Source organism: Centrocercus urophasianus, unplaced genomic scaffold (assembly GCF_019232065.1).
Source record: "Centrocercus urophasianus isolate 14NV4802_14NV808 unplaced genomic scaffold, USGS_Curo_1.0 seq_10, whole genome shotgun sequence".
NCBI lineage: Eukaryota > Metazoa > Chordata > Aves > Galliformes > Phasianidae > Centrocercus > Centrocercus urophasianus.
This window is the reverse complement of record NW_024884142.1, coordinates 81,999,873-82,144,051: the sequence shown is the minus strand read 5'-3', so window position 1 is coordinate 82,144,051 and position 144,179 is coordinate 81,999,873. Positions and strand designations below refer to the sequence as shown.

Here is a 144,179-nt window from a genome sequence, read left to right as displayed (position 1 = left end):
CAGTGCAAGGTCAGTCCCAATTAATTTTGCAGGGCTGTGCCTGCAGTGGGAGTGGACTGCTTTCCAGAATTGCTGATTACCAGGTCAAGAGTCTGCTTGCTTTTGCAGATAAACACTGGAGGATTCGTAGTGACTGTTTGTACATGAACGTGCATGTTAATTTAAAAGCTAAAGACCTATTTAACTAAAACTACCATGCTTCCCTTCATGTAGAAAAGAGACTTTGTTATGCATTTATATAGGAAAGAGTCTGTGATATGCCATCAGCCAGCAAACGCCATGAGAGAGAGTAAAAATAAAATACTCATGGAATGGGCTGTCGGGATTATTCAGCAGATTTCACCGTGACTTTCACTGTGTTCTATACTGGAATTCAATACTCTATTGCTCTACATTAAGGGAGAAACGTACCATGTTTAAGGGTTCAGTTTCCCATAAAAAGAAAATGTTGATCAAATATACTTAAATATATCAGTTTTTCCCATAAGTGAAAGCTGATCAAAGTAAAACGTGGTTTACCTTCTCATTTTAATGATGCAGATGTCTGTTACTTTTCTGGAGAGGAAAGCATTTTCATACCACTGCAGTTATTTCCTGCTCTTATATAAGCCAAGATGTTCCTCTCTGTATCAGAAAAGTTGTGAAATGCTTCATTAAATGTGCTCCAAACAACAGCCATGCTGTGGCATGGGTAGATACCAGGCAACTGCCAGCTCAGCCTGACATTTGGTCTTGGATTGATAGCTTTCATCACCAGGTAGCACGTGTTTTCACACACTATTCTTTCTCCTTTTCAAAATGCCTGCTGCACGTATTTTCACAAGAGGTGATGTAAGAGCAGCACTCCTGGCTGCAGCCCAGCTCCCAGGGAGGTGACCGGCACTGCGGAGCAGTGGGTGGCCGGAGCAGGGCTGCCTCAGGAACTGTCAGTACAGGCCTGGGAAATTTTGTCTTCCTCCATCGAAAGATTGGGCTCTTCAGAGTGTAGCCATTTATCCAGGACCATTTTAGGATTCTTCCTTTCCTTTCAGGTTTTCTAGTACGTCATTCGGTTGCACTGGTACTTCAGACACAGCCATGAAGGCAGTGAAGAGGCTGCATGCTCACACAGCTTCTCCCCATTGAGCCCCTACCACAGGCTGTCAGCAGGATGGAGTCATGGTCCTCCCCTCTGAACCCACTCCCATGAAATGTGCGACAGGAGAACCTCTATGCCCTTTGACTCTCCCACACTGTCTGTTCATTACGTTGTGCTTCCTTGAAATGTGCCTGTCCCAAGTGGACTGCTGACAAAGCTGGAGGTGGGAGGGGTTGTTATAACCACCCTTTTTCTGTCACCCCAGCCCAAGACTTGTCTCTCTCAGCTCCTGCTACATGTCTTGTGGAGCCCGAGAGAAAGATTATATAGTGAAAGTTAATGGCTGCGGTATACATGAGATCTGACCCAGTGAGATAATGGTCATCAACTATTATCATCACAGTGACTGTTATCACAGTCACCTATCTCCCAGATTCCCCTCAGGTTAGTACAAGGGTCTGTCTCTCGACCTCGGCTCACTTTGACCCTAATTCTCCTTTCATATCCCAGAGCGACTTGACTGGCTTCTTAGTTGGCACAAAGAAGAGGGCTGGTTCTTGAGGCCAGCTTCTAAGAGATCTAGCATTCCAATAGCATGTACATTTATGTGGTAAGACACCTAAATATCTTGTGAGGTGCTAAGTGTTCTCTCTGAGTTACGCCTCCTTCTACTACAACACAGATTATTTTAGATGTTACATGTATATCACTTTCTAACTGCAGCCGGCGAGGCCATTTCCATTAATGTAAGCATTAAACTGGCAGCAGGGTTAGGGCAGGCCCTAATTATATTACAGTGTAATGGGGAAGCAGCCTGTGTCAAGTGGGAGGTCAGCAACATATTTTTGGAGCGCATCGCAAAGTTCACTCTGTACGCGTCCTTTGCTTTTACTAGAACATTCACAGTCTGTTTCAAACAGGCAACATCCCTTCTGTGAGCCTCTCCTGAGAGACCTTTGGGACAAACATGTTAGGTAGAGCCTCTGAACAGACATCTCCTGTAGGAGAGTCTCCTGTTCTGTGTCCTCTTCCTCTCCAGCTCTCCTGTGATGGATTAAAACAGCAGCTTTAAGGTGAACAGGCTGTAGTAACCCACACAGCAAATGTCAAGTTCTAGAAGACCATATGTGGTGCAACCAGTAGTCAGACAGTGATCTCTCTGTTTAGGCAGCCTCCTAGATCAAAATAAATCTGATTTAAACCTTGTTAGACAATCAGTGGGACCTAACCCTAGTCTTACCTATCCCTATTGAGTATACAAAATCAGCAGCACTACCTTGCTCTTCCATGAGGCTTTGTGAGAGTGATGAAGAAAGGAGCTAAACTGCAGATAAGAAGTCAAAGACGAGGCAAAGGTCTCACATTTAGAGACTGGAGAGGACAGAGGTGCTTCCTGCAGCCCCGGGGTCTCCAGTGGGGAGCTCAGGCTGCTTCCTGCACAGCACAGGCACTGCTGGGAGCGGTTTCAGAGGGAGTGATTTAGCAGAGTTTAGTAAATCTTGTATACACAAAGCATGTTTCCAATCCAAAGTAACATACAGTATTTTAATTTTTTTTTTTAAAATATCAAGCTCATATTTATAGAAAAATGAAATGAACATGTGAAAAAAATCCTATCTTCTGCCACCTTATTCTAAGACAACAACGGGATCGTCTTGGTGCAGAATTCTTTCCAGCTTATACTTGTCAGGACTCCTCCTTCCTACCAGAAAGCACAGCTTCTTGGTGAGAGTGTTTCATTCCATTCAATCTGATACACACATGTTTTATTCAATACTTTGCCTATCAAACAACCACCACGTAAGTATTTAAATTAAACATAATTGCCATTTTCTTATGTGAATATGTGGTTACTAATTCTGTTTTTTCTTTTTAAACTCTGCACTAGGGAAAGAAATTGAACATCTTGACCTTGAGACACTTTAACGCATGCTTAATTTTAATTGTGCAAGTAATCACAGTGGGTCCAGTACTACTCGTGCATTTAAATTTCAGCACAGGCGTAGGTGCCAGCAGGTCAGGGCTTTAACACAGCAGAAAAATTGATGTCTCATTTTTCAGCATTAAAATTGATACGAGTTTCTAAAGATAAATCCTAAGAAACAGATCATAAAAATGAATTTGTATCTAGAAAATACTTATACTCATTTATATATCTCTCAGAAATGTTTTCATAATTGTAATTCTAAACATCCTGTTAGAGGCTTGTCTTTCCCAGCAGTCATACAGGAAAAGGGAAATCAGGGATCTCCTCACAGAATTAGCATCTATTTTCTGTCACTGAGCCTATGTGCTCGCCTCTACATCCTATGGAAACCATTCCTGCTCCAAGGCCTTGCCAAATTCAGGCAGTAGTAAAGCTCCCCTGTAGTCTTTCTGGAGTATAACAACTGCTAAGGTTCATGTGGAGATACACAACCCCATGGAGAGAGGAAGAAATCCATGGAGAGTGTTAAAGGAAGGAAAAAGTAGGAAAACTCTGTTTTCCCTCCTCTTAGCAGAACAGTCAGTATATATTCCAAGGAGGCATTCCAGCCCCTGCCCTGCCCCACACCAGTGCCTGCGATCCTCCCCGACAGCTCTACTCTTTCCAGCCCACAGACCCAAGAAGGCTGGCAGGCTCCATGCTGAAACAACCGCTCTTCGTCCTTGCTAACTCGGTGCTTGTTGACACAAGTGCTGGGGAGCTATCGCCACTGCAAACAAAAATATTTGCGGTTCATCCGAGGATTTCCCAGGTATTTCCTAGCACACTCGTTTTCCTTTGCCGGGGTGTTGCTCTGACGCCAACAGCAGCACTCCCAGGGCAGGAATATGGGGAATCTTATTTTTCTGCTGCTGGTGTGAGTATGCAGTCCTCATTCATTCTGTATTCAATTCAGTACTAATTCAGGGTAAGATGTTATCAAGTACTGTCAAGATAGTTATTTTTATTATGGGAAACACTGTGCCTCTATATGTGATCTCTATACTCTAGAAAGTCCAAAAATGAATGAGTTAATTTTTCTCTAATTCAGAAAACAAACCCAATCTCAATGGTAACTTTTATTTGCTTTTTAAAATGGTAATGATTTTCTATACTGAACTACTGTCTGAATACTTTGATGTGAACTTGGTTTAAAAATCAAGCTAACAACAACAAAACCCAACCAACCAGTAAGGGCAAGCTGTACTCTCAAGATCTTATCGGTTACTTCCAGCAAACTCCCCTCATTGCCTAGTTCGCTCTGCTATTTTAAGTTAATTTGCAAAGCTTCGATAAAGAACAAAGGTTAAATACTTGGGATTTGCGCAGGTTCTGCGGTGCTGCCAAAAGGTGAATAAACATTACAAATAAATGCTAGTTTCTCCAAGAAGGACAAAGGCACATGGTGGAGGCACGGCATGCAGCTGCCCTGAAAACTGTGGTAAGAAAAAAATTCCTCTGGAGCTGGTAGCAAAGCAGAAGCTGGAAATGCAGAGCACTGCAGAGGTACTGCTTTCAGGAGTGTGTGATCAGGGGCTCCGAGTAGCTATGGAGCCCAGAACTGTTTTGCAAACAGTTCCTATTAAAACACAAAACTGTAACACATGAACACACTCTGGGAATAATGGAGTACATTTTTGCAATCTGAGCTGAGACATGAGTTTTAGTAGCTAGGGATATTGCTAATTACAAGTGGTGAAAATACATGTGAAGCCAGCCATTAGATCCATGTGGTGGCATAGCACGTTACGGTGGTGGACGTTTGTAGTTATAAGACCTTAACCCTGCATGAGCTTATAGCAAAGGAGAGTCATTTTATGACTGCTAAGTTGTGCTATGTGAAATTATTTCTGTCAATGGGGCTTGGGTTGCTCTGTTTGTGTATGTTTGCTTTGGTTTCTGCTTAGTAATTTTATCAAGGTCTGTTAACTTCCTTCAGGCTGCTCACTGTAGTAGCAGCTGCCATTCAAAGCCACCTGAGCACAGCACACCATAAATCTCCTAGCAAGTAAGAAGCAGGGAAGCTGAGGGTGCAGAACGAAGGTCATGGTCCCTAGGTCATGCAGTATGAAAACCACTGCAGAGAAAACCAAAAGCTTCCAACTCTTGGTCAACTCTTCTGGCAAGTGGCTGGGTGGCATTGTCAGCACAAGATGCCATGGCAACTCTTTCTTCCTCCTGCCTTCTTCAGACACGTACAACTATTTTGTGACCAGTTCTGGTATTCATTCACTCTAAAAATCAGTGATGATAATCAGTGCATGGTTAGTGCCTGGTCTTGGCAGCGTTTTGAGTGAAATTAAAATACAGGATGCAATTTGGGAGTTTCTCCTGAATCCTTTGAATATGCCTCCTGGAAAATAGTCTTCCTACCAACAGTTCTGCATTTTGCTCTCTTCCCCACTTGTATTACTGTGAGAATGTACAGAGAAGTTATTAACTATTTTCAGTTTTAGTACTCTATGGACTCGTAGTTCATTTCTGGTGGTATTTCAGAATCGGACTTCAACATTCACAGGCCAGTTCTGGGAGAAGTCAAGCGTACTCAGCCCATAGGAAACCTGCAAAGCTGTGCACACTCGGCACATGACTAAGGCTGAAGGATACCCAGCCTTAACAAACAACTAGCTGAACAGCAAATACCCCACTATCATCCCAAAAAGTAAACCAAAGCAGGCAGGAAAAGAAATGGTAACTGCTCCTCCAGCTATTCTAACAAAATTATTAGGAAGCTGGTCAGTTCTAAAAATGGTACCTAATTGTTGAAACTAAGCACTAACGTTTTAATTTATTCTTACAGTTTTTTTTTTTTTTTCCTCCTAGCTTATACATTTCATGAATAAATACCTCTCCTAGTATTTATTCAGAATGTATTCATCATAATTCTTTGTACCATTATCGCTAGCCTTCAGACACATTTTTCTTAGAGAGGAAGATTTCATCACGGTAGCAGCAACCAGCTTTGCCTTATTCTTACTGTTTTCCTTCTTTCATGTTATTCACGTATACAAGGTCCAAAATACTTGCAAAATGATCTCATACTTTTTGTTGCTGTTTCATTTTGATCCTGTTTTCCTGTCTGAAAGGATGTGTGTCACTTGCATTTTGAAACGGACTCTGGTAAATACAGCCATTTCTTGAAAAGATCACTGCTTTCATGTGAGCACCACTTTTCCATAAATATCCAAGTGGGATGAAAACCATGAAGAGTTCTCATGTGAACTACCCACGGGCTCAGCCTTAGCCCCATTACAGCACGGTGCCATTTCTGGATTCTTCCTCGCAGCCCACAACCTATCTTCCAGCTGTGTGCAACACTGAGTTCCAAAGAGGGATCACTGTGTTATAAGACTTTTTAATTCCCCAACTTAGTTCAGCTGTTATCAGCAGCTGGTTACTTCAGCTAGCTGATATGCCTCAGTGCCTTGTAAACATTCTCTCTAGTATTGCACATTACTCATAGATTGAAAATCACTTTGACTCCTCTAACATAATTATGTTAATGTCAGATGAGTCACAGAGAAACAGAAAGCCTGCATCAGAGCTGCACCTTAGTGCCAGTTTCTGAAGGTCCTGTTAGCACAGGAGAAGTAGGTTAGGGGGTTCACCGGGAAAAACAACTTTCGTTTAATGACTGATGGTAGATGACGAAAATGACTCACGAGGAGGCTGGTGTGACAACCAAATTTGGATTCAGGGAAACAAAATCGGTGAGAGAATAGGCTGCCTGATTATTTACAAGAGCAAGAATGAAAAGTACGGCATTTTTAAAGAATGGCTTTTTTAGGAAAACTTCACTGATACCTTCTGAGCATAAACAGCTTTCAACATTCATGATTTAGTACCAACGGCACTAGTTTATTTAAATTTACATCTTAATTAGATTACACTTCACAGTCACCCATCTCTAATGCTCTATTAGTTCTACCTCTTTCCTTAGTTAATGCAAGTGATTCTTTCGGATCACAGTGTGGAAAGGCAGAAGCTCTTCATCAAGCCCAAAGGGGTGGCAATGCACTTTGTCTCACTTCAGGCAGCTGAAGGGACATTCAGGGTAGGGCTGTTCCAGAGGCAGGGATGGGGACACAGACCTGCAGCAGGGGCTAACATTGTAACCTCTGGCACTTTTTACCTGCCGTACAGAAGCTGGTTACTCTAGTATTTCCCTAACAGGTCAGTACGTGCTTATCAATATTCATCAGGCTGGCATGTGTGAGTAAGATATATCACCTCAGTGTGAGAGAAAGGCTCTTTTATTATTTGTTTTGGTTTTTTTTTTCATTGAGCAGATACGTTATTCCCGGAACAGTTCAGTCCTCAACAGACCCACGGTGCCCCTTACAAAAAGCAGACTCCCAGCTAAACTAACGGCAAAAGCGCGCTAAGGTAAAGCAGGGGAAGCCTCAGACAGGCAGCGCACCCGCAGCACTCATTCCGCCACAGCCACCTCCACGTCCGCATCCCTGTCAGAAGCTCAAAGCGCACTTACGTTTCCCCGAGCGCTACATCCCTCAGCACCGCCTGGCGGCTCGCTCCCTCGGACCCGCTCCCACCAGCCCCGAACCCGCTTATTAAGAGCCATCGCGCGTGCCCCGCGCCGTTACTAAATCGGGCGGGAGGAAGGTCACGCCGCAGGTGACTAACGGCGCCCTGGATGCCGGCTGACCTCAGTGCGGGGCCGCGGCATCCCCTCGCCCCGTCAGGGGGGCTTGCGGCGCTCCGCTCCCGCCCCCTGCCGGGCGAGTGCCGGGTGAGTCCCGACGGCTTCCCCGCCGCGGCCGCGAGGGGACCGCTAAACGGCCGGCAGCCGCCCGCGCCGCCGCACCCCGGGCCGGGCTCCCCCGGCGCCGCTCCCGGCCCCCAGCTGCGCCCGTCCGTCAGGGCCGCCCCCCGCACGCGGGGCGGGGCCGGGGGGCGCCGGCCCTTTAAGGCAGCGAAGCCCCGCGAGCATTCCGACCGCATCTCCCCCCAACGGCGCGGCCGCGTCATCGTTCCGGGAAGCAGATGGCGTCATCCCGTCCTCCCGCTGCGGAGGGGCGGGGACTTGAAACAAAGGAATAAAAATAGAAGGTGAGGCCCGGGGCACGGTGGCCGCGGCGGTGACGTCGCAGTTGACACCGGTCCCGAGCATCACAAGCATCACAACCCGTCTGCCCCCCTTACGCACTCACACCCCTGAACCGCGCCCGCGCCGCGCATGCGCCGTGCCGCGGATTATTTATAGGCGGTGGGAGCGAGAGGGGTGACGTAATTCGGCGCTCGCTGCGTCGTGCGCGCGGTGTGTCACGTGCCTGGCGGCGTTCCCGGCGGCCTCGCGCCGTTGCCCAGGCAACCGGGGTCCCGGCTTCCCCTGGAGCGCGCCCTGCCCGCCGGGACCCGCTCCTCCGCTCGGGCTGAGGTGAGGGGGCTACGAGCGGGGCCTTCCGCGCCTTACCCGCGGGACAGGGGGGGAGAGAGGTCACCGACACGCGTGCTGTATCCCCCGCGGTTAATTGGTGCGCGACCAATTGGTTTGCTTCTCGTCCCGGAAGAAGCCCGTGTGTAAAGCCTGGCTGTGCGGCCCTCAGCTCTGTGTGCTGGGGCAGCGGGAAGCACGGCGTGGTCACACTGCCCTCAGGAGCTGCCTTGGATCCTTTGCCATTTTACTGACAGCCAGCTCTTCCTTCCTTAAAAAGCAAAATTACACGTGTAGGTTTCTCCAAAAGTAGTGCCTCCTGTTTATTTCCGTGCAAACAACAAAAGACAGAAATGGCAGAGTAGCTGTATTTGGTAGAGCAGATTCTCAGCTACGAGAAGTGCTTTTTCAACGTAGCACCCACCTGTGTTGAAGTTAGCTGTGTATTTTCACCAGCAATGAACGAGAGCCTCCGTGCTGTGCTCACATTGCTGCGCACGTGGCGGTGACCCGCTGTCGCCATGGCTGAAGCACACTGCATTGCTGTGCTCGCACTCGCTGGTTGGCCTCCAAAAACGTTCAGCAGATACCGATGAATGTCAGTGGGTGCCAGTTTTTAATGCGTGGTGGAGTTCAGTGATGCGCCATTGCTCCATAGGCACTCCCGGGTCAGATGTCATTTTGTCAGACTGCCCCTCTGCTGCCATCTATCGCATGGTCACAGTGTGAAATGGGATATTGGTGGGAAGGTTTGACTTCTACTGCCAGAATGCCAATATCTGCCTCCGACATCATGGGCCAACATCATAAAATAGGAGGCATTACATTTGCAGCAGCCCTTACATAGTAATGATTGTGTATTTGAAAGAGTACTGGGCTACATGCAGGCTTTTAATAGTTGCCTTGGTTAGACAATGCTTAATCGCTACTGTATTTCTGTGTGTCGAAACCAGCTTTTACAGTGATGCTGGGATCTTTTGATTGAGTCAGGAGATGACTTTTTAGGGAAATTGTCCATTGAAGTCTGTGTCTGTCTCAGAGCTGTTGTTTTCTGTATATGTACCAGGCAAGAAATAGCTTTTTAGCTTGTAAAGGCTTGTGTCAGATGGTTTGAGCTCAAGGTGAATGTGACAGGCCACATGAAACAGAGTCTGAACTGCACCATCAGTAAGTAGCTTCTGGGCCATTGCTGGCTGAGGAATAGTGAGCAAGTGAAAGACCTGAGAAGATGCTCAGTTGTATAAGTACCAATAGCCATGTCTGTGAAAGAACCTGCACGTGGGAAGAGGCGGTAGATTAGTTGCTGATGATCCTCTTCAGTCAGTCCTTGTTTTAACAACATGCATTCACAGGTGTTGCATATCTGATTTGAAGAGCTTTGCTGTGCAGGAAATGGTGGTGCAGTACAGTGCAAACTTAACCCAAATACTGCTGTCACAGAGGATGTGAAGGGAAGACATGCTTGGTGAAGGGTGGCTGCTGATCTGTTGTTGGATCAGCTCATGCAGTGGAAGAGAGGAAAGCAGCGGGCAAGTCTTCAGGTTGGCAAGCTTTTTTCCTTCAATAGCTTTAAAAAAGAATCTGAAAACCTGTACGAATAATTTATGCTGTTTCTAAAATTTGGGTTAGAAAACTGTTCTCTGTCCAAAACCTAGATTGCTACATCAGTTTCTGTGACAGAAACTTAATAGCTGCCGGTTTTCCATTCGGCTGTTTCTGGTGACGTGCTGCTATGAACACACCTCTCCAACAGAAAACTGTTTAGACCAGTATACGTGCAGTTGCACAGTTAGTTGCTCTGTGTGCAAGAAAATGGCCTCAGGATATGCTGTCAGTTCTGCAGTTAGCTCTGCATTGCTCTCAGTGGGCGCTTGCAATGCCTGCCTCGCCGTTACAAGGATGACTGGATGCCAACAAGGGAAGTCTTTGGAATGAGCTACCAGAACGTCACTGCAAAGCTTACTGTAATTCTGAAAAAATCTGTAGTGACTGTACATCCCTGGCTGTGATGCAGTATGCTATTACTGGAACCTCTCTGGAAAATGGTTAAATAATCACCTTATCCTGGAAGAAGTCCCGTGCTGTGAAACAAAGTTTTCCCGATCTTTCCCATTTGCCCTCTGTGGCTTTCAGGCAGTGCTGCAGCCTTACCATCAGGAGCCACCTTCCTGGAAGCCCTTGAGCACCAAGCAGAAGCATGCTGTGCGTGTCTTGCATAATAAATGTCCTCTGCAGCAGAACCACCATGATTTATGGATCCTACTCATTTGCATTCCAAAATGTGACGTACTTGCTCAGGATTCTGAATGTCCTGATGGAGAGCAGTGGGATGAGCCCAGGAGGCCTCCAGGCATTCAGTGCTGCCTGTCACAAGCTGAAGGACAGAGATGCCAGGTCAGCAGCTGGAGGACATTTTCATAAAGCAGTCCAAGTAGACCGTTTGGGTGCCTCTAAAACACAAGCCCTGTGTTTGTGGACGCCAGAGAGCAAAGGAGCTTAAATTTAGTATTTAATTTTGTTATTAGTCTTCCTGCTAGCCTTTTCTTTCCCACAGGCAGTAATTAGCAGCTGTTCTTTAAGTTCTGTGGTGATTAAAGCTTCTCCTCACTTTTCAGTGCTAATTGCTCTTTTCTCTAAGAGTATCTACTGTTTTCACATAATCAGAGTATTTAAATTCTTAAGAGAATCGTGAGGGTCCACATACCTCTAACAACGTGTTCTGTTGATTCAATTAAACAAAACATTTTTGACTACATTCTACATCCTTGCCTTCTATGTTTTCATGTCTTCTGAATTTGGAGTCCATTTTCAAGGCAGACTGTGAGGAGTTTCTGGTGGAACTGAAGAAAGACTCAACAGGACTCTGTTTTCAAGGAAGAGAAACCAAGAGGATCTCTTTTGAGTTGCCTTTAATTACAGGCCTGAGGGTAGAGGGAAAGGAGCAATAATTTTTGTTTCTCAATATGATGTTTGCAATTTAGTTCTGCCTGGAGGAGTTGCTGATTTGTTGCTACACTGTAATGCAACTTCCCTGCAGCTATAGGGTTTTGGCTGTGTTACACTGCTGATGGGAGATTGTCTTCCCTTTATCTGTGGGAGCTCTCCAGAAGGCACACGAGAGTTGTATCTGTGACCTAAACATTCTTCTGTGCATTTCTCTCCTCACTCATAAGGATTTCCTTTTGGTGTGATCTGGAGCTGAGTGTCAAGTTGGTTCTTGTAGTTTGGCTTTTTCATTTTAGAGAAAACATGATACATTTGAAACGTACTTGAAATACCGTTTTCTCATTAGATCGTTGGTTATGCAAGGTGGAGGATGGCAGTTACCCTTAAAGCTATTTATTAAACTGTGGTTGTGAATCTAATGAGGGAAGATGAGATTCAAGAAAGGACATGATGAAAGTTTTGGTAGAAGTGGGTATAGTCAGGGTGATGAAGGTGTGAGAAAGTTAATGTCAAAAAAAGCTTCACAAACCCTTTGGAGCGTACATCTCCGCTGTTATGTGTGAGCAGCCCTTGATCAGGCAGAGGTGCTAAATCAGTGCTCTGTAGTTTCCTTCTTTATGGCAGTCTTCTTCTAGCAGCACCAAATTCAGGAGTTTTGTGACTTTTTGAGAAGCGTAGAAATTATTTATTTTGTCCCTTCTGTGATAAGTTCTTGCCTCCTAGCAAGTGTAAACAGAACCATCAGTGATCCTGAGCATTTTTCTGTACGGGTGGGAAGAGCAGTTAACTTGGGAGCGAGGGTCTCAGGAATCAGTCCGCCCCAGTTTGATTTAGGTAAGTCATTTAATACCTTCTGACAAATAGAAACGATGTTTTGTACCTCATAGCAGTGTGGTGAGCATATCATTGAGAATGTTTATAATGTAAACAGTGAAGATAAATAGAAATTGCACTTAAAAGGCCTTTTACTGCTTTCGACAGAACAGGTACTGCAGCGTCTGTATCAAGTAAAACAATACAGCTATTCATAGAAGCTGCTGTAATCTCTCAAGTAAACTTATGGAGCTTGTAAGATTGTTCCATATTGAAGTCTGAATAGCTGTTGGAAAGAAGTCCCTTTTTGACCTCTGCCTTCAAAGCTTGGTCACATTTCAGAGTGATCAGGTACCTGTGAATTAATCGTGAACTGAAACTCGTAAGGATATCAGAACTTCTCACTTAACAATCTAAATTCTGTCTTGATCATCCAGTCCATTCATAGGGTGAGTGCAGAGTTGTTATTTTTCAAGACAGAATGAATTACAGAATTCACAAATGTATTCTTGTTGCAGCTGCTCTCTACCAACAGCACAAATTGAAAGTTTGTATTAAACATGACTCTTGATGTTCAGAAATAGAGATCAAGCACCACTGCTGCATTGTGCATTCTAGTCCTCCCTGCCCTTACCTCCAATTCTCACCTCCCATAGTGTTTCCAATAGCACAGAGTGAAAATATTTCACATAGGTCTTGGTGCACTCAGTCCCTTTGAGAACTTCAGTACTTCCCTGTTTGTTTCTTCCCTACACCTCACACTGTCCATTTCCACTCGTTCTTATTTTGTTTGTTTTGGCATGATATTTAGCATTATCTAACATTTTAGTGGTCTGGAACTCTCATTTTCAACTGTTACTCAAAGATGTGGACAATTTCATTACTTTCATACAGAAACAAATGTACTGTGAATTGCAGTGGGAAATTTATTTTGCAAAGCAGGAATGGTTGTGTAAAGAAGTTTAAAAATAAAAATAAAAATAAAAAAAACAACCCTTTGTTTTCCCCCAGAGGCTCCTGTTTCTGTTACTCTAGACTCAGACGTTCTTGGAACTTGTCTCAATCCTTGGCTTTGGGATTCCTCACCAAATGTGAGGAGTATGAAATAGACTCTGCAGATCATGCCTGCTGTTTTGAAACTTCCATAATCAGCAGGGCACACTGTGTATGGTGAAACATCTGTCTTCAGTGAGCACCATGCTTACATATCCTTCAACTTACCCACTCACTTGCATGCGCAGCAGCAGCAAAGCCATGCATGAACACATCTACGAAGGCAACGTATTTAAATAGTGTCAGCAGAAGTGCAGCATGTGGTTGACACTAGAGGTGACAACTGTTGCTCTGTGGAAATTTCATCTTTCCACATTTTTTTATTGAACAATTCTGAGATGGTATCTTCCCTCCGCTCTACCATTAAAAACAGTGCAAATAATATAAAGTTGTCTTCCAAGTTGGGTGTGATTCTTTCCCTCTTGAGCAAGCGTCACACTTCTTGCTAAGTGGAGTGATGCAGGACCAGGTGTGTAAGTTTCTGTGATGGAGAAGATGGTTTGTTTGTTCTTGGCTTCCTTTCTTTGTATGGATTGATGTGTGAGCAAAAGCCAGAGGTTTGGCTGCTAAAACACACAACCTACACTGTTAAAAGTGAAAAGCGTTTTAAAATCTGTTTGATTCCCTTTCAGTAACTATTTTTATGATAAACAAAGTCTGTAGATTGAAATTACCTACTGTTTTTTTCTCCTAGCACCAGGAATACAAATTCTATTTCTGGGCATTGATTTCTGTTTGAACTTGACTGGCTTCTTAATGCTGTGTTCTCATAAGCAGGGTCTTCTAAGGTTTTGTGATAACGTGTCTGATTTTGCAAACTGTGGGACTGGGAGAATTCCCACAAAAGCTTGTTTCCTTCCTTCCTTCCTTTTCCCATGGAAGTCACTGATTTGTTTTTGAAAATACCTTTCAAAACTTGTCCAACTGTAAGTTTTTTAGCTTTTTACTTTGCTTTCTATCCTAAATAATAATATTTTTAAGGATCAAGCCATATACTCCATGAATGTTATTCAGAGTTCTACTGCCAACTGGTTTTTGTTCCACTGCTATTTGGTCTATCATTGCTTTGTGTTCTAGAACACTGGATTGCAGTAATTCTTAGTAGTATCACATGTGAGAACAGCTCCACTAAACTCAGAAAAAGGATATTCTTGAATTGTTATGCTGTGCTAAACGCAGTATTAAGAGATAAGTTTTGCTTTAGAGAAATAAGGTTTGGTTTAGCCTCTGTAATTCAGATTGGTTTCAATAACCATGATTACAGCGTAGTCTCTTGCCTGCCTCCTAGGCAGTTATGCCATCCTTGATGCAGTCTTTGACGACTTGGAAATGCAAGTAAAGAAATTAAGATTTTATTCTTTTGCTCTTTCATAACTGCTGTAGAGTTCTGCAGTTTATGATTGCTGTTCTACTTAAACGCCAGGTTCTTCAGGGCTGAAAAGAAGCAGTCTTCAGCTGTTGAAAGTAAACATGCATCTGTATCAAAGGTTATTATGATTCATTTTTATGCTGGTTGTCAGTTGTTTGAAAAATATCCTTTCAAATGTAAAAAGATAGATCCTTGTTTATTTAACGATCCATTAGAATATGTTCCTGTGTCACTGAAACAGCGATAATGGAAAGAGGTAAAAATTGATGATTAAAGGCAAGATTCTAAAGTTCATTGAGAGTGTTTTAGCGTTAGTGAATCATATTCTGCATCCAGTAAAGCAGAGATTACCAATTACTTCTGAAGGAGTTTAGGGGAAACTGAATTTGCTGAAATGGTCTGTTTTCACTCAGACTTGCAATACACGGATTATGTGTTGACGTGCATTTAAAGCAAACTGATGTGAATACTAAACAGATGTTTCATGGGACCATTTTTTAAAATACACTTGCGCCATAAAACACAAGGTGACACTTTTTAATCAGCTTTTCTGATGCTTGCATTGAGGACGTGTGAATTCTAATAGATACAGTGCTCGGTGTTATTGTGCAGATTCTTGTTTGGTTACGAAATACAGTGATTTTATGCAATGTTAAGTGCTGCAATGAAAATCTGGATACAAAATAGAGTGATCATTTGTACGAGAGAAAATAAATCACCTTGACCTAAACTAAATTAGTACTCTTGCTAAAATAACTTTCAGAAAGTTTTAAAAACTAGGTTAAATCTTAGTTTCTGTCCATTCTCACTGAGCACGAGGCCAGCAGCAATCAGTTGATAAGTCAATGCGGGGTCCAAGAGTGAAAGCGAAGAAAATGTAAGTCCCCTAATGCTTTTCTCCCCTCATGGAGGAGCTTTCAGAGGTGGGACAGTGCTGTTCCACTGCAACCCCTTCTGTACCAGTGTCAAATAGCTACGCCAGGAGACACGGCTGGGAGATCATCATCTCCATATTGGAATGCGTTACTCTGATAGGTGCTGACTTTTATTAATTCTACTAAAAGGAGTAGAGGAAGTTACTGAGAGTTGCTTCTACCTTCCCCCCCCCGCCAAAGTTATGCTTGACTGTTCTACTGAAATCCTCTAGCATTTATAACGAACTTATCATACTCTTATTAAAAACAGAAAATCCATGAAATTTGGACAATTGATGACTATAAATTATCTCTCCGCTGTGTAGTAATGTTACCTCTTCAGTCATTCAATCACAGGAGTTTTGCTGTTGGTATGTCTGGAAAGATGACTTTCTCCCAGTCTTTGCTTGGCTCTTAGAGCCACAGAAGACCTCTTCTTTCTCAGAGAGTTGGATTATACATTTATAACAGGATGTAGTAAATTAAAAGGGAACAGTTGCACATAGAAATATTTTCTGCTCTCCCTTTGTTTGCGTTATATGATTTATGTAGAAAACATACTGAAAGCCATTTGTATCCTTTTTTGTGTATCTTTGAATGCCTTTTCTCCAAAACCTGATGGTTTAAAAGAATTCTTACAGCATCTGACACCAAGATGACCTTGAGGTTTTGCAAGATGTGCTGACAATTCTGTGGTGACGTTTTGCATAACATTTCAGTAAGACAGTATGACAGTATGTCCTTCCTGCTTGCATCTGCTTTCAGAAAACTTCTGTCTTAGGATGATGGAGTAGTTCACTTTCTTGTGATTGGCAATGTCATAACAGGATATAAATTGGGCATAGTGTTTCACTGTGTGCAGATGGATGCAGTTTGGAACCAATTTTACAGCAATCAGATTAGACCCTTTCTGAAATACACTACACATGCATATAGTGCCTAGTAGTAGCAGTGTGCAGGCGGGGGTACGTAGGTTAGTTCTGAAGAAGCTCGTGGTATCTGTACGTCACAGCATGGTGTCTAGCTCAGGTCTTTGATGTGGTGCAGTGCTGTTGTGGATAGCTGAGTTCTCTTTAGAGCTATGCCCAGACAATATAGAAGCTCATATTACATTTTGTAAACTTATCTATTATTTCTGAAACTGCAGAGGTTTAGAAGAGGATAGAGGCAAAGAACACTTTGTACAGTTTGCTTTATTCCGCTAAGGTAACTTTAGTATGAATACAAGCAGGTCATAGAAGTATAACAATAACTTGGCTTTATGCACTGAGCCATAAGTACATTTTTTATTCTACATTTTACATATTTATGTGCTTGCATAGCTGTACCTATAGTTCAGCTGCACAAAGAATATGTATAGCAAAGAATAGCTAATGGTTAAGGCTGCTTTTGTTAATATTTGCTTATACATTCTTCTGTCTAACTGCCAATGATGCCAACCGCTTGCAGAAGGACAATAGCATGTTAATTGACATCAGCTTGGTGGGTGAATTCCCAAAGTGATAATAGGTCCACTGTCGTATACAAATCTTCAACGATGACAAAGGTTTTTAGCACAGTGATGCCTGGTGTATAAATTCTAACTAATGTTAGAAAAAGCTGCCCGATTCTTGGCTCTTGATTTTGTTCAGAAGTCTAGGAACCTGATCATTCAGACTGTTAATCAGTCTGGAAACTTAGTTCATCCATCCTTACAGAGCACCTACCCAAGGGTTCAACAGCAACTGTTCTAACGTTGTTGGTGTTTTTTGTTATTTCATTTTGCATTATGGTGTGTTTGCTCCCAAAAGCAGCATAAGTCTCTCATTTGACTTTGATTAACTGGTCACCACATGACATGATAGTAAGCATGTGTTGATTAATTCTCTTCAGTTCCTAACAGACACCACACATCATGGAGAACCGTGAATGGCCATTGTCTGTGTTACTCACTTTCCTGTAATATCTCATTTTCAGTATATTGGTCCTACACAGTATTACAAATAAGCCACATAAATAAAAAGATCTTGCCACAAAACTGGAGTAGTAGGGCGGTATTTTCTAAACTTGGAACTTTCCCAAAATCACGGTCACTGATCCATGTGACATGTTACCAAAGTTGCTGATGCCATCGTTTGGTTTTTTTAAGCATGACTTTCAACTTGTAGATGGCTGAAGGCTGCTGCAGTCTGTAGGCGGAAGGACACAAAGGGCAATGTATTACATAGTGAAATGGAGCTGTGACTCAGCTTTTGCCTGAAAGTAACACTCAGTTCATTCCTTTTACTTCTTCCTCGCTATCAAGAAATGCCCTCCAGCACTGAAACAAGGGAACATTCTGCCTATTTAAATAATGCTTTCAAAACTTACTGAAAATGGTGAACTACAGGAAAGTAAAACAGTAACTAACAGTAGCAGTGTTGCTTTCTCAGCTATGAAATTTGTAGCAAGTACAACAGTGCAGCACAGTTCCTTATTTTAGGGGCAAAGTGTCTCATTTTGTGTACACACAGCATAAAACATTGGACAGAGGTGAAAACTTTCTGTTAAGATATCCTCTGATATAATGCGGCTTTGCTATGGTAACACTGAAGGATAACAGTAGTACAGATGTTTTGGGAAGACCTAAGAAGTTCTGGTAATGGCAAGTGTTTTCCATACTTGGTTTGTGTTATCTCAGGTATCAGGGATGGAGAATTAATGGCATCGGGACAGAATGGGTGCTGTGCCTCATGCAGAGATTTCTTTGATGCTGATGAGAACTGGTGTTCTTGCATTCCATGAACAGCTATGTACTGTAAATAATGTAATATTAAATAAATAGGTTTATGGGAGTGTTCTTGTTTGTCTTGAGTTTTTGTTACTACGGACCATAGTTTCTACTTTGCTTCTCACACCACCTAAATTCTGAAGCTTCCAGACCAGAAACCCTGACACCTCTCTCCCAGGTTTGCCACAGGACAACATAGTAAAGTAAGCACTGCATGTGCTTGTTTAAGAAAGTTTCAGAAGTTACCACAGATACACTAACAGGATTATTTTCTTGAAAAATCTTCGTCGCATTTCATCTTCCTAGCAAGCAAAATCTCTGTCAAAGAATAACAGAATTATATAGAAAGAGACATCTGGAGACTATCTGATTCAAAGCACAGCCTACTTAAATTGGGTTGCTCAAGATGTTATCCAGTCAAGTTTCAAGCACTTCCAAAAACAGAAGAACTGCCTTTTCTCAGTGACTTGTTGCAAGGTTTAACTAGTGTCACGGTGAATAATTTCTTAAAATATAATCAGAATTTCCCTTCTTGCAGCTTGTGTACATTACCTCATCTAATGCAGTCCTATCACTGTGCCTTTCTGAGGAAAAAATGACCATACCTTCTCTGCATGCTTCCATTAGGTCATGGCAGACAGCAATGATCTTCTCCTCTTAAAACCATGTAAGCCCATTCAGAGTGCTGCTTTGGTGCTATTTAACTGTCCACTGCAAGATTAAAGTACGTGTCTTATCTTGGGGAAAGAGAAGGGTTGTTTATCTTCAAGGCCTTTCTGTGACTCCCAGAACGGTAGGTGAAGAATCAATAAAAAACCTGAAAACAGAAAAATGTATAAATCTATTTTGCATTAAAGTGTATGACCTTTACAGTATGGAATAGGAAAAAAAGTCAAAAGAGGCTTCCCAGTTTTGTGTTTCCACAAACAGTGTAGGTGCTGTTGTCTATCATTACAGCCACAGTGATGTAACAAAGTTGCTTGAAACTCTACGCATCCAACCTTCAACCTCCCTTTTTGTTAATCTCTAAAACCTGTTTGGGTTCCACTCCTGCTAGAGATTTATGTAGCAGAATTTGTTCTATGAAGGAAAAAAATGTCATTTCTGTTGTCTCCTTTGTTATGTATCAAAGTATTCTTCCCAGTTACTGAGCATGTAGTTCTTCCCTGCCTAGTCCTTTCCCCCCTTGATTCCAGTAGCACTACAGATTGAAGTGTAGACTGGAAAACCCTAGTGTCTTTTCTTTTTTTTTTTGAAGCAAGTGCCCACGTTGCCATTGCAATCTCTACTGATGTCGGAAGCAACTTCAAACTGGTTCAAACACCATCCTATTTTTACTCTTTTTGATGGGTCCTCACCTGTGCCAGCAAACTGCTTACGCCCACAGCTAAATTCCAGATCTGCTAGAAACACTGCATGAGATAGATCCAGGAGCAGTTCTCACATGTTTTCTCTGCTATACCCTAACCTTCCTCCTGGCTGGAAAAGTATTTTGTTGAGGTGAACAGAACTGGTCAAATAAGAGGATGGCGATGTCTCTAGGGTGCCCTCTGGTGAAATTGCCACTGTGGGTGCCTCTCCATGATGCACAGAGAGGGTGGCTGCTAGGGGCTGCAGATACCAACGTGGTGTCTTTGGGCATCCTGTCTTATTCTGTTTCACTGTCACGTGACAGAAAGATAGATCAAAGTGGTGTGCTTTGAGCATTCTGGTCATAAGCACAGAAAAAGACTTTGCATCCCACACAAGGCCAAGCAAATTCTGAGTCCATTGCTCAGGGGTTGGCTCAGCCATGAGTGGAAGAGCTGTATCTACTTTGAGAAAAACATATGAAAAGGTTAACAGTTTTTCTCAGCTGCATAGCACACATCCCTCACCATCTAATATTATTCTTGTGGAAATTACTATTGCTCACTGAAAATAGAAGTCAGTCTGAGGAAACATTACATGATATTTTTTTTAGTATAACTGTGCATCTGTTTGTGACTTTTTTTGTCATAGCAATACTTAGTATCTTTCAGATTAGTGTTACTGTTGTCTTCAAGCCTAGGATAAGAAATGCCTTGGAGTAGACTTTAGAGCACATTTTTGTTCTCTGCATTAATGTTGCTTTATTTCCTTGTAAGTAGCACAGACTGTGTCTTAGAATATTCTGGTGACATCTCTACTTGACAATTAAGTTTCTAAGAATTCCTCATGGAGTGAACTTCTTAATCTTCTTAGGCTTTAGTGTCTTTCTGAATTAAGATCTGTCTCATTTCCTACCTGAGAAAAAAAGAAATTGGTAATAACTCTTAAAATGTGTGTCTTATTACTGACATGCCAACAAAATCATGTACTTATTATACGTTCAGGAGCCTTTTGTTTTTTTGGTTTTTTTTTGCTTTTTTTGCACCCTACATGCAGATATCAGGGGATGAGAGTAAAAGGGTCTTATCTTCCTCCCTGTGTTCTCTGTCTCTTCTCATAGATGGCCTAGCATCCTGCTTCCACTTTCCTGACTCCTGGATGCAATTTGAGCACAGCAGTCATCGGAAGGGAGATGCAGTCAGAATGCTTTTCTATAGAGATCTCCACCTCTCTGGTAATATTTTAAAGGGCTGCATTATGAGCACAAGCTGGGAAATCTGGAAATTGCCCTAAGTTGTGCTACTGACTGTATGTGGCTCCGAGATGTGAAGATACAAGCCATCTCTCTTAGATCCTTGTACCCTGTGCTGGCAGAAAGAACATGGATGAATCTGAGTTGGTGTGGAAAACTCAGGCATAGTGAGCAACCACATGGCTGGGACAGCTTCTGTGAATTTGTTGTCTCCAGGCAATGGACTTTGCTACTTTTGGAATTACAAGTAGAGCGTTTATTCTGAACGCTTGGATGTGATTGTGAAAATCTGTGAAGCCTTGGTAGCATATGAGCACTGTAAGCAAATGCCCACACTATAAAGTGATGGTGTGAACAACAGCTGAGTTGTGTATATTGACTTTTGCCTGTCCTTTAATTTGCCAGTGCCATACCAAGCTGTGTTTTTTATATAAGGTAGGACTCAAATTACTGTCAATATTTAACTTACAATTTGAACTAAGATTACAGCAAAACCAAATTTAATATCAAAGAAGCCTGCAGGAGTGGCTCCTGGATCAAAATAATAGCTGATCTGACATGCCAATCTCGTGTATGGGCCTTTTGAAGAATGAAACTATTCTGAATTCCTATAAATACAAAGGCAAACCCGAGGGAAGTGAGGTCACTTTTCATCTAAACATGTAGACTGAATCAAGGACTTCAGGAGACCTAGTTATAAATTTGATTTGCTAATCTTGTGTACAAATTACTATCTTTATTGCTATTACAGAGTTTTCAATACCAGTGAGCTTCTGACTGCCTCAACCATTTTGCCAACCATTGCTGAGCTCCGTGCTGCCCCACCTAGATTGCTGCAAGTATCCCAGCAAATTATTCTAAAGCTAGAACAGGCATGTCTAGGTGATACTGCAGCCACTGTTTTGACTGCATTTTTAATTACTGTGAATTAATATAATTTTTTCCTTTATGAGGACAACTCTTGGAGACACTGCTCTTTTTTTTTTTTTTTTTTTTTTAATTGTTTCTGTTGGTTGAAGATAAAAGCTACTTAGACTGAAAAAGTAGAGAAGTCTTTTTTGTTTTAATGAATCAATGATATATGCCAGTATGAACACATCTGACATGAAAAAATAGTGTCAGTTATACTTCACACTTCTAAAACTCTTAAGAAATGAGGTACTCAAAAGATTTTAAAGCAACTTTAAATAGGACATTATGATGCATCTGTCTTGAGTAATTCTGGATTTCTAGAAGAAAATATTTTGTTGTTGTATTTTATACATACGTAGATTTAGTCATGCTTAGAACAGCTGTTTAGTCATGTTGAGATGAACTATGGATAACTATGCAGATGTTTTGTGGTGGAGAAGTGATAAAGTAGCAATATAGAATATAAAAGTGGGATGGATCATTGAATTAATCTTCAAGGTATGACTTAAATTGATGGAAGACAGTTAAATCCTTAAATTCACTCATTTTCAACAAGTAATAGCAGCAAAAAAATGGGCTGATAGAGTACTACATGATCTGAAATTTTCTAGTCTGAATGTAATTTGATCCAGCACACCACTCTCTTGGTAAAGAACTTCTCTTTGATATCCAATCTAAATCTTCCCTTCCTCAACTTAAAACCATTTGCCCTTGTTCTTTCATTGCTCTGAATGCTGAGCAGACTTTCTTCTCAAATGTTAATTCTGTACGGATAGCTCTTCCTCCTAGGTCAGCAGGACTGTTCTTGGAAGGACTTGAAGTCATTATCCATTTTCCTTTGCAGTTATTATTGAAATGGCCATCTTCTACCCGAGAATAGGAATTTTTCACATGAAATCAGACAATTCTGCTCTATTTGACATAATTAGTTTGGATTTTTTTTTAATTAATGCAATTTTGTATGTGTTATTCTTAGTTATAAAACATAGTTAATTTGTCAAGTACACTTCAGAGTGCATACAGGACTGTATTCAGGATAACTATCTTGGAACACATCGTGTGTGTCTATAGTAACCTGTAATTTTATCTCTTCTGCCAAGTACTTCACAAAGTAATGTCAAAGTCATTGTTTTTTGCATAAGAAGTTGCTTGACTTGTTAATGTGCAAAGTGTAGCTAGCATCATTTTTGTATGTATTGATAAGACCCTCCATATGATACAGGGCTATCATGGGAGTGCTATTGATAGAATAGGATCAGATGCTCTGTCCCCTGTCATAAATCCAGTGTCTATGTAGGTTGGGTACAAATTCCAGATTCTAATCTCTGTGTTTCAATGTCCAGATGTAATAGTGTACCTTGATATACAATCCACTATATCCATTTAGAAAAAATACAGTTTATATCCAATTTACTGCTATTCCAATGGATGTTTATCTTATTTGTTAGTTTTAAATTAGAGTAATTTCTCTAGTTTAATATTTTCTGTGAGACTTTCTAACCAAGAGTTGTATCATAAAGGAACTAAGGAAAAATATTAAAACCTACGTGGCACAGATAATGCATTTAGGTTTCCTTGCAGATTGCCCCATATTGTCACATGCGAACAAAACCTTTTTATAACTGATTTTTTTTTTATCAATGTTTGTTAATATTACAGAACATGTTGCAAAAAGAACAGTCATTTACAATAAACCTTTAGTTTTCATTCTTGTGTTCTAGTAAGACTCTTTGGAAAGTATTGGAATTTTGTGTGACTCATTACGGTAGGGAATTCTTAATCTCAAATATACATTCTATGGTCCTTGGAAAGTACACTGTTGATTGCACAGGAGGTGTCTAAGTTGCTTAATACATTACCAAACACTTGATTGCTAAATAATGCTTTACATAAATGAATTTTGCTTACAGAGAAATTCTATGCTAGATACAATTTACCACAGACTTGAAAGTCGAAGAGAAGATGTGTTCAAGGCCAGGTTAGATGGGGCCCTGAGTAGCCTGCTCTAGTCTGATTTAGTTTGTTGGCATCCCTGCCCATCGCAGGGAGGCTGGAACTACATGATCTTTAAGGTCCCTTCCAAGCCAAGCCATTCTATGATTCTGTGTTTTGTTTTTCTCAGATCTGTGATCTGAAATGACAGCGTAGGAGGGAGATACTCTGTGCCAGAAGCACTTGTTAAAATCCAAAACCCACTCAAAATAAATCTAGTTTCATATTTTGTTATGTACTCTGTATGGGAATTAGGCCTGTCATCCATGCCTGCAAATCAAGCATGTTACTATTATTTCTAATGTAGGTGTCCCAGTCAGAAAACTTGTACTAACCACTGTAAAATCTGAGTAGATATTGCTCATGTCAAAATAGTACACAGCAAAATGACATGATTTTGCAGCAAGAACAGGAGAAATTGAAATATTCAGAGTTGGAATTGTGAATGGCTTTTTTTTTTTTTTTCCATAAAACTTGGTGAAGCAGAAAATCTGCATTTGGAATGAGATATAGACTAGATTTTGTAAATTAGTATATTTCCTCTCATTACCAAACATTCTTATACCAGGTCTTCCACACTAAACAAGCAATCTGGATTGCATATGAATGCTTGTGTCCAGCTATGCAGCTGTGAATTAATCAGCTGCCATTATCCCCAGTAACACTGGCATCAGCGTGGTTCTTCACCATATAATATTCAGTGAGGGTGTTATTTTAAGCCAGGCCTTGATTCATTTATAACATTTAGAATTGTCACTGCTCTTTATAGCAATGTTGGTTTGAGGCTTTGTTCTTTGTTTGCTTGTTTTTTTAAGTTAATGAACTAAATACGTTCTTAAAGGTTACTGGGTTTAACACTAGTTTTTGTATTTCTCATGATTTTCTTTATATGGGTTATTCCTTCTCTTCCTATAATCCCATATACTGTAGAAACCTTTGCTAAACTTTCTGTAGTGTGACTTTCTTCACTGAAGTCACACCTCAGATTTAGTTGCTGACTTCATTGTGCTTACTTTCCTGAATGCTTTGCTATATTGGCTTAAGGATTTAATCCATTACAACACTTAAGTACTGCATTACATATGTAAGATAAAAAACAAAGACAGACCAAACTGGAAAATGATATGGACCCAAACTCCGTGTTCACCTGATGAGAACTGTGAGTTAATGGTGGTTCTCTGAGACAAGTTAATTTTCCCTCCCTGTTGCATTTCTTTGAACCCTTGGAAGTTCGGATTTTTAGGAAAGGAGCTAAAAACCAGTCGTTCTCTGAAGTGCATGGAGATGGCAGGATCAGCGTCTACATGAGAGTTCTGCAGAGAATCAAATGCAATAATTCTGTTACAATATTTGTTAAGATTTAATTTTGTTCTAATATTTGCAGTCCGTTCCATGCCCACCGCCCTCTGGTGCAGGCCCTGTCCCTCACCCCCAGCCGCCCTCCCCTGACGCAGCTCCATGCCGTTCCCTCAGCCCTGTCGCTGTCACACAGAGCAGAGCTCAGCGCTGCCCTCCGCTCCCTGTGAGGAGCTGCAGCCGCCATCAGGCCTCCCCTCAGCTCCTCTGCTCTGCGCTGAGCAAACCAGGGACCTCAGCAGCTCTTCACACACTGTGCTCTCTACTCTAGGTAATTCACCATCATCTTAACCCACCTTTGAACACCCTCTAATATTCTTATATTGTGGTGTCCAAGCCTGCACATAGTGCTTGAGGTACTTGAGATTGAGGTCACACCAGTGCAGAGTAGAGTGGGACAGCCTTTTCCCTCGATAAGCAAGCAGTGCTGTTTAGCAGGGTTTCTGCCCCTATCTGAAAGCTTTTTGTTACATGTGCTTTCCAAAAGATTTCCATGTTGCAATGAGCATGCTCTCAAGACTGACAAAATTCAGGAAATGTCTTCAGCCACATTCGTTAATTCAAGAGAATGATATCAGTGGTATTTGATGAGCAAGGTAAAGTCTAACGCTCAGGACATTAACATTTCTGTGACTATAGTGCCTTAATTTTTAATAAAGCTATATTGTTTATTCCAAAACTTCAAGGAATGCTCTTGGTATTGTTTTGAAATTTCCAATTGTAGCACCATGGAACATTTCTAGGTGATCAAGTGAAGAAAGTCAGGAGCCCACGCTTAGGGCAGAAGAGTAAAAGCTTGTAGGGAAGGAAGGATGAAAGGTGAGGGAAGTTATGGTTAGTGAAATAGATGGAATTAGGATTGGTGAAATGACAGTTCTGGTAGGATTTTTGTTTTCAGAAACGGGTTTTTCAAATCCAAAATGTTCTGTTAGAATGAACAGATTTTTTTATTGCTGAGAGGCAGATGAGCTGCTCAATTTTTCCAGTTTTCCAGCCAAGCAAGAACGAGCCTGAGGGAAACAAGAAGATTTACCGTTATGTCATTTACTAAACTGCAGTTATTAGTTCTTTATTTTCAAGGCTCCCATGTTCAGGGAGTTTCCAGATCTGGAGATCAACATTCTCAAACTGATAAAAATATTCCAATCATGAAGTCTTGTAACATCTTGTACAAAGACCCTTGGAATTTACCAATTTACATATTGCTCCATATGCAAGGTTTAATTTTGCCAGTGAACTGTGGAAAGAACTAGTGCCATTAAAAAAGCTTTGTTTGACCGGGGAGGAATACACTTAGCTGCTAACAGTTGGATCAAATACTTGCAGAGTGCATACCTTGTGAATAAGCATTCTATTATTTCAGTCTTTTTTTTTTTTTTTTTTTTTTTTTTAAATCTGGTGGCTTTATGAATAGACTGATTTACCAGTAAGAATGTTGGTTTCTTCAGTTGTGTTTCGTATGTAACATTACTGTTTACGATTGGAAATGGTCCATTTCTGACTTGTTGGGAGGAATGAATAGTGCTGCTGAAAAATGTGAGTTGTCTCTGGCTTCGTTATAGTAGGCTTGTGTAACCGTGATCATGGTGGCACCTACAGTTCATTAATAGTCTCCATCAATTTGAGCAAGGAATTCCGAGGCTTGGTAAGTTGAAAATTTTGGTTAATCCTTTCATGGTCTTTTTAAATATTACCTATTTGTCTTTCACACGTACAAAATATTTCTTGAGGATGGTTTATTAATTGCTTCTAGCTTAACAGTAGTCCATTAGCTTTGATAAAAACTTGGATTAGAAACATCCACTGAACATATTTGTATTCTAGGAATTGCTGTTAAAAAATCCGTATCTGGAATTCATACTTCTGGGAAGGTGGAGTGGAATGCTTTTGTACAGAGGTATCTTTTGGAAAGAAAAGCTATTTATGGTCAGTAGGAATTCTTTTCAAGGCTGTAAATCTCTGTATCCTTAAGTCATGTGTATATAGCTGACTAATTATCTCTGAACTTTCAGATGGAATATATGTTCTAAACAAAATAATTGTGTAACACTGTTAAACAGCTGTTATTTTTTGCCTCACGGGTGCCTACATTTCAGTTTCATTGAAGCAATTTCTGGATACCTTCTAAGTCAGTTGCAACGGTTAAAATTTTTTGTACGCATGTACATTTGAATATTGAACAGATTTTTGACTCTGTCTCCCATAATATCCTCATAGGTAAGCTTAGGAAGTTTGGGATAGATGAGTGGACAGTGAGGTGTACTTAGAATGGGCTTTCTGGCAGAGCTCAGAGGGCTCAGTGGCACAGCCTAGCTGGAGGCCTGTAGACAGTGGTCAGTTCCCCAGGCGTTGGTACTGGGTCCAGTCTTGTTCAACATCTTTATCAATCATAGAATCACAGAATGGCTTGGGTTGGAAGGGGCATCAAAGGATCGTTAAGTTCCAGTCCCCCTGACACAGGCGAGGTTGCCAACCTCTGTATCAAGTACTAGATGAAGTTGCCCAGGGCCCCATCCATCGTGGCCCTGAACACCTCCAGGGATGGGGCATCCACAGCCTCTTTGGGCAGTTGTGCCAGCACCTCATTCCCTCTCAGTGAAAAACTTCACCCTGACATCTGATCTAAATCTTCCCTTCTTGAATTTAAAGCCATTCTCCCTTGTTCTATCACTATCTGCCTACGTAAAAGTTTTCCCTTGTGTTTATAATTTCCCTTTCAATATTGAAAGGCCATAATGAGGCATCCCCCAGCTCCTTCAGCCTTTCCTCATGGGAGAGGTGCTCTAGCCTTCTGATAATCTTCATGGCCCTATTCTGGACTGTCTCCAAAAGTATGACATCTTGCCCCAGACCTGGATGCAACACTCCAGATGGGGCTTCAAGAGGACAGAGTAGAGAGAGACAATCCCTTCCCTCACCCTGCTGGCCACCCCTCTACTTTAGCCAGGATCATTTTCATACCGCATGAGGAAGAACACTCCTGCAGTGTACATTTTTAAGTCCTCTTTTAATGGAGAATTATTTTGTTCTCTGCTGGGCTTTTTGTTTTATGGGTTGCAGAGTTTAACGGGATGTCTTGTGTTGAGATTTTAACATTAGCTTCATATGATTGCAGAAAATTGTGTAGTGATACAATCCTTATGTTTGTAAGACTTAAATATTCCTGAAAGCAGAGATTTCAACTACAGCTTGTTAAGACTCTTCTTCACTTAAAGGCACTAAAATTTTAACCTTTCTTTGTTTGTTTGTTTGCATGCAAATAATCATTGGTGTTCCTTGTCATTGCACAATTGCCAGCTTTCTTCTCACTTTTTATTATGATGTGTGACTGAGTTGAAAATAAGAACCCATGTCCTCCTCTGGGGTTGGAACGGAGGCTTCTTTATCAAACTGTCAGCTGTTTACCTGAAATTATAACTCAGTTCCCTTAAATCACAGCACTGTGATGCAGCAATTCTGCTACCGGAGATTCTGCTTCGTTTTTGCCATAAAAAAAAATTGGATTTGGCATTTTTCTGTGACTGGAACTGTTTTAAGACATAATTTCTCTTTGTATTTGGACTTTCTGTAAAACACTTCATATGCTGTAAGATGTATCATCTCAGAATTGAGTCACGTGTTTAATTGCAAATGACTTGAGCTTACTGCATTTTAGTGTGATTCTGTGATGTTCTCACCAAAGAAACAGCACATGATCATTTGTAAGCTTGCCATATCTAGAAGGAAATTTGATAAGGCTTTCAGAATCTGCACTGTAAGGCTAGTAATTGCCATGATCCAATAAGGGAGCCCTCTGTGGTGGCATCACTAGAGAGAGTAAGTGTGGTGTGACTGCTGCTGGCTTCTCGGATCATGCTGTCTAATGAAAGATTCATAGGGAGATGATGCTTTGTAACAAACATCAAATACTGCCACCAGGTCACAAGCTTGATTTCAGCCAATCGATAGAGTTCATCCTCCTAAAGGTAGCTAATGACAGCATGCTTATGAGAAATGAAATGGCCTGCAATCTAAGACAGCTGCAAGCTCCTATTGTGTCAGCATAAAGAAACAATGCTCATTTGTGATGTCATTTAAACCTTGGAAAGAAAGAAGAGGCAGGAAGAAACTGCCAAGAAAACTTCTTAAAATTCTGGAACTCAAGATAACTGAACTAAGGGAATCCTGAATTTAAAAATAAATTGTAGTTAAAGCTCTCCGCAGTATAAAGGAAATAGGGAAAAAAAAAGTCTTATATTCTTAGAGCTAATCGTATCCGAAGTAGAAACAAGTATTTAATTTGACTTCAGAATTCAAGGATCAGATGTGCATGAGTGTCTGAACCCTTAATCCTAGCAACGGCTCACTGGCCCATGACAGGCAGGGGGTCATGTCCCCTTCTGTGTCATATTGACCCGTCTGAGAAGAGATGAAAAGAAACTCTCGTTCTTGCACTTACAGAGAGCCAGAAATTTTCTGTAACTTAAAAGAGTCTCCAATTCATTTATGGTTTTTTAAACATTTTACTAGTTATATTAATTCCAGAGAGCAAATAGAGATGTGGGTATGTGTTTAATTATTGCCCTCAGGCATGATCCTGTGAGCGACTGGGCAGTCTGAGAACTGGGGAGCAAAATGAGGAAACACAAAGCCAAGACTTTTTTCTGAAGTTCTCAGTAAAACCTTTGAGCTGAATCTTGCTTCCTCGCTCCTATCTGAGCAGTACTATGCTGTGCAAGTGTTGGCAATGAGTTATTTTAACTACACGTGTATTAAGGTATGGTAATATATGAATAATGGAGCTTGACTTTTGAGCTACTGATTATTAGACCTCAGTTTTCCAAGCTGCAGAGTGGGAGATCCTTACTTTTCTAATTAAAAATCTGTTCAAATTGTGATCTGTTCAAATGAAAGATTTTGATTTTCATAGCAAAGTAGTATTGTCCTCTGTGCATGTATGGGACTGTACTGACCTGGCTCCAATTATTCATTACATACAGAATAGCATTACAAAAAATTATGTCAATTTATTTCCAAATTGAAGATAGTATTCATTTAAAATTTAAGATACTTACTCTGTGTGCTAATTTCTTTCTGCCTAGGTAAGTAGCATAATAAGTTCTATGAGTCTTCACATTATTTTAATTAACAATGTTGCATTCCTTATATCTGGAACAACTTGAAATTTGTCACAAATATCTTCATGATAAACAAATAAATATATATATATATGTGTGTGTGTGTATCAAATATCAAAATAGAGCCCAGGAGAATATCTGTGCCAACATCATTTTCCAGGAGCGCAGGTGCATCAAAACACTCCCTGGCAGTGAGTAAGCAGTCTGTTTGATGAGTAAGCCACTCTTAAAGCACTGAACAGCAATTCTAAGAGCCATTTCAGACTACTTTTACACTGTTATAAGAAAGCTGTATATTGTCATTAGATGATGTTTCTTAATGTTTATATTTGTAGTTTCTGACAACAGAGGTGGGAACAAATAAATCACCTCTAACTGCAATTTGAGGTGATGGCCAGATCTGTGCTTCAGTTAATAATAAGTTAATTTTTTCCCTTTATATCGATTGCATTTTGCTTCCAGGCTGCACTCTGATCTATTGCTCTCATGTGTCTTGGATTAACTCAGATTTCTCATGCTTTCTATTTCCGTTTCCTTTTCCCTATTCTGGTAAGTGCTTTAAAGTTTTAAATGTTTAAGTAGAAGCTCTTTCCCATAAGGCTTGGAATTTGCCAGGATGCTTTCCTAGAAGAGCATCATGACCTATCTATCAGTCAGCACAAACACAAGGAGATGGATGCTGCTGTGTTCTTATCCTATTTGACTTACATTCGTGGCCTTGGGCAGGTCTCTAAACTACCTACCAGGGGACCTGTGAGGGTTAATTAAATGAGCAGTGTGCCAGGTAATGCTTAACATGGTCTGACTTGAGGATTACTGTACATTCACTGTAAGCCTTGAGTATGGACAGTTTGGGGAAATTGTACCTTTTCAGTGATCTTGTCTGAAGAGCAACAGTAAGATTTCTGATTCCAGAAATATGGGAGTTGTTTTCGTGAAGCAGCCAAATTCTGTCATTTCTGCCTGTCTTTAGAGGATGATAACATTGCTAAAGTTTCCTATAAAGCTTTCAGAAGAAGTGAAGTTTATCTACATTTGTGAGGATCCGTATTGACATAAATTTCATACCCATAGTCCTGGAACAGAAGATGGATAAAAGAGATGTGCAGAACACAAATGTGCTAAAGCTGATGTCTGCAGAAAGGACAAAGTAGTACATAATGGTGGTCACATAAATTGTAATTATTTACTCATAAAGGATATTATAAAGGAAATAGTCAAAGTACTGATTTGTATTAGCTTGTTAATGGTTTGATCAGTTATTTTTCTTTCGTAAGACATTTTATCTACATCTTTAGCATCTAGCTTATTACTGTTTAACTTGGGAACTCAGGTCAGATTTTTTCTGTAATTGCTCTGTTTTGATTTGATTTAATTTTTCTTGAATATTAATGAAAAGACCTGACACCAATAACTTTATTTGATTAGTTCTTTGCATCCTGACAGAATATGTTAGTGCCACATCACAGCGATGGCTCACAGTCATCCTCTGGTGGATCTCATACATCCTATTTGTTCTCCTCATTTGTTATCTCCAGCTTGTCACAGGAATTCATAACCTTATGTGTATGACTATGCACTTCATCTAATTCCACTTTTCTTTTTCCATCATGGCAGAATTACTCATTCTCTTTTGGTGTGGAACACAGTCTTTCTTTGTATTAACAGCTTATTACAGATGTAGCTTCTGTGCCAAGGTCACAAGGGAAAATATTAAGCATGTCCCAAGACTTGAGGAATTATCCCAGCAGTTTCTTTATAGCCTGATGTTTTTCTGTTTTCTCTTCAACCAAGCTACAGAAATACAAGGGCATATATTCCAATTTTACCTTAACTTTATAAAAGAGCCGGAGGTAGTACAACCCATACTTAAATGTGAAAATGGATCTTCCATCAGTGGTCAGAGAGGTCTCAGATTCCAGAGATTCTTCAGGTGTCTCCACTCAGACCACAGTGCCATCACTACATTTTCTAAGCCAAGTAGCACATTTGATTGCAATTGCATTGCCACATCCTCCTCTCAGGGCAGCTGTAGAGAGCAACAAGGTCTCCCCTGAGCCTCTTCTCCAGGCTGAACAATCCCAGCTCCCTCAGCTGCTTCTCCTAAGACTGGTGTTCAGACCCTTCTTGCATAGTATATTGTCAGGTGGTTCCCAGAGCAGTTAATAACGTTGCAGTGTTAGTACAGAATGCCCCTTGTCTGTCTTACAGGGAAGATGAGAGCAAGTTAAGTTTGTGCTGTAGGGCTGTGGAAAGGGTGAAAAATAATTAATCCATTTCATGAATTGTTGGAACTAACGCCAGTGATCAAGAATTGCAATGTTAACATAGCAGATGGCGTGGTTTCTTAAAAGCCTGTTTGACACATTTTTGGCACAGCTAAGTTTCTAGTTGAGAAATTTTTGCAGCTCTTGAAGCATTAAAGCTGTCAACTGGATTAAATGTCTGTTTAATATTTTTAAAGAATAGTGCTTTATCACAGAGATGCCTTTCCCTCCCTGTGATTAATGATAAGTGAGCTGCTCCAGGAGAATACTGTGGAGACAGTGTCAAAGGCTTTGCTGAAGTCTAGGCAGACTGTTTCAACAGCCTTTTCCTCATCTGCCTGGCAAGTCATCTGGCCACAGAAGAAGATGAGGTTAAATACGCATGTGCTCAGGGTTTTATTAAGTCAAATCTCGGTCTGCTAAGGATAGAGACTGCAGAACCTCTTTGGACAATTTATGCTGGTGCTTGGCTGGTGAAAAACTTCTTTATTTCAAATTGGAACCTTTGTTTCAATGCGTAGTTTTCCTCTTATCCTTCTGCCATGCAACGCTGCCATTAGATGCTCCCAAACCACCTCTTCTCCAGGCCGAACAAGCACATTTCCCTCAGTCTCTTCTCACTAAGCCTGTGCTCCAGCCCTTGGCTATCCTGGTCACCTCTCAGTGAGTTCACTGCAGTTTCTCAACACCATTCTCATACTGGGATAGCCCGAAGTGGATGCAGCATTCTCAGTGCTGTTTCAGATGTGCCAAAATAAGGGGAATAACCACTTCTTAACCCTCTGGCTATGTGTCTGGTGACACAGCCCACCCAACCAGTTTTTTACTGATTACATCAATTCATCAATATATATATATTTTTTTTTAAAATTCACTTAATACAGTAAGTAACATTTTATCATGGAAATGCATTTAAGCCATGATACTTGGAGACCAGGGTAATCTGGAGGAAAGAAAGAGATGGATAATACGACAGCTTTTAAACCTGATTTTATTTCATTTATTCTTGGCTGATCCTGAGATAAGAAGTCTCTAAAACTGGGAGCTCAGTGGAATACTGTGTTGATGCTCCCAAGTTGGTGCTTTATAATGACATCTCAAATCTAGAGAGCTTTGTTAGCTCAGATGGAGTGCCTCAGGAACATATGTCCTTTCTGTGCCCAGGCTTGCCTGAGAATCCAGTACTCATATTTGTGTGCTGTTGCTTAGGTTTGGTGCTTCAGCTAGCATGTACGTTACCGTATTAAGTATCTCTGCACCTGTGTCCTGATTTATCTGCAGAGTAGGGAGCCCACCCAAGAATGTGCCTGAGTTATTGGCTTTGCACTGACAAAGGAGTCTCAGTAACTAGGTGGTTCAGCCTGAGCATGTGTGTTTTTAGTTCATATTTTCCAAGGCAACCTCCTATTTGTATTTTGCAAGTGATTTGGCAAATAAAAATTGAGTCATTTGGTAAAGTTTTCTATCTGATGTCATTCACAAATTAAGCAGATGTTTAAATGACCCCATTTACGTTTACAGTTATTTGCAATTGTAAAAATAAATGGGGAGGCAGGAATCTCTTTAAAACTAGGTCCTGAATATTTTGGTCTTGATTTTGCTTTCATTGAAACTTCTGAAGAGCTCACTGCTAGTGTCAGTGGGAACAAGGTGGGACATGTTTATAGGATACAGACATTACGTAGACTGGTAGTGGTGTAGTGTTTTATGTCATTCAATGTTAAGTGGCTTGCCTAGAATCACTTTCAATATTATTTCTTGTTCAGTAAAGTATGTTATTAGGGAACACGTTATACAGCAAACTCAGTTTCAAAAATTCATTTTTAAAGCATAGAAGAAGCAGTGACTGAAGTCCTGTCAGACTCTATTGAATATTCACATGTATTTTATTGCAAACATAATATGATTATGCTGTATGTTGTCGTAATAATTGGCAGGGGTATGGAAGTCAGTCACTGAGTGCTTCATTCATGTGGTAAAAGATGAGAAGGGCTCCAATGTTTGTTGGGAGTAAACTTGTTTTGCTTTGTGTTTTTCTAAGTAAATTGGTTTTAAAATAATGGTGAGGGATATATATATATATATTTTAAACTAACTATCTTAGGATCCAGATGGCTTTATCTCTTTTTAATGAGATTTGGACATTCTCCTCAGAAGTGCTGTTTGCTCAGAGCTGTCACAAAGGCTGTATTCTTTCCTTTAAGCTTGATGCTAGAACAGTGATAGGGGATACTAAGTAGTGATCAGCAGCACAGAAGGGTGTGTTAATTCAGATTAATTAGCTGAAAGGTAGTGTGAGTCAAGAGAGTACATAAAAACTGAGTCTGGAGGCCAGCGAATAGTTTTAGGGTAGTGAGGAGGAACATCTTAGCTGCTCATCCATGCCCTAATTCTACCTCTTGCAGGCCATGTCACCAGGCCCCAGGAACTGCCATGTGGCCAGAGCTGGTTGTTGTGTGTAAGTGGGGCAAAACTGCTCCACTTGTGGCAATGACCCCTCAAAGAGCAGGCAGGATAGGTAACAGGAAAGGGGTGTTCTGCTGCAACTTCAGGATGTTTCTTACTGACCTAATTGCCAGTGTCACACAGGACAAGACCCTCTTGAACTGGTTTCTTTTAAGACCCAGACTGTATGTGCTCTGCAGCATCCTGAGAGAGAATTTTTTGATGGCTGGTGCATTCACAATAGTATGCATTTCTGTTATGATGGAGTGAATTTCACCTCATATCACCTCATACAAGCTCAGCAGCTGAAAAAATGTTGCTTGTACCAACTTTTCATCTTCCATCAAATTCATATTGTAAGGCTCACCTACTTAGCTTCAGATTCCTGCCAAATCAGCACCAACAAACACACACACACCCTATTCATCACCATTCTTTCACCTTTACGTATATCCTGCACTTCTGCCAGTTTGGGTCCCAGTCCAGCCCTTGCTGACTTCATAGTACGTGTTATAGCCATATGCTTCCTGCCTTCCCAGGCCTCCGTGGCTTCTCTCATACTGTTTATGTGTCTGTCTTGTCAGTCCCTGTGCCAGTCATTTTCCATTTCTTCACTTGAGGCCACATTGCAAGGTCTCTATTTACCTGCTGTGGTATCATCTAGCGTATGATGAAATTGTTGCTGCCCTTCCTCACCGAGACGTAGTGATATGTGCATGAGTATATTCTAATACACAGTGAATTCTTAGCTTAGGTATTAGAATCATTGCAAAGTGTGGATTCTCCAAGTGCTTTTCTCCTTAATATTATGCAACTAAACATCATTTAAAAACAAAGTTGCATGTAAATAATCTGTTTATCCTTTTGAGGGCTTGCTAAACAATAAAAGATGCATTAGCTGCACGTGACCAAACAAAATCAGAAAAGGAAAATTTTCATAGCTACAAGGTACTTGAAAATTGTTTTTTTCAAAACTTGTATGAATTCTTCTCAGTGTACTTTACACACTGGGATGGAAAATCTATTCATGCAACAGTGCGCAGCACTGAAATTGGGATTTATTTACCTTGTATTTAACCATCCATAAGGAATCCTAAGGTTTCCACTGTCTGTTGTGACTTTTATCCACTCTGCTGCTTTAGCAGTTGAGCATTTTTAACCATGAAAATCTTGAAGATACAGCTGTGCTTTGCCACACCTCTTTCTCTGTAGGGAACGGTAGAATGGGAGAGAAAAGGTTTCCTGTACCAAAGCCATTAATCAGAAACTGGGCCTTTTTATATTCTCTACAGTGAAAAAAATGAAAAGGGTAGTCTTCACATTCCTGATATTCTTGGGTAATATGCTTGAAGACACACAGCAACCTAGCCTTAGGAAAATACACTCTCCAAATTTTTACAGCCTTTTTATGCCTTGTACCAGAGAAGGAAAAGAGCACGCAGACGTGGCTCTTCCTTCATGAGCCATTTTATTCCTTTGATAGAATTATTTGCAAAGAGACTTAAAACTGTCTTCTTCAAAGTAACACAGCTTATTAGAAATCTAATCAATTTCTATCGATTAGATCGAGTTAGATCGAGTTAGCTTCCGCTTCTTGCACATTGAAAAATTTTTACCTGTCTTGCTTTAGATTCAGTTCAAAGGACAGATGCAAAGTTTGTGAACTTGGGTGTTGCACTGCTTCAGAGTCACGCTAAACTCTGTGCTGAAGACAATGCCATGCCCTTTCAACAGGCATTGTGAAGTGTTGGCCATCATCCTTCAAACAGTGAGGTATTTGCGTTTCTCTGGATCATGTGTCCCAGAGCTAAGTTCAGTGGGTTGAGGAAGTATTGTTTAAGAGCAATTGATCTAAAAATATATCAAAAGGAAACAATTGTATATGAACAAACTATGGAAAGTCTTTATATAATTCTGTTGATGTCTGTAAATACATAAACAAGGAAGCAAGACCTTGTGACATGGTTATTTCTGGAAAAGCAGAAGGTCTGACTGTGTTATTGCTGCACCATGCACAGAGCCAGGCTCTTGAAGAAATCGAGGGGGATTAAGAACCCCAAAATTAGAACTGCTTCTGCAGTCTCTTTGCTCTGGGTTTGCCTCCATGCAAATAAATGGCAAATCACATATTAATCTGTTTGATCTAGCTTAAGATTTCTGCTTCCCCCCACCACCCCCTTTTTAATCCAGATCCATTTCTTTTCCTTTCCTGCTCTGATCATAACCCTGAGGATATGGTACTCTTTAGTGATTTATGGCAGATCTCAACAGAGCATATTCTAAGGTCAGTGATCTCTGCTGACTTCCATAGAAGAAAGAATGAAATGTACTTACTGCATATCATAAATAAATAAATCTGCAGGGGTCTACTAAGTCAGTTAACTTGCTGTCTGTGTCATAGGTCATTATTACCCAGTAACCCCCGTACAGAATATTTGGTGTCCAGCTGCAGCAGGAAGCATCTACATGTGTGCTCAGCTGCAGAGCTCAAAGTGGTATCCAGGTTTGAAGACCTCAAGAACTAAAGATGCTATGGAAAATTCACATGTTAATTGAAGTTATAAATAACTTGCTATTTAATATGCCTTGTTTCCTACCTGAACTTTGTGTTTACACTCAAGAACCCTCTAGGAGCTTGTATTTCTATGACATATTAAGTCAAACCAGTTAATTATTTTAACAAATGGACTGTAAGTCTTTGAACATCTCACTGTAAAACGTTTTCTCTTCATTCTGTATACTTTTTACATTCTATTTTGAAAAGGCTGAGATGTGAAACTTGATGTGGTGTTCCACTGGGGTTGCATGTAGTTGTCTAAATCTGTTTTGCTGTTCACCACTTATCTGTACATAATAGGATCATCTGAGGCTTTTTTGCTGTGACATCAGCTGGTTGTTACCTCTAATTCTAAATAGACCGTGTGTTTTTGAGAGAGGAGACTTGCCTGCTGGTGGAGCTTTTAGGTCTGATCCCTGTGCGTTTGGTTGTATTAACCAAATGTTGTTTAATTTGAATGACATTAGTTTGTTAACTGATCCAGATCATTCTGCGTGACTGTTTTCTGCCCTTGTCTTCACTTACACTTTAATTAATCTCATAAACTTTATTATTACAGATGTAGGTATTTATTTCCAAGTCACTGATGAAAATGGTAAGCCCTAAAGCATGTACATATTACTGGTCTATGTTTATAACTACATTTCTGGCTTTTCTGTTGTTTGTCCATCTAACCTATCTTCTTCACCTTGTGTCATGCTAATTTTCATAACTGGCATGTTGAACACTGTTGAGTCAAGTGCACTCCACAAATACACTGCATCTATAGTATTACTTCTTTCTCACCAAGCAATGTAATGACTTTATGTTACAAGCTATGTTTGCCGCACAACTGTTGACTGATATCAATTACATTCCCGTACTTTATTTCTTTATGAATTTAATTTTATAACAGCTTTCCCATTTGATTATCAGGAAGTACCGTCAGACCAACTAACCATTAGCTCTCTGAGTCACCCTGCCGGCTTTGTTTGTGTTGGCACAAACGCGAGTGCTTTTCCACTGAAATGGAATTTCTCTAGAATGCCTTCACTTATGAAAACAAACATGATTCGTTCGAAGGCCTTCTTAGTCTTATTTCTCAGGTGTAAGGCAGATGAATCGGCTGATTTTGGAACGCTTGTTTCTAGTACCTGTTGTATGACATCCTGCTTGGTTAGTAAGTGACTGGGTAATATTTTGTCATCATCGTGTGACATAAGAAGTTCTTTCCAAATATAGCATAGAAATATTTCTAACAGGTTTTTTATTTTCTGCATCGCTTTTGAGAATTCTTATCATTTCCATCTGGCAAAGGGGTTTGTGTTACTGCTGCAGCTAGTGGAGTCTTGGTAACACTTTTAACATTTTCAAACTGCATTGGTACTGTCAGCTATGGCCTTTCTGCTCATGTTTCTAGCTTATGCTATCAATTCTTGCTCTTCATGACTCCTAATTCATATGGATTATTGCTGTTTCTTTTCAATCTTCATTTATTGTGTAGTATTTTTATTACTAACTACTGCTGACACTTGGGTAGTGAAACAGGACACCATTTGTAGCCAAAATTATGCTGTCCTTAGCAACAGAATCATGATTTCTTGATCATCCTAAGAGTTCTTCCTAAATAAACAACAATAACAGAAAAACTTCCGCCTTGATTTTTCCACCTGAGTTTAAGTCATCATTTTAACTACTCTGTTAGGATTCTTAAATTGTAAGTTACTGACAGCTGTAATGCATGTACCACACTCACAGCTTTATCCTGGAGTGTCCCCAGTCTCTCCTGGGCTCATTCTGCCCTTTCTCTGATGATCTTTCTTCTTTTTTCTTCTTTTTCTCTTTTTTTTTTCTCCTTCAAATCAGGAAATCATTGCATAATGGTCACTGATGATAATGGCATCATACTGTTGTTCTTTTTCACTAGTGATAATTTAGTACCTCTTCCAGTCTCAATATGTAATGCCTTGAAAAATGTCATCTTCTAGTACTTCTTACCACAATAATTCAATGTCTTCAAGGAATGCTGGAGCATGCACTGTGTTTGCCTACTTACAACTTCTTCAGGGGCTGCTACTTTAACATCTCCAGGTTATCTCCAGCTCAGACTGGATACCCATACTGCCAGCTGTCTTGTCCCTGTGCTCCCATCCTCCAGGGCATTTCAGTCTGGCCACCAAGCTGTTAGTGTCACACCATGCTAACAGCTCACCTGTTTACTGCTAGTGTTTTCTAACTCTATGGGAGCAATGGAGTATGTCAGGGGAGTGGAGAAAGAGGAAGTACTTGCACCATCCTCATTTAGAGGTGTTCTCAGAGGTCAGATTACCATGGGGAGTGGATTTTTACAAAAGCCCTGTTGGTGAAGTCTCCCCCCAAGTCATACTATCCACCTGACCATACTTAATCAGTGTGTTCTGGAAGTGATACTACAAAACAGAGACTTCAGATACCACAATGTTAGGTTCTCTATGCAAGTTTTGACCAGCATGCCTTCCATACCAATATACCAGCAGAAATAAAAAATAAATCTAATTTTTCTGACTTTTTTTTTTTCACAGCACATCCTCCTTTTAAATTCATGCATTTCTTTCTAATTTAATGCGTTTTACCTCTGTGACTGAGACTCCCCAATATCTGGAATATGCATCATCTTTTTATTCTAAGCAGTTGCATGCTTTTCTTTCTTGTTTTAGAATAGAGTGTGGTAAATTCAATGACATGATGAGAGTGTTGAGACAAGCAGAACATCTGTGTGTAAATGTTAGTGATGTTAAAGATTGCTCTCCAGGAGCATACTGCATATTTTGTGTTGAGCGTTCAAGTAGTTTCAGTGTTCAGAAGCAGCAGCGAGTTGGAGGTGATAAACAAAAAATGTGACTTAAGCAGGCATCATTGCTTCAGTGTTTTAAATTAGATGCCTGCAGGGCCCTTAATGCAGTCTCTCCTTTGACTCCTTCATGAAATAAAATTGCTGTCACTGTAGGCTCTCCTATCTGCAGCAGGTATGACCAGCAAAACCTGTGTGTTTCCTTAAAATATGTAAGTAGCAATAAAAACTTCCAAATTTTATTTTAGTTTAGCAATATTCCTGCTTTAACCTGCCGCTAACATGGGCTAAAGAAAAATCTGGAAGTGAAGAGGTATTTCTTTCTGTAGGTTGTCATCCCTAGAGAGCAGAAATACTGATAGAAGATGAGCAGAGGGGAAGAGAGCTGACAAATTTTAACTGCACCTATTCCTTTGTGGGCTTACAATCTGTTCTGTAATGAGGAAGGAGAAGAGCACTAAACAAAAGAAAGCAGAATGTACAAATAACCTTAAATCCAGGCTTTTCTCTTCCTAATTCATGGTTTAGTACTCTGTTTAAGTGGACCTCTTATTATACAGATGTCACCTAATATTTTCCAGCGACAGATTCAAAACCCAGTGGTGACTGAGTATCATGCATTTAACCTGTGGCCTTGGAATGATTTAGTCCAGGTCATGCTGCTAAAGAAATCTGTAGATCTCATGAGCGCATAAGAACTTTTATTTCCTTTCTGAATAAAGATCACAGAAGCACTTTGTGTAAAAGCAAGTACAGTCCTACTGTAGCAGCAGTATTTTATTTGACATGATAAATACAGAAAAAGTGCTAAGAAAGGGTCACAGTGATGGAGCTACAGTTTTTCTAAATCCAGACTTGTTTGGTTGTTTTGAAAGAGAAAATGAAATTGTCACATGGTTGCTGATTACATAGTGAGTGAATTGTTTCTGTGTGTGCTTGGGGAGATAGACTGTGCAGCTGGGAAATCCCCAGCATGTGACTGGTACAGCTGTGCTTGATAGCATGAACCAGCTTCACTGTAGACCTGAGTATTTCACCATGTTGCATCTGTACCTGTGGGTGTCTGCCTGTTGCAGCATTCAAGTAACTGCCAAACGTTGCTGGTCTTTCAGAGTTTGCATCAGCATTTGAACACCCAGGGTGCTTGAACTGTGCTAATCTTTCTTTTGTTGGCAAAGAATGAGGAAATAGAGTCCCAAGTGCAGTGAAGAAGAAAATTTTCTGTAATAGTGAATACAGTATCCTTAAGTCATCTGTGCCTTCCTGAGACAGGACAGAAATAAACAGTTGGGAAAAGCAGAAGCTAAGGCTTCTGCTTTTCCCCAAGCTATTTTTGTGCTTATCCATCCATGTCTTGTTCCTGTGTTTTCTCCTCTTGTGGCATCTTGTCAGCAATTGAACTGGTGAGTTCTTTGGGATAGGAGCTCTTTATTACTTGCTGGTACAGTGCCAAGGTTAACAGGACTCAATTCCTTATGAAGTCTATAAGATTCTTTGTAATACAAATTTTTTATTTCAACTCGTGGTTTTTTGGATGGCTCATTCCAACACACAGCATGTTGTTGTGTGTGTCAAAACTGCAGGCAGTTGGTTGTGCAAAGTGTCTGCCTTCCAGAGCTGCATGGTTGGAGGTTTGGTTCATTAATAATTGCAAAGCATCACTGTGATGATTTTGACTGTTTTGTAGTCAGACTTTTTCACAATTCAGCCATTTCCTGGAAGGTTTTTAACACACTGTGGACTTCAGTGTTTCTCCCAGATATGAACCCGTAGCCCAACCTGATGGTGAGCAGTCATCTTCATGATGTTGCAAGAAATTACCTCTCCTTGGATTTAAGAAATCAGTTATATGATTTCTAAAATACTGTGATCCCTGACCAGAATGAGTTACTAAGAAATAATGTAAATAGAACATAATAGTTCAGTTAGAAAGGACCTACAGATACCACTGAGTCCAACTGCCTGACCATATCTGGCCTAACCAAAGGTCCCCCTCTGTACTCAGCACTGGTAAGAATGCACCTTAATTACTGTGTTCAGTTTTGAACTCCTCCTCAACTCCTCACTACAAGAAAGACCTACAGAGAATGATTTCAAATTGCACCAGGGAAGATTCAGGTTGGACGTTAGGAAACACTTCTTCTCTGAAAGAGTGGTCAGGCACTGGAATGGGCTGCCCAGGAAGGTGGTGGTGTCACCAACCCTGGAGGTGTTCAATCAACTTTTAGGTGTACTGAGGTACATGGTTTAGTGGGAAATATTGATGTTAGGTAGAGGGTTGGATTGGATGATATTGGAGGTCTTTTCCAACCTTGGTGATTCTATGATTCAAAGCATATTACTTAGGACATTAAAGGTGTGATATCCTGGTAGAATCTGTTAGGGCTGTAAGGTTTCCCTTCTATGTCAATGCTGCTCATTCTGGGTCTGGATTATAACAGTGCTGCTTCAATTGTCCTAAAGCTCTACAAACATTTAAAACATGTTTTCGTCTTGATATGTGTTACCTTACATTTTTTTAGACCAATTAGGGCTGATACTTAATGATTGCATCAAAACATCAAATGGGGAAGATGACACCTGAGAGGATTTGGGTTTAATATTATGCCTGCAGTTTGTCACACAATGTGGTGCAAATGTTTGTGGTGGAATGCTGCAGCATGTTACCCTTACCTTCCCTAATTCTGGGTGTAAATTGTGATTGTAGACAAAATTGCATATTTGTACTGAGAGTTGCCTGTTGCTCAGTTTTATGTTCTAAGTGACAGAAAGGTATTTGTACAAAGAAATGCCACTTAGAAAAAAACGCAGAGCTATATTCTTTGTAGATCATTATATTCTATATTCATATAACATTTTCTTCTTTTTATATTTTAAATAACAATCCCTTTATGAGGCCTTTTATTGGGCTGATACTTCAGAATTCCAAAGTATTCTCTTCTGTGAGTCATTTCACAATGAAGAACAACACATGCCTTAGTTGATCTGTTTGAGTGGTCAAAGGGTAGCAGGAAATGGCACAAATGTTTGGTAGAGCACATAGTAAGGATTAGCACAACAGCAAGAAGATCACAAGCTATTATTATTCCACTGATTTGTTGCTTTCTATTTTCTGTATGCGATATATTTCTCTGTAGTTTTTGAGGAAGTAGTCAGATAAAAGGTCACAGTGGCTTTATGAAAGTGAATCATGCACCGATTCACTGTACGCAGTGTGTGTTCTGTATATTTGGATCGTGCCGTCCTTCTTTAGTTTGCTGTCCGTTCTGCTGTGGGAACCAGACTTAGATGAATTGGGATGTAAATCAGCTAAGTAGATACGGTGTTGCAACATAACCTTATGGACTTGAGTGGAAATGATATAGTTCATTTAATTTCCATAGATAAACCATAATTCAGTGCTAACTTAGGCCATATCCCCAGAATCTCTGAGGTGGGATTGAGATGAAGAGAGATTTGCTTGGCAAAAAGTAGAATGCGGGGAGCATGCTCATCACTTTCTTGTCACAGGATGGAGAATGTGCTCCCTTTCCAGATTTCCATGACTGCGTGCAAGTGTCATAGTTTCAGAATATGATACTTCCCTAGACTCACATTAAAATATGTAAAATGGAGTTGGGAACAGGGTCTTTGTGACAACCCGCAAGAGCCAGAGCATCGGCTTCTCTCAGCTTTTTTGTTACTGGCATTAGATTTGTCAAAGTTGCCAAAGCTGGGGTTTGGGGAGGGCAGGCAGGGAAAAAACACAATCCCAGGTAAAATTCTGAAGCAAAATAAGTCACCAAAAATTGTGATTGGGATGGTGCAAGAGTCTGGTTTGGTTTGGTTTGGTTTTTTTTCCACAGCGAAACTGACATATCTGTGCATGCTGCATTCTGCTTAGTCATTTGACTAACGTTCCTTGTTCTCCAGGGCCACCATATTGCATAACGTAGAGGCATTTAACCAACCTCACATGCTTCACCACAGTGTGATAGGTCACTTGACATTATGAGGAACATGACGTAGTAATTAGGGACCTTTTCTTTCCTCTTCCCCCAAAAAGTAGACGATTTTGTACTTGTGGTATCATGTTAGCAGTTTAGGGAAATGATGCTCTCTTTTTCCCCCAGAGCAGATACAATACGTTCTGTTATGCTGCAGGCTTTCATCATGCTGACATGTCAGCATCTCAATTCTCACTTGGAAATGCACCTTTTAGGGCTGAAAAGGCAACTTAGGCCAACTTGTGCATTTAGTTCATTGTTACCGAACATTCTGGCTGAGCTAACAGAACATTAAAGTTAGAGTATTCCCTGTAACTTCAACTAGAGCAGACAATCTTGAGATGTCAGTACTGATGCCAGTGTGATCTTCATCTGCTGGAGGTTCTGCTTGGTGCTTGAGACAGCCAACAGCTTTCTCATAAATCACATAGACCACACCTGTAACACTTGGAAATGCAGCCCCAGCAAAGCTGTGATCTAGCAAGGGCACTCCACAGTCATAAACTGTCATACATCTGGGTACTGCTGTTGGGAGTGAAGGATAGAGAGACAGTCCCATTAGTAACATCTGTTATTTTACTTAAAAGAAGTTGGAAACCAAAGCCTACCAAGGAGGAGTACCACTAAACTTCTCTATGATACTTAACAACAAAAGCTAGCCAATTTCATTGGTGCATTTCTGGACTGAGGCACCTCGGGTTTCTTCTAATGACAAGTATAATTACAAGTCCTCTGACCTTTAGCTGTCTTAATGCTGGCATCCAGGCTTGAAAGTTGTGCATTGTGCTAAGGCAGTTTGAGTTCTCTTACTACACCTACAAGTAGAATGCCAGTCCGATGTGCTCAGTAATGAAAATAAACACTGAGTTGAACAAATGGAAGCACTGTTGGACACAAGGGCTCAGTTTAACTTTGGCATCATAACTTCGTTCTTTTAACGCCATCTTGAAGATGTTTTTCAAGATGGAAGAAATCTGTTTTCCAGCCTTTCTTCTTCAGATAATGTGAGATCAATATATATGGAACTGAATGGATTTCATACGTTTTGTAGTTTACATCTTTGGAATTACCCCACAACATGACTGCTGAGTATTGCTTCATTCTTGCAGATCTATTCCTATATTTTCTACAGATAAAAGAATGTTTTAAAACTTTACCTGAAATATGAATTGACAATAGTGGTAAGAGAGAGAATGCCTCTGTAAAGTGTCTATAGTTATCTGCCTTTGAATATTCAGGCATTATATAATACTCAGTCTTAAAAGTGGTTTTGTCCCTTCCTAATAGGTACAGTGCTTGTTTCTTGCTGAGATGAAGGAGGAAAAAATAGGACTATCATTTCCCCTTCAATTTGTCTTTACAATTATTGGCATAAATTCTCTTTCCGTGATTGAGTTAAGCTGTTTCATACATACACAAGGGGAAGATGCAGCTGCCTTCGTGTGTTTGTGTGTTATTAACTTTTCAGGTGAGCTTTGCAGAAATAAGGAAGTTTTACTGATACACTTTATTTTATGCAATCTTATGTTACAGAAATTGCATTCTGAGAGAGACGTGCAGATCATCAATTCTGGAAACAAAAATACACACAGAGTTCTTGGGCACTGGGAATAATGGACAATACTAAATAGTTGTGAGGACAGGGAAATGTATGCAGCTGAGTTTGGGAGCTAAAACAAGAAACACAGAGTAAGTAGGAAGTTTATCTTGGATAAAGATAGAGGAAAGATGAGTGAGAATGTAGGGCTGTATCCCACTTTACCAGTTGGGGGCTCTTGTAAGCCATCTCATTTGTTTGGTTCCTGCACAGCTGGAAAGTATCAAGCTCTGTAAAACGAGTTGTTAGTTTTATCTTGAGAGTATAGCTGATAAATAAATTGGAGGGAAAAGAAGAAAAACAAACAAGTGTAAAGTCAGTTCTAGTTTCTGCCTTCTCTCTGTGGGAGGTTTCTAGCCCTTCGGCTAGACTGCAAGTTGAGTGCCTGCCTTTGGCACAGCTGAGAGCCCAAAGCTGTGATGAGGAACGCAGCCTGCAAACAAGAGTTAGAAAACCGACCTAGCATCAACGGAGGAGGTTTCTGTGCTCCTAGCAGCAGAGGTGTGGGGAAAGTTTTGCACTCCTTGCCTTGCTGCCCCGTTCTGTTCCCCAGCTGTGGTAGAGGCTGAGCCAAATGTCCCTGCGGTGTGCTGCAGCTGGTGAGGCAAGGCCAGTGAGCAAGGTGAGCATAGGGTGGGATAATGATCAATTAACAGTACTCACTGAAACTGGTAGTAAAAGCTAATTATTATTTGTGAAACCGGTAGTAGTAAACCAGTTACTATGTTTAATTAAAGATCTATGCTTGATGTCTTCTAACTGGAAAGACCTCCAGAACTCTAAGTTTTGTCTAGGTGCTCAGGTAAAAATGATAAGAGCTGAACAATAGAGATGGTGTCAAAGTTTAAATGTGCACTGGCAGTGCTTGAGCAGCTCGGCAGAGAAGGACCTGGGGGTCCTGATGGATGAGAGACTGAACATGAGCCAGCAGTGCGCTCTGGCAGCTCGAAAGGCAAATGGGATCCTGGGCTCCATCAGGAGAGGGGTGGTCAGCAGGGACAGGGAGGTGATTGTCCCTCTCTACTCGGCTCTTGTGAGGCCCCATCTGGAGTACTGTGTCCAGGTGTGGAGCCCTCAGTACAAGAAAGACATTGAGATTTTGGAAAGGGTCCAGAGGAGGGCGACTAAGATGATCAGGGGGCTGGAGCACCTCCCCTATGAGGACAGGCTGAGGGAGTTGGGCTTGTTCAGCCTGGAGAAGAGAAGGCTGCGTGGTGACCTCATTGCAGCCTATCAATACCTGAAGGGAACCTACACCCACGAGGGGAGTAAACTCTTCAAAAGGGCTGACAACAGCAGGACTAGGGGAAATGGATCCAAGTTGAGGGAGGGAAGATTTAGGTTGGATGTTAGGGGGAAGTTCTTTACAAAGAGAGTGGTTAGGCCCTGGAACGGGCTGCCCAGGGAGGTTGTGGATGCCCCGTCCTTGGATGTTTTCAAGGCCAGGTTGGACGGGGTCCTGGGCAACCTGATCGGAATGTGTATGTTTGGTGGCCCTGCTAGGCAGGGGGGTTGGAACTACATGATCCTTAAGGTCCCTTCCAACCCGGGTGATTCTGTGATTCTGTGATTCTGTGCTTAAGGATTGTGCTCAGCTTCCCACTGGGGTGCAGATTCACATATAGTTCCATCTATGGGAATGGCACATTCCAGGCGTATGTAGCGCCATCCACTAGATGGTCCTTCTTTCTTCCTTCCCACCCTTACCTGCATGTTGTTTTGTCCCTGTTTGTGTGACTGCACATTGATTTAGACTGGGAAGCAAATTCAACTCGAATTTATTCATTCATCTACTTATTGAGGGGTTATTTTCCTCACTACAATTTAGTTTGTGCCTTTACCAGCAGCTATCCTGGCATAAGTAAGGCTGTGGTGTAAGGTGGAAATAAGCTGGACGGAACAAGGTGTTAAAGCCAGTACTGTTGCTGAAAGAGATGTTTGTGAAAATACACCTTGTTTTGGTACAGAGCAGCCAGAAAGAGGGTGTAACTGAGTTCCCTAGGAATTGCTGGGTTACATGTGGTCACTTCTGCTCAGAACAGAGACCTAGACCTGAGTTCCTGTGAACCTCCACTCTCTTCTGTAGTGCACTAAACAAAAATCTCATTGCCTCTAAATTCTGTTCTGTAGTTCTGTTCTAAATTGAAGTGGATGTAAATTAATTCACAGAAAGGAGGGGAAAAAATCCCAAACCCACACTGAAATGTTCAGTAAGATGCTGGTGTTCCTCAGTGCAGCCCTCTTGTCCTTTTCCACATTGTGCCCTGGCACGGGTGCAAGAGCAGATGCTGCTAATGGCCCTTTGTGCTGCACAGACGTAAATCCCTTCTAGGTGTTCACCTCAAATTTGCTGTTTCTTGTACTGTAAATCACAGCACTTGTGCACTTTGAAGCTTTGCAGTGAGACAGCCTATTCACTCCTTTCGTGTTTGTCTCACTGCTTTCCCAGAGCTGTGGTTCCCTCGGGTAAAGACATTCCTTGCCTTACTTTTTTGAGGTATAATGCTGGAAGATTTTGATTTTTATCGAGTGCTTTCTACTTACAGTTCTCACAGTGACGTAAGCACTTTGTCATTTCTTGTACAGAAAAATAGACATAGATGAACAGATTGACCAAGTAGTTTGATCTCCATCAGAGCTCGGAATAGTTCAGTAGCTCTCCTTGCTTCAGGCCATTGCCCAAGTGCAATGGGACTATTCCTTACATAAACTTAACTTGCTTATTTTTACATGTTTATGTTATACCTCTGTGTTACGTATTTTTATTAATTTGGGCTAATTTGGTCCTTAAAAATAGTTAATGAGAGACAACCAAATTCTCCTATATGTCCAGCTGCATCTCTTCTTTCACATCTGAGGTAACACTCACTCGTATCACATCTCTCATTCCAGTCCTGTCCATCCTATGCTGCCATTGCAGAGGTCCTCAGGGTTGTCCTGCTAAGCCACTTGCTGATATTGCAGAGCTCTCTTCACCTGGGTCCTGGGGGAGGCAGATCATCTCCGCATCAGAAATTGGCAGGAACTTTGACACTGAAGTTGATGCCGTGATTCAGAAATATGAATGGAATCGGAATGTGCCTAGGTCCCTGGAAGAGAATTTATGCTAAGTAGCAGTTTGGAATCTTAATGGCTTCTTAACCCCCAGCCCAACAGAGGAGCAAAGACCCACCACGGACTCTGCCTGGCCCCCGGAGCTCACCCCCAGAATTATCACTGCTCGCCTGTATGCTGGTGCACCAATCCACGCTCCAGGAAAATAAGTGTGCCATTTTTCTTCTTTTAATTTTACCTCACAGTCCTCTTCTTACAGATTGTCCTATTTCTCGGCGCTGCTGCCCTGAGTCTCCTCAGCCCACTGCTGCATTTCCAGTTGGTTACATTATACCATCCTCTAGTGGTAAAACGCTCAGCTTGCTAGCTCGTATCAGAAGCTGGCAGCTTTCTGGCACTTTTTTCTCTATGTTTGTTACACGTTAATGCTATTCCAGAAGAGCCAACTTGCTTTGAGAAGGTTGCTTAATGACAGCGAACACTGAGAAAGAAGTTTTTGACAGAGGAACTTTGTAACAAAATTGATTTTAACTGCGATAGTGGTACTTCGCTAACATAATTTGGTTTCAGGTTTAGTTTTGAGTTTTGTTTCACTGCCTCATCCATTCTTCTGTGCTGTTTCTTGAACTAGCACGTGGAAGAATACTTGTTGGAAAAGCACAAAACATCAAGTTAGATTTTAGATATTAAAAATAAATTCTTCATTCAGGGTGGTGGGGCACTGGCACAGCTGCCCAGAGAAGTTGTGGTGCCCCATCCCTGCAGGCACTCAAGGCCAGGTTGGATGGGGTCCTGGGCAGCTGTAATGCTGGGGGCAGCCCTGGCCAAGGCTGGGGTTGGGACTGGGTGGGCTTTGAAGTCCCTTCCAATTCAAATTGTTCTGTGATTCTAAGTCAAGAGATTTGAGTTATTGCTCCGTTTTAACTCTATAAAGTTTTGGTGAAACTTTCAATGTCATTTTTCCTTACTGTTTTCTGTATGGAAAGGGGAGTGACAGTATTAGGTATTTCATCGTGGTGTTTGTGGGCCATTGATGAAATCAAATTCCTAAGTGCAAAGAGTTTGCAATGTAGAAAACAGTACTATATCACCACTTGTTAGACAATCCTGTCCCAGAAGTGGTATTTTTATTTTTTTGCATTAAATCAGGGTGAGTTCTTACCATATGTAAATACCCCAGCTTTGTAACTTTTCCCTCAGTGAATTACTACCTATGATAACAGACTTAATTGATAAAAGCAATTTGGAAGCTAAGGGGAAAAAAATGCAACACTGGAAGTGATTTCAGATTTACTTTACTTTTCCTATACATATATTAGAATGTTTTGTTAATACATTTGGACCTACGTTAATAAATCATTGATTTATTTGTGTTTAATTGCTGATTTAACCTTTAAATTAAATAATAATAATAAAAGAAAGGAACAAAACCTGAAATGTAATACTAATTTCTAGTTTCTAGTATTCATGTAAGTGTAATAATATACAGAACTAGGAGAAAGTTCCATGAATTACCATTCTGATAATTAACATTTCTTCTAATAGGAAAGAATTCACATGGATTTTTATGCACTGTTCTACAAGAATAAGCATAGAAAGAAAGAAACTGCTATGAAACCAAGTGGTTCCTCCCAGTGGGGCAGAAATCTGAAGGACTTTCCATTTCCAGAGTACAGCAATTAGGTAAGAATTAATGATTTTCTTGAGTCCAAGACTGATCACAAGGTGTCTTTGTATAATGGAAAAATCAGCATTCAGGATGGGTTGTACAGTTACACTGCTAACTAGAATCTCAGAGCAATCCAGTTTTGAATGTTTAAACTTGATCACAAATTTCCAGTGGCTGTCAAGACAGATTGGTAGGAATGCAGCTGCCATTTGTCCTTCACTTACTTGACCTAGAATCTTCCTGTAGACAAAACTGCCTCTGGGCAGGCAAATTCTGAACTGCATGGTCTTTTGTAGGTGCCCTTCCACAGCTTTGTGCATTACTGAATTGTTGCCCAACTAGGCCAGTTTGTTGCTACAGAGCTATTCTAGCATATAACAGCACGGGTAATAAAATGGAGATCTGTTATCTCCTAATGCCTGACTGCCAGTAACGTAGCTTGCTTTTGTGAATGGGAAAGAAGACTGGGATTTGCCTTTAAAAGCTTTGAAGTGAGTGTTTTTGTCTCTCTTTTCTGATACAGCTATTCTAGACTTGACAGATGGACAGGTCCTTGAGCTAGGTTGTTCTGAGTTGAGGTAGCTGGGCAGTTAATTTAACACTGCTCAAAGCTAATTTGGGAGGTGGCCTTTGTGCTAGGTGGGCTGCAGCGTGATGTGTCACAACATAGTGCTGCAGAAGCGGAGGAAATAGGAGTAATGGAAGTAACATACTAAATTGCTTAGGTGTATTGCTTTAGGTGCAACACAGCTTTCTGGTGTACAGGTGTTTCAGACACTGGTGGTCCACCACCATACAAAGACCTGGAATTAGCTAACAACATTAGTTAAATGCCAAATCCCTCCCCAGGCTGGTCGAGGCATGAGACTTGCTGATTCCTCTGTTGATGGGCCTTGAAATCAGAACACTGTACGTCCCCAATCAGAGCCATGGGCCTCCACCTGTATAAGTGAATTTCTGCTGATTATAGCTCCATTGCTTCAGCAGAGTCTGTTTGGCTTCCCAATCACGTCAAATAGGGTCTAAAATCCCAAGGGAAAAATACTTGCTCTGATATTTTCGGTCACTCTCAGGTCTAGGAATATATTGATTTAAAGCCTCAAAGTAGATTCTAATGATGCTAGCTATTAAAATCAAGCGCAATGGATATTTGATAGTTAAGAAATCTTTTATTTCATTCAAGCACAGAATGAGTGTTGATATGAAAATTACACCAAGGAATTTTTACTAGGCAGCAGTAAGAAGTGCCTTGTGGACATTTCTGTACTGTTTTTGTAGTAGTAGTAATAACAGCAACAGCAGCACGGTTGAAAAACCTTGCAAGGTAACGCAAGTAGAGTGAAATATCTCCTTCTGTGTTTTTATATATTAGGAATAACTCCATTGCAGCTTGATATGTTGTTTAGCTTGTGTGTGATGCATTTTTCTGTGTATGTATATGGTAAGAAAGGAACCTAATTTCTTCTCATATTGAGTATGTCATTTTTTTTCCTAAGTAACAAGCAGCATACCCTACTAATCTGTGACATCGCATTACATGATCGCTCCTTACTTCACTGGCTGCATTCAGTTTTCTTTCCAATAACAGGGATATTTGCTCAGAGCCATCAATTGTAACCACATCTCCTCATTCTACACTGTTAGTGGAGTCAGCAATCGCCTGCATTCAGTTCTTCATTACATTTTGGAGGATTAATCCATTCCTAACTCTCTTATCTTTATTGGTATACATTCTTCAAGTTTGTAAAGGTCGCGCCCTTTAAAAAGCCAATTATTAATATATGCCAGTTGCTTTTAGCAAATAACTACTTGTAATTATTATTGCTAATAATTTGTCCAAAACTTTATTTCTGCTTTTCCTCTATCTACTCATTCTGTCTTTGTGTTTTTGAGTTTCTAAGCGCTCTTGTGCTGGTATGTTTCCAAAGAAGCTGTCTTTTTGTGTATAAGATATAGTTTGGATGGGACAGTAATTGTAAGGATTTTTTAATAACACATGCTGTAGATACCACTGATTTATAGTGGTAAATTTAGAATCTTCTTGTTATTACATGAAGATCAAGCCACTTAATATCAGGATTTACCACATTGATTCTCTGGAATTCTCTGGTATTAGTAATGACCAGGAAATCAATTTACTGTACAGATAAAAGTAAGTAGTACAGAATTGGAGAAAATATTTGAATGAAAGATGGTAGATGTGAAAAGCACCCATGGGAACGATGAGAGGTTTAGAATGAGATTCTAGGTTGACAGAAATTGCTATTGCTCCATGGAATTTAACAACAATTTCATCGATTGAGAATCAAAATAATGAAGTTAAACTTATGAGAGAAAGCGAGAACCACCCATAGACCCAGCATGCACAGAGAATGTCTGCAGGAGGAAGACCCAGCAGAGGTAGCAGCAGTTCTTCAGCCAGAAGAATAGTTTTCCTATGATTCTCTCACAGCTGGCATATGGACGGCTTCTTATACAGGTTAGAATGGAATACGTTGGCATACTGGAGTTTGTCTTGCTAGATTAAAAATGCACTTATATGATCCAGCCACTGGATGTCTCTCTTGTTCCGCTTACAAGGACGAAGTCTGGCCTCTCAGAGCCAAGCATCTCGGAGTTAAATGAGCCACTGTGGAAAACCAGCTGTCACAGATGTCCAGCTGACTGCAGTGACACAGTGCCAGGCCTGGACTTGTCAGCTTACAGCGTGTGAGGCTGTAACAACAAGATATGAGCAAGAACAAGAGCTGACAAATGCATTTTTTCTTGCATTACAACTGCACTTCTTACCAGCCCCTTCTTTTCCAGCGTTCAACACAACTGCATTAAGCAGCCTGCTGCCAATAACTGAATACTATTTGAGAAAACAAGTTGAAATCAATTCTGCCTTTCTCAGTAGTTACAATATATAAGCAAGTACTTTGTAAGGCTGAAATAGTAAAGTGCACCAGAGACGTTTTCTTTTTTCCTGCCAGGTTTTTTGTTCAAGTGGGTTGAAGTTGGCAGTAACTTGAGCTAGACAAGAGCCAGATTTCCTTTTTCTGGAAAAGTCTGCAGCTTCTATTTATTTCTCTGTTCTGAAAGGGAATTACAAGAGACGCTTTCAGAGCTTCCCGTGAAATTCTGTTATGGAAAAATAAACAGTAGGAAAGGCTTTTTTTTAACCTGTGTGAGTGAAGGTACAGTATCAGCTCTTTGTTTTGCTCCACTGCGTTGCTTGAGCAAGGGAGATCTTTCTGTGTGCACACTGTCTTGTTCATTTGAACATCCTGAGGTGTCAGAAATTAATGAATGTGGGAAAATGTGTAAGAAAATCCTTTTGAGGTAAAGAACCTCAAGATCTCTGGCTTGTATTCACATTGAATCAGATAATTTCATGCAGCATCAAAGCACACAGCACATAGTGTTCCAGAGGTCTGAGGAACAGGGAAAGACAGAGTTGAGCCTTAGGTGATGATTTCAGGGCAAGTGAACCTGAGTGCTGAGAGCATAGGGTTTCAGTGGTTCACACAGGATAACACAGGAATTTGGGGATTGGGAGAACTAGGTCAGTATTTCCATTCTTCCCTTCTTCACACCTTTTTTTTCAGTTTCATCAATGTGTTTTGACATACTCTCCCCTCCTTATATTAATACTGTATTTTACTTAAAGTTAAAACCCTAGATTACGAATTCTGAATGAGAAGAGCCTGATGTCTGTAGGAATTTTGCTGGATTGTTTTCTGTACTTCTCAGTATGCATGAAGTGAGTTATGTAACTTTTTGCCTCGGTGGTTGGCCAGTGTATGAGATCTAGGGCTTATTTCTTTCAAAATATTGGTAGGAAATCTTTCTGAACATTCTTTGTAATCAAAATGGGATTAAATTGCAGTCCTGTTTCCCTGTATGAAGCAGGAAAATAGACAAAAGGAAACAGCTCCTTTTGTGGTATTCCAAGCCTCTCAGTTCAGGCAGCACTGCCCTCAGAAAACTCTCTCCTTTTCTCTCTTTATGTGTGCTCAGGATCAATCTACAATATGTCCCACTGATTTCCATCTTTGCCTGCATTTTGTCTTCAGGTGGGTTTTGCTCTCTTCTATCTCAGAACAACTATAAGAATAATGGAAGTGCTTTTCAACAGCATAAACTAAGCCTTGAACCGGGATATAGCAAGTGTCATTTCTAACTGATTGTTGTAGGCAAACCTGTGTTTTGCTATACTGAACATTTTAACTCCTGGATTCCAACATTTTCCAGTTAGTAATCCCCAATCCTCGTCATGCATGTGAACACCATAATCTGAAGTGGGCATTTAGTGCAAGAACCAGACTGTATGGCTGTTACTTTTGGCTGCAAAAGCCCTGGAGAGCTGCTTAATTTTGCCTAGTACTATGCAATTGGAAAATAATTTGTCATCCCACCCCCAGAAATCAAGAATACACATCATCGTAACATGTGATTTCTTTTTAGAGCCTTCCACTAGATTTGGCAATAGCTCCAGTATTCATTATTAATTATCCTACACTGCATTTTGCAATAATATCTGTGCTAGTGTTGCTAGAACTCCTTGCAGCATGTATCCATGCAAAGGGAGCAGTGAAAGCAGAGGGATAATGATGTGTGCAGATGACTGCAGTAGGGTATTGAAGTTCCAGTATATTTTTATTCAAAAGCAAATGCCTAATTCAAAAATATTGGATGGAAACTGGATCTGTAATTACGTTCACAAATTGAGAGGTCCTCTTTTGGAGCTTAATCTAAACAATATAGAGAATGTAGGTTTCTGAGCGCCATAGGAAACATCAAAGCTGACCACATAGATTTTGGTGGTCCAGGAAAAGGAGGAGGGATTGGATTCTGAAACAGTGAACATCAGCATAGCTCAGTTGGAGCTTTTTATTGATGTATGCAAGTTGAAAATTGTTTTATGACTCCAAGTTGCATAGAAACAAAGCAAACCAAAGAAACTGTTATGAAAGCAACCATCCAGGAAAACATGGGGGAAGAGAAATACAGTGAAAACAGAACTCTTTCTAAATTAAATTTACTTACTAAATTTAATAAAGTTTCCTAGTGAGGAGTTTCTGGGAAACGTAGATTGAAATGTGAAGCAAACTTTGATTGCTCTTTCAGCTGCCTTGGCGGTATACTTGCAGCAAGAAGTAAATTTCATTTTTGTACTGCTTTTAAAAGAGCTTTCTAGATAAAAATGCCCATGCTTCACAACCACCTTAAGAAGTATTTGTTGTGATTGTTGCTAAAGGAACAGTGTAATAGTTTCATAAATATCAGAGTTAACAGGCTTCTAAAAACAAGCAAAATTGCCTGTAGGTGATTTCCATTTGTACAGAAATAGTTACTCTCAACTTAAACTTTCCCTAAACTTTCTCCCTGGGTCTGTTACCTATTAGTGCATACTTTACTGTCCTATTCCTGCTTCCTTTAGCTGTTTTGAATTAACTGTGGGTAGAAGCAATACTTAATTTAAAAGTACTCGAGGGAAAAACCTGATCTGACAAATTACAGAAGACAAACAACATTATGGATAGCTTGTGTCTATGATGAGATCAGAAACAGGCTGATGAGCCACACTTCTTTTTGAAAAAGCAGTAGCTGTGCCACATCATCGTAAAGCTTATGACTGATGTTAGAGAAAAGGTGAAATCTTCCAACAAAGTGGCTTCCAGAGTAGAGTCTGAGCACAAAGAGGCTTTGATTTTGATTTTTATTATTTCTTTTGTTGAGTTGCTGTTAGGTATTCAATAGGGGTGCACTTCCCTTATTTTCACTGTCTTTCCCTTGAATTTTAATTTTGGCACCTAGTATCTTGATAGGCAGCTTTTACTAAAGCTGATACAATAATTTTCCCTACAGACTTGATGTTTGGACGAGCCTCATGCTAGTCATATTTAGAGCTTTTTCTTCCCTGTGGAAATGCAGGAGAACCTTGCTGCCAGCAAATTAGCTTGCATTGTGTTTTTCTGTTCTTCTGCACAATATTTCTATCATATTTAGGATGCTTATCATTGGACAGCTATAGGATTAGGCTTATGAAAGGACAAGCAAAGTACAAAGAGAGATATTAGAAAATTGGGTCTTCCTGGTCTGATTTCATATCAGGCTTTGAATCCCTATGGACTTATCCCTGAGAGATCCTTAAAGCTGTTTGAATTAACTGTGGAGAGTCCTGCAACAACTCCTTCCGACGAGCAAGAACAAGGTGGCAATAGTGTACCAAAAGGATTCACAGTGCTGGTCCTAAGCTGGCACACTTAAAGTGGTCTCAGGTGCTTAACTCACATCAAAGAGTTGGTTTTACAGAAGGCAGCAAGAGGCAGGAACATGGCTGAACAGTATGGCCTTATGGTATGGGAACTGTGTGGTGAAAGCTGATGATGCTCCTGATCATGGAGTCACTTCAGCCCAGGAAGTGCAGGTGGACTGTGGTAGTGTGTCCTCATCCCCATTTGGTGCCCATTAGGGAAAAACTAAGAGGCCCTTGCCCTGTGCTTCTTCGGTATTCCTGGGTTTGGTAACTTCACTTTGTGTTCATCATATTAGATAATTTGTACTCTGCGTTCTTCAAGTCTTCTGAATCCTTTGTCAGTGGGAAGGAAGCATTCATAAACTTGTTTGCATAACAAGTTTCTGAAATTTGCCTGTGGATAAAGTTTTATGTAAGAGCTTGTCTCACAATCTTTAGTTTTGGAAGGTGATTTTAGAAGCACACAGTTACTGGTAACACCTCTGGGAGGTTGATTCCCCCTGGAAAATGTATAACTCCTCAGAAAAGATGATGAGATGTTATGGTCTGAACTGAAGAGTGAGTTTGTAATCCCTCATCTGCTGGCTTTTTTTGGCAAATCTATCCCTGATGCTTCATTGCAAGGCACTACAGAAAATCATTTCTTTCTCCTTCAGGCAGTACGTAAGCCTTTGTATTTTCCCACCTTTGATTAAACAAAAGCCATCACAGAAATTTAAGTGGAGAAATAAAATGCAGAATAGTGGGTACACTATAAAATATAAATAAATCTCCAGGTTTTCTCTTTAAAATGTGTATGCTGCCTTTCCTCACTACACTATGCTGAAATAACAAGGCAGGACCCAACTAGATAATAAGGCTGGCTCTGGTCTCTTATTCCACTGAGACTGTTGGCATCTAAATTTCTACTACCCCTCCATTGCTTAATTTGAGGTATTCTTCTCTACATTCATTCTCTTTCTCCTACTGGTCTTTCCTTTTCCTGATTCTGTCAGCTTTTCAGTTTGTTCCACGATGGCAGGGTTCGACCTACTGGATATTTTGTACTGTGTGACAGGGAAACTGAAGCTCATCGTCCCTTGGAATTCTCAGTGCTGTGTGATGGAATCATCTGGAATGTTAATTCTTATTTGATTATTCTGACATTCTTGATGAAAAATACACACATTAAAATTATAATGTAATTACAGATTTTGCTTTTAGCATGAATATATTTCTTCTCAATGACACTGAAAATACTTAGTACTCCCAATATCTGTTTATTATTTTGACAAATAGGCAGAGAGCTATGTGTAATTTTAAGGTCGCACAGTTTGTTCCATGCAGCTTAAAGGCAAAGATTTTCGTCCTCCCCTTTTGCCCCATCACATTTTATTATTAATGGATGCATGTGAATTGTCAGCTTTTCCAAAGCTTTGGCATACATGCTGGAATAAATGATTAACCAATCAGATTAATTTAGTTGCTTAACCACATTGTTCACTAACTGAGAGTACTGAAATCTCCCTCGTTCATAATTTATCTTTTCTCTAGCAGTTTTCCTCCTGTCTTTCACTTCATCCTGTTAGTTTGAACATAAGAATTTGAAGCTGACAGAACCTCTGCTGTGGAAAACACAGTATTCCAAGGGTTGTGTGTTTAGAAATTAACTTCTGGCATCGTCTGGAGGCAAGATCCTAGGGCTGTGCAGCTGGCAGGTTAGTGATGGTTGTCATGAATATTAAATGATAAGAACTGAAAGCTCCAGAGAGACGCTTTGCATACATGTGATGTACGGACGCAGACAGCGCAGAGACTGGCTCTCTGTAGACTGTCTCAAAAGGAAGCAGCACTGAGCACATCAGGATGATCTTTATAAACCTGAAGGCCAACTTGTAATGCATTGTTTGAAAGTTAGATGTATTAGTGATTTATAGCTGGAAGCAGAAGTCTGCTTTCTGAAGTATATGTAGATGACAGGTAAATGATATCAGTGCTGTTCTCTCTCTTATTAGCTGTTTCAAAACATCTTTGAGCTTAGCACTTGCTAACAATCTGTACAGAGGAGTAACCCTTAGTGTTGACATTTGTATCAGCTCACTGTTGTGCAGCTGCATCTCTACCCCTTCCTCTGCAGTTCCTCTATTTCCTCCTTTGTTTTCTTCCTCTCTGAAACCATCACACTGCAGGTCATAGCACTGTGAATTACGGTTGTGACTCCTTCCTGACAGGACAGGAGCTTGCTATTCAAAGTGTGCTTCCTCAGCTCCAGAGGGGTAAAAACAACTCCTGCAACACAGAATTGCTCCAGCACAGGAATAAATTACATTCAGAAAGTTTGGATTGAATTAATATTAGCATAGGTCCGAGGTAATTCTGCAGTTACGTTCAGTTTCTAAGAGGATAAAATGCTTCCATGATGAGTGAAACATTCTCTATAGCTTAAAGAGTAGTTTTCTACTACACTGTAAATTGGGGTGAGGTTCTTGACTGATAATGGCCATGGTTATGTAAATTTATATCAACTTAATCAACCTGTGGTTCAGTGATTTTCAGACACCAAAACGAATGAGCTGAAATAGCAAAGTAGGTTTTCTCAGATAACTACATGTAGGCATGGTCCATTTTGTGCTGCTTTTCTGAGTTTAAAAAGATAAAGTAAATCTAAACTATTTTTAGGTGCAGTGAGTCAGTGTAAATGCGTTGATGGAAAAAGATATAACTGAAAGGACGGTCCAGTTAGAGGAAGTTATGAAATGTAATGCTTTTATATAAACACTCTGCAGAACTGATTTGGCTTTCCAAACACAGTGCTTCGCGGTGGGTCATGGAGACTTCACCACTCACATGGTGCTGCCCATCTCTGCTTTCAATTCAAATGCATTAAACGCAGAATGTGTTTTTAATACAGAATTGTAGAACTACTGATGTAAATAATCGATGCAGTTCTTAGAGTGTTGTTATGTGAATATGAATGGTGTGTGCAGTCAGAAATAGAAGAGGCCAGCAGGTTGCTAGCTGTGGAAAAAAAAAGCATTTGGTGAGATATTTTTTTCAGTTAGCATCAGGGCAACCCCTGACTTATTTTTGCTGCTGTTAAATCAAACACTGTAATGGAGTGGGAGCTACTCTTTTAAGGGTAACATAAGCCAGATTTGTTTAAAAGACTCATCTAGAATGCCTTTGGTTTTCACAGAATCATGAGAAACTTACATCCAAACTCTCTGACACAGCATGCAGTGTTGCCTGCTACAATATTATGGAATAATCATTTGCAGCTATTTCCCTATGTATTAAATGTTCTCATAAATACATATTAATTTGTTTAGCAGATACAGCTAATATAATTATTCAGATAAAAACCTGCTGAAGAATTTTCTCCTTCTTTTCCAAGCTGAAAAGCTCCTTAAGATGCTAACAGAAGTTCATGTTAGTTTATCTTTGTCTTCAAAGTCTACAAACTCTGGTTTGAGGGTCGGAAGCCCACTTCTTACTCATTTGAAATATCTCATTTATTTTAAAATAAACCAGCTAAGCCTAGTTTATGGATGTAAAGTTTACCTCTAGCTTCCAGCTGCAGCTTCATTTTGCACATTCTGAATGTATAATTATGCATCTTGGCAATGTTGTGAAATACCTTCTATACAATATCTTTAACAGCTGAGCCAGAAGTACTGTTGGGGTCATTGTTCTTACCAGTATTCCAGTAAATGTCCAATGGGCACAGGCAAATTCCAAGAGACGACAGACACGGATGAACATGAGCCATTGTATCCAACTGATGTTGCCTTCTTCAAATGGCTGAAAGCTCCCAATACGGCAAAGGGAATTCGAGGGAGGCATGAGCTCATTTAACAGACAGGAAACCTGCAACTTGCAGAGCTGTAGTGGAGCACTGCACTTTGATCTCTGTGTCCCTGGTCAGGAAAATTGCAGCCTTCTTTCTTCGACTAAAGTGGGTGTCTTCTGAAGACGAAAGGAGAAGAATTGCTAAGTTATGGGCTGAATAGCACCTGTGTGATTTGCTGTGAATCCAGGCACCTGCAAGGTATCAAAGCCATATGCCTCAGTATTTTTGGAAATGAGACTGAGTGTCAAGCAAGGAGCCAGCAGCCACAAACTGCAAATTTCCCAGAACCGCATCTGAAGGGGATGTCACAGTTTTCCAATCTGAAGTTCAACCTTTTCTCTGAGTGCATCACCAGATTTCACCACTTCTGAAACTGCTCTCCTGTGAGTTATTTATAACCTCCTGCTGCTTTCCATAGGTAGAATTTCACTCACCTTCGTTCTCTGCTGTGGATTGTTCTATCCCAGTGATGTACTGCTGCTTCACATGCTCACCTTTCAACAGCCTGTTTTCTTCCAGCTCCAAGACATACTAGTCTCAAAGGAGACCATTCAGAGAACTGGGAAGGAAGTATTTATCCTTGGCAGCAGCAACTTAAAGACATATGTGATATTCAGTGTATAGAATCATAGAGACTCAGCACATACTCCTAAAACATCCCTGCAAAGCATTCATTTTTAAAGTACCTCGAGGAGATGCACAGATGCACAGTGCTGCTGTTCAAAATTAACACTTTACATTTTGTGTAACAATATTTAGATTTTTCAATGGAACTGCCTTTAAGAGCTTAGCTCAAACATAAAAATTATCAAAGGGCTAAATGTAGAATGAGATGAAATTATTCAGCATTTATTTGTGATCATTACCAAAAGAACCTTTCAAGTTTAAGTAAAGGGTAGGTAGCTGCAGTCTCCCAGGCTGCTCTCGATCTGCCACAGCTCCTTTTGACCAGTTAGGAGTTTAATCTATAAAGTTATCCTTCAGGCATAGTGGGTTGGTGGCTTGGCAACAACACTCTGCATATCCAACACTACTGATTTACTATTGCTGCAGAAGAGCACAGAACAACAAATAAGGACATTTTCACTTTAATCGTCATCTAATTCTGTCTGCCTGAGTACCAGAAAAGAAGACGCCATTTCCTTTGCAGACTGAAGCAAATACTACCTGTAGGCCTTTTTTATTCAGAGACTCTCCTGTCTGGAAAAGTAGGGCTGCGAGGCTTTAAGTTCAGCTCTACTTTCCAACATTCCTGCACGTTAGGACTGTTTACATTCAGTACATGCGACTGTTTATCATTAGTCTACTATTGGTGGTGTTGTAATCTCTTAAAACCCAAGGAGACATGCCAAGAAGTATAACAACCTCATATTCTGATTTTCTTGGATGGCTTATCTCTAACATGGCTTTTACCCAGATTTTTCTAAACTTTTAACTTCTCAGAAGGATCATGTCTCATGTCAGAAAGATTAAGGCTGGTGTCAAGCTCAGGACAGAGAACAGTAATCTGAAATATTCATTACAGGGCAGAATTTCTGATTGCAGCAGCTACAAATAACCTATGGGAAACAGTAATAGGAATTGTTTATTCAGGAGTACATCCTGTTGCTCTGCAGTTAATCCAGGTGCAGAGCTCTATTTTTAATAGAAAGTTAATTATTGTGGATTTCTTGTCAACAGCTAACCCAAGCCAAGAAGATCTGAGCGTATGTTTTGTAAACAAGTAAATTAGGACTTGCACCTCTGACTGAAAAGGAAAAAAAAAAAAAGGAAGCTGTGTAAATGTTGACAGGCTATAAGCTTACATTGCTATCACTGACCACATTTGACTGAAATAAAAATGGGAAGCCCTGTCTGTTACCAGATCTGCATGTACTGCTTTGCCAAATCTACCTTTCCAGTATAGATTGCCCCAGTACCATCCTAAGATGTGTTCTTACTTCCTGACTCTTCTATTGTCAGGGTTAGGTTTTTTGTGTCAGGTTTTTGACTGGTTTTGTGGTTTTTTTTGTTTGTTTGTTTTGTCAAGACACCGAGATCAAAATAATGCCTATGCTGTGAAAGTACTTCTAGCAATAATGTTCACCTGTAATACGCTTTGAGACTTCTGAGTGAAGAAAAATCACATTTTGATATAGCACTGATTTTTCTCTCAAAGTAGTCAGATACATCCTATGTTTTGTCTGCAACTATCAGCATTCACAGATAGGGCTCTGAGTCAAATACTTATTACAAATCTAAAAGTTCAGGGTCTTTCTTTGTTTTAATCAAGTCATTCACACACAAAATCTTTGAAACTGTCAGTTCCTTAGACAGTATAAGTAGCTTTCATGTGATGGGCTTACATGCATTTTACTCTATCTCAGTATTCCTCGTGTTGCATTCATCTGTCATCTGAGCTGTGTGGCTCTCTATTATTTCCTGAATGGACACAAAAACTTCAAGCAATAGTATACATGCATGATGAACTGCAAAGTGTGTAACTGTTACCATTAACATCAGTTCTAGGGATTTTAAGGTGGTATTTAAGGTATTCCTGAGGTATTCCTTAAGGTATTTATTATTATCCTTAAGGTATTTATTATTCCTTAAGGTATTTATATTTAAGGTATTCCTGAGGATATCCAGTAATATCCAATATCCAATATCTGAAAATATGCAAATATGAATCACCATGACTTAGCACATCTTATGGATGTGCAGCTGAATCCCAATGAATGGCAGTAGGTGACAAGCCCTATAAGCCTATATAATTTCATAATTATTAATGTTCTGAAAAGTAGACTATTGTTAAGTACTAAAATAAGGTATTTCGGTGCAGCTATCCATTAAAACCTCAGATCATTAAAACATGCATGTAAAATCAGCTAGATGCAGGTTAGAAGCAGCACAGCAAAAATATTGGCACTTGCAATGAAAGAAATGCCAGAAATTAATCACCCTCCAAGGGAGCTGTGGGGGAGTAACTGGACTGCAGCAGGGCTTTACACAGTGTGCTTGTTTTGACTGCAGCTTATAGATAGTGGGGGCAGTTGTCTTACTGGAATAATGCAGAGGTCAGGGAAATGCAATTGACTGAACAACACAATACCAGTTTGCTTGTGAGCAAAACAAGTAACAAACTGTTGTCAAATTAACACTGAAAGAAATATTGTGGTACTCTGAATACATTAAATAAGTAAGATTAGTTGAGGACCTATGTTTGCATAAGGCTTATTGCCATAATAGTGTTCTGTTGAGTGGGAACCTCAAAGAGCCTGGGAAGTGTAAGGGAATACTTTAGTTCCCCAAACAAAATGAAAACAAAAAGGAAACATTTTACATTCCAAAGTGCACTCATTTCATTAGTGATATCATTCATATGAGTAACAGAAGGGAAGAACAGGAGTATCTCCCTCAGTTTGCAGGATAGGTTGGATCCACAAGGATCTCACACTGAAAGTGGAGTTTTATCAGCCATTTCCTGTTGCAGCAGGATGTTTCTTCACCAAAATGCATCTGAATTTGAGTATGAGTGGGAGCTGATGAATTAGCTGCATTGAGATCAGCATTAACAGGAAAAAGCAGGGAGAAAATGATAACGTTAAGCCATAAGTTATAATCTAGCTACAAAATCTAGGAAATACTGGTGGATAAACTGATCCTAGATAAAGCAATAATGTGATAGTAGTCACAGCAGCCCAATTACTGCAGCCTAGCCCATAAGTAAACTGGAAGGGAAAAGGAAGAACTGCTGGCAGAAGGACAGCAGCCATTATCAGCGAGTTGATGCGTACTCCCATAACAATGGCAGGTATTACATCAAGGAGCCAACTCCCAGCTACTGCTGGTGGTGTATGATCAAAAGGTTAGCAGTTATAATAATGACAGTAAAACAAAACCAATCATCTGAAGTGGTATTTACTTCATAAATGCAAACCTACTTTTTTCACCCCAGAGCACCAACAAATAGAATGGGCTCTGTGGAAAACTTAGGGCTTAATAACTGGTGTAGTGATAACATACAAAACAAAAGTAAAATCAGTAGCACTGTGAAAATAAGAATAAATATTAAAAAAGTAGAAACACTTTCTATAACTGACAGGCAGCAGACCCCTTCTCACAGCACAACATCCAAATCCTAAAGTGGAGAATCATCTAAATACATTTCCTTCAAAAAACCAGCTAAAATGTTAAAGAAGTAGAAGAAAACATCTTTGAGGAAGTGGGAACAGATGCGCAGTTTTTCCATGACAAGTCAACCTATTGCAGTGATAGAAAAAATCCACGTGTGACAATTCACATTCCTCTTCAGTTACTAGAAGTCAGTGGTCAGCAGCAATTTAGAAAGCGCACGCTTGTACTGTGCTCTTGCTTTACTGCGTTTTTGCCCTTGAGGACCTGGAGGTTTATAGTAGATAAAAAGGAAAAACAGCACATCAACGCACATTTCACTGCAACAACAACAGTGATGAAGCCAGAGTAAGAACAAAGAAAACTAACAGAAATTTAAAATGAGACCTGAAATTGTCAATGTGAAGGATTCTAAAATACTATAACAAACTCGGGCTGTAAGAGTATGTAGTAAACAGTAGGTGATGATTTCCTTTTTGTTTGAGAGAAAGAGTGGAGGAAGCTAAAAGGAAATCATAATAGTCCAATATAGATGATATATTTTTTTCAGGAAAAAAAAAAAAGTATCACATAGTTCTCATAAAGAGAAAACCATATTTTTCCTGTAGGCTTTACATAAATATTCTACGGTAACTGTGTTTTGAGAGTGAATGTTTTTATACCCAGTGTTCTCAAACCTATCATATACTAAACCTATGATGCCTTTTAAAGTACAAGCATCTATTACACATCCTTATACACATGGGGCCAATACTCACATGAAGCAGAGAACTAATGTTAGCTCATCCAGATAATGCATTACTTTTCCAAAGAATGAAAAACAATTTGGGATTCACAAAAAAGCCATTCATGTTTCAACCCTTAAAGGCTTTCTTTTCTCCGCTAAGAAATGTAATTTTACATAATGTACTTGCAAACAAAGAAATACAAGCAGAAAGAACTTCCAAAAACATCAAAAAATTCCCATCATTCAGAGCAAAGATCCCGTGTGTATGCCACTAATACAGATCTGTTTTCTTTCATATTTTCAGTTATGCATTACAAATATTAGCTGTCATTGATCAGTCTTCTGCTTAGAAAGTATAGATGTGTATACATATCCAGTACATAGGGTTGTGCCTTTCAGGAAATATATCATGCTTCTCCCCAGGCATTTTCCAGGTACAAAAATGCTTCATCAAAATTCATCTCTAATGTTGAAGTGTGGCTGATCTTCAGGCTTAAAGTCTAGATTGGGGCTGCCATCCTCATTCAGAATTCTTCGAGAAGTATAGCCAACAATTGGATATTTGGCTTTGTAAACATTATTGAAGATATCATCCAGTGACTGTAGTTCCTCTTCCGTGAGTCCTGTCTAAATGAATTAGGGTCAAAGAAATAAAAATGTAGGTATTAAAATTAATTTTTCTCTTCTTTTGATTACTGTGAGTCTGAAGGTCAGCTTTTGGGTTTATTTTGGAGGGCATGATTAACTAAATTGATGGACTAACCTGTAATTTCCTTCTTCTCATTCAGCCTTACAAAACTTTAAACATATTCAGGTCAAACAAACTGTTAGTCACCTTTCTTTTTTTTTTTTTTTTTAAGAAGTAAATCAGATGTACAGTGAGCAACAACACTTCCCTTCCAACCAAACTGTTCTATTCTCATACAAGCTAACTGAATGTTATCATTCACCATCTTTCTGAGCTTTTCACGTACAATGACTGGCAGCACACAAAGCCAAAGAATAAAATTTTGCAAGATGCAATGAAATTATTTGTCAGTTTCTTACTATGTCATGAGTAAGATCTGCTGGATCCAGAGACATCTTTGCAACTCCTCTTGTTGAATCTTTCCCAACCAAAGCATTGTATGGGGCTCCTTTTCCATAAAATTCTGTCAAACAACAATAACAAAACATAAAACTGCACAAAGTAATGATCTGACAGTGTAAGGGATTGTTTCAGCCTGTAATTTTCACCAGCCTATTTCACTTGCAAGAGAGTTGAAACTGTTACCTCAAGTCTAAGATTCTTTCTTCCAAAATTTTTTATTCTCAGTCCTCAGAAAGCAGAGGACAGAATTTAACACAGCCACTGCATTCCAATGCTGCAGTCTCAAAATTTTAGGGAGCAGTGCTTTACATTCTCATAGACTGTAGACTCCAGAATTTGCAAGCCTTGTCTCACTTAGGATTTGAAGATTATCGGACATGTATGCCCAAGCAAGGCATATGAATAAGCTTAGGACAAGCACAGCAGCAAGCCATGAAGGCCTGTTATGGCATTAAGTTGAATGGCCAGGAACCTTTGCTGCCTTCAAACATTTTATAACCTCCTGTTTCCTTTTCTGCTTTCCACTGAAAGAAAAAAAACTCTGTGCAATGTGATACAGGCGCATCCTAGTTAGCCTTGATCTGGCCAGTTCATGTGCCCAGAGTAGTAAGACAGCAAGGACATGGGGAGCCAGGCAGACGTCTCCAGCATTTCTGCCATCAGCCCGAGCTGCCTGCGCTATGCTGGGTTATCTGTGGGTGTGCACTAACTGCAAACCAGAGTACATCCTAGAAGCAACCTTAGTGTGGGAGGTACCAGCAGAGGATAACTGAGTTTTTTAAAACACAAAAAACATATATTCTTTTTGTTGCAATTGAACTGTGGGTTTTTAATAGTGTGGGGACATTTGAAAACAAATGACTGAACAATAGCACAAAAACAAAGGAGAAAGGAGAGGAAAATCCAACTTGCCTTTTCCAGAGGTGACATCAAACACTACCCCCTTCACTGCTAGGTAAATGGGCTGTCCTTCCTGAAAGAAAGAAGTTGGTATGTCCTCAGTTCTTAACAGTAGGCAAAATATAATTACTTTTACCTAAGAAATCTGTAAGTGCTCAGCATGCTTAGGAGTGGATAAAATGCTTATTTGTCTGTTCTCAAGCAGCTTACAATCCAATGCACAGTAAATACACAGCCTGTAGTCAACAACCTGGTATAAATGGCATGTCTGTTCGTGGGCAATGTAGTGCATGGTATTTTCATACCTGGCCATTCTGAAGGCTCTCAGATACCACCTACTCGTGCATCCTTGTGTCAGCTACTGGCCACATGCAGCAGAAAGAGAAGAAACAACAACGAAAATGGTGTCAGGAACTACAAAGGAGGTAAAGAAAGGCTGTGCCCTCCTACATCACAAGCGGCTCCCTGCAAAAAAATCTTGGTGCCATCTGAAGACCGACAGCAACATTGCATCTCCCCGCCCTTCTCCTGAATGCTTTAGGGTGTGTGAAGTGTATGGCTGTATTCCATAATGCAGTGCCTTTTTTTGGAGCTGACAGTGATGGAAACTGTTTACTTTGCAGAAATCTGTTTGTATGTATACAAACAAACCTGTTTTCTCCCTTGACATTTCTTGCTTGTGCTTCACACTGTCTCTACATCTTGCTCTTGGGAATGCAGATGGATGTTGCCCCAGTTAAAAAGACGCAGGCAAACAGCATTCTTTATTTGTTTAAGAGAGTAAGGGATTAACACCCAAATGGGATCTGCTGCTGTCTGCCTGCATGAGGTGTGCAAGCTGCTGAGTTCCTTGAGAGGATGTTGAGAAGGCCCCAGGAAAGCTGGCCAGCTTGTCTGTCAAAAGAGAAGGCATCTCTCTGTATTGCAACCGATGCAGCAACTTCTCATCTGGAAGATTTGCCGACTCTCTGTCTGTCTCAGAGGAAGCTAAAAACTCTGAAGTTACAATCACTTCGTTATTTTATCACCTCGTAGGGGAGAAAAAAATTGCCTAAAGGTGTGGTTTAACGAATCATTCTGAGAAAGTTTCTGTAACCTGAAGTCCAGTGACCTCGTTAGGCAGCAGTGCACGAAGCAATGCACGTCCGCCGGGCTCAGCGCGGAGCTTCGGCAGCTCCAGGCCATGCAGCGGGACGGGCACCCGAACCCGGCTGCCTCGCGGCCCTTCAGCCGGGCAGCCCCCGCTCTCCGGCGCGGCCCTACCTGCTGCCCGTCGTATCTGGCCAGCTCGGGCTCGGTGAACAGCCGCACCGGCGCCTCGGCGGGCGGCGGAGCCTTGAAGCGCAGCTCCCGCTCGGCCGCCGTCAGCACCGCTACCGCCATCAGCAGCGCGGCCCCTGACGGCCGTCCCGCCGCGCCGCCCGCCATGCCGCCAGCCCCGCCCCCGCGCCCCGGCCCGCGGGAGGAGCGCGGCGCCGCCTCTCCTCTCGCCGCCAACCGCAGCCCCGCGGCCGGCAGCTCGCCTCGCGCCGCACTACGCCTCCCAGCAGCCCCGCGGCGGGCCGTCCAGGCGCCTGCGCGGCCCGGCACGGGCAGGGCGGCGGGGTTCGGCCGTGCCGCCTCGCGCCGATGCCATGCTGAGGCCGGAGCCGTCTGCGTCTTACAAGGAGGTACGGCGCGGGGGGCGAGGCGGCGGGGAGGGCTGTCGCTTGTGGAGCGGAGGAGCCGGCTCTTTGGGCGCGGCGGCTCTGGCGGTGCGATTCCTTCCTTGCTCGTGCCCGGCGTTCCCATCAGCCCACCTGCGGCAGAGCTACAGAAGGGTGCTGCTTTTCGCATCCTGCGGGGAAAGGCAGCGCAGGTGCGTCAGTGCTCGTGTAGCGGCTGTGTGCTCCGTACGCCTGAGGCGGCGCGAGGGCTCCTGCGGCGGAGCTGCGGCTGCTGGCCGCGCGGGGCTTCGCCCCAAGGAGTTGTGGTTCAGCTCGGCGCCGCTCGATCGGTTCCAGCTGTGTCTGTTCACGTCGGAGCAGAAGGCGTTAGAAGGTGATGAATAAGTTGTCCGGCGGCAGGCCTGCAGAGACAGGTTCTCCTTTTGTTTATGAGGGTTTTATCGAGTAGGAAGGCCTCATCCCGTAATTATCAGGATGACGTTAGCATCGTTAAGGTTGGAAAAGACCACTAAAGTCGTGTAGTCCAATGCCAACCCACCCCCACCGTGCCCACTGACCACGTCCCTCAGTGCCACATCTCCACGTTCCCCAAACGCCTCCAGGGATGGTGACTCCACCACTTCCCTGGGCAGCCTGTGACACTCCTCACTGCTATTGCTGAGAAGAGATGTTTCCTAATATCCAACCTGAACCTCCCCTGATGTAACTTGAGGCCATTCCCTCTCATCCTATCACTGTTACCCAGGAGAAGAGGCTGGCCACCACTTCCTTTCAGGTAATTGTAGAGCATTGAGCTCTCCCCTGAGCCTCCAGATTGAATCCCAGCTCTCCCAGCAGCTCCCATAAGACTTGTGCTCCAGACCCCTCACAGCTTCGTTACCCTTCTCTGGACATGCTCCAGGGCCTCATGGCACGTAACTCATGTAAAAGCTTGCATTCAGGGGAGTGCTTGAGACAGTCACTGATGTCACAGAGACACCTGAAAGCAGAGACCAAACTATGCACGTTGCCCTGTGCGTCAGTCAGCACCACCCAGCCCTGCTCCACGTACCACGTCCCCAGCTCCATAGTGCCTGTCTGCTTTCCATCTCTCCTCTGGATAGTGAGCAGTGTGCCTGCCCGAGCAAGGATGCTGGCATAGCTGGAGTTATCTTCTCTGCGTTTGTTTTTCCAGTGTGTGGGATGGGGAAGGAACTGCTGGGTCACGGGCAGACTCCTGCTGTTGTTTCCCAGTCAGCTGCATGTGCTGAGCACAGAGGATTGTTGAACAAAGCTCCATATCATGTCCTTCTTGCTCTCAATATCATATCTCCATGTCCTCTTGTAAGCTTAACTGTCCCGTGAGTTGCGTTCATTGTACCTCTCAGTGAGAGGCTTCACCTCTCTATGAAAAATAGCAGAGGAAAAGCCAGCCTGTGGGAGTAAAAACACCACTATGCCTGATAAATTAAATTCACTAACGTCACCTGCCACAATCTGTGGATTTTGTCCAAGTTTCTGGAAAAACTGGAATAAACAATGCAGTACTGCTGTGCTGGTTCTCTGCAGCTCCGTATGCAAGTTACCATGCTGGTTGGTCTGTGATGTGGGGCCACAAGCAGTGCTTGCTTCTAGCAGCCACAGTTGGGCTTACTTACCTCTGCTTCTTCTCAACGCAGGTGTTTGAGATTTGCAGTGAAATTAGTTGGTTAAGGGGAGGCTTATGCGTCAGCTCTACTTAGTACACCTGAGTTCTGCCTGCTTTTGGCTATCTGTACTTCACTGGTGCTCCACGTGAAAGGTTTCTGAAACTGTGTGTGCATTTTAAGTAGAGATCATAAAATATGTGGTCGCTTACTGGTTTTCCTGTTTGTTTCTAAGTATTTCTGGCTGCTTCTCTTCCTACTTATTAGAATCAAGAGGATCTCTCTTGAGATGATAACAAGTGTTGCATACTGTGTTCTTGTTTAAACCCCTGTTGAGATCTTGCTGTTAGGAACAGAACACACTTAACCCTCATGATGTCAGCTGATGAGGTGTGAGATCGGGGAACCCAGCCAGTGAGGTGCAGGAGTCAGTTGAGACACTGCATGGGCGTTGTAACTCCTGTAAACTCTTTGGGTCAAGAATTTCCATTAGTGTATAATTCAGAGTGGCTTTTTAGCTGATTTAGCTAAACTGGTACAAAAGGCTTAGTGAATGTTCTTCCTGTGTCACAAGAGCTTATTTTAGGTAAGGTAAATAAGTAGAACTGACGTGGCCCTGCATAAAGGAGCAGTCTTAAGTTTCATTTATTTTATGATGATTATTGGACAAAAAATATCTTCAGTCATATCCAGGTACGTCTCCTGCAAAGGAGCTGAGTGTAGCCTATGATTTACCTGTGTATTCCATGCCTTATGCTAACAGAAAGCATACTTTGTTTTAAATGCTTAGCACATAAATAACTGATGAATGCTTCCAGCTTGCTTTGTATGGCAGAAACAAATACAGAAATGTGTTAGGAGGTGATGGAGGCTTTACATCAGCCTTCCGAGATGTGAAATTAATGAATTCTTTCCTAATAAATGCAAATGATGAACTGCTAATGATGTAATGACAATAATTTTAGTGCTGAATTGGAGTTGCACAAAAGAAAAGCGCTTATGGATACAGACAGTAACTGTTCAGTTGGGGACGTAAAGTTTATTAGCATTCAGTGTGGGTACTGCATTTAGCATGCACCCTTTTTTCTTGAAGTAGGAACAAAACTAATTTCCCTGAATTAGCTATTTGATACTGAGTGTTTAGCTGGATGGGTACTGTGCAGAACATGATATGCTGTAAGCTCGGGACTTGGTTTACCATGCTGCAGTTTGTGTTGTTCCCTTCCATGAAAGAAACTTGGAAGACTTGCAAGGTATACTTTTAATACACAGGAGGGGGCAAAACAAAAAGTCAATCATTTCCTAATCCCTTGTGATCTTCTGATATGAGGAGCTTCTGACTCTGATGAAGGTGTCTTGGTGGTTGGGACCCAGAGCTCTGAATAGCAAAAACAAGAAAACATCAGGTCTCTGCTGGTGTGGAAACACTGGAAGACCAATTAGTTGCATCACCACTAATGTAGAATAATATTTACAGAGAGCTCAAAGAAACATCAAGGGTGTCTTAATGTCTTGTAATGACCCACCCACCTACCTATATAGCTGGGACTGCATTTGAGTTTTTGTCCTAATATCTGTCAAAATTCATTTTGCTTTTTACATACTTCTCTATTAAGAGGTGCTGATGCTCTGTTTGTTGGTATGTGGTGTGGTATCTTTATACCTAAAATATGTTACTGAGTAACAGAGCGGAGTTCCTGCCTATTTCAGAAGGCATCCCCTTAATTGGGGGTTCTGTGTGAGCTGAAATTGCCAGGGAAGCAATTACATCCGTCTTGAAAGAAAGGGTGATGTTATTCTTGAGACAGCAGGCTAGAAGTAGGTTAAATGCAGTATGAGTGGCACTTAATTTTCAGCTCTAGATCTACGCAAACGTGACTCCTGTGAACAATTGGAACAGACACTGGGTGCTGTTGGACTGGAGGTATGGTTTTGTGTGTTTGGTTAGTTCGAGCCTCTCTTATTTGTACCATAGAAATTCCAGCAATTGCAAGTTGAGAGCATGTTTGGAAATTGAACCACTGTTTTAACTACACAGCTGAGTGAAGATGTGGAACAAGTGTCTGAAAACCCGACAGATGAGAGAGAAGGAGAGATGGAAGTTGATGAAGATACCAGCTCTGCTATTTTACCAGGTGAGAACTGTTGACCTCAAGATTGAGTTTTAAGTACCTGGTAAGCTGTTTCTGTGCAAGATTTTGGGTTTTTTTTTGTTTTTGTTTTCAGTAAATGCGCCGATGCGGGCTAGATTTGAGCATTAAGGTATGCCAACCTGAAATGAATATCCCCTAAATGTTTTGCAGCTGCTCAAGACCGACTTTTTGTTAGTAGTGCAATTTTATGCATGTTAATGACCTAATTTCCTTGGCTGACATCTCCTGGCAATGAAGTTTGGAACACTTGTGTGGCCACGGACTTTTATATGTGGTTATGTGTTCAGTAGGAGCTACAAAAAGACTAGTGTTTGCTGCGGTAAGGAGCAAACAGCAAACCCTGCCATTATAGCTGAAGGGCAGAGTGTGGCATGGCCTGAAAGGGCCTGACTCATTAAATTACACCACACAGAAAAGTCAGTTTAAAATATGCCTATTTATCTCCTTCCATGCTTTTAGTTTTGATGTTTATTTTGCAGGTTCAGCTTTATATCGCTCACAATCAAAATATGAACGTGTAACTTCAGTGCATCATTTTTTTTACTTACAAGTACTGTCAAAAGAAGTTGAGAATGCAAAGGGGTATGGAGTAAGCAGTGTTTGTGTAGCTTTGGATGTGTAAGTGAGACTAGTGTGAAGATCTTCAGAGAATAAGCTTTGAAGGCAAGAAGGAAGGAATCGGGTCTGTTTTTTTCCTAGGTGTAATCGGAAAGAGCCTTCTTTTGTGAAACTTTACTGAATATGCGCCAGGAGTTACAAATTACAAACCAGAAAATAGAGGGTCACAAATTCACAGTGGCCTTTGCCATGGTGGAGGTGCCATGCAGTTAGCTGTGTAAGAGCATTATTAGAATATTAAATCTCCCTGCCGATGCATATGCTGAAGGTGGTCAGAATCAGATCAGACTGGAAGTGAGGAGAAATGGGTTGTTTGTTCCAGGAGGAAAGACGGAGCACTGAGAGACCTTTTCGTGTGAACTTTGAACTTTGTTTCCAGATTGGCCTTCTTGAAAATAAATGCTGTTTCCTGCCTTGTCCTTAGGTGAATGCCAAGTTCAACATTTAAAAAAGGCACAGCTGTCCAAAAACTCTGCCTTGTGCTTGAGGAGGAAGCAGCTGTCTCACTGATCATTAAAGACAGCAATAGGTTGTTTGTTTATTTGTTTGTTTTAAATCAAACTGAGCTTAAGGTTTACTTTCTTCTCAAGTGATTGATCTTTAAACAAACACTGTGTAAATTCTGCCCCAAAATCTGTGTTTCAGAGTTCTAATTCATGTTCTGTTTGGTTCCAGATAGCGAACTGGGTACTGGTGCCCCTTCCTTGCGTTTCAGCAAGACCTGCCTAAAGAATGTGTTCTCAGTAATTCTCCTGTTCATTTATCTGCTACTCATGGCTGTAGCTGTGTTCCTTGTCTACCAAACCATCAGTGACTTCAGAGAGAAGCTCAAGCACCCCGTGATGTCTGTCTCTTACAAGGAAGTGTCCTTGTATGATGCACCTGGTAAGACTGGTAGCTAATAAAGGGCAGCATTTGATAGCCAGGAAGTGTTTGCACACTCTAGAATGGGCCCTGTTAAGGAAAGAAGTTCTCATGGAACTGCTCCCCAGACAGCATTAATAGGGCAATGGAGCACATAGGATCTGTTCCTGGATCTCACTTCTGCACTGGACAGTGAGGTGCTGCTGACAGTAGAGAGTTTTCCAAACAACCCATAAAACAATAATAATAACAACAAAAAACAACCAACCAAAAAAATAACCCAACAAACCCAGAAGTGGTGCCACTTCCTACTTCTGTTCTGCATTTTTTTTAACCACTTGGAGGTGCATCAGAAGCCAATGACAATGTGATATGACTGCAGAGAACAGTGTTGGCAAAGAAAATGTAATGTGGCATCAGAGAACTGTATTGCAGTTTGCAGGAGGGATTACTCCACAGAAGCATTTTTGGATAGTGAGTTCTATAATCGCTTTTTAAAATTACCCGGTAGCCATTTGTAAATAGAGCTGTGGTAGCAAATGTAGCTCAAACAGCATTGGGAGCCTTTTGTTAGTTTCCAGTGTAAAAATAACACTTCTGTTTGAAGTCTGTTCTGTTTGTTACCACATCTTAAATATCACAGTTCCAGTAATTGTAGTTGTAAGGTGTTTCATGTTGTTGTCTTACTCTTACAGATTTTTGTAGAATTAATGTAGCCTTTTGCTAATCAGTGCATCAGTGTTCATCAGTGTTGCTTTTGTTGCTGTTAAGGTAACAAGATGGCAAGTTGAATGCATGGGGCACTGAAGGAAGGAGTAAAACATTTTTTACACTGATGTGTTCTGGCTATTCTTATTCTTCAAAATACATCTTGTATTTTGGTGGACAGATCATCTCAGTTGCATGAGTTAATCGCACAACTCGTAAGTCATACTTCTTGTAGTTGGCCTTGATTGGCTTCAGGCAAGTTTGTTTCCAGTACTGAATGTGGCATAACAAGATGTTTGGTTTGGAGCCTTGGTACTTTGCTGGGTTTCTACAGCTGAGGTATTTGAGGTCTGAAGCCTCAAGCCTGAAGCTTGCTGTTGGTCTGGAGCCACAAATTTATGGTGTATACAAGTACATGAATTCACATACAGGTGAAGTAGTAGCTTGCCTACCTAAGTGATAAAAGTAGTAAGGGATTGGTTGTCACAACACTGTATTTTATGAATAGAAGATGCTAGTTGTTCTGAAGAGCATCTTTTCACTTTTATGAGGTTAGCATAATCTCTCATATATAGTACATACGCTTTTTCCAGTTAAAATATCATGTGTTAAATCATAACATCTGAGTGCATGCATTCTGGAGCACTTTATGTCCCATTTAACTTCAGTGATCTCCTAGCTTACTTTGTACTTTCCTCTCATCTGGCGTCAGAAGGACTGATTCCTTAGCTGCTTGCTAAGGGGGATGAGGGAAGCTTAATAACTTCTGTGAGCTTTGATTTGTAGTAATTAAAAACAAACCTGGATTTTCTTCAGTGCATTGCAAGACTTCTGTCCTGATGAGTGCAGCTGACACTGCTGTCCTGCTCTTAAAAAACTACTCAAACGCATGATTTAATTTGATTGTGCTGCTGGATCTTGGCAGGACAGCTCAGTGTCCTGTGGGATTAAATTCCAGAGTGAAAATCTATTAATGTCAGCTCTCTTCAATGTTCTCTCTCCTGAAACAGGTATTGCCTTTTACCCAGGAAAGGCTCGGCTGCTCAGCTGCAAGCATCATTACTATGATCACATTCTGCCTCTGATAAATCCAGGTCAGCCGGGAGACATTGAGTGCACCACACAGAGTATCAACTACACAGATCCTTTTACTAATCAAACTATGGTAATAATACAACAGAATAAAGCTTGTTCAGTGGGCTGTGGGGGAGTTCTGCTTGTACGAGGGGTAATTGAGAGTTTTTATATATTCCATATTTTTTAGTTTTATATTTACAAAAGACTGCAAAATATCCTTGCTTCTAGAGTTGTGTTTTTTTCTATTGAGTTGGTTGGTTTTTTTTTTTCCCTCCAAACCATCTCTTTGTATTTTCAGAAATGTAAAATACCCCAGTCAGTTTGTATGTATGTTATGGATGATCAGCTGTCACGTGGCTCTGTGTAACATGCAAACCTGAATGGAACGGAAGTCTTGTTTTGCAAGTGAAACTCACTTAATTCATCTCCTAAGTGCAAGCACGCTCCTTGATGTAGAAAATCTAATGTTGAAAGCAGTAACAATTTCATTATTTTTGTCACAGTTGGCAAATTCTTAGTTAGGCAGCTGAGCATTTTATTGTATTGAAGCTCTGTGTGCCAGTAAGATAAGATAGTACATTAAATGACAATCTAAATTCCCCTTAAAAATGCAGGGAGTCTGGCTTCTGTACAAAAAAAACGTTCAGAAGTATGAAGTGGGGTCATTTGTGTCTAATCTGAAGTTATTGCAGATTGTTCCTAAGAAAACTAGACATGAACAAGGAGTTTAGTTACCTCTTTGGTCAGCTTTTTTTCATCCTCGTGTTTTTCTTCTGTCTAGTCATTAGTTCTGTCTGGGAAGAAGCTCCCAGTATGTTTTAAAATAATGTGCCAAGTCTAAATATTTAATGTCTTTCATTTCTTCCTCTATTTTTTTGCCCCACATGTTTTAATAAACTAAGAACCTGTATTTTATGCTGTGTGGTAAATTTGTTTGGGAGCTTGCAGTCCTCCAATTGAATGGAGAGGCATCGAGGCAGACCTGGACCATGTAGCGCCATGTTCGAATTGGCAGTCATTTTTGCAAGCAACAACTTGCTGTCCATTGTAATTCCTGCACGTTAAGCAGTATTCTGCCTGCTAGCTGGCTGTCTTTTTTTTTTTTTTTTTTCTCTTCACTTCCTCCTTTGCAGCTTGCTTGAGGGCTATGAAACTGTGCCTTTTTCTCAAAGGCAAGCATAATGTTTTCTACATCAGACTCCAAATGAAAATTGATTCATGTCAAGAGCTGAAAGTTCCCAGACTGTAATGCCCTAAGCTGTCTTGATTGTCCTTCTGCAGAATGCAGGCTGCAGAGCCTTAGCTGGTAATTGCACGTGAGCCCGAGTGGCAGTGATGGAAGTAGTGCAGATTGATGGAAGTGGTGCAGAATGATGGAGCTAGTGCAGACCTCTTAGCAACGCTCTGAATTGATTTAGAGAATTCATTTTTCAACCAAAAGGTGGAATTCTCATTTGCTTGGCAGGCATTCTTTTTGGATGTCTTAACAGAATGTCTACTTACTAGAGGCCGGGAGAACCTCATTCTGTATTAGATTTCTGCAGAGTATCAGTGACAGGTGGCAAATTCATGAACAGGAAATGAGGATTCCTCCTCTCCTACTCTCACTGTCTCTCTGTCTGCTTATAGAAGTATGCTTTGGTTGTTCAAGGCCCTCGTGACGTGAAGAAGAAGGAGCTGGTGTTTTTACAGTTTCACTTAAATGGAACAGACCAAGATTTTAGTGCCATTGACTACCTTCTGTTTTCTTCTTTCCAAGAGTTCGTCAACAGGTATGTGGAGGGGTGAGCCTGTGATGGCACTGAACTGTTATAGATGGGGGTTTAAAAATGCTTTGTGTTGATTTATGTCAGTACCATTGAAGTGACTGATCAGCCTTTTGATTATTTTAATAGGAGTGGAATTAATCCTTGCTTGAACTTTCTTGAAAGCCCCAAGCTTTTTCCCTCCTCATGAGAAGCTTAATTTTAACTTTTAATTTAAATTCAAGTTCTGTTTTTCTCTCTGTGATCCAGATGACAAGCTAGTCAAAAGCCATTAGGTACAGTGATACCTAATAAGGAGACTTAACTTCGTTAATGGTCAGATGTAGAGTGGTAAAGCGCCTATGTAGAGAGTAATAAGGTGATAGAGAGGAAGAAAAATAACCCATTATTGTACTGAAGCACTTCTGGAGGCTTGGGCATGATCACATGGGTGTATTTTCAAAAGAGGAGCAAAGACTGAAAGAGTTCACTCCCAGTGTCTCTGGGTGTCTGAAGACCAGTTACCTGAATTTGCTTTTTGGAAAGCGTTTCTATTTCAATGAAGGAGACAGATACTAAGCTGAAGTTATCAGGTACTTCCTAGAACTGCACAAAGACGCAAAGATGCAAATGTTCCAGGTACTTTGGGCATTGATATTTTGGGCACTGATGTTTTAGAGTCAGAAAATACCAACTGAGAGTAGCGATGCTGGAGGTACTACTGGTTCCTTTTGTGTTGGATTTTCTCAGTTCTGTGGCTTGTACTACAGTCAGTGGCAGGAAAGGTGGGACTGATTCCAGCAAAATGCACAGCTATTTCTGTACTTCAAGACATGAGTGAGTGTCTGAGACCATCCCCAGTGGATGAAGATCAGAAGGGGTGGTTGTGTGGTGTCTGGTTGCTGTATCTGTGCAGAACAAGCTAACTTACCAAGACGCAAATTGGCCTATGCGAACTTAAGTTCTGGAGGCTACCTTTCTGTTCTCATTGTATCAGTTTGCAGATAAGCCATTCTAAAGAGCTGTTTGTTTCCCAGTTAAAGCATGTGTGTCCTGGTTAAGCTAGCAGTATTCGAAGTATCTCTTCCTGCAAGCAAGTCTACATACTGCTTTCTGAAATGTTTGTATCGTGTGTTGTGCAGAGGTGGGTTAGATGTGAAAAACAACACTAAATGGTATTGCCAGGGTCCTAGCTTGAAGGCCGTATTTGAGCCAGAGTGGATGAATCAGTAAGAAACATCTGTAAGCTGCCTGAAGAAACTGGGGATTGCAACATCCTGCCTCCAGGTTTCCCAGATCAGACGGGTTAGATGGCAGAACTGATTCCTGAAGAGAAAGGGAAATGATGCTCTGTTCCTAAAGAAGCTGCCTTGTCTCTGCTGGGAGAGTGAAGACTGAGCCTGAGTTATGTTTGAAGCAAAGCAAAAAGGTAGGAAATGAGGTCTGTATGAAGGTGCATCTTTGTGCCTGTTCATAGCATGTAATAGAAATGTAGGTCAAGGCTGGTTTCGAACTAACCCAGGTAATGGTGGAATTGGCAAAGGCACATAGGCCTTTAAGCGTGCTGGTAAATGATCCGATTATCCAGTTGAAATAGAGAACCAGTTGTGTGCAAGATGTTTTGATACTGTCTCTCTTAGAGCATTCTCCAGAGCTTAGTACCAACTGTATGTCTTTGTCTTCCTCGGTGTTGTGTATTGCTCTCTTGGTATCCCAGGGCACAAACAGGACAGGTTCAGGACAGGCTGCAAACAGATCTTTTCTCCTGACTATGAGCTGCAAGTGGAACATCTTGCATTTGTGGGATCTGCTCGTTCTATTCAGCTTCTAGCAGGAGAGAAAATAGAAATGGCTTCTGGTTCCTCAGCTGATGCTAAATTTAGCTGATGGGGAAGTCTGGACTGATATCCTTAGAAACTGTTGTGTACTGACAATGTAACTTTGTCCTTCCATGCACTCTCTAAAGAAACTTCAAATACTGACCAGTATTTGGCTGTTGTTAATTACTTTTCTTGTCCACATGTCTCACTCATGGGTTACAAGAGCATGTTCTTAGCACTGTGTCCAGCAATGAACATAAGGGTTGTAGCATTCCTGAAGATGCTGAGATGCGTGCTGCAACTCTTCAGATATCGTAATTACAGGTTGTTGGGTTTTTTCAATTAGTTTTTAGTATGGCTGCAAACAGCTTAGGTTGGTTTGGACAGTCAGACTGCTGTGACATTAGGATGTTTCATCATAAATCATAATCTGAACACTGTCCTCCTTAAAACTGATGAAAAGAGTCCAGCTGCATCTCCACAACTTCTCTGTAGGTTTATTACGTGCAGCTCATTTTTGCTTTATATATCAATAACCAGTGAAGGCTGCTGCAAGCATCAGCTGTAAAAATGGCTTCTAGGCTCTTATGCTTTAAGAATTTGTTGAGTGGTGAGGACTCAAGTAAGGTCCAGTTGTTTCTGTCAAGGGTTTTATTTTCTGTAGCTCTCATGTTAAAATTGGATCACCAGCTTGTATTAAACTGGCAGTGTGTGCTAGCTTTGTTTTGGCTTTCACAGAACACTGCTGAATTGTGTGCTATTGTCAGACTGTGAGTTGGACTAATACTGCCAGTGGATTTTCTTCTTCTGTGTTTTTCTTTCTTCTTTAAGACAGGGGCAGCTGCTGTGTGTACAGCATTAATCAGCAAAAATGAAATAATGAAACCCTTGCGATGTTACAAAAAATGTGTAGCTAAGTATGCAAGTTCCTTTCCTGAACTATCATTAGTGTAATACATGGGTTTGAGTAGCAAATCCTCTGAACATATTGCTGTTGAAACCATTGTTATTTTAGCATGTAAAATATCTTACGTAAGATGACGAATACCAGTCAGAACAAGGCAGAGATTATTTAAGGGTCTAAACAGAGCTTCGTGTTCACTTCTCTGGATTGCTGTGTGCAGAGGAATAAATGGTAACGAAGAAGGGTCAAGGCTTTGATACCACGACATCTGACCTTGTGTTACATCCCATGTAATGTTGGAGAGTTTCCAGTTCCCCAACAGAGGGGAACTCAGGCATTATTTGCCCTCTGCTATTACTTGTGCAGAGCTTCTGCATCTCTGCTCTGCTCTCCTCCCTCCTTTCTGTTGTTCCTGACTCTGTGGCACTGGTGTGGATTATTGGTGCACACAAGGAGATGCCTTTTCAGATCACTTCTCCACAGCTTCTCTTAAGATATCCATCTTTCTTTTTCAAGCCTACAATTACCATTGAAGGCAAAGTATACTATACAAAGTTGCTGCCTGCTTACCATGTAAATTGTGGCTGTAATGTTCAACTCTAAGTCATAACTTCCTGCCTCAATTTTCCATGTTGGTTTGGAAAGCCTTTCTGGGATGCTGTACTGAGTCATGCGTTGGTGACAGGCTGGCAGAGTGCTAAGTATGTATGTTTCTCTGAGTGGCAAAACACCACACTCTTCCTGGCTGTCTGTCCCCAACATGCTGCTGTACCCAAATACTGACAGGGGAAGAAGCAGTTTGTCACTGGTTGGCATGGCAAGGAGCAGTCAGGCATTGGCCTTTCCTCTCGTGCTTTGCCCACATCTTCACTTTGGGATTGAAGAGCTGTACTGCAGCTTATGTTACAGAGAGATGAAGATATCCTAAATGGCTGAAGCACTCTGGAGTACCTTCACAATTAGCGGAGTATTGTTTTTTCTATCTGGAAATGCTTCTCCTTTCTGAGTTTGAGCCCTCCACCTGAAGCCCTGAGCTGAAAGCAGTGACTTTGCTAGGCTGTGCCATGCTGTGCTAGCATGTGCATGCTGATCTATTCAGCCTGAGCAGTCAGTGTAGTACAGAGCAGCCGTCAGCATGGTAATCTTACCAGCCTGTGCATGTGCTGCCACGTGGACAAATCATCATTCTTTACAGGAAAAAAAAAAAGGAGCCCCAGTTCTGAAAACTGAGAGAAAGTTGGAAAAAGTGTAAATCCACCCAGTGTTGGTACGTGGCAGATCTTCCAGATCAGTCTTGATTTCTTTGCATCTTTCTCCTGGAAGACCAAAGTAGCTTCACCTTCTAGTAGACCTAGACGTGAGCTTCCTCTGCCATATGAACAGAAGTATGCTCTTTCCCTTTACCTCAGAAGGTGGATTTACTCTGGGTCAGAAATGTTTTTCTCTTCCCTTGTCTCAAGGACCAGCATACCATGGCATAGCTCTAAACCTTAAATCTATCTTCAGTAAGAATTTGCAGTCTGTTTTAATGTTTTGTGACTCATAACAGTGGTTTACCTGTTCATTTCAGATGAAACCTTGTGGAAAAGCAGCTGTAGGGAGAGACAGGCTTATTTCATGGAGAGGACATGGCAGTGGCTAAAATCACTGTACCAAGAAGCTCCAAGTGAATGGAAGGGTTGATTCAGTGTGTCCTGTGCATTTAATAGAGGCAGGATTCTACCCTAGAGCTACCTTGTTACTGCTTGCAGGATGAGGGATATTGGAAGACTTAAGATGGCAGAAAATCACAGTATATCTTATAAAAAGATATAAACCAATCCTGTTACTCCAGGGCTGCAAATATCTGTGGTTGTGTATTGGGAAAATGGCTGTATAGCAGATAGGAGCCCTTGTGTTGTTCCTGAATTAATAGGACTACACTAAATGTGAATTGCAAGGCATGTTGTCTCCATTGCAACCAGCTTATTTGCTCCTCAGAAACGGTGTGAAGCCTTGGCCTGAGGTTATTCCTTCCATCACTTGCTTCTTAGCATTGTGGTGAGTTGTTAGCTGGCTCTCTTCCTCTCCCAGTAGTGACACGTGAGCAGAACAAAGCTCCCCCATAAAGCAGCACAGCCTGCAGGGAGAGCAAGGCAGCAGGTAAGTCTTCTGCCATTAAGAACGGAGTGTAAGTGCTAATGTTAATCAAAACTTTCCTGCTAAGAGTGTATTAAATATGCTGAATTACAGCAGTTGATATTTCAAAGAAGTTTTAAACACATTGCAGAGCTTGGGCCTGACGTTCTGCTGCTGCAGTGTCCAAGCACTGCTCTGAGTTTGGTCAGCAAAGTAATGTTCTTTCTCCTTTAGTCCAGAAAAAGCAGAATTCATGAAGGACTGTGAAAGTTCATACTCCAGCTGGAAGTTTTCTGGAGGCTTTCGAACTTGGGTCAAGATGTCCTTGGTGAAAACAAAGGAAGAGGATGGCAGAGAGACTGTGGAATTCAAACAAGAGGTAAGCAAGCAAAGAAAAAAATCCATGAAGATGTTAGGGCATTATGTGATTTAAAACCTGGTTGCTCTCAAAGAGTGGGGGGCTTCTAGTCGAAATTGGCCACAGAGCAGCATGGAGCAGGCGGCAGTCTGAGCTGGAGGAAGGGGTGGGTGCGTTGGTTGGTTGTTTTGAGTGAAATGCCAGGAGACTGGCTTTTGTTTAATGGTGTCTGCTCTACCCCTTGCTGCTGAGCAGTTGGTCATCTGAACCATCTCTACAGTTAGAGTTCTTTCAGTGTGGAGAAATTCTGTAGAATTGTAGATGTGCTCTGCTGTTGGTATGGAGACACATCTCAGGAAAAGCATCTCCTAACAGAGAGACGAGAAGTTCAAGGCCTTGGTCGTTGTCATAAGTGACACCTGTATCCAACGTGTGGGTCTGAAGGGACAGAGCTACCTTAGTTCAAGGTAGAGATTTCCAAAGGAATTATCTAAACAATAATAATGGAAGGAGGTACTGTTTAGGTTATTACAAGGGCTGATGTTAAAATGAAGAAATAAATGTAAGCTGAGTATTGATTATAGCACTTTCATATCTGCTTTTTGTTTGGGATTGGGATTTTTACCTGTTAATTACCCTTAGAAATAAGGAGTAACTTCTTGAAGTATCTCAAGATAGAAAATATGCAATTGGAAGACGCAAACTTAGCTAGAAATGAAATAAGTTTGACTGTTCACACAGACAGACAGAAGTGTGTTCTGAGCCATTTCACTTGTGCCTACTGATGGGAGAGGCTTCAAGGGACAAGCTGTGGCTGTGGGCTGGTAACCTTCAGCTCTGCTGCAGGGGAGTGGAAGAATCCTGAAGTCCTGTGGTGTGGGCCTTAGTCTGAGGAAAGGATATCCCAGTCAGCTGCTGTCGTATAAGCACTGACTATAGTTGTTGGTCCTTTGTCATCTGGAGCTCTGTTCCACTTGCCAGCTGTGGTATTTATGTAGGGTTGGATTTTTTTTTAAGACTTTGCTGTGTGTCCACATCTAAAGCATCTCAAAGTAGAAAAGACTGACCCAGAATCAAAGGTGAGCTGTTTGTTACCACGAGCATCCATTTAGTCTGGCAGTTATGGATTTCCCAATCATCTGTGTGGGCTGTTTGGTTTGTTAAAAAAATAAAAAAAAAAGGAAATACGAATTGGTACAAATGTGAATTTCATGTTTCAGGTACCTATTAATAATACAGCAGAGGTTGAATTAGTTCAGGCTAATTGCACTTGCTGTTTGACAGTACAGTTTCTGCTCAAATGGAATAAGGAAGTTCACTGGCCTGTCAGATGTAAAACAGGTAGGCAGCACACCAGAAAGCTGGATACAAATACTGGGTCAAATAGCATAGCCAGTCAGTCTGCTGAGTAATGCAGTAGTCATTACTCGGTCTTTTCTGCCTTTCCCATTGCTTTTAGTCAGCTTTGTGACCTGGTTTCCCATTGTGCAGTTTTCCTGAATGAGTGTAGCTGAAGTATTGTATGCTGCAATAAGTAAATGAGCTACAGAAGCATTGGGTGAATGTGCAGCAAAGAGGTTTGAGTAGAAAACATAAGGCTGTTAAGATTCCAAGTGCTTGGAATGGGTATACAGTGCTCTGCTTCCTGCTTCTGTTTGCTCACAGCATAACATCAGGGGTGCCTCCCTAGGAGGAGACTGATAGAAAGCTGAAGGTATTGATAAAGAAACTAAGCCGTGGTGGAGAGGTAGGAGGTTGTTCCCCATCCAGTGTCTGCTGAATCCATTCTCATATCTGTAGCTCCCGGAATGAAGTAACTGATTCATTACCTCAAGTACAGAATTAACTTCTCTAGGAAGATCGCAAGTGCTGCTTTGTGGACACACCAAGGTGTAACCTTTCCTCTGAGGTCTGGAGAAGGGCCAAGTCCTCCCATCACTGCAGTGCAGCTGGTGCCTGGCTCCTGTATGCTTTGTGCTGTCCTCCAGGGACAGGAGGCTTACAGCAAACTTACTGCTGCTGCATGTGGTTCCCCATATTGCTCCTTCTGGGCTCAGGTGTCTGTATGTGGACATACAGACAAGATGGATGTTTTTCTGAGGCCTGGTGTCTTCATGCTTTCCCAGTTGTCACTCTTTAGCAGTCAGTTCCGTGTGGCTGCAACATCTCTCTGGTACCCTGAGCAGTACGTGTGTCACAGCTGCTGGGAGGTGTCACACAGCTCTGCACCAGGCAGTGATCATTTCAAACAGCAGCTCAGCCAAAGGGCAGTACTGGGAGGTAGGGTTTGATCAGCAGTGTGTAGCCTGCTTTCCCCTTTTCATTCTGCAGTTTCTGGTATCCAGCTTGTTCCACACCTGGTTCTTTTAAAAAAAAAAAAAAAAAAACACCCAGCCTCCCAGCCTATTCCTGCCACCATCGTGTAGTTCTGTGGTAAGTAAAAGTAAGTCAGCACTCATGAATGACAGCTTGCCCAATGCTCTACTGGCCCCAATAAATGATTTTGGTGAATGAACTCTCTGCACTTTGAAGGGGGAAAAACTTTATTTTGACAAAGTTGATGGACAGGGGCATTTCCAAAGCAGGTAGTGAGGCGTGCAGTGGGCTGAAACTGGCCACTGCTGGAGCACAGTGCTTTCAGTAAGCTGCTTGTGCGGCCATGCTCCAGGTGAAGGCTTTCATCTGCTATCTCTCACTCCTTCTTGAATGTTCCCACACCTCCTTCTGCCCTCCTGCAGACAGGAATAAATGAATAAAGCAGTCAGGCCCTGCTTCTGTTTTGCCACTTTGATTTTTAAAGAGAATATGGACCTGTAAGCACAAGGGGACAAAAGTGATCACTGACACCACGGGTGAATGGAGTGAGACTTCCCGTGCTGGTATATATGGCTAAGAGCTGTGCTGCTGCAGCGTGTGCTGTGCTTGTAGCTCTGTTGTGCTGTGTCAGCAAGCACTGGGGCATCAAGTAGGAACAGTGAAGCACTGCTATATGTCACAGAAGCCTTGGCTGCCAGTCTGAAATGGTACAGTGTTTAATTAGGTGAGAAATAGGAAGTGAATGTGATCGTGAAACAGATGGAGGAAACTGATGTTCTGTATTGTGAAAGCCTGACGTTCCAGGTGGAGGAAGGCTGAACAGCCTGCTCTTTTCACCTTATAAGCCTTTTCTGATGCACTGAAGGCTGGATTGTACGACTGAAGAAAGTCATCTGCACCTTCTTCACCTTTTTCTTTTCTCCCTCCCCAGACTAGTGTGGTTAACTACATTGACCGGAGGACTAAGCTGAGAAGTGACCAGCTGTTTTTTGTGGTGTTTGAATGGAAAGACCCTTTTATACAGACTGTTCAAGATGTAAGTAAACAGCCTTGCATCTTATTTTCTTGCCTCACACGCTCGTGGTGTGTATTTGTGTGCGTGTGTGCCTCAGAGCTTCTGTGTGAACTGAGGGAACAGGAAGAGTGAAATTAGTTTTGAAATCTCGCTCTGCCGGGTTTGGTTGTTATTTTTATATCTTCAGTAATAAATAGCCACTGGGGCTCAAGACCAACTGATGTCTTTCCCTGGCTCAGTGACACAGCATCATCTTTGCAGCTGAGGTGCATGTAGCTCAGAGAAACCGCGCTGTGGTCTGTATGATGGGCCACCATCATACATGGGACGCCCCCGCCTCCTTCCAGCCGGAAGCGCCCCGTGCTGCGGTGAAGGGTGGTGTTTATTTCCTCTTGCTGATGCTATGGCAGCCTGTGGTGCTGTGTTTGGGCAGATCTATAATAGGGGCAGCCAGGTTGCAAACCTTGTGGCTCAGCATGTGACCCAGAGCCATCACCTTTGTGCTGTCAGTGTCTGGTACTCCACAGCAAATCTGAAAGCTGTGTTACTTTGTTGCTGCCTAACTTCATCTTGAATCTGCTCACTTCATCTTGAGGTCCTGGAAGTCACCATCATTCCTAGGAGTACAAGAAGAATTGCAAACTGTAAATAAAATTAACTACTCCTAAGCCAAACGTAGTTAAAAACAGAAACTGAGATACTTGCTGTAGTACTAGAGAAGCAGTTGCTGCTGTCAGAATGTAGTTTATCATTACAGTGCGTCTTGTTAAAGCTTTCCAGTAGTTCTGGCTTTGTTTCATCTTAATGGAAGAGCCTCTTCTGTATGACTGCTTGTTTTTTTACATCTTTAAGCAATGTGGTAAATTGCTAATTTAACAGTATCTAAAAAGTTAAACAACCCTGAAAGTCAGAAGGAATCTAGCAGGCAGTACAGGCAGCTCCTGGCACGTTGCTTCCTTTCTCACAAAAGGAATGGGATGAAGCCCAGAACAAGGCACAGGTGTGGCACGGGGCCTCAGCCCTTCTTTGCAGTGTGAAGGCATGTGCTGCCCGACTCTTCTGATAGATGCATTGAAATGCTTCTTACTGTACAGGTAGAATATATACGGAGTCAGATGAGAATAATATTTTCAATCTCTTTCAGATAATCACAGCAAATCCTTGGAACACGATCGCCCTTCTCTGCGGTATCTTTTTGGCTCTGTTTAAGGCTGCAGACTTTGCTAAGCTAAGTGTTAAGTGGATGATCAAAATCCGAAAGAGACATTTGAAGAGAAGAAGTCAAGTAATGAACCATATAAGCTGAGACTAAAACTGCCCCGTAAGTATCTGCAACAGAAGGGACAGAGCACAATTGAATAAGCTTCCACTGGCAATACAGCAAACAGGTATGTTTTCTTCAGGAAAAGCACTGCTGGAGGAACAGCCTCATGAACTGACATCTGAAATCCTGAGAAGAGCTTAACTCTAGGAATGCTAGGACAGCTCTAACAAACTCATGCTTTTCTAGTCCAGATTTAACAAGTTTACCTCGGTATGTGGGGGGGGAGATTTCACTAATGTAGCAGTTAGATTCTCTAAAAACAAACAATCAAAAATTGAACTGTTTTGAATGCTTCTCAGAACAGGGGGTGTGAAAGTGCTGCCTGAGCTCTGAACCTGCATCTGCTACCAGAATGCAGTTATTTCTGTGACCATACTTAGTGGAAGGTAGAACCCAAACAACAAAACAGTCCGGCCTCCCCTCTCCAAAGAATGTTAAAACAAAATACACTGGAATTCTACTACATCATTTTTCATTTAAAGTGTATTGACTTGAATATTGAAAATAAAAATAAAATATTGGAGTGAGCTGTCATATCCTTCTCTGAAACTGCCTGCTCTCAGATGCAGCTGGAGTTTTACAGGAGGTCATCCAGACGGGAATATTAATGCAAGGTGTTGAAGTTTACTAAATAAGTAGATTTTATTTATGTATTTCTGATCAGTCTAAGTCAAGCAACTTGATAGTTTCTGAGATAGACTTAGGCTGCTGCTCCTCCCTGTTTCTTGCAGTCTTTGCTAAGGTATTAAAGAAGCCTTTCATCAGCCTGCTGCTTAAATGTGATTCTTTGTTATAAAGAGAATGTGCACTAATGAGCCATGCTGGGGTGGTGGAGTCCTTTTCTTCCTTATAAGTCCCTTGCTGGTCAGATGCCTGACAACTCGGAGCTGTGCTGTCTACAAGGCAGCTGTGCACCACTCAGTGCTGTGTGTTTGCTCTGAAAGGTTTGTTGCAAGGAAGGAAGCATACCGCATCATATTTTGCTGCTTCCATCCTCTACTAATGGCTTGTTAATGGAGTGGTAAGTGTACTTCCAATTTTTTTTTTCCTTCTAAGGAAGTATAGTAACTTTCAGGTGATTTCCAGAGCAAAATCGAGGCACTTGCTCAGGTTTAGAAGCCACATTGTAAGTGCCTTGATATTGCCAAGAGTGCTACAGGTTAAGGGTTGTTGGTAAGAGCTGCTCAAACCCTCTGGTCTTCATGAGCACAAAGATGTGATTACAGCACTAAATACAAACATAAAGACTTTATTGAATGCTGCTCAATTCCCCAAAGATCTTTCATTACAAAAGTTTTCCACACAACTGCAATTTAGGAGATTGGAATGGTACTCTGATAAAAGATGTGAAAAATTCTTGATCAGGTGACAGACAAGACTTCCATAGTCAACTTTCCACTTTCAAGAAGTGGACTGCATTTTCTTTAAATAAAACAAGGAACTAGTTACTGACAGCCTTTCCTCCTTTCTGAAAGGAAAAATATACCCCTTTTGGTATTGCTCTTCCATCCCCAAGGTGCTAAAAGTAATGCAGAAATGGCCACAATGGATGGGCAGTCTCCAGGAGAACTGTGCTATTCTGCAGCCCTCTGTGGGCTGAGCAGGAGCAAATGTTAAGTATGGCCAGGACCAGGAGGCAGTGAGAAGAGTGTAGAGGTACTCACTGCATGTGAGCAAGCATGTGGGCCATCCTGCCCTGTTCAAGCTGACCCTCTCTCCCTGTATGTCTCACACTAAGTGACCTTATACAAAAATCTAAATGTGAATTCAGTCAGGAATTCAAGACCATCTGAGAGCTCCTTCCAGCGCTGAGGGACACACACTGCGTGTCTCACGCTACTGGGAACGGACCGTGGTTTTATTTGAGAAAATACAGCACTGCTAGAAGCCTTCTCTATCATCTTCACCAAGGTATGCAGCGATGTGAAAAGCACATATAAAACAAGGAAAAAATGTACATAGCAAACTATACCACCTATGTGCAACACAATCAAAAATTCAAGTCATAATTCTCACCACTCCCGTAATTATTTCACTCATTAAGGATGATAATTCAGTTCTATGAAACGCTGGAAGTGACAGGATATCGATAGACAAATTTACAATATGCTGTGGTACTGACATCACTTAAATGCTGTATTTAAATTCAAATCTTTTCATTTACACTTAGCCAGAGAAAAGTTGGCTGTTCCTACTGTACTGATGAGGTTTATTTTGCAAATTTTTACGTATTTCAAAAGGGTACAAAAAAGTATGTTTGTCGAGTGGAGGTTGTCATTTCTTTTATTTGGCACTTGTATCGTGTGCATTGAGCACATTGTGAGTGCTGTTCTGCTTCTCTGCCATAGCCTTCTTCAGCTTTAGCTCCTCTAGCTTTCTCCACAGCTCTTCACGTTCCAATTCTTTCTTTTTCTCTCTGTGGAAAAGAGTGAAGTATCAATTTCAGATCCGTCTTTAAAAGAGCAGGTACCCAAACAACTGTGGTCTACACCTAGCAATCCGCAGCTTAAGTTAAGGTTTTTTCTCCAAAGTATCTTCAGAGGCATTCCATTTCCTCTATTAAAAGGTAAGCATGCAAGTTAGTGAAGAGCAGTAAAACAGTGACTGTGCCCTGACAGGAGTCTGTCAGATGATTGCTGCATTGTGCTTTTGCAGAGGTGACTGCGGTTCGGAAAAAGGAAAGATGCTGAGCGCTTTGGGCCAGGGGAAGCACAGCTGCTGAAGGAGCCTTAGCGTGCACATCCAGCTAGCGCAGCTCCAGCAGCACTGCTGGCTGGTTGGGGGGATAACAGAGGCATTTGAGCAGTGAGGTATTTTCCAGCCAAGCTTCTTTCTCCAGCCAACAGCCCTTGAAGCAGAGCCAGCACCAGGCGGCCCCTGTAGCACCTGAGCCCACTTCTCCCCCCACCAGGTGCCTCCTGCTGCAGTGCCAGCCACAGCAGCAGTATCCACTGTGTGCTTCTACAGACCCTGCAGCCACAGCAGTTAAGTGCTAGATTTCAGCTAGGTACGGACTCAACATCACCATCCATTTGGACAAACAAACAAACCCATTACCTTTGCCTTTCTGCTTTATATGAGCTGGTAAGCTCATCAAAAAGCTTGCCATTCATTTCCATCAGTGTTTTCAGCACGTTGTATACCAGTGCCACGATGGTTCTAGAACAGAAGGAGCACAACCGTTAGAATTAACGCAACCTTCAGTAAGCAACTTTTGGTTTCCTTTTTGGACCCTAAACTTTGCATTTAAGGTGCTACTGTAAAGCCCAGTTTTTGAAAGAAAATCTTGTACTGTAGTCCCTCCACAAACAAATGAATATTTAACTTTAAACTCCCAACTCCAGTCAACACATACAAGATGTAACTCTTGGTACTGTGATGGTACTGTAAAGCCATTCAGTTATGTTAGTATTTAATAAACTGAATTCTAGCAAGGATTTTTAAGTATTTGAGCAATGAAATAGGAGAGTCCTAAAGGATAAAACTTCTGGTGATAGGCACAAATTTGGCAGTTAATTCAAGAAAGGGAATAGCTCAAGCAGTACTGCTGTGTCTAAGGTAAACTGCAAATCTTGACAGCCACAGATTATTTTCCTTTTTGACTCTATTTGTGAAGATAATCTCATGTCATAAAGTTATCTTAATAATGTTTATCTCCTTTCAGCCCACTCTGAATTATTACACACACACCTGCAGAAATTGCAGTAAACATGAACAAGGTGCCTATCTTTCAGCTTATCACTAATCAAAAAAGGTAAGCTGTAAGGTAAGCTGTCTCCCCCTTGTTCCCCTCGCTACTGGAGACCTTCACACAGCAGTAAGGTGTGTAAGGCCATAGAGCAGGGGTGCCATGCTCTCACCAGCTTGAAAAATGAGGAAAAGAATAATTTAAGGAAGTAACCAAAGGACCACGTTTGCCTTTTCAGTGCACTCCGTTCACTGTGGCACCTTTGAGATCTCTCTCCTGCTGACTGGAGGCCTCACACTGACCCAAAATGCAGAGTGGCCCTGGCTTGTCCACACACTGAATGCTGGCTGTCTTGTGGTTTGAAGACAAAAGCCTACTTAGGTTATTGGTTTTCTGAGAGGAAAAGCCTCATCCTAAGTGAATAATTAAGACCACACTAGACAGGTAGATGGATATAAATAAGCTTCTTTGTCTTTCAAATCAGATTAAAACCACAGGGCTGTACTTGCTTCCTGAACTTCCTGCTTTTCAAAGTATACAATTAACTTGTGTCTTCTGTGCCCTTCCTAAAGTAAAGAGCACCTTCTGTCTGCAGCTAGAGGAAGAGGGACACCATTCGGATTTGCTGAGGCCCGCAGGCAATACTAAGGCTCCAAGAATCAGGTCTCCTGTGGTTACACTCAGGCTCAGCTGGTAGGTTTGCACCACCTGGAGACATGCAGAGTAACTTCCGTCTCTATGGGCCCTTAACAGGTGTCTGATCTGCTCAGACTGCAGAAGGCTCCTGCCTACCTGGGTTTCTGCCTGTAAAAACTTTCTATGTTCACTGACTCAGTTTCGGGTGCTGAGCACAGCCAAATTTGGCATTTTAAAAAATATTTCAGTGTCATTACTTTGTCTTGCCAACATAGGAAAAAACAACTAAGGAAATTAAATAACCAGCACCTAAGATCAAATGTCATTAGAACATTGCAACTGCCATCCAGTTCCCTCATTTTTTGAGCAAATTCCAGTTTTCCATCATAATGCAGAACAATGAAAGCACGATATTGCTGAAAATGATGTCCATTTCAGCAGATTTCATCTAAGTTAAAATGAAGACGTATTTACAAGGTTATGAGCTCAACTGGAAATAGCAGGCTTAATGCAACGCACTCCCGGTACCGCAGGTACTTAAACGTTACTTACGGGTTCCAGTGTTCTTTGGAGATCTTGTATAAACTACCAAACATAATTGGTAGAATTTTATCAATGTTCTCCTCAATCAGACTAAGAATATATTCATTATTCCAAAAGTACAAAGCTCTTTCTGCAACCTGAAATGCAAAGGTTAGGAGTCAGCAACCAGAAAACAAATTACTGCGGGTGATTTTTGATGGGTTTTTGTTTTGTGATTTTTTTTTTACCTGAAAATGTGAACTTGACACACACTTGGAAATTTGCTTAAATAAAGGCTCTTCTATTTTTTTGAATTGTGTCGGCTCTATTACATCTAAGATTTCTTCAATTTCACCTAAAAACATTACCTGTTGTATAAAAGAGATACATCAACAAGTATGAGGACGTTTTATATTGACAGTGTGAACAGAAACAAAAGGTGGCTTAAACATGAGCAGTGCATGTCAGTGCAGAGCCTCGGGCTCTTCCGTGGTGTGACTGCTCTGGCACTACATGAGCTGCTTCTGCAGAAAGTTTTTCTTTACAGTTTTAAAAAAAGAAGCTGCAACATTTTACTTCCACAGTATCTGCAGAGGTTACCTTTGAGATCTGCACACTAGCTGCTCCATGGCCAGCAGTTAATAGCTTTAACCAAGAGCCAGCAGGACAGCAGGTGGGTGGCGTGGAAAAATTCACTGCCAAACAACTGAACGGACAGCAGCTCTGAAGGGCTGCAGTGTCAGGCAGCCACAGAGGTGAGCTGGGGGTATAAGTCCAACTCCTGACTGTGCTCATCTGGATTACAGAGAAGAAAAGCCAGCCAGAAAAAAAACAATTTCCCCAGACCAGTAAGAGTTGTTTTCATCCTGTGGAAAAGATGTACACACACTTCACCAGAGTTCTATTCAGCATCTCAGTGGCTGTGTCTGGGCTGTGGTACAGATGACTGCCTCCAGCATTGTGTGACCACACCACAGTGCTTCTCACCTCCAAAACTTTTTCTCTACACAGTGTCTTAATTAGAATGAACCTCTAGCACAGTTTTAACATCGCAAGTGACAACCACAGTGACAACTGGCATGCCAAAAAACTGCACTGAGTAGCACGACAAAGATGAGCACTCTTTATAAAGTTTCAAGAGCTGCAAGTTTGTTGCAAGATCTCTTGAGAAGCGCAGCAGAGATGCAGAGCACAACCCTGCCTTGCTGCAGTTTGCAGCACAGCAGACAAGAAGCAGAAGAGAGAAGACAAAACCAACCTCTTTCTGACTGCAAGTTTTGGGCCAAAATTTGAGCAGTCCTCTGATTACCTGTATGAGAAACACAAGTTAAACCAGAGCACGTTTCCATTACATATTTGATAAGATGGAGGAGAAGAAAAACAAGGCTGTTTCTCCCTCTCCAGCGCATCAATAACAGCTGAATAAGGGTAAAAGCAATTGCATGAAAATAAATACTTTGCTCATTTAAATATTTGTCTTGCTTTGGTTACCCACTCCCACCGCACTATGTACACTAACTGGTAGCACGTTGATATCATCAAAGCATCCCAAAACGAAGCTCATTTCCCCGTGGGCAGTTTGCAGTACTTCTCCTTGTTCCCTCGTGACCCATGCACCGCACAGCACTGCACCCGGGGCATTTTGCAAGCCAAGAGAAAGCAGTGCACAGATGGCACAAATGGCAAACAGAGGAGGCCTGGCCTCCACCACACCCTTTTTTCTTCTGTGATTTGAAGTGTCAAAGGCGGGAAACTAGAAATGATGACAACTTACTAAGTGAATGGTTTCCAGTGTAGATACTGAAATACATCTCATGTAAGACTGGAAAAACCCCTTGGGAAATGTAATTGGAAAGCACAGCCCCTAAGAGGGGCAGGAGAGGAGGGAAATCACCACCACCAAAAAGAGCAGCAGCCATTCCCCAGAACAGACACCGGGACCAGCACCAACCTGCAGAACTGACGCTGCCTGTAGAAAGCCCAAACTGCGCCTTTCACACACAGAACCTTCAAGCACTGTGAAATTTCATTCTGAGGAAAGACCTCAGCTTTTATGGTATAGCAGCACCTAACAGATCGTACCCAACTGTAGAAGTTAGCCTACCACGTGAATGCCTTCCATATTGCAATTTTCCCATGTTTTTTTGCTCCAATCTTCCCTGTTTGGTTCACAGCTGTGTGCACTGTCACAGGTGACGTGCTGACAGCAAGTTAACGTGTTTGGTGCTCACCAAATTTTATCCTGGGATATGCAAACTAGAAGACTGGCTGTCACTTCAGGTGAAACTCAGCAAATGAGGACTTCATACTTTATATTTTTAAAGAACAAGTCGGAACACGGACAGTCTGCCAGCACCTTCCCTTCCCCCAGACAACACCAGAAAGCCAAAAGAATTTCAGATAGGTTCTAGTAGCTTATCTGTAGAAGATGTACCTAACATACATCTCAGTAACCTGGAGCAAGAATGTACTGATATTGGAGGCACAGAGTTGGTCAGCTCAACAGTCCCGTTTCCAGCAGTGGGCAATGAGTGCTGAATAGACTTCACTACATGGACTCACGTTCTCAACTTGACAAAGCAGCAATGTTCCTACTAGAAAGTGCAAGCCTCTACAAAATACCTCCTGCTTGCTCTTTAGAGTTTGAGTTTCCAGCTTGACCACGCTCTTACACTGAGAAGCTGATACATGCACATGTAAGTTCAAAGCCTTTTTTTCAAGAACTGCACAAATGTAGATCTGAAGTCGTACTGTTCTCACAGCACAAAATACACATGGTTAACATTCCTCCCAGGGCTACAAGGTTCCTATAAAGCTGACTTACACCAGCAGGCACCTGCTAGACAACTTCTGTACAAGGGCTGCACATTCAGCCTGATTCTCATGAAAGGAAATTCCATCCATGTAAAGGCTGTGGCACTCAGCAGGGTTAGGTAATGAGCTCCTGTCAGCTCTGCAAACATCAAGACCGACCTAAGGCAGACTACCATAGCTACACGAGCTCGGAACACACGTCCTCTGCATTGACCCCGAGAGACAATTCCTGCCAGAAAAATAACAGGGAGGTACTCAGGAAGCCTTCTGATGGACTTCTTAAAATACTACTTCACCTACAGCCAAACAGAAATCCGTATGCTATTTCTGTTATCAGTTGCTCTATTGAGTTTTGACATTTACATTTCGAGCACTTCACGTTTCTTACATCTTCACTTACTACCATATATTAACTTTTACTCTTCCTTTATAAAGGCAGTTTTACTGTAAGTTTACATTAATAGCCAAAGTATTTAAATTTCCAACATCTCCTTAATGGGAGGATTTCCAATTGCTGACCAAATTGTTGCAGTGCCGCTCCGTTTCCCCACGAGCTGCAGCAGTGCCTGCACTCTGTATGGGCACAGCCAGACTGCCTGCAGGAAGCACTGCCATTCCCTTTGGGGCTGGGCAGGCTGTGTGTGCCGCAGGAGATGCAGTCTGGCAGAAGCCACTGATGCCCAAAGCACCTCTCCTGCAGCTGCAAAGAGCTGTCGCAGGAACCAAAAAGACAAACGTCACATTTGGAATGTCAGCGTCCTTTCTGTCTAAATAAAGTGTAGTTACTCTTTCTCACTTCCATTTTGGGACAGTGTATTCCCTTGAAATATTTCTGATTTATGCTAGGCACGAGCCATCACACCACTATTACTGAAATTTCAGCTCTTAGCAGGAAGGAACTCACGTTTTCATATGAGGTGATTTATGTGATCTCAGCAGCTCAAACTGTTATTTCAGTTTCATCTTGGATGCACGCTAAGAGATAACTGCACTTTCAAACTCAGGACTTTCTCCTACTCTTTTTTCCCTCTTAAATAACACCTATGGATCATAATCAAGATACCAGATAGCACTACTCTGCAATTCCAGTGAACTGCACTGAAATACCAAGTTGAAATTAAAGCCAGAAAAACATGCAACTGAAAAACACTTACAGGCTCTGTTAAAGTTGTATCTTTCTCCAGGAACTGTACAACACAATAGGCGAGCTAGAATATAAGTCACAGAATTATTTAAACAGACACTGGTTAGACACTGCAGCATAACTGAGTAGCACAGCTTATAATGAGAGCACTTCTGAGCACGAAGAAAGAAAATGAGAAAGGATAAAACCCCAAACACTGTGTTCTCCCCCACCTCAGTGATCGCTGCCCAAGGGCCTGAGGAGTGACCCTGTACGTTCTATATTCACTTATTTACATACTGTTTAGTTACTCAGCACACAGTTAAGTGACAAAACAGCCATGGCTCCGCCACGTTCAGAAGCCACGCGATGACAGTTACAGTTCTAAATTCCATGCAGACTGATTTTGAGGAATCATAGCATGCTTCATCTCACAATATGACTCAGACACATTATTCCTGTGCATTACATGTGCACTGCCAAACGTGAACTCAAGAATAACGTTTTTTTTTTAATCTGTTATCCTAAAACAGGTCATTACCACACGCCTAACGTACTGCTGCTACACCTAAGGATAAAGATGTGCGTGTGTGTTGTGTTTGTGTGTGTATTCAAAAAACAGTCTGGCACACAGATTTCATAAATTCCCATTAAGGCATTACTGTGCCATTTATCCACTGTTCAAAGACACAAAGGCTCAAACTTAAGCCAGCTTTAAGTCTTCATCTTTTAAGGTCAGGCTCCTTGTGCTGCAGAAGCAGAGCGATGGGACTGCTCCCTCATTTCCAAGTGCTGTTTTGGAACATAGCTCTAGTGCTTTGTGACAGAATAGGCAAGTAGCCTGCTCAACAAACCAAATGCTGCTTCTCAGTATCCAGTACAGCTGAGTTTAGAGCATGCTTTCAGATACCAATGGATGTGATTAAACATATCACAGAAGAAAGGCAGCTTGCTGCACTGATCTATCTAGAATACTCTTGGCATGTGATAGGTTCCTTTATTTCACGTGGCAGCCTATGGCACAGCAATAAACCACAAAGACAAGTGATCTAATTAATTCCTAATTCTCAGATACAGTTTTAACTGAGTTCTCAATCCTGTGTGTAGTCTATATAGTCATAATGATTTTGCTTTAATTACAAACTCATTTCCTTGTTCTGTCTATAAAGGAACTCTATTAGCTGGCGGACTAGGTTAACAAAGCTATTTTTTAATTAGCCAAGCTGAATTACTTGTAAGTTCACATCAAATGTATTCAATGCTCAAGTGCCATATGTCTGGCTATAATGCACATTATTCCTCCAATAAGACGAACGGCCACGCTGAGCATAAGAATGGAAGTCAAATGAATAACTGCTGCATTCTGACAGCATGTCATGGATCTACATAATTTCTAGCTGAGCCAGAGAGCTATTATGCGTTTCTGCCATTTCTACCCAGTGCCCTTCCCCCTCTCACAATCACTGGAAGGTTTTAGAAATAAAGAAGCACATCTGAAATAAGCACCCAGCCATACCGGGGTTCCTTGATACACAGCACGTAGGTTACATTAAGAAAGCGATAAGAGAACACAGCAAGGCCTGGGATTAAATAAACTTGGAGTGTGACAGAAGGCCAAACCAAAAAGCTTCCCACTTCAGCTGATGCGAGTTCAAATCACTGTTACATCCCTTCACTTTTAATACACGCTAAGCATTATCTCAAAATTAACATCTACGAACAAGATCTGCAGGGTCTTAAAAACTATGTTTACAAATACCTCAAAACGTTGGCATTGTAACAAACAGCTTCAAACTTTCATTAGCTTCAAATGCAAATACAAAGAAAACCACTACTCTTAAAAATAGGTGAGAGCTTACCTGTGCGTGAAACAAAGCTAATCCCTTTGCAGTATGCATGGGAATCAGAACTTTCATAAGGAACTGTTTGTGCTCCGCTTTCAGTGGCAGTGCAAAACCATTGATAATACTGAAAACGTGAACAAGCAGGATTTATTTTTATTAAAAAATCAAAACAAAAGATTTTCCTAGCAAGAAGTAAAGAACTCCTGTACATTCAGCAGACATTCAATTTCTGATTCCATTTCTAACCCTGGTAATTACAAAGCCATAAAATAACTTCATATATGCACAGCCTCTACAGGTTTGGCATCTAGGCAGGCATATGAGAGAAGCAGAGTGGAAGCCCACTAACACTCACGAGAGGACTTTCACCATCACCTCCTCTAGGTAAAATAATCTAAAGTTGCTGGGTAATGATAAAGCTCATAGACATCAGGAAGCTGATCCATTTCATGCAGAATCACTTAAACACAGCTTGCAGAGGAACAAAAGAGATGGCATATAATTGTTAAATTATTACAACAGTGCAGTTCGAAACTGTTTTGAGTTTTCCCCCTAAAAGTAAAGCTTCCAAGTGGTCACTGATTCAATAACCTTGTCCTAAGAGCCAGCCATAGAACAAATGACAGCCTCTCAGGAAGACCTTAGGTTTTGTTTCCTACATTTCAGATAAATCTGAGCAAATGGAATCCCATTCACTTAGTTTTCATGATTGATTCCATGATACTTGACAATCTGTTCAGCCACTTGTGTTTATAGTTTTCTACCATGAAATGTATCTGTGTCAGTTTTGGAAAATTATTAAAAGATACCACAAACGGCTTTCGAAGTGAAAATTAAATTACTGAATTAGTGACAAAAATGGTAATGAAGATACTTTCGAGGCTTTTCTGAACACACTGTAAACAAAGTCAGCCTGCTGAAGGTTAAAGCATTGTATTCAACTTGAGAGCTGAAGTTAACATTCATTTTCCAAAGCAGAGAATCAGCACTCTATTGGATACATTCCTCAACAAGCAAGGACTCCTGAGAAATATTTTGCCTGTCATCCTTAAAACACACATTGAAAAAGAAGGATTTAGACTCCATATCCTAATTAGATATTCACATGGTAACCCAGACTGTATTCAATTATATCAGTGGCTGCACTTCATCACTCGTTACTGTCATACTCTCCCCATTCCCAAAGCAGCGAAACTGAAGCAAGCACTGCCCACAATAACATTTTGCATCTTTTCTGTCCCCTCAAACTTACCTTCCTAATATCTCAAGAAGTTCAGCAACACCGTTGAAGTGCTCTGTTTCATATATAAACCTATTAAGAAAAAAGACAAAAATGGAAGCAGGTTCCAAATAAATAACCTTTAGTTAGTTTTAGGCATTTGAAAGGCAATCACGGATCAAACCCAGCTCTTTCAGTGCAAGAACAAATCTCTGCAGTCTCAGACTATGAAGGGGAAAGAGCATAGTGCTCAACCTGGACAGACAATCAGACAGAGCATACCTGAGGAAAATGTTATTGATCTGTTTCCTGATGAATGCTCTTAAACCAAGGAATTTGCCATAAATTCGATGAAGAACTGTCTTTAGGAAATCACGTTCTCGTGGGTCCTCACTGTCAAAGAGCTCCAGTAACTTCAAAAATTAAATTGAAATTTATTACTTTCGGAAGACTTACATTTTGTCAGGCTCCTAATCGATTTGAGCTTGATCTTTAACTTACAAAGTCTGCTTTAGAAAGAACAGAATCGGTTTGACTTAATGTTTTATTTGGATATCCAATGTTATTTTCAAAACTAGATTTCAAATAAAGCTGATTTAAGTACACCCAACAGTTTCATTTCCTTCTGTATCAAAAAGTCTGCATACAGCAGACATCAACAAAGCCATTGCAACCACTACCCTATCAAAATAACAATGACATTTTAAGAATGATATTATCAAATTCGGGGTAAGTGGTTTTCACTCAGTCTTCGAGAAATCAGAATGAAGCAAATTTGTGTCATACATTTATGATTTCTTAATTAAGATCTTGTTCTACCGATTTCAATACACTACTCATGCCTTCAAGGTTAAACACAAGCATAATCCTCTGCAGAATCATTTTGTAAGACAAGTCTATGATAAGAATCATGCATATTTCCTCAGGGGACAGAGAGGGAGACAGATGTTTAACAGAATGCAAATGCATTAAAAATGAGCTGGGGAAGGGAGGGAAATCAGCAAGTACAAGTTTCTTCATTTCTGTCTGACTCTAATGGTAGCAATTCCCCCACCCGGTTTGGTTTTGTTAATACCTTCTTCCTCCCCACAGTAACTTAGCTCCAGCAATCACTACAGCCTCCTGCTTGGTCCAGATCTGCAAGCTCACAAACATCTACACCAAGCAGCAGCAGGGCCTGGGAACTGCTGTATGAGAGCTTTGCTCATTTCATGTCTATACTCAGAAGGAGTTTCTCAGGGTCACTACTGCATTTTCTCCCCACAAACAGCATGGTGTGCTTTGCACCATCTTTATTATACTCTAGAGAAAGACCTTGTGAAACATCAGGAGCTGAAATACTGCAACACAGCTCTTAAAAACTGTTGGCCAGTCAGTGAATTAGACAGGCATGGCCAATAGTTCCACAGCAGCTTCAGGTTTGAATTCTGTATGAAAGTCAAACAAAATAGAGAAGGCAAGACAAGAAGGGTAAGCCCAGAGAAGCAGGCACGTAAACAGTCACTGAAGGCAGCAAGTGGAAGCATTCATCTATGTTTTCACTTCTCACTGCTGTACTGTGGCAGCCTATTCACGCTCAAGCTTTGAAAAACGAGCATTTGGGCATGGTAAAAATCCAGTGAAGTAATGTTGGACAAGAACTGTTACCATATCATACAGCCTAATGCCTTGGCAAGTGAGGTGTGATGTCCTACTTCACTTTTCTTCATAGAAACTTTGTATGATGAAACAACTTCGCACTATTTTCTCATGAGCTTTCTCATTTAATTTTCCTTCTGCATATAAGACACCACAATATGAGAATGACACCATCCAGTAATAACTCAGCACATGCTGGAACACATTTCATGCACATTAAGTTACTTATTCATAGGAAAAACGATTTTGCTGTAAGATTTCCCATCATAAATCTCTATGAAGAAAACAAACATCAAAGCAGTGTAACAGTGTCATTGGCACGCTGTTGAATTGACTGGAGGTAAGTTACATTGAAAACACAACTTGTATTAACAAAAAATAAAACTCCTGCATTGCAAAGCAAAGAGGCTAATATCTGAAAACAAAGTGTTTCTGAAGCTGCTAATTACTAATTATTCCCCGTGCAGCAGGCATTGCTTGACAGAGATCACTGTTGAAACGACTAGAACTGAACTCTCTGTCAAAGCAAAAGCTTTAGTATCTCCTCAGAACAACCACCAGTTAAGCCTGAGAGGCAATCTTTAACCCTGAGGTAGGAAACCTGTCTACTTACCTGCTGTACAAATTTCTGGTCAATGAATCTCTTTGCAATGCTAGGCTGAAAATCCGGGCTTTCCAAAAATCTTAGGAAAAATTCATACACCAACTACAAACATCAAAGTGAAAATTTTGAACAAGTTAATAAGTACATCATCCTGTGGATCTTATCCCCTACCTGAGTCAGTGGGACTATTCACATAACTAACATTTACAAATGAAAACCATCATGGCCTCTAGTGCAATTTACTGCAAGCACCAAGAGCATTTTAATTCCCAGAAGATTCTAAGCTTAACAAATAAATAGCTGAAAATACCACTCTACAACAAAAATAACGTAGAAGTATTACACAAATTCACATTTCCTGCCACATTAAGAACGCGTTATGTAGAAATAAGTTACCAAACACTTATCAGCACTGAGAGTAAAATTAAGTGCTCTATCAGTATTTAATTCCCTAAAAACAAATTCAGAAATATTTGCTAAGTGCTCCTGAAGTCAGGTTTCAGATTTAAGCTCCAAAAATGGAGCTTACAGCTCCAAAAATGGTCATAACTGGAAAAGCTGAAGGAATACATACAAACTTTAATGCTTGGCACAGCATTACATTTCTCTACTCTGGGTGTTCCATTCAAACAGTAAGACCTTCTGCAGATTTACCTTCAAAATCCTGTATATTTTGTTGTATATTCTTTCTATTGACTTCAAGTCCCCATTCACTATGATGCCGTAAGGCCCACAGACAGAGAAGAGATGGAGGCAGCAAGGGCCTGAGGCAGCAGAGCAAGGCACAAAAATGGCAGAGCACAAGTCCCATACTATTGGATCCATCACAAGTCCAAGACAAACAACCGCGTGTATCCGTAACAGTGGCAGGTGGGGGAGGACACAAGCAACCTTCTGATTTATAAAATACACCTCAGGCATCTCTTAAGCAAGGCAGAACTGAGAGGAAAGATGTCTTTAGATTAGCTGCATTCAGGGCTTCTCATGTTTTCAATGCCTATTTCTCAGCTCGGGAATCATTAAATAGTAAGCAGTAATATTAACATGCACTTCAGATAAATACAAACGTACTTCCTGGACTGAAGAATAAAACCTACAGAGGTAACATATACAGGCATGTATTTCAACAGCTGCCACTAGGAAGAGTTACTAAACCACGGCTACTCATCTCCTTCAAGCTAGAGATTAGATAAATGTTTCAGTGGTTTGTAATGAAATGGGAAACATGACTGGAGGGAGGTTAACAGAGTATCATGGGAATACGTGCTGGAATTAAATTTCATTAAGCACTGAATTTGTATATTATATATTTCTATCAGCAAACACAACAAGAATAGTTATATGAAAGCTGCTGGAATGAAGCCACAATGTTGGAAGCTATTGCCTGATTTAAAAAAATAATAAAGAACATCAGGTTATCAGTAAGAAAGGGCCAAGACTGACACAGAATGAAACTAAATGACTGCGAAGTCAGTTACAGAGAAAAGAAAAAGCCCTACCAAGAACATGCAAGCTTTGAAGGTGAGAAAAGGAGGACTGGATACTGGTTCTGAATGCTAGGATGACTAAGTTCCCCAGCTACAGAGCAAAGCCACAGCAATGACAAACAAAATCCTGGGATTCTCCAGTAAGATAGTACCAGAACAGAGAGAGATGTAACCCTACATGCTGGAGAAAACATATTCAGATCTGAAAGGATACAGATGAGCCAGCAGAACAGCCAAGGGCCAGAGTACCAATTGTTATGAGCCAAGACTAAATAGGTCTGTTTTGTTTACCCTAAAGGAAGGCAGGGAGGGAGGACAATTATGGCTTCTTTCCATAAATAGATATGGGAACTGGGATAAACATCCAGCAGAAGAACGAGGCTGAAGCATAATGCCCTAGCAGCGTCACAGACTAAACCAATATTGATGCCAGATTCTCAATATCTGATGACGTGGCATATCTCATTTCAGTACAGAGAAGATCAATCAGTTACCATGTGAATGCTCTGTATAATCCAGGCAACTCCAGAACCACCACTGTTGCTACTGTTCTTAAAGAGAGAAGCTTCTAGAAAAACAAACATTTCATGCTAAAAAATCCACATACAGCTACAGAAGCCACACTTAAAAACGCACAGATAGTAAAAGGTAGCAAGAAACTTTGGGATTCTTTGGGAAATTTAGGAAACTTTATCCATGGTGTCCCAAGCTGTAATGGCCATTTCTGAATCACTCAGCCTCTTACTTCTCCCCTACACTGTGTTTGAAAACAGAAGCACAATCCTAAGTAACAGCAAGGGGAACAAGGATGGTTCTAAACACAACAGCCACTAGCTATCTTAACCTTGGCGAAAAAAAACACCAAACCAACCAAATAAACAGTCAGGTATTCCTTCCTGAGCACAACTGAAGTGTTACCACTAGGAATACTAAATCATGGGGAGAATTGTTGGCTTTGGTAGCTTCAATTCTCAAAATCAGTCTGTTTGGGTAAAAGAGTTACGGCAAGTAACTCCTACTATGTTTTGGTGATTCACAGTTCATTATTGCAGAGACCACTAGGATACTATTGCTTTGAGCTAACAATTCCACCATCTACCCACAGCTCATTACGCCCAGAAACACAGGGTGGTTCTAATGCCAGTTGCTCAATCTAGTCTGGTTGCTACAAACCACCTTGAGTGTAACTTTAAAGCTATGTCTTTCAAGTGACTCTAGTTACTGAAGGTCTACAGTCTTTTGTAGTGGCTACACATGTTGCTGGAAACTTACTGAGCTATTACCTGTAACGTTATGTTACAGTGAAGTAATAGATTCATTAGAACAAATAACAGTAGTCAGATTTTTTTCTCTTTTCCCTCCCAGAAGACTGGTTACGTGACAGACAACGATTTTGAGTTCTACTTCATCTAGGTAAAGGGTGGAGAACTCAAGGAGAGCTAAAGGAGAGAAAAACACAAACTATTTCCATTGTGCTGCACTGAGCAAATCTATTCTAAGGACCAGGATGATCGACTGCAGGAGCAGGAAGTCCACTGTCAGTAATCAGGTAGCCTAGCCAAAACTCATTTAGAAAAAGGCAAAAGAAGAAGCCGAAAGTAAAATTTCAAACGATAACACAACACAGAGCTCTTCCACTTTCCCACAGATGAGCCTAAAGCACAAAGTGAAATGGTCACAGAAACCACAAGTTTTTTTCCCTGTAAGAACCACAGCTCAGTCATGTCCTAAAGTGAACCGAGCAAACATTCACAAATTTTATTCCTGGGAGACAGGAGCATTTGGAAGTCAAATGATGCCTCTACAGACTTTAGGAGATATTTGCATAGCCTCTGTGCAACCCCCCACTGCATGGGGATACGCACTGCCTCTTGTAAGGACACAAAATATTATATCCTCATGCAGTATTTTAAGGACAGAGGGGGACAGATGGCATACAGATACTTAGCAACTATTATACTCTTCTACTCTCTATTAGGAGTTGCTACACAACTGAGTACCTTGGATGTCTACCTGAGAAGCTGGATGATGACAAGTCATTTAGGACTGTTCAGCCTTTAACTGATAATTGAGGAAGAAATCAGCAGTAGCACAAGTAAATCATGTCACTGATACAGCGATGCTATAAAATCACAAGATTGGTAGAGGAGAGCAACAATAGAATAACCAACCTACTGTTAGCAAACAACAATGCCTATATTGTAAAGTTCTTGAACAGAGGGAGGAAGAATGAGGAGATATCTATTTCTTGCTCAAAAGACAGATAAAAGCTATTGCTGTTTTTGTTATTGTCACCAGAAACTGAATTGTTAACATTCACTTACATTTTATTGAAACCATACAAAAATTCATCAAGTGCAGAAAACACACCTCCTAAATAAAGAACATAATTACCCAGAACATCGATACATTTTAAAGATACATTTTAAAGATACACACTTTAACACTACGAATCACTGAAAACAAGAGAATTCAGACCATTGGGAACACTTATGTTTTTCCGTATTCATACAAGTAAGAAAAACCTCACTTTTTTTTCCCTCTTCCACACACAGAAATTCAGTTATATTCTTATAAAACCAATTCTGACTTTCATGCCAAAGGTACAAAATTACACAGATATCTCAGATATCTCTTGCAAAAAGGCTTGACAATAAAGGAATCCCATACCTGTATGTGGGGCCACGAGGCCTCAAGAGTTGGCTCATCTTCTTCTGGATCAAAATCTGGGTTATCGCTCGGTGGAAGTGTTCTGAAAATATTAGAACTAATCTGCAACAGAAAAAAGTATGTTAGTGGAATCATTTCTTTGCTTCCGCAGACCACACAGAGGAAGGTACCGCCTTTATCTTAAAATGACACAAAGTAACACCAGCTTAAAAAAGCAAACAAACAACAGCAACCTCACTTTTGCTTCACATTTTCCAAAAGCCAATGAAAATATTAAGAAAGTAACTGATGGCTTCATTACTGTATACATTTGCAGCTACATATGGGCATACCTACATTTTTTCTTCAAAACTACTCAAAGAAAATTTCTGCTTCCTCCCTCTGAAGCCTGGTTTTTAACTACATGATGCCATGAGCTGAAGCTTTGTATCAGGCATGAAATACAGCACGACTGATTATGAGTCAGACACGGTTCTTCTCACATGGAAGGTAAACAATCCCAAAAATGTATCTGGCTTTAGACTTAACTATATTTCAAGAAGCTCTTCACTTTTAAGAAAAAAACAAAAGAACTGCTTACAGTTTTTTACCTTCCATAACCTCAAGATATTTCAAGGTTTTGGGAAGTCAAGCATATCTAACAATTGTAACCTTTTGATCTAGCACAGGGGAACTTTGAAAAGCTAGCAAAAATGGCTACCAAGTTACTTCAAGTATGACCTAGTCATGTCAAATCAATTTCAAGAGAGCAGATTCAAAAGGAGGTTTTTCAACTATATACAAGTCTGGATAGAAGACCCATCTTTCAGATGTCAAAAGAAAAATAAATGTCATGTCACCTGCCAAATGCAACACATCAGATTTTAAATCATTATAACATGAACAATAGAGAACATGAAGTTAATTTCATTTCTGCATTTTCCGCTGTTCTCTCAGGAACACATCTAGCCCAATTTTTCCAATTAAATTTCAAACTCGTTAGCCTTTTCAATCAAATCTGTTTCAAATAGCTGCTATCCACCCAACCCTACTAAACACAAAAGAAAGAATGTTTGACAGTTTGCAGCAAATGCTACTGCACAGCTTCCATGGAGTCTCCAAGGTGTTTGAAGGATCTTGAAAAGGACGTAAAAAGATCCAGAAGCCACCAGTTGGCTCTGCACAGAAGAATCAGCTGCTTCATTAAACAAAACACAAAGCTATTGCATACACTGACTTCTCAATTCCTCCCATGCCCTTCATTCCACTCCCTGTCACTGCCTCCTGTTGGCACACATTAAAGCTGCAGACTCTGCTGCTCCAGACTAGAAGGTCAGTGATGTTCTGTATGGATAGGCATCAGAGCACCATCTCCAAGCTCACACTGCAGTTGGTTGTGTGGTGTTGTTAAACATAAGGGACATGAATAAAATTGGCTGGAGGGAGAAAATTAGGGAGGCAGAAAATGGGAGCCTGAGAGAAAGGGGATTTTAATCAAACCCAAAAACCAAGACTTGGTTCTGTTACTTGACAATGACTGCTCTTACCAGGTATGCAACAAGGTAACCATGAAAAACATTTAAATACAAATCAATCCCCTACCAAGGCTCACCTACAAGACTTCTGGTAATGTCTCTTGAAAATGCACCCTTTTATTTCTAATGCATCTTGCTGGACTGAATCAGTTAATCCTTTAGCACAGAGCCTCAGTTTCCATACAGAATACAACAATTTTGAGGCTAGAACAGAGTACCAATTACCAAACACATCTCTGTAGTAGAAGAATAACAACCTCTCTTATTATTTAAAACAACTCTTTTCATTCCTAAGCAGGGGCATTATCCCAAAAGAGTGATTTTACACACATGGTAACAAAGTTCTACAGGCTTTGGCAGCTCCATTAGCTTTTACAGAAACCCAGCATTAGCTTTCTAAACCTCAGAAACTTTTGTAAAGCGGCCGCTGAAAATGTACTGCTTAAAGTGTTAAGATAAAGCATTTTTTATTACTTGCACTGAAACCAAAAAGAATTCCCTACTTCCCATTACTTCCCAAGGAGGCTTAAACATCTGGAGGGACACCAGATTCAGTTCTCATTTCTCAGCATGCAGATAGAGATATGTGATATTGAAATTCTGAATACCCCGCTGCTAGGATCCATAATCAATTTACACTGCATTTCCACGTGCTGGTGCAGAATGAGGGGCAGTTGGTAGAGAAACGAGGATGAAGCAGAAATGGGGACTGGACAAACATTCCCGCTGTTCTCCCAAACTCACTGTGTTTTAGAGCTTTCAAAGCTCCCACTGATTTTAAGCTTTTAGAAAGATTCGTTATGCCGAACTCTAATTTGCTGTTTATCTTCAGAGTACTACCAAGAAATTTCCAAACTGAGAAGCTGCTAGTTGTAGACAGTCTAGCAGGGAGCTGTGCTACCCCTTCAAAACTATTTGCATGCAAAATTCTTCCTCAGTTCTTAAACCGAAGACTTTGGCAACGGAATTACGTGAAAGTCAGGCTGCCTGGGACGCCAAATAATATTTGACAGTATATGTCCTGCACATCTGCCTAAACAGAAAGACATCTTTCAGACCTTGTTCCATCCTTGGCAGCCTGAAATGATAGCACTATCGTTTCAACCAGTGCTCTGTACCTCAGAGCAGAGTAGCATCAGTTACACTGGGCACAACTGCGGGGTGCTGGCTCAGCAGCTGCCACAGTACCACAGTTCATGCAGAGAGAAGGAGACCTCCTAGGAGACCTCCTCGCCTGCACAGATCTCAGCTCTGGATATCTGTAAGGGATTGCTGACTTTGCTTCACCAAAACACAGGCAATTCCAATGAAATCTGTGCAAACTGGAAGAAAGTGATCCCAGGCCTAGGGAGACAAGGGGCCTTGGAAAGAAATGAGCTCTGTTTCTGCCACTGACACCGCTCCAGCTTCTCTAAGGGAATTTCTGTGGTCTGTTCATCCTTTACTACAAGTCAGGTGGTCGTGGAATTTCACCAAGGTTGATTTCTGCTTTTTGCCTCAAAGACACTATCCTTCAAACTCTGCAAAGAACTCAAATGGCTTTTCTTTTAATGTATTAACATTGAAAACAAAAGCTTGACAAGTAAAAATAAAGATACATATTTTTTCAAAATCTCATGGAAGCTACAAAGAAAGGCCTCAAACCCAACACACATGTTTTTTGTAGGGACAGAGACTGACCCACCCAGGGCTCTATCAGAAAGCTGGTACTTAGTCCTAATTCATAGCAAAGACCTTTTCTACTGCCAGTTGCCAGGGAGACTAGAAATGCTGTTCAGGCTTGGAGAGATCTTTTGTCTCAAGCTCTGAAAAAACTCTCACTGAGCATTTAAGGCCTTCTTCATTTGCTGTTATTTTAAGAAAAAAAAAGGAGATGGAAATTTGTTGGAAGGAAAAATCAGCATCCACAGAGCCCAATCATTTGCACAACAACAATAACCTCAAAAGAACAGCCTAACACAGTATCTCCAAGAAAGGGAAACAACTCTAATATAAAAGAAAGTCTCTTCACCCTTCAGCAAGTATGACAGGCTAGTTAGTGTACTCTTTCTTCTAACAAGAGGCTGCAGAGGACACACAGATAGAAAAAGGCTCAGGCTTGGTGCCTCCAGCAGTGGGAAAAGAAAAAAAAAAAGCCAAGATATAGGCGGACGTTCTCTGTGCCCTACGACCTTGGGTGAAAACCATTTAGTATGGAAACACAGTACCTTTAAAAAACGAATGCTACACACACACACAAAGTGTCCTAGATCTTTTGTAAAGCTTAACAAGTATCCTGAGAAACAGCCAAAACAATTAGCAGAGTTTCGATAACCTGTTTCAACGATCTCAGCCCTTGATTACACTGGTATAATTCCTATGTTTACTTACAGGAAAGACCTTCCACGTGAGCTTCTCACAGAAAGAAAGAAAAAGACATTGAGGGGAAAAAAACAACAGACTTCAGCATATAGAAAATTATAAAAGTTGTAGGCCATGTGCTTGAAACTGCTCTGCTTATCAACTCAACAGTTACTTCTGAGGTCAGCACTGGGCATACATAAGCTTAACCAAAGTTTAGACAACTGTTAGCCTAAGTGCAAGAGGGATTTAACACATTCTTTTTTTGAGTTCAAATCTCTAGACAAATTAATTTGGGCAATATTCTGAAACATTTTTCAAGTCCTTCAGTTGTGTTCCCTGCACACATAGTACAGATACATGTGGTAGCATTTTAAAATGTGTACAAAAAATCTTGCAATGTCAGCAGATAACAGCCACATATTTTGTTGCTTATTCAACGAGCCATTTGCAGAAATTGCACAGTACGAGTCATTCTGTGGTTTACAACTCAAGCAGACCACTTAGGCTAATCCAGCACAGCTCTCTGAGGCCCAAACAGTACTAACAAACAGCCACACTGTGTATTTACTACATGCAGACAGTTTGTCACACTGATAACCGTTCTGTTGACACTAGCACCCACAAGAATCCTTACCAGAAGACTTCATACTATCATTTCACTGACATTCTTAAATAAACAAGGACAGGTAGCACTGAATTATTTCCATTTTCTGAATGAGAATGACTTCAAAGCATATACAAAATGCAAACATCTGCAGTACGTCAATTCCTTCATTTTAATTACCTAGAAGCACGTACTTAAGCTAATAAATAAAACATTCAAGTTGTGTTGCTGGTTTTTTTTTTTGTTGTTACATTTTACAAGCCTTTCTAAATATTCCTGTAACCCAAGCTACCATTAACAAATGATGCTGTGTTTTATAAGCAGAAAAAACCAACAGCAATTCTGAGTTAGATGCCATCACAACTGTAAACTGATTCACTGGGGATACTTTATTCAGTTTAGAGCATTCAGTTCCAGATTCTACTTACCATTTTCACTATGTCAGCATAAGCTGATTCAACAATCACTCCACGATTCGTTGAAACATATTCAACCAGTTCATTCAGTGTTGCTCTCTTAATTTCTTTGCCTTTCAGGTCTGAAACGGAGTCCATGAAGTCAAAGAGCACGCAACACTGCTGCAACTTCTGACAGAAAAGATCTTGCTGTTCATTGGAGGTGGCATCTATAGAAAACAAAAAAAACAACAAACACCAAAGTCTGTTAAAGCAAATTCAGTCGACAAAAATTTGCATAATCTGTCAGATCTTTAACCGAGGAATGGTATGTTGGACAACTAGCAAGCTAATAAGCTAAGTAATACTGTGAAAAGAGAAAGACGCTGAGAGTATCTGTTTAAGTATGTTACAATGGCTCATTGTTCAAAACTTGTATTTCATGGAATCATAAATGAAAGCAAGGCAGAAAATGTATATATAGAAAACAAGTGAATTAACTTTATTAGAAACACACAGCCTTCAGTAAGTACCAGCTCTCCTTCACCAAAAGTCACATACACAAGCAGTGCATCATACTAACCTCCCATTCATCCGATTTATCTCATTCTGTTCCCTAATCCTTTATTATATAACCCGCTTAAAAGCTGTAAAATCAGCTTTGAAGGAACTTTGTCTTCTTTTTTTTTTACACCCTGATGCAACATACCTCACATACTTTTGATATCATGTGATGAATGTTTCCCTTGAGAATCAACTCCAATATTTCAAAAGGATTAACCCCAAAATTTAAGATTTTGGTCTAAGTAATTTATTACAGTCTTAGTCGTGTAAGGTTTTACAGCTTTTTTGGCCTATTAGAGCAACATGTTTGTCTACAACTTGGCATTTCCATTTGATAGTGTGGTTTCTCTGATAGCTGATAAGCAAAATTCCTCTATTAGTATTTCATGCTAGCTGCACATCAGCTAGATCACTGAGTAATGTATACTTCACAAACAGAATACACCCTCACAACTGTCCGAAGGCAGCCATGGTTTTAACTGAGAAATCAGATCAATGTCACAGTGCCCAGGCCAATGCTGAGAACCCAGGCGCCCTTTGTCTGTGTTTTTTTTAGTTGCTTGAGTTGTCAGGCTTCTTCTCAGCCACTCCAGCAACACAGTACCACCTCATCTATCAGTCACTTTGGATTTCACTTGTTTCCCTATCTATTCCCTATTTTATCTGGGAGTAAGGAATGCTTTTCCCCTGTACAACTTCCAAGACCTATCTACAGGCAGACAACCTAATCCCTTAGTTTCATTCATCCCCTGTAGTATTTGTTTTAGCACTGCCACTTCATCAGAAGGAAATTAAGAAGATGAGGAAAAGACAACAACCTTGTAACACTGCTGAAAATCTTAAGCTCATTATAAAGGTTGAACAAAACACAGAAAGATCTCATGCTTCTCTTTATCGTTTTAGGATTACTCTAACTTAGCAAGCTTTAAATTTGTAAGTTTAGTGACTCAAACGCATTCTGATGATGCCAGCTCCTCAAGTTTCTCAGCAAAACACCTTCCAACAGTCAGCAATGGTTTTAACATTCACTAATAGTCTGATAAAATCCTTTCATTTCCATGCAAACAAAGAAGTTGCTGCTAAAATGGACTAAATGCAAAATCCCAAGTGCATGCTGCGTCCCAAAAGTTCCAACATCAGAACACTGTACCATCTTCCCCTTTGCCATCTGACAGTGGTGGTCCTATTAACTGAGCACAATGGCTTCAGAGATCTTATAAGAAAGCTGGTGGTTATTATTCCCTCGTAAAGAACAATCCATACTATTGTATGGCAATTCTGATATTTGAACCACTTCTTCTGAAGAAAAACTTGCAGAAGATGCTCGTTGCTCTCAGATATCAAGAAATCACACCATAGCAAAGACGTGAATCGTTCCTCTGTGCAAAATAATGAGCATCAGCTGTAAAAACATTTGTAAGTTACATAACATTTCAGCTCAGAGCTTCTAATATTCTGCAGCAGATTGCATGAGTAAGTGCTGTATCATAGCAACAAAGCAATAACAGTGACATGCTGAGGAGACAATCCAAAAAGCTGAGCTAAAGGAACCAACAACACAGGAGGCGTTTATTTCTGATAGTAACCCCAAGCACACAGCCAGCCTGAGACAGGACTCGCATCTCCTCTCTGCCTCACTACAAACCCAGCTGCACTCCACACTACAAAAGCCCCGCAGCGAGAGGCAGCACGTGTTGTATTCCATTGATGGTCAATAAAATGAAGCTTCATTAACCAAAATTTGGAGTTTCAAAAACCAGCAGATGTCACCTGAACATTTGCAATAGTGGTGAAAACAAATTCAAGATCTAATGCTGAAATCAAGTAACAGGAATTATTTCCAGAAGAAATAATTAAACCAGTTGTTAATTTCTCTAGAATATTAAAGAAATCTCTATATTAGCCACTTTTATTTAGACATTAGACTGACCACACATCAGTCCATTCCCTTAGTAATCCAATCTACCTTAGTTAGACATTTCTCCAGACGAAAAACCAGTTCATCAATCATTTTTGCTCCTTGTACCACTCAGAACCAGACTGAAGGGAGTATTTTCTTCTACACATCTATTTTCCACAACAACACAGGGAAATCATATAACCACGACATCTGCAAGAGATAAAAATGATGTGCAACCATCATAATAAACAAGGTAAGAGGACAGGCAGCTCTGCTGGATCAGTACTACCTGCCTCCACCAGTGCAGGACCTGCTTGACACACAGCACATGTATCCCAGGAATGTCAGGAGAGGTGCCCTGGTAAGCCTCTGGGGATGTGGGAAAGCTCCTCTGTCAGATAGCCTTCTGACCCTACAGCCTTGTCTTGAACTCCTTTAACTATGTCAGCACAACAGAAGCTAGGCACTACTCTACCACAACAAAGTCATGTTGCAATAGTGTATTCCAGTTCTGTGAATGAAAACCTATGCCACCATAATTGCAACACCACCAGAGCTTGTAGTTTTAGTACTTTAACAACCGGCAGGATGATTTTTAAACTAGCTTCAATTTAAATTCTGTGAAGATTTATACCATCCATCTGAAGTTAAAGACAGCTGCTTACCCTAAATAGCGTGAGGGCCACACACTACAACACAGGTTCAAAGTAGGCAGTGGATGCTTCAAGAAAATAACCTTGTTGGCAGGCTGTACTTTGAAGTGACAAAATAAACAAACCCTGAATTCTATTACCAGCGCATTCCAAAATTGCTGTATGTTGCTGGAAAAATATTTAAAAGAAGGGCAGGAAGGAGAGAAGGAAGAAAGCAAAACACAAGGGAGTCTAAAGCAGAAAAACGGAGCTAAGACATTCAATCCTGTTTGGAGGTGTGTCATGACACATTAATAATAAAAAACTGAAAATGGCCTACACAACATCTGATCCAGGTGATCCAAATCCAATTGCCTCAGCTTTGTTTTCTAGAGGCTGCATGGCAGAAGCGCGAGTCAGGAAATTCTTTAAATCCATTCTTATAACCTTTGAAAGGCTGTCAGTAGATCTGAGGTCCTTGGGAAGGCAGTAATGAAATTTTAGGCAGCTGCAGAAAGTCAATTGTTAATCAGATATGATGGCAGAAAATCCTGAAAACAAAACCTTCTACCCAATACCAAAAAAAGCCACTGTAAATTATGATTCCCTTTAACTGTGACTTTTTAAGGACAGTCACTGCCTGTGATCACTTGCACAACAGATGTTAACGTGCATTTGTAACTGATGAAAATAGTTCACTGGATCCTCGCACTCCATAGCACTGAAATTCTCAGCCTCTCTACTATTTACAGAAGTCTAATGATTACAGACAACACCTCAAAACCAAATGCTTTCATACTTGTGATGCTAGCAATCTAAGTCTGAGCATGGAGTACTAAGTTAAAAGGTAATATAGTTATTTATATTTAAGGAGGACCCAACAAAATACAGATAGGAAACTTGACAATCCCTGACCTACATCACCAGCACTTAACAGGAGAGACAACCATCACTGTATCACTAGCCAGCAAACTACAGTGATATCTTCCCACAGTATGTTTATTTCCTGTGTTTACAGGCACTCCTCCTAGAAGGAAAAGAAAGATACTTCTCCTTTCTAAATGTAATTGTTTATCCAAGACCTCCTGTGCAAAACCAGGGAACTTAACACAATCCTTGCTTCAGCAGAAAGCAGGATCCAAACCCACAAAAGCTCCCTTCCCAGCTACACAAATTGGAAATTCCAAAAGCTTACTTTCCCAGGCAGTGCAAAATTAACTCACTATGTGCAGCTGTACTCAATAGCGGAGGGATCTGCAAACAAAGAATGAAGCCTTAATGACATGACACAGCAGGAGAAGCACACGCACTATGGAACATCATGCTTGGTTGTGTTTTTTTTATTTCCTCACCTCATTAGAATAACAACATTGCTGTACAGTCTGCTCTTTCCAGAGCAGAAAGAGGCTGTTCTGGTAAACTCTGGTCTAACCCATCTAAATCAAGCATAGGGAGTTCTGCCTAACATCACTTTAACATTTATTTTTGTCCTGTGAAGTTCTTGCTATTGCTGCAATCTCCTGAAGCACCTGAAAGGCTGGAGTGCCAGTGTTTATGTTGCAGGCATGGTAAGACACCCTTAACAGAGTTTTGATGCAAGTGATGTTACAAGAGAGGACAGAATACACTTCCCAGCTCTCAGAACCTTGTGCCTGCAGCTTGACAGGCAGCGACACAGCTGGCTGACAATGACAAGGACAGGTCTCTCTCCCCGCTACTCCCTTGTCATGTACTCATCCCTTCCCTCCTTTGCTTCCAGTCACATCTACCCTCAACACTGGCTCTGGAATTTGTCAGACCCTTCTGTGAGCTGCTCTAACTCAATAACATAGCCATATTAGAGAAGTTAAATGGCTTCTGGAGGGGTCTGACGATCACCAGGTCTGGCACGAAGTTAGTGATGGGAGCAGAAACTCCTCCTTCAGCTGCATTGAGCTGTTACTTCACTGTCTCATTTGTAACCATATCCTCCAACTTCATGGGTATGAGATAACAGAAAAATCTTAACTATATTTTACTTCCCTTTCTCCTCTCCCTCAGAAAACAAACTTTAAACTCCATTCTAATGAAAGATGCAGCCCCTGTACAAAATCTCACAGCCTACTTCACTATACTGCTAGTCTAAAATATTCTTTCACTATGTCCTTACATCTGTAAAAGATGTTCCCACAGTTCCAGCTTTTGGTAGCTCAGCAGCCCAGCTAGGGCCACCAGAATTATGCACCACGTTGGGTATTCAAGGAATCCTGTCATCCGTATTTTTTTTTCCCCATCTAGAAATACGTTGCCATGTAAGGGATAAGTGCAATTTCCTAACAGAGTAGGGTTTTTTTTTGTTTCTGTGTGTGTTTGTTTGTTTGTTTTTAATGCAGTTTGGCACCATACATTTTCCAATTAGCCATAGCCCTACAGTAGTCTACTGGTCTTGCTGGAATCCTAGAAGGAGTTGCTCTGGGTGTTTTCACTAAACAGAGCTCAGATTTGCAAGTCAGATAAGGGAGTCAGATAAAACAACATTACGTATCTTCAGAGTTAACAAGTTTTCTTTCTGAGGAGGTAGTTTGGAAGATAACGAAGCAGAACACCATTCTCAAACATATGATACTGGGAAGTCCGTAGCACATACAGAAGACAGCCAAAATAAAGATCTGGCACAGGACTAAAGGTACAGGATGCACACTGATTGATCCTGTCTGGGATGTATGTTCATAAAAACACTTCACCTCTCCATTTCAGAAATCCAAAGGACTGCAAAGGAGCAACCAAGGCAACGTGCTGAACTGCAGCTTCTACCACTTACAGATAAACTATTCTGCAGACGATCAGCAGGCAGGACTTGCAAACAGATACACGTGAACATTACTTTAAATATAACAGCACCCTCCTATTTGCTCAACCATCCCCAGAACATGCGTTTTATCCAATTTTTATGAATGCATCTCATTCTCCAAAGACTTGTGCAAAAAAAGCAATTAAAATGCTTAAAAATAAACTAAAATTTAACCTTAATTTCTTTCAACTAGTTAAGAAATCACAAGTTTTGCTTATGAGAAATTGTGTATTTAAGATTAACTCCTCGATACGTCCTATGGCAAAAAGTGATTTTAAAAAATCTCACACTAAACAGGAGTAACAGCCTACACTGACTTTTATTCATACACTTTGTTCTGGCTTTAGAAGTTAGCTAAGAATTCTAGCCTATAAAAAAACGTTGAAGTTGTTTACTAAAAGCACTACTCGAAAGCCATCTTCTGCCCCATGGCAGCACTGCTTTGCAGTAAGTCTCATCTGCCACTCCATGTGGCCAACAGTTGACCTTAACAAATCAGTCCAGAAAATCTGAAAAGCCTACGCTGATCCAACGACATCTGTCACAAATTTTCTCTGACATGACTCCTTGGAGTGATGGTGAACTAAAAGTGTCCCCGATCTAAATTGTTTCTATCATCTTCCAAGCATTCTTATAATCTCATATGGCTAAGACCTCTTACCACGATAAATCCCTTGACTTTAATGAGAATTTGACTCAACCAAAAACACTTCAGACAATAAGAAAGTACCCAGATGAAGTGCTTCCCTATTTAATAGCCCTATTTCCTGCCACTTAATTACAGAAGACAATATACAAACAGATGCAGAAAGTAATAAGTAAGTTACTCACGTGGTCCCCAAAAAGTTAAGGATAGCAAGACTCTAGTGACCAGACCTGCCACAATTCATCTCATCTCTTCCATAATGTTCTCAAAAAGGAGGATTAAAACCATACCAACTCCTTAAACAAAATATATATCTAAAGATACAGATATATATATGTTTAAAAAAAATAAAATATAATCTACCAAACCAAATACTGTATCAACCACTGGAACGGGAAAACGGATCATTCTATCACACTAAAATCATCTTTGACAAAATGTACAACATGAACCTTACAAACATTTCCTCAAGAGCACCACTCATTCAGAGCTTAACTGAAAGTCAGTTGCATGCAACAAATAACCCCACAAAACCAAAACCCAGCAAAAGCTAAATAACATACATGCATGTACACACTGATATACATACATGCACATACATACAGCAGATGACAGGACACAGTTGAACCAATGTTGCTTACAACAGAAATTACCAAGAAGATGATGAATTTGCATGTGGTTAATTAAATGCAAGCTTCAATTGGAGTGATACTATGAATTTATTATAAAAGGCAAAGGCATTTCACTTTGTGCAGCTGACATATGCATTTTCACAGACCAGTTATGTTACTCTTCTTGAATTTGAAGCAAGCTTTCTTGCACTGGTAAGACAACTACCACATTCCCCAGTGTGTTTACTTGTTTTTGGCATACACTGCTACTACATTCGCTGTGCTCATTTAAAAACCAGACTGATCACGTGCCAGGATGGGCCTTATAATGGTTTCACTGGCTTGGTGAAGGTGGAACAGTTCATGATTATGATGCAGTATTAGTCTTAAAATAATTTAGAATAGGAAGCCTACTTCTTTAAGGAAGACAGTGATAAATGTAAGGGTGATAACCCTCATCATGGAATTAATGTGCACAGCCAGACCATTAAACTGGGGAATAAGAGTAAGTAAATGACTTTTAGAATGGGAAATTTTTATTTGGAAGGCAAGAAGATGGGACAGTCTTGATAATGTGAACTGCTTTCCTGCAACAGACATAGAAATGTAACACGCATCCCTCAGCAACAACCACACATCGGTATGCAAGGGGCAATGCTGGCCTGAACCCAGGGCACGAGGAGGGCACAGTGAACTAACTCAAGTTGTGGTAAATAACTGTATATGTTTTTGTATACTGGCTAAAAACTGTCCTATGAACACAGAAAAATAGGTAGCTGTGCTTTCTGTTTCAATGAAAGAATTATGAGAATAGGTTTCAAGGCTCCCATAAAAGTGAGTGTACATCTGTGATTCCATTTTCAGACAACACAGATACATTACCTGAGGATTTTCAAATGGAATGTATAGTTGCAGATATTTAACTCAGATTTGACCATATCTCTTTACCAGAATTCTCTAAGATCTCTCTTACCAGAGGAAAAGTATCTCTCACTTCACAATCCCATCTTATTCACATCACTGCTACTTGGCAGTATGTACATTTGTGAACAATTATTGGCAAGAATGAAGTGCAGGAAGAATAAAATTTCCCCAAAAATCTCTGACTAGACCTTGAGAGCTCACTGAGATTTGCAGCCGCTGCCATCAGACCAGCCTGGTGCACTACTGTCACAAACACAGGACAGCATGGCGCACCAGTCCTATGATTTTATTGCTCTCTTTTTTATCTGCTTTAATAGAAATATTAAAAACTAAAGGAAGTTCGATTAATTACATACATTAATTTATATACATGACAAAAGTAATGCCTCCTATCTATTATGTTGGCCCATGATGTCAGAGGCAGATAAATGATGGTGGTACAGCTGTAGAGGTTGAGCCTTCCCACCAGTATTCCAGGACATGCTGCTGCTGTGTGACAGAGAGCAGCAGAGGGGCACTCTGACACGACGGCATCTGACATGGAAGCGTGTATCAAGCAAAGGTGTCACTGAATTTCTCCATGCAGAAAAAGCAGCGCTCATTGACAGTTATTGATCCTTTCTGAACATTTACAGAGAGTGAACAGTGGATTGAGCACCATGAGGCGACGAGTGGCGCATCTCAGCAGTGCCAACAGTGGGTCAGTTCTGCTGCTGCAAAGTGTTACAAGCACAGCATGCAGGCTTTTGCTCATCGCTGGCAAAAATGCATAGTTAACAGTGGTGACTATGTTGAATTAGAGTTTTTTTTGTAGCTGAGGATTTGCATGATCAAACAGTTACTGTGTAGTTGTATCTGGTGTAGTCTCCATGAAAATAAATATGAGGCACTAATTTTGGGGTGACCTACATATATGAGGCCTAAGGCAATTCCTCTTCCCTGAACACGACCCTCACAGGCCAAAAGGTTGGGCATTCATGCCCTACAGAAAAGGAAAACAAATACAAACCAAGTCTCTAAGACAGCCACGTCCAAAAGATGAGAATGGAACGATCATGTGGTTCTGCTGGTTCCTTTAATACATACTGCACCGAAGTACAGAAAGCTGTTGTCAACTTCACAACAGACTTTTATAATTATACTTTCTCCCAAACACAGTTGCTTTTAATGAAATGTTGTTTATTTAAATCTGTGTGTTTGATACAATGTAGGATTTCCATATGTCATTTTGAAGATGCAAAATAGCCCTTAGGGTGGCGAAGACCAGGAACTGTTTCACATCTCCCCTGCTTAGAATTAAAGTGATGGGAATGCCCTGCTCACTGCTCCCCCCTCTTTGAACAGCTGTACTACTCCATATGTCCAGGAACCACAGTATAGAGCCATCTGGAAAGCAGGTGACAAAATGGTGTGCCACACCAACTAAGCATAAATTTTAGCTCAATAACCCCTATACAGTACAGCATTAACAACACCCTCAAATTCACAAAAACAAAGCTTTGCTTGACCAGAAGCTCCAAGTGAATTCATTTGCACCTTCTAAGGCTAAAAGGATAGAAAGTACATTTACTATTTGAAGAAGGCCCCCTTTTGTTAATTTAAATGTATACTTAAATGTCTATTTTCTTAACTTCTTCCCCAGCCATTTGTCTGTCTGACCCAACAAATTAATTTTTGAATAAAATGCTGAAGTTTCTCAACCAGGTTATGTCAACTTTACCAATCAAATTTCCAAAAACTGAAGAAACACTCTTATCATTATCACATGGTAAAATTAGCACTGAGTGCAACACAAAACTGTTTTTCTTTGCAAACCAAAAGGGTAACTGTTACACATTACTGCACAGAACTACAGAATCTCATTTTACAGTTAATTTAGCATTTACACTATTTTCAGCATGTGAAGAGGATGTATAGGGGAGTAATGTAATAGAAATACCAAGGGAAAAAGACTCTTCTTTCTTTGATTGTCTCTGTAAACCAGGGTGGAAGTTACGGGTATTGGAGTAATTCCTTGCATAATTACACACTTGAAGAATTGGCTAAACTTGTGTTTCCTAATTTCTCAAACAAATAAGATAAACTTAATAATGATATAAGCGTTAAAGTAGGAAGAAATGAAATTAAACTATACTGGAAACAAAGGTGAAATCCTGGTTTTGCTGTTATTAGTGACTTAACTCCCACTGACCTCAAAAGGAATAGATGATCATCTTGAGCAGACAATCATTCAAATACTTGCACCCACTTCATTTAAGCTAAGCATTCAGCTGCATACATAAAAGGTCAGAATACTTCTTTTTCACCCATTTTATTGGTATTGGTATACAAGTATTGGTTCTTTCTACCAAAAATTGTAAACGCTCAGTGTTCAATAATAAAGGATTTATTTTACACATCAATCTACTTCCATTTGGCAAAATCTCTTTGCTGTTTTTAAACTCTACTTAAATCATTAGGAGTACTGAGTTTATTTTGCTCCTGCTTCCTCCTAAGGAAAAATCCTCAGAAATACAAATCTTTAAACCTTCTCCTTCCTGACTGCATTGTGGGACTTGGCCTATGCCTCTCCAGGGGGCTCCGACATTTACATCTTCATCTTGCATCTCAAAAGACTAACAAGTGTTTGTTTGCCTACAGAAGCCACCAATGCCAAAAGTACAATTTCATTTCACATACGCAATTCAAAACCTAAGAGCAGCTCTCGTCACTTCTTCCTGTTACATGCAGATGGGACCAAAATTTATGCTGCTCAACAGGAATTCAGTCTTACTGTGTAAATGTTACATCCACCCCGCATTTTAAGTAAGCACGGAATTTATTAGAAACATCACAGAGTTTTCAAAGACCTTATCCCACTATACCAAAACGAAACAAAATAAAAGCTTTCCTTTTAATTGTTTTTTCTTCCAAAGTTTGACTTGCTTTCGCAACGATGCACCCTGCTAACTCCCAGCTACAGCATCAGCAGACATAAAGCTGGATCCCCTTCACAGTCAGACAAAATGCTCTGACTTTTTATTACTGCTTTTCTTCAGATCAGCTTTCCTGGCCCACGCTACACAATCCTTCTCCAAATTTGCTCACCTCTCCTTTCTCATTTCTTCTACGAAAATGTCTTGAGCTATTTCCACCCCTTTACCCACAGCTTGTCAATACTTTAAGTATGCTATGGCCCCCTATACATCAGTTTCTTTTAATCAGTAATTTGAAAAGGTAAATTTGAACATACTTAACGTTTTCCTAGTTATGCAAGAGTCTCACTTGATGAACCAACTCATCTGCAATCAGTTCCTGATTTATCAAGGCAAAACCCTATGCTAGTGAAACTTCAAGACTGATTCTTCAGAGTCGCAGGCGGTTTTCAAAACTCCTTGGTTACAGTGCAAGACTACGAAGAAACTAGGAATGGAGATGGCATTTGCAGGAAGCTTCACAGCCAGCCTCTGGCAGAACAGGAGTGCTAAGACACTAAATTCCAGACTTGCTGCACCTGCCAGACAGGGAGCTACAGCTGTAGACCCTTCTGCCCTCTCTTCTCACTTGGCATCTCCAGCCAGCCTGCTGCTTCCGATTCCACACCACCACCTGCAGTACACTTGTAGGTTTATAGCTGAAGACCATTGAGTTTTTTTGTTTGGTTGGTTTTGTTTTGTTTGGTTGGTTTTATCTTGGCAACATGTAATGTATTTTTACTCTAGCCTTAGAAACAGTTTGAATTGTTTTTGCTGAAACTAAGAAAATCAGCTTGAGGAACAGTTCCAAATCAAACTGTCCATACTTGGCATGGAAAACTTCAGTTCAAAGAGTTCAGCAACACTGCAAGCAGCTGAGAATAAGGTCTCGTGAAGGAAAATTGCTGGCAACTTAGCTAAGAAGAGCTCGGCCTTTAAGTCAAAAGTATACCACTGAGAGTGACCACCAGCGCAGCAAAACTGAACAGAACCTGGTTCAGTGACACTGTGGTAAAAAACAATGATTCAAACATTAAAAGAAGCTGTCAGCGCAGTTTTTGGAAGAGCATTTTGTTCAGACAGTCTTATAGAAGTTATTTACCATTTATTTGTCTGGATAGCCTGTGGTTCCAACCTTCAAAGTTCACACACTGTTAGGAGACTATAGATGTAATTTTTCCTGCTAAATTAAAACGGGAGTAGGCACTGCAATGGCACAAGTTGAATTTTATACTCTTTCCAAGGGAAATATCTTGTCTCATAACAACACAACACTTAACCCTTTTACACAGAAAGAATATTAATCTGTCCAGAGCAGTTGGTACAGCGCCTTTTCAAAAACACCAAACAATTCTAAGGAAGATAGATAGATATTAGAAAGAGCTGCTGATCGACGTAGTCTCCTTTTGATCGGACAGCCAGAGCAGTAATTCCATTTGTATTTCCTACAGCAACTACCATTAAATGCAGCACCTGCAAAACTAATATCTGACTAAACTAGAAAGCCACGAATATGGAAAAAGAAACGTGATACTAAGCTGGCACGCAGAAGATGAGAAAGATTTAAATAGAAAAGTTCATGTGAAGACTGTCAATAGGCTCTATATTTAGGAGTTGCTCACGATGGAAGTATATTCTAAGACCAAAAATTCAAGTCTAAGGATAAAAAAGGTCAATTTGTTCAGAATTACAGACTGAATGTTCCACTCCATAAACTAGAAACAGTTCCTTAATATAGGAAAAAAAATTAAACAGTGCATTTTTAGTGGAACTACATTAGACTATTAAAAAAACAAAAACAAAAACCCACCTTCAATCTCCTTTAGCTGCTACAGGTTGTCTATTTTTCAAGACTGAAACTTCACTGAACAGAAGTTCTAACTGCCTCACTGCGTGTCCTCTGTGGAGCCTGTATCTAAGATTTATTTGAAAATCATCAAACCAAACATCTTTATCTGAAATTACTTCTTAGGGAAAAATGTAGCTGAGAAGATCATAGCTGCAAACGGTGTGGAACACAAAAGGTAAAGATGAGGCACTGTAGAGGAGGAACTAACATTGAATTATCAGGGATTTAAAAAACACCACCACAAAACAGTGCAAGCTCAAGGGACACACATCTGCCTTTCACTTACAAATATTTGTTAGGGCTGTAGTAAAAGCGAACCGTTCTAAACTTTCTAAAAGGTATTTTCCTTTTGGGAACAAAGGCAACTTAACATTAATATGAATCAAATTCCTTTCAGCTGTTTTTAACTCCACTTATTTTTGTCACTCTGAAATACGCACAGGATGACTCAGAGCATCAGAAGTTTAAGGTCCAAACTGCCCCTGCTGGATCTAATAAGATGAAAATTGTACTCATAAGCAAGCTTATTTAATAGGCCTTCCTATAATGTTTCCACAAAAGCTTAACTTGAACACAGCACCAGGTTTTCAGTCAAATCCAAGCTCTTGCTAGATGGTTTAAATAAGGAAAATACTACTGTTAGCACCTACTCTGAGCCCCATATTTGGAGGTTAAAACTACCTACTGGAAGGACTTTTTACAAACGTCTTATCCCAGGCTACTTCACCACCATAACATACAGTCCCACAGAGATTCTTACAACCAGCCCAGGCCTACAGCTGACAGATTTTTGGACCAGATTCCAGCTGTTCTGCTGCAAGGGCCAGAGTTTTCTCTGTGGGGAGATGGTTTAATTTGGAAGTGAATAGCAAGAATTTCTTTTAACAGTTTTGTTCTTTACGCGTGATATAGGAAATAAGCCTGCAGAGACATTCACTTTCCCAAATGGTTCTTCAGTACTGAGAAAGACATGAGGAGACATTTAATTGTCCCAGCTGTACTCGACATCTTTGGTAACAGGAAAAAGATATGCTTGCTTTAAAGCCTGACAGACCATATTAATTGTGCTGAACAAAAGCAACAAGCTGTATGTTTTTAGAAAGACCTTCTTCTTTCATTACTTCCAGTTCCCATTTTCCACCTGTATTTCTACATACCTCAAAGATCATAGAATATGTGTAGTTACACTGCAATTAGTCAGACCGAGTCCCAAGGTCAGGCTATTTTCTTTTCTCCAACAGCAAACTAAGTGCACGTGCCCTCACAGCCTTCCAAAACAAGTCACTAATGAGACAACAGTTCCACTCCTCGCAATGGTAAAACAACACTTCCTCCACCGGATTTCTTGAAGCCCAGCACTCTTGGGATTGCCCACTAAGTGACAAAATCCCTCTGCTAACAAGCATGTTATTCTGGCTGCAGGTTTGCAAAGGATTTCTAGTAAGTAACCTAGCAAGTAAAAAATGAAAAGGAGCAATTTCAATATGTCACAGGTCTAATTCTTCTTTTTTAAAAATTCTGAATCTTCAGTCTTACTTATTCAGCTGAAGCATTACATTAAAGTGCAGCCCTCCTGAGTAACAAAAACAGAGGAAGCTTAACTGAACAACACATTCCTCACTCATTTTAGGTGTCCTGACATCAGCTAGGTTTTGCCCAGCTTTTATCCAACAACGATACATAAAATCACGTGAATAACCGGAATGCTAATGACCAATAGGAAGCTGCTGCCTTCCCCTCACCCCCACAAGCTCCCTGAAGTTACAAGTCCCCACCATACGGGACCTCTGCCAGTCTCAGATAGATAGCACCTCTCCTAGCAGTGCCATCACAAGCAGCCAGATTAAGGAATTCTGGTAATACACAGAAGCAGTACGATTAACTCCAGAATTATGTAAATAGAAACATCTTTCTATAGGCTTCCCAACAATACTATTTAGACCCCTACAAAAGGGTGTCACACCATCTGGTCTGTCCATATCAGTGGTAAACAAGAAACAGTCCCTAGATGAAAGTAGGGAAATAATCTACCCAAGAAGATGTGTGGTAAAGTGAACGGTTAATTTTTATTTGCTTCTGGAACATCCTTCCTCCTAGTGAAAAGAAGTATGCAGGTATTTTAGCCCAGTATGACAAAGCTACCCGGGAGTTTTAGAGTTCTTTTTACTGTCTTGACAATTATCAGACAGGACAGTCACTACGAGTCAGAGTACTTCACAATAGTTCAGTACCAAACTACTTTTTCATCTACAAAGTGCTACTTTTCTTCCAATACAGGCTTCAAACATCCTACATTTAACATTTACTTGAAGATATCTGGAAAAGCAAAAAGTCTCAATCTAATTGCTTAAGCGTGTGCTGAGCACACTTGGGTGCTAGGATAATGACTGTACTTTCCTTTTTTGGCCCCTCCTTGGGAACACTGGCTACTCGGCTGGTAGATGACATTACAGCATCACAACTATTACTGAATCTCAAGCTGGCTTTAAAGAATAAAGCAGATCTTCCACCTTTCTGAGACATATGTGATTACAACAAGAAGTTTCACAAAACTGTACGTTTACGGAGAACAGACACTTTTCTTCTTCCGGTGGTTTGAGGCCAATGGAGGTTCGAGAGGGGAAGGGAGAAAGGGAGTCAGAAGCAAAGAGGAGAAACCACCCTGCATCCTTAGCTACCTCATCCACTCCAAATCTAAATTCCCACTATATGCAAGCATTACAGTCCCAGGACAAAGCATGCAGCAGAGTGCTGCCCAACTTTCTGATACAGGGCTAAGTGGGATACTGTAACTCCTAAGACAATATTTACCCTTTGTTTTCTGAAGCAGATTTGGAGGGCAAGACTCTGAATGTAAACAATAAAGACAGCTGTGATTTTCCTTTAAGGATTTAAGGCAATTCAAACAACTATAGAACTCTGCTTAACTGAACACATTCCTCTGATAGTTTATGGGCTCGAATTTCTAAACATTCAAGCCGCTGATGCCGTGCAAACTTTCTCCACACAGTAAGCAAAAAGCTGTAAAACTGCACTCACAAAACTTGAAGACTTAAACATACAAAGTTTAGGTTTTTTATGTTGAAGTCCAGCAAAAATGTAAATGTGGGTATTTTGCTGATTGAAGCTGGAAGTGCTCCCTGCCTGAAGTACGAACGCTCAGCTGTTTACAGCATCAGGATCCAAACTTTCCGAAGTCTGCCACCTATGTGCGATAATTATCGAGTGCTTTCACACTCCCTGGAATGGCTTTATTAAAACGATCTTTGAGGGAAATTGGCTGTCTGAACAGCACGTGAATTTGTCTTTCTTTGTTATTAAGAACAGGCTTAGTCATACTAATAGCAGAAACTCAATCATGATTTCAAAGAAATTATTTTGGTTATAAATCCCATAGAGATCAGGCTAGAGTACCGAGATAGGAAAGAACTTCACAAACAAATAAGCACCACGAAGAACTGCTCCCCTGTTAAAGCAATAATGTGCACAGCCACTGCAACAAAGAAGATAAAAAATAATTCCGGTGCTACCTTCCTGCCCAAGCTTATTTGTACTTAATAATATTTCTGCTAATGGCCAGATTCACGATTCATGAATAGCCACCATTTAGGAGAAGCAAGAAAATGTCTTGAGATCTTACAGCCATGACTGTAAAATCCATAGAAATGAAACAGAAAAAGAATTAGTTATCAGCTAGGGCTAAATTTAAGTCAGCCATACAGCACTCAGCTTTCAGACACTTGCTGCAAATCATTATTTTTTTTTTTTCCCCTATCATATGATATGGCTTCAGAAACCAGGAGATTTGATTTGTTGGGTAAAGCTAAGGGCAAGGTAACCTCACTCTCATTTTCCAGGTCCTCATCAAAGACTTGAATGAGTTTATATTCTCTGCCCAATCACTATTTTTCTAACTTTGAAGAGAAATACACAGAACTTTCAAGAGGCATTCAAAGGTGTGGAAGGCTGCCATTAACTTCCGTTTCATTTTTGCTGTTGCGAACTGTGCACATTCTGATTTCAGTTTCACAACAAAGGATAAACTCTTCGCTACCGATTTTAACGCCAAAGTCTAAAATCCTCATTCACTGCGCACAGCCCGGAGATGAGCCGCCGCAGTTCCACCGAGGCAGGCAGCGAGTCAGCCGCACCGTGTCCCAAAGAGACGGCAAAGAGACGGCCAAAAGCAAACTCTCTCCGCTAACTCAGGGCGTTATGTCACAAGCACAGAGTTCCTTTGGCAAACCCCCCGTGGGAGGAGCCACCGCTCGCTCCCGGGCTGTAGCGTTCAATCCCCTCGCTCCTAAACTCAGCATTTTGTGCAGCAAGACCTCTCCGGGAGCACCTGCCCAGCCAACGCTCGCTCCTAGGTGACCCGGAGGAGTGGAGCGAGGTAGCGGGGCAGCCCTCGGGACAGCGGGCGAAGGCAGTCCCGCAGGACGCTCGTTTAGCGGAGCACGAGCACGGACCGCCAAAGCGAGCCTGTGAGCGAGGAGGAGGACCCGGGGGAAGGCATGGGGAAACGGCCCGGGGGCACCTGTACGGGAGCGGGGCCGCGGGGGGACGGCGGTACCTTTGAGCTGGGGCAGCGGCGAGAGCTCCACCTGGCTGCTCTGGCTGCGGAACTGCGAGGAGCCCTGCGAGCGCTTCTGCCTCTGAGCCTTGCGCACCGATTTCCGTGTGAAGCCATCCACTTTCTCCGCGGCAGAGATGGCCGCCGACATGGCTGGGCGGTGAGGCGGCGCGGGGGGACGTCGCTCTCCAGAAGCATATATTAAAGCGAAGGGAGAAGCGGGCGGGCAAAAAAAAGGGGCTCGGAAGGAAGGAGAAAAAAAAATAAAATAAAGGAAAAAAAAAAAGAAATTGAAAAAGCTCGCCGCCGCCGCGCACAGCCTGGCACCGGGGCGGCCGCCCGAAGGGACGCGCTCCGTGCTCCCGAGCCTCCTGGATCCGGGCTGCGCCTGGCTCCCGAGTTCCTGCTTCCCTCGCAATTTCCTCTCCGCGCCGAGCCGGCTCCAGGGGAGGCGGGGGGGGCGGGGGGGAGTGGAAGGGGGGAGGAAAAGGAAAAACAAACAAACAAACCCGACGGCAACTTCGCCCGGCGGGGCGGGCGCTCGACAAACTTTCTGGCGAGCGAGCGAGCGGGCGGGCGGCCACTCTCCTCCTCAGGGCCGGATCCGCCGCCCGCCCGGCTCGGCCCGCTGCCGCCTGCCTCGCACGCTCCTCGGTCCCCTCAGTCCGGCTCGCCGCGCCGAGCCCGCTGTCATCGGCCGGACTGCCCCGCGCCGCGCCGCCCGGGGAGGCTGTTCCCACCCCCCCGCTCCTCGGCCGTTCTCTTCCACACGCCCCTTCTCCGCCTTCAACCGCTGCCGGGGGCCCCCCGTGCCTCCGCCGTCATGCTGCCTCCAGCCGCTCCACCACGGCCCGCGAGCGGCTCCGCGACTCCGGGCAAACGGAGCGAAGCCGAAGGGAAAGAAGGAAAAGCGCCGACGGGGCGAGAGGGAGCGCCAGGAGCAGCCGTTGCTGCGGGGTGATTGACGGCGCCGAGAGGCCAATGAAGAGAAAGATTCGTGGAAGCCCCGCCCTCCAAGCCGGAGGGTGGGGAAGCCGGGACGAGGAGCGCGTGATTGACGGCAGAATCCTCCAACCGACAGCGGGTCGCGGGGAGGGCGGGGTTTCCCTAGGCGACATAAATAGGAGGGAAGGGGAAGGGGCGGGGAGCCATGGGGCGGCTCTTGCCAATCCTCGCGGGGGGCGGCCGCTGCCGCCCTGGGCCATTGGCCGCGGGGAGCTCGGGTCGGGGCTCTGTGCCTGGTTTCTTTAAGCGTGGGCTTCTCGCTGCTGCTCGGGGGTGATAAGAGGAGCCTGTGCCGCCTCCCAGCTTCTTGAGAGCGCGTCAGCTGCGCTTCATCTTTTCCTGGAGGCCCTCGGCAGCCGCGTGCGGATGTGCTCCTCGCGGAGGAAACTGCTGCGAGGAGGTTTGTTTCACCGCCTGCGGCGCGCCCGGAGTTCCGGCAGCATGCAGCGTGCTGTGCTGAGCTGTGCTGCGCTGTTATCGCGGCGCTCCGAACTTTGTTCTCCCACCCTTCTCGCACCGCGGCGGCTGTGCACTGCATTACGCCTCCGGGTCAGCTTGGCTGCCGCGCATCTACGCTGCCGTGGAGGTCGCAGTCTGGATGGGAAGGCTGCGAAACACGAGTTATCCAGGACGCGTGAATAGTCAGGGAGTTAGCAAGTGCCGTGTTCCGTTGGCTCGGGGAGAACGCTGAGAGGTTTGTGGGCTGCAGGAGGTGGAGCCTGGCACAGAGGGAGCCGGTGAGGATGGGGCAGAGGAATCAGACTTCGGTCTTCCTGCACGACAAAATGCAAGGCTGAACTGAGGGTGAAACTTGGATATGTTGTCTCTGTTACCATGTGTTTCAAAAAGTAAAAATGTAGTACCGCTTATGTGGTTGAAGGTGAAGTTAAGTGATAAGCAACAAGCATAGGAAATTGTGTGTGCAGCATGGTGAAACGGGCCCAGGCCCATTTCCAGCTGTGAACAGCCCAGCTTTTGAATTGCAAACATGTGGGATGCCTTAACTTGTAGTCATTTGGGTGCAGAGGAGCTTCACACACATCAGCATGTTTCTTAAGACGTACTTCTAGGTACCAGTTTGACAAGTGAGCTTTTTTAGCATCTAAAGTCACAGAATTGCAGATGCTACAGTCTCCGTAATTTCAGTAGGATGTAAATACTGTCAGGTATGTTTAAGTGCTTTTGTGAGGTGGAGCTTAAATGGTGTATGGAATCCATAAATCAAAAGCCATATGTAAATAGCAGCTTTACTGAACACAAAAGAAGGTGGATTTGCAGCTTCCTCAATAGAAACCATTGCCTGTATGTCCTTTGGTCGTTTTTTCCCTTCTCAATTCCTTTGTCAGCACCAACTCTGCTAATGTTAACTTTCTTTTAAGTGTATAGACATTGCATTTTATTTTTTTTCCTCTCAAAATCCGTTTTGAAGAATAAATGGCAATCCTTGGGCACTTGTCCTTTAAACTGCCAACTCACTCTTTGTAGTAAAGGAAATCCTTGCATTCCTTACTTGGTGAATTCGCATTGCATTCTGTGGCCCTTAGGTCTTACGCAGGCAGCACTAAGGGGCAAACCCTGTGTGTGTTCCTCTGTTCCTGCCCGCCCTCCAACAGCTGTCATTTTCTGCTGCACCCATTTTAGAAAGTGACATGGTCCTGTGTGTCCTGTATACTGTTTATTGGCAACTCAACCCTTGCTGCCTGTTCCCAACATACAAGTGCCTACGTTCAGGCTTTATCGATTAAATATTTTCAAAATGGTTAATGAGGTTTTATACAGGTTCTGAGCAACATCAATGTGTTTTCTGAGATTTAAAGCGTTTTCTTCAAGGCTTTGGAACAGTTGCCATGTTGTTTGAAACAATGCTGTAAGATATTGGCAGTTTAAATTTCTGATGCAAAGCCCTAAGTAAATAGTAGGTATAGCCTTGCAATGATGAGATTTTCATGTCAGTTGCACTAGAAAATATTTTCAGGTTGTTTCTTCGTTTCTCGCTATTATCGTGTAAGAAATGTAAGAAATATCCGTGAAATCTGAGTCAGCCAAACAAGAAAATAAACTGCTTTGTTGTCTCAAATAAATGAGAAGTGCTTTTAGCTATTGAGTTTCCTGTTGTCTCTTTAATGAAATTTTTCTATTTGGGGAAAAAGAATATGCAAGCATCAGCTCTGTGGACCAGCAACAGTTTCCCAAATTGAAAGGTAATATTTGAATTGATGAATGCTTCAAAAAAGTGGAAGTCCGTGGTTGTGTGAGGCCAGTTGAACAAAAAGGCCTATGAATTGTATGTTTGGGGAAAAGGAAAAAATGGAAGAGGGCTGTGGCTGGCAGTCTGAAATAGCTGCATTTGAGAAGGCTGCGGATTACATTTCCCTGCTTTCTGCACTTACTGCTTCCTACACAGCTGTCTGAACTGCTTCTGAGTCAGCTTTTGAACCCCACGATTTCTAGACTGTATTTAAGGCATACAGCAGTGTGCCAGGTTATAAGCTGCTGGCTCCAAATCTGCTTCATAAAAGTCTGTGGTGTCCACAGCTAATGTTGTGAATAGTAATTTTATGCCAAGCCGTTCCTGCTCTTCAATCAGAGCCTTCAATATGCACAGAATCACTGATTCTGCAAAACATTGTGTGTGTATCTAACTACTTAGAAGAAGCCTCATCATCGTTCATGATCCTTATTCAAAACAGAGATGCAGCATTTTAGAGCAGATTTAATTAAAAGTCACACTAGCAGTTCTTTTCGTTCAGTCACGGAGATTTATTCCCTGTATCTTCTTACCATCTTTTTCTTCAGGAGTGAGACCTTTGGAAAGGTGAATGGGAACATGATTTCAGAACGCTGTCCAACTTGGATTGGAAGCATGGGGCTCTTAGTACCAGGTTGTTGCTGAGTTTTTGCTACAGGGAGTCATCTAGTTGCCAGCAGGCAAGAAGTTATCTGTACTTTTTCATTCTTCTGTACAGGTGCTGAGAGGCCAAGTTTCAAGAAATCCTGTTCTTCTCAGAGATAGTGGGGAGAATAATTTAGCAAAGAGGATGCCATGAGTATGTGAGCTCTCAGCCAGGAAGGTTTATGGAGAAAGGCTGTGAAGACTTATTTTGATTTCCTTCTCAGAATTTTCAAGGAAGATCCTTGTTGACTGTAGCAATGCTTGTATTCACTATTGTGCAATCCTATTTGTTTTTCAAGATGTTTCAATTATCTTAAAATACTTTCTGGGTTAAGGCTGTGTTCTTTCAAGTACACAGGAATTAAATTTAAGCACTTGAACTGTCGTAGTAAAACCAAATGAGCTATTCACATACATCAGGTTAAACTATGTTCTGTGATCTGCACTATCCAGTCACTGTACAGAAGTCTTCCTAAGTCTTCTGCCTGAAAAATCCTTAAATAATACAGACTCCATTATCTCAGGGACCATCTGTCACCTTCCTCCCAGAGCAGGATTCTGGGATTGGAAACCAGAGATTAGTTGGCAAGACCTTCTTTTTAAGGGTGCTGAGTTAGATTTCCTTCCACATACCTATGAATACGTCACTACAGTCTTTCCAGTCAAAACTATGCACGAGGGTATGTGCAGGCAATGGACTGTTAAAAGTAGCTCTGATTCATGTTGTTATTTTAAAAACCTTTTAATTACATCTTCTGTCAGACAATCCAGCATGATTGGGCTGCAGATAAAAGATAGTTTTGAGAAGTTTGTACACAAGCACATCCGTACACTCGTACACCGATTGTCATAACTGGTAGGCCAGTAAAAATATATCCCGATGTAAATCCTTAATTCTGTTTGTCTTGAATTATTATTTTGAGTGGGAACAGTGCTGTCTGACAGCACTACAGCAGCCTGGCTCAGTAAGATGCAAAGCACCCCTAAGGGACGTAGGTTTACAACTAAGCTTTCAAAGTCAGTTAGCATCTTTTCCATAATGGCATTCCCTTAGCAAAAATTTACAGCACATAAACATATATATATGTTAATCTGTTACCTGAGCTGGAGATCAGTATATATTTGTTTATACTAACATATTTGAGTGTAGAATGGGGAGCGATCTTTAGCGAGAAGAATGGATTCATAATATTTTGAAACATAACAAATGGTACCTCCGTTCACTAAAATGAATAACAAAACAAACCTGAAACCACCATCATAGAAAAAAGGAAAAAGCCACCATACCAGATGTAACCTTCCACTACCACTTTCTAAATGCTTCTCTCTGTTGAAAACTGGACTTCTGTAAATGCCAACTAGCATGATTCTACAAAGCTTGTTCAAAACAGCATTTAGAAAATAAAAAAGAAGCATTTCTGTTATGAAATGTTTGCATTTAATAGCAAACACCTGGGAGCCAGTGTTCTTTCAGAAATAATTCCTAATGCTCAGTGAAGGGAATTAAACAAACAAACAACAAGGTTTATTCTGTCAAGTTCTCAGCAGGCTAACAAGAATTACTGCATGCTAAGAATCAGCTGCTCTTGGAAACTTAATGACTGTGGCAGCCAGAAAAGTACAAAACATGGCTAGGAGATGTGAACTAGATATATAGGCAGTAACAAAGAGAAATGAAGGGAATTGGTAAATCTCTCAGTAAATCTAAAGTGGAAAGACTTCGCCATACCAGGGTTTCCAAACACTTTCACAATGTAGAATACTATGTGATGAATCAGTTTTCCATCTCAAACTGCAATTATATTCCCATGTTGGAAGTGGTAATTACTTGGAAAAATAATAGAACCTAGTATTTATATTTTCACATGTCTCTGCTGGGATTTAACAGCTGGAAACAAAGAGCCAAGCCATAACGGCCAGGTCTCTGCGGTCCACTAGCCAGGGGCCTGACAGCCGCTGCTGGCAAGTTTGTCCTCTTTCCACCCTCAGTTTCAAGCAGTACCTTCTGAGGGATGTGTTTTTGTAGCTTTTTATTGAAAAAGCAGAATGAGTGCCAGTATTAAGGAGGATAACTATAATCAACGCCTTCACACCCCGGTCAATGGAAGAAATCAAATCACACGCACTTGTAGATCTGTGAATTTATCATGTAGGTTACAAAGCTTTTGTGTGCATTTACTGTGTGTTTTCAAGCTGTACTCGGCTGTTTTGATAGCTGGAAAAAACTTTAAAGAGTCTGCCATGGTTCTCGTGTACTAACACGACTCCCAGAGCTGGATGTTTGGGAAAAAAAATTGACATAAAGTCATAGTTGTGGGTAAACCCACAGAAGAGATTGAATTGAGCTTTTGACAAATCCAGGTGATGTTATAATAACTCAGTCATTTGTCTTTTTGTCTGTAGTGTCCATAAAGATTTATTTTTGCCAGCAGTTGAAACAAACACCTTACTGCCATTTCAGGAGTACACACCTCCATGTTAGGACTTGCCTCCTTGGGGAAATTTACTGCCTTTGCTATAGCAGAAGAGCCATAGCGATCAAATTAAAGCAGCCCAGTAATGCTGGCTAGTTTTGCTTATGTAGATGTGTTCTTAGCCATGATGATAAAGGAAGCGGACACTCATTTCTGCCACAGTGAAATCTGGCTCTATAGCAAAAGCTGCCTCTCACAGGTCACTGTGTACATCAGAGTCCCAGCCTTTCCCTGCTTTTGCAGAAGGATGGAGCCCCTTAGGTGACCTGACTTGCTCTCCTTCCAGCAGATCTGACACCACAGGCACTAAGCACAGACCATGCAGCAAGCTCACTTAATCCTACCCAGTGAACACATGAGCCACAGTTTGTGTTTCAGTCTGTAAATTGTTCTTTTGTTTTGCAGGCTTTACTGAACACAGTTTTATTTCATGTGACTGTGCTATTTATGGAGGAGTAAATATTGCCGGGGGTCTATTTAAAAAGGCCAATGACCTGGATTTTTTTCCATTTGAATTATTTCCAAGAGTCAGACGTGTTTAACAACGGATTTTTTTCCCCCTCGTTGCTGCAGACTGCAATCCTTTCTAATGTCTTGGGTCAACACCAGCTAAAAAGGTGAAGATTTTGAGATAAATAAAACTTTGTGTAGTATGAGAAAGATCAGACAATACGCAGCATTTCCACATTTGGAAAAGACTAATTTCATCTGGCAATTCAACCAGTTATCGGCACATCATGTCTTTAGCTCTGGATGTTAACCTTGTCATACTGATATGATAATTTCAGTTCATAACTCTAGTTTGTTGCTTTTATTTTTTTTTTACTATTAAAATTATCAGGTTTATTTCCGCATATTATCAAGTCTGTTTCCACATATTCTAAATAAATAAAGAAACCACGTCTTTGGAAAGAGAAGCTTTAAATAGAGTAAATATTCTTCCTGCTGCCGTTGCAAACTAAATAGCAGTATCGCTTTACTATTTAAGAATCAGAAAGTTAAACAGCACTGGTAAAATACTGCTGTATTTTCACTTTCAGGAAGGAGCTTTGTGAAAGCCAAATGTCAGGAATATCAAACATGTTTGAGTGTTCTTTAAAGATAATCCAAACACACTTTTTGTAATATGTAACACTTTTAAAACAGTATAAAATGAGTTTATCACAATCACGGTAAATACAATGAGCTCCAACATGAAATTTAGCTATAGACATACCTATATTTATCCAGCCACAAAAAAGATAAAAATTATTTTTTATACTGAATGACACTCAATATATGTCCTAAAGCTTGTGGATTTCACCACGCAGTGAGAAGATGCCCTCACATCATTGCAAAGCAGGCTTCAGAAGTTATGACTCAGAAGAAGGGTAGGCTCTTTAGACCAGTCTTACTGCCAAAGCCATCACCTCAGCTGCCTTTGTTAAGAACCCCATCTTCATTGGAAAATGAGCATAGTGGACAGCACTTCCATAGTTCAACACTATTACACAATAAATGAAGAGTACATGATTAATATTCTTCTGCCTTGAACCCCACTATGCCATGGAGCAGCCCCACAGAAATTTGCTCTGATTATTCTTCAAATGAAGCAAAACAACATCCTTACCCTTTCTTCAGAAAATATAATTCACAAGGAAATCTTTTGGAAGGCTTTCCATTCACTCCCACCACTTATTATTCCTCTTTTTTTTTTTTTTTTTTTTTTTTTTTTTTGTGCGTCCTTTTTCATACACTGGAGTTTAGGATATTGCATTCTTTAGAAGACCATAGTTTGCCTGGAGTCAGAAGTGTTACTGTAAAATTAATTGCTGTCAGTGACACCTACAGCCTCCTTCAAGATTAATTGCACTAGTGCTGTTTCCTTCACTGCTGCAAGTAACATATGTTTTCATTTCTCATTTGTGTTATTAAACAAAGAGTTTCAGGTTCTAACTCAAACCATCTTTCAAAACTGAATTAACTGCAGCCTTAATTAGCCAGTTCTGATCAGAACAGATTGCAATGTCTGTATGTGTTACTCCAGTCTATCTCTGTTAAAAAGCTGCTAGCTTTTAAGGGAGTACAAATTTCAAGACTATTTTCTCTCTTAGCAGTCCTCAGAGTTGTCTGAGGGGAAGCAAAGTGATCATAGCAAGCACCTCAGTAATCCCTTCTTGGATTCTTTCTCACTGATCAGTTGATTTAGATGTAACTAAATCCTAATGGAAAAATAAAGTAACTCATTTGGTAGTGTATGTCCCAACCAGGGGTACTGCAGAATCCCCTTACATTTTTTCATCTGTTTGATGACTGGTAGATCGATTCTTCTCCATTCTAGGCTTTGGAGGCAATGAAAAAGTCATCAACGTTACACTGACATAGAACTTGCTAACATGAAATTAAAGACCAATTTCTCAAATGAGCCCAAAGGCCAGGTTTTGCAATATGAAATGTAAATATGCAAGGATGCAGTCTTCTGAATTTAAAAAATATTATAAATACTATTTTTTCTTTAAAAAGATAATTATTAAAATGAGCATCTGAAACGTAGTCATCCACTGTCTTCCAGAACAGGTAGGCAGCAGAAGTACAAATGGATCTGTAAGCACGCAAGGACTGCTTTTAAAAGCAACTCATGGACCTGATCTCTGGCACAGTTTACAACATTAAATGTATATGGAGAAAGGACTGAACTAAGACTATGTATATATATACAGTGTTAAACATATAGAGAGAGTATAGAGATTTAGATATTCTGAACCATTTATACTTCAGACTAGAACAATTCAATCCTTTAGGTATGTTGGCCTGTGTTAGATATCTTGCTATTGGTGCCACCTCTATAGCCATCACCCATCAGTTTGTTTCTAGTGTTCTAGCCCTGCATTATATTCCATGACAATTTTGTGATTAAATTTATGCTGTATGTTCTCTTCTGGTTATTCTGTAAAGAATAAATTCAGTCCCTTGACTAAATAGAATGAAAGGATCTGGAATGTTCCTTTGCACCTGGCCAAGTCAGCTTTTCTTTGTTGGGATATCTGCCTAAAAATTGCAGAGTGTGGTGTCAGCTCTTCCACGTCCTTGCAAATCCTCAGCACTAAAATTCCCTGTCAAAGACAGATAAAATTAATGCATTCATCTGCAAGGTACTGAAATGGTCCCTACAGACAACCCTAGTGATCCAGGTACCAAATAAAGCATTGGTTCCCAGCCTTTCTGTAGCTGGCACCACAATGGCACTCTGTGCACTGCCTGCTTCCTACCCTGCTGCTTGTGGAAGCTTCTTGTCTTCTGGGCAGCCACCATGGAGTGCACCTCCAAACCTTAAGTACTGTACAAGAAAACAAAGAGGTGGCATAGAAATTCCTGAAGTGAGAGAGTGTTTCATGGCTGATAAATTAAGGTAATTTAAAATGAAATTTTAAAAAAATTGGGCTAGTGCATGCATTACTTCATAGCTTTTCACATGCGTTTCTAAGAGTATGAATTCGTCAGAGCTGATGCTTAGTAAAGTATGTGGAAGAAACAGAAAATATTAGGTGTTCTTTAAACATAAGCCCCAATAGAGAAGGATCTTCACTGATCCCAAGATACTCAATGCTGTTACTGATTTCAACAATGTGACTTCCAAAATAGGCTTTGTTGCAGAGACTGTGTCGCTCATCTCTAGCCTAAGAATGATTACTCTGAGTTTTGGGGGTTTTTTTGGCTGTTAAGAAATTTACTAAGTGAGAATTTTTGCAACTGCTGTTGCCATGCCCTAAATTTCTTATGTAATATTTTTTTATACTGTCCATGTCAACAACTGTACTGGGCCATGTGTCGGATGTCACACTGTGACTTCTCTGCCTGTTTTTCCCTTGAGCAAATTGAGTTTCTGAAAACAGGGGAGGCATTGTTAAAAGTGTCTTCCTGTTTTATTCAATACTGGTGCACTCAACTGCTTTTCTAGATCACTCTCGAGAAGATGGGATTTCTTCCTGTGATTACTGCTGCTAATATTCGCTACACTTCCAAAATAATATCGTCGAATTGCTAAGATAACCTTATGTATTTCAATTGTTACATTTGGAAATGATCCATTCCTATCTCCAAATATGTTTTCTAGATCGTGAGTTATGTTCCATATTCAGCAATTTTTACAACAATGGTTTCAGAGGATTTATCAGTTCTTTACTCCTTAGCACATTTTCAACGTTAAATGCACTGCTGTCTACACAGGTAATTGCTACACACTACGAAACTCTATTGTCATTTAAATGTCCTTAGAGGTCGTTTGTTCACTAGGGCAGTGAGAATTTCAAATTCTTGGTATGTGTATCTGCAGCTTTGTTGTTACCACTGGCTGCCATTTCTGTCAGAGGAAAAAAAAAGAGTGAAACTTCAAAGTCACTGTTCCCAAAGTGTTATTTAAATAGCTGTGCTGACTGACTGGGCTGATCAGCTGCTGTTTATGAGACTAAAGTAGGTGCAAAAATGAGTCCTGGAATTTTTCTTAGAAAAAAAATGAAAATACTCCTTTTAAACAACATTTAAGCTCTATTTGATCTCTGGCATACAGGGGGGCCAGGACGTCCTACACACATCTTACAAATTCTTGACAAAGTTATTCTGAACGTGTTGTATATTTAATGTGGAATGGACAATTTGCTGACTGGGTCTATGCCTTGTACTTGTCAGAGCAATGAAGAGTAATTAACTTTAATGACTGTACCAGATAATGCGGACAGTTCTCCAACAGGAAGGAGGAACAGAGACTAAAAAAGAACAGCGGGTTGAAAAATACAGAGGGAACAGTGAGGGAGATTTATGAAGTGTTTCAAAAGTTTTGAATAGGAAAGGTGGTTTTTTTGAAGCAGGAGAAAAAGGGTGTGATTTAACTACCAGACCCTATGATAGTAAGGGAAGCTGCCTTGACTACAATGGGAAACAGTGAGGCAGGTAGACTATAGATACAGCCATAGAGGATGATCGATGTACTGCCAAGTAGTACTGCAAAGCTAGAGCTGTGAAGAGGGATTCTTGATCACTGCTAGCACCTGAGACGATAGCTGCAAAAGTGAATTAAACAGTATGAGAACTGTTTCCAGAAGCAGGAACTCTACCCTTTCTGTTATTACCCAGCTGGAATGGCACTTTGCCCAGGCTGTCCTTACCAAACAGTGCGCAAATAGTGCTCTGGGTTTGAGGCTCAGGGGGTTTTCTAGCCCAAACACATGTTCTTACAAGAAAGTTAGCCTCAATGCTAAGAAATGGTTTTAAAAGAGTTTAATTAACCAATACGGAAATGTACTTTATCTATGAATATTTTGAAATCAGCTCAGGCTTGTTTGCACTATGGGTTTGCACAGCCTATGGTTACTCCCTGGCCTAGTCACTCTGCTAGTCCCAAAGGGCAAAAACCCATATGTATTCTCTTCAATTTGTCTGACTGTTCTTTCTCTAGGAATAAAGCCTTCCCATGCACTGGCTCTTTGCTTGTCAGCCTTAGATATGGGGTAGCATGACCCAGCCACTTTCTGCTTTTGACAAGTAGCACCTTGGGTCTGAAGATACTTGGAAGTCTGCGTAGATCATGAGAGGAGTCTGTCAGCAGCACTTGGAGGGGTGAGGTGACATAGTTCACTCTAATATTAGAATGTACTCTTCACCTGAGCACCAATAAGCACGTTATTTAAAGTATTTTGCTGTATAATTCAAAGTGGAACAAGATCAAATAAATGTATTTATTTTCACTGTTGTTCTTTCATTACTGATCTATTTTCTAATAATGGTTTTGGACCAATTTCTAAGCTCCACTGCATAAGAGCTTGTTGCCTCCACTGACATTATACTGATTTACATTTGTTGAAAATATGTCAATTTCTTCAGTCCACAGCAGTTATCTCAGAAAGAAAGGAAATAGAAATTTTTATGATGTTTTCAAAGATAGAAGATGGCAATGCGAACGTGGTAGTAGATCAGCCATTTCTCTTAATTCTCCCATCAGGAAGACCAGTTTTCTAAGAAGTTTGTTCATCTTCACAAAAAGAAAACAGCGTAAAACTGTGTATGCTGTCCACAGCAGAGGGCAGATGTTGGAACTAGATGATCTTCAAGGTCCCTTCCAACTCAAACCATTCTATGATTCTGTATTTTTGTGTTCCTCAGTTTTCATTTATTTCTGAATGTGAGCTGGAGGCCTTTTTTGAATGGAAATTTCAACATAAAATTCCAAATCATAATGAATCAGTAGGATTTTTTTTTAATGAGATCTTCAGAATGTTATTCTGCAAATTATGTGAGCATCAAATCATTTTAAAATAGTATAATATTGTCATGATATAATGTCAGAGAACGATGCATTTGAAAACTATCAGACTTAAAAATACTGCTAAGCATCAGTACTCATGCAGCCTGCTTTACTATGGCAGGTGTCCGATGTCTTACAGCACCTTGTAAACCAGAATTGTCCTTGTGAGTCCCTACAACCTTACCAGTACTCCAATTCTCTTTCAAATGGGATGCAGACAGTTCTTTGGCTGACTCTGAGATCTGTTGCATGTCAACTGTCCAACAGAGATGCATGTACAGACTGGCCAAAAACCCCATGGCTGTTGGGCTCTCCCAGCAATCTATTATCATGCTGAGATAACTGCTGTGGTCTCCTGACTGCAAACCATGTGATAGTTTTCATGACATTCAGAAGAGCTTTTATTTTTAAGACCCCTATCCTTCTTCCAATATGGTTAAAATTGGCCAACAAACTAAGGATTTATTGTGCTTAGTATATATCCAACAGATTATGTGATTGCAAAAGTCCCATTTCCTTGAGAAAGCAGGCAAATATATAGCGAACATCAGGTTTTGGGAGGAGTCATCAATGACCTCCATTTCATATGCTAGCACATGGGTCAGTGTGAAGCTGGAGCTAAGGAGATCTTGAGAAATGCAGTATTGGTCACAGCCATCCATCACTACCACAATCAAACCTACAAGACTCTAGAGTCTAGACCTTCAACCCTATCCCCAGGACACTCAGCCTAGCCTGAACTACTCCTCATCCACGCTCAGCCCTAGGCACCACAATTACCCTGGAGCTCCATGGAACCTCTTTTTTGGGTTTGTAAAACTTGGCTACAGCAGCTGTCCCTGAGGAGCTCCATGGACACTGTTCCTTCAGATGGGTGGGAGCAGCCATCAAGACTCCCTTGCAGCTCCAGGGTAACAAAGGAGGCACGTCCCAACCTTGCTGACTTCTTTAACATTCCTTGTCCTCTCCACCTCAAATCCTTTAATATGTGCTCTTAAGTGGAACTGGTCAGTTATTCTAAACAAAACCAGCTGTTTTAGGGAAATACATACGCTGGATACCCCAAATTGCTTTATTTTCATTATACGGCATTTCCAAATGTGTAGTAGGACTAGCAGTGTTTGGTGAAGTTTCTAAATTAAGTAGCTGCATGACTAGGTAAGAATCATTATCACTTCCCAGACTTGCCTTGTGGATCTTGATTGTTTGAATTTGGCTTTATGCACGACAGGAAATCTCAGTTCCATAGCATATGGAACTGCACGACCCATGAGCACATTTTCATATCTAATCAGCCTTGTTCTGCATAGTATTACACAGCTACCTACTCAATATTACATGCAGCCAATTATTCATAATTATCAGTTTATCTTGGAGCAATGTTTTCATTAACTCAGAATAGATTTCCAGTGTGGAAATCAGTATCTTTTAGAGCATCTGTAATTACGTGGTAGTTTTGATGGTAAAATCCAGTTTCTTTCTTTTTCCTGGCTTATCTCTGTGGCCAGAATGAACATACAGCTTTCACTGTTTGCTACAATCAATGTCATTCAGAACCAAACACAGCCAGTAGTAGTATTGCCACAGTTTTGTACTGAGAACAAGAAGTCAGAATATTTTTAAGGAAGGAAAATTGCAAGATAATTAACTTTGAGATTTCTGCTACCATGTCTGTACAGTACAGAAGAAAGAACCGATAGCTCAGAGAAAATATCTGCTTGAATATATATCTGTGCCAATCAGTAGGAGACTGAATTTCATCACTTTTGAAAGGAGAAGGCAGTGGTATCTTCACAGTGAGCCATCAACAGCTGTGAAGGGCTGGGATAGGCAGAAATGGGATTTTAGAAGTGGAAACTAGATTCTATTTTCAGCTCTTAGGTTTGTTTGATTTAAGTCCTGAAAATTTGAATACAGATAGAAACATTAATTCCTCATGTTCTGACAGGGAATTGCTGTGTTCAACATTCGATCCATATTTACAGGAGAAGAACAAAGCATCTGGACAGCAATGCCATTGTGGAGTTACCACTGAATACTGCTACTCTCCTTTGAATATTTCATGGACTGAAAGAGCACTTGTACATTTTTTGCCTGCTTTTTCTGATTGTTGATGTTATTACCTTGCACTATTTTCCTTCTGCTTTTACAGTGACCCATTTTTCTTTGTCATTTTTCTTAATATATTTTTTCCTTCTTGAAAGCAGTTAGCCTTGCTTTTGTGACATGTCATCCTAGAGTGTTGCTTCAGCATTTGAAAAGAAGCGTGAATTTGAAAACCTCATGGCTGCAAGCAGGTTTTAAGCAAACAAAATAAAATCCTTGGACTGTGCTCACTGGCACATTGTACAAAAACCATATGGGAAAGAAACAGATGTGTGTCCAGGGCCCAAATAAAATGTAGATGAATGTAGTACCTCCTACCTATTCTGATGAAAACACTCCATGATTTTGAGTATTGATGCTTCTCACAACTGATAACGGTCTGTGGAGAGCATTCCTAATTGAGTGCTCATTTCCATGTTGGCTCAGACAGGAGAATTTAGGATCCAGATTGGCCACTTTTGAAGATCTAGCATATTTGCTTTTCATGAAGCCTGTATCTGGCTGTGGGGTTCTGAGATGATAATTCACCTGAGTCTGTGGGAGATCATTTCTCTGGGACAATTTCTCCACAAAGGCTTGTGAGGCTGCACTTCTACATCACACATACGACTTCTGCATGTGGTTATTTTTATGTATATTCTAGGATAGCTCCGACCCTGGGTATTGGAAAAGTCCACAGAAATACAGTAACTGCACCAAAAGATTAGACCCCAATGCCCACATGAATTAACTGCCTGAATGCATACATAGTTATCTTACACACAGCACTGAGGTGTGCCTGAATTAGGGATCTATGCTCCCTCTATAATCATCAGAGAGAGGCAGTTCATTGATGGGCTGAAGGTAAGCTCTTGCAGCTCCTGGTTCTCAGTGAGCAGGGGAGGATAAGGCACTGGTGTTCAAGAGAAACAATTAAACAAATGGAGTCAGAAGGAGTTAAAATTTCCACCAGTGAGAGATACAGTAGAACAGAATGGAG

The 144,179-nt window shown here is 41.1% G+C and overlaps 3 protein-coding genes across 8 annotated transcripts; 1 reads left to right on the top strand and 2 right to left on the bottom strand.

Annotated features, from left to right (window-relative positions):
* Positions 1–50,522: 50,522 nt before the first annotated feature.
* On the top strand, positions 50,523–93,021 carry PACC1 (proton activated chloride channel 1). Of its 6 annotated transcripts, XR_006167197.1 has the most exons (9): positions 69,139–69,219; positions 72,880–72,976; positions 74,288–74,497; positions 76,195–76,349; positions 77,891–78,033; positions 83,083–83,227; positions 86,454–86,558; positions 87,682–91,615; positions 91,788–93,021. XR_006167197.1 is itself a non-coding variant. In XM_042809088.1 (8 exons), exons 2-8 carry the CDS (start codon positions 72,937–72,939, stop codon positions 87,841–87,843), a joined length of 960 nt encoding a protein of 319 aa, XP_042665022.1. In that variant the 5' UTR covers positions 50,523–50,660; positions 72,880–72,936; the 3' UTR covers positions 87,844–93,021. The 6 variants fall into 6 exon arrangements, 5 of the variants coding, with proteins under 5 accessions (XP_042665022.1, XP_042665012.1, XP_042665028.1 ...); XM_042809088.1 differs by lacking the exon at positions 69,139–69,219 and adding an exon at positions 50,523–50,660 and having other exon boundaries at positions 87,682–93,021; XM_042809078.1 differs by having other exon boundaries at positions 69,137–69,219; positions 72,817–72,976; positions 87,682–93,021.
* NENF (neudesin neurotrophic factor) lies at positions 64,604–68,977 on the bottom strand. Its single transcript, XM_042819029.1, has 4 exons — positions 68,813–68,977; positions 67,562–67,622; positions 66,607–66,710; positions 64,604–66,186 (listed from the first exon to the last, which is right to left on the bottom strand). Exons 1-4 carry the CDS (start codon positions 68,975–68,977, stop codon positions 66,010–66,012), a joined length of 507 nt encoding a protein of 168 aa, XP_042674963.1. The 3' UTR covers positions 64,604–66,009.
* On the bottom strand, positions 89,095–128,907 carry PPP2R5A (protein phosphatase 2 regulatory subunit B'alpha). The gene is made up of 13 exons (XM_042809059.1): positions 128,446–128,907; positions 110,996–111,192; positions 106,107–106,208; positions 101,959–102,051; positions 99,990–100,120; positions 99,741–99,800; positions 98,504–98,612; positions 96,676–96,729; positions 93,966–94,016; positions 92,956–93,075; positions 92,738–92,865; positions 90,919–91,020; positions 89,095–90,277 (listed from the first exon to the last, which is right to left on the bottom strand). The coding sequence occupies exons 1-13, from the start codon at positions 128,594–128,596 to the stop codon at positions 90,145–90,147; spliced, it is 1,431 nt and encodes a 476-aa protein (XP_042664993.1). The 5' UTR covers positions 128,597–128,907; the 3' UTR covers positions 89,095–90,144.
* Between the last annotated feature and the right edge of the window lie 15,272 nt (positions 128,908–144,179).

Coding starts and splice junctions, on each gene's coding strand:
- NENF (XM_042819029.1), bottom strand. CDS start 68,977: ATGGCGGGCGGCGCGGCGGGACGGCCGTCAGGGGCCGCGCTGCTGATG. Junction 67,623..68,812: donor CCAGATACGACGGGCAGCAG/GTAGGGCCGCGC, acceptor TCTTTCTTTCAG/GAAGGACAGCCCATTTACCT. Junction 66,711..67,561: donor TGATGTCACCTCTGGAAAAG/GCAAGTTGGATT, acceptor GTTGTTTGACAG/AATTTTATGGAAAAGGAGCC.
- PPP2R5A (XM_042809059.1), bottom strand. CDS start 128,596: ATGTCGGCGGCCATCTCTGCCGCGGAGAAAGTGGATGGCTTCACACGG. Junction 102,052..106,106: donor CCTCGTGGCCCCACATACAG/GTATGGGATTCC, acceptor TGATGTTTGTAG/TTGGTGTATGAATTTTTCCT. Junction 100,121..101,958: donor ACCAGAAATTTGTACAGCAG/GTAAGTAGACAG, acceptor TAATTTTTGAAG/TTACTGGAGCTCTTTGACAG.
- PACC1 (XM_042809069.1), top strand. CDS start 69,184: ATGCTGAGGCCGGAGCCGTCTGCGTCTTACAAGGAG. Junction 72,977..74,287: donor CAGCTCTGCTATTTTACCAG/GTGAGAACTGTT, acceptor GTTTGGTTCCAG/ATAGCGAACTGGGTACTGGT. Junction 83,228..86,453: donor CTGTGGAATTCAAACAAGAG/GTAAGCAAGCAA, acceptor CTCCCTCCCCAG/ACTAGTGTGGTTAACTACAT.